The 128,428-nt window shown below is 51.9% G+C and overlaps 1 protein-coding gene across 3 annotated transcripts; it reads right to left on the minus strand.

The window, feature by feature from the left end:
* Positions 1–17,222: 17,222 nt before the first annotated feature.
* RASGEF1C (RasGEF domain family member 1C) lies at positions 17,223–107,974 on the minus strand. Of its 3 annotated transcripts, none has more exons than XM_062189608.1 (14): positions 107,954–107,974; positions 38,506–38,688; positions 38,230–38,352; positions 37,034–37,171; positions 34,187–34,387; positions 33,314–33,388; positions 30,254–30,343; positions 29,129–29,231; positions 28,515–28,594; positions 28,337–28,432; positions 26,493–26,588; positions 24,471–24,594; positions 18,267–18,339; positions 17,223–17,825 (listed from the first exon to the last, which is right to left on the minus strand). In XM_062189608.1, the coding sequence occupies exons 2-14, from the start codon at positions 38,680–38,682 to the stop codon at positions 17,801–17,803; spliced, it is 1,401 nt and encodes a 466-aa protein (XP_062045592.1). In that variant the 5' UTR covers positions 38,683–38,688; positions 107,954–107,974; the 3' UTR covers positions 17,223–17,800. The 3 variants fall into 3 exon arrangements, with proteins under 3 accessions (XP_062045592.1, XP_062045590.1, XP_062045593.1); XM_062189606.1 differs by lacking the exon at positions 107,954–107,974 and adding an exon at positions 41,737–41,807; XM_062189609.1 differs by lacking the exons at positions 30,254–30,343; positions 107,954–107,974 and adding an exon at positions 41,737–41,807.
* Positions 107,975–128,428: the final 20,454 nt, after the last annotated feature.

Below are 128,428 nucleotides of genomic sequence, written 5' to 3' on the forward strand. Positions count from 1 at the left end.
TTTCTCTCTCTCCCTCTGCCTCTCTGTAACTCTGCCTTTTGAATAAACCAAATAAATCTTAAAAAAACCTCTTACTGTTATTTTTTGGTTAATATTTTACCTACTAATTATATTTTAGAAATCTTTAATCAATTTAATAAGTGTCTATAAATATTTAAAGCATTCCATATTGTATTTGAACTAATTAGTGAAGAGTAAGGGAAAAAAAACTAGCTTATTGAGACTGTAGATGCTCCATTTTTTAAGTTCCAAAATTTGTAATAAAGGAACTTCCAGAGATAGGGTGGGACCCCATGGTATCCATTGAACTGGCTCCTGTGATATGGAAAGGAACCCCAGAAGCAGTGGAGGACATGTGAGGGCATTTACTTGCCATGGTTGTGGGTGTGACGTGCTTATACTTAAATACAGATGGTGACATACTGACAGTTTTGTTGCCCAATAATCTAGTACTGTTTTAGTTACTAAAATAACAATAAATTAATGGCCTCTACAAAGAAGAAACTTTATGATTGTACTGTATTGGGAGCCTTTTCACAGCAAGGTAAAGTTTCCATGATACTAAGTTTTGGATTTAATTAATTAATTAATTAATTTTTTTTTGACAGTCAGAGTGGACAGTCAGAGAGAGAGACAGAGAGAAAGGTCTTCCTTTGCCATTGATTCACCCCCCAATGGCCGCTGCGGCCGGCATGCTGCAGCCGGCACACTGAGCTGATCCGAAGCCAGGAGCCAGGTGCTTCTCCTGGTCTCCCATGCGGGTGCAGGGCCCGAGCACTTGGGCCATTCTCCACTGCCCACCCGGGCCACAGCAGAGAGCTGGCCTGGAAGAGGGGCAACCAGGACAGAATCCAGTGCCCTGACCGGGACTAGAACCCGGTCTGCTGGCGCCTCAAGGGAGGATTAGCCTATTGAGCCACGACGCTGGCCCAAAGTTTTGGATTTTAACATTTATTATTATAAGAAAGGAGACATGACATTATTCCATGTGTTTAAATGAGAACTTGTGGGGGCCGCCGCCATGGCGCATTAGGTTAATCCTCTGACTGTGGTGCCGTCACTCCATATGGGTGCTGGTTTGAATCCCAGCTGCCTCTGTTCCAATGAAGCTCTGCTATGGCCTGGAAAAGCAGTGGAAAATGGCCCAAGTGCTTGGGCCCCTGCACCCACGTGGGAGACCTGGAGGAAGCTCCTGGCTCCTGGCTTAGCCTGGCTCAGCTCCAGCTGTTGTGGCCATCTGAGAGTGAACCAGCAGATGGAAGATCTTTCTTTGTCTCAACCTCTCTGTAACTCTACCTTTCAAATAAATAATCTTTTAAAAAATGAGAACCTGTTTATTGAGTTTCAGAAGAAAAATATGAAATGAGTAATTGTCACTGCGTTAGCTATAATGTTAGATTGACAAGTTGTAGCATAAGGCTTAAATCTGTGTTTCTCCAATGTGAACCATAGTAGTCTAATGCTGCTTTGTATATACTGTAACTGCTACAAATGGTCTCAGCACTGAACATATATGGATACCTCTCAAATGAATGCAACCTTTGATGCAGGTGTTTTGATATGCCTCAGAAAGTATCTGAGTGTCTGCGAATTTGTTAATTATTTGGTAATGAAGACACTTCCTTTTTTTGTTGTTGTTCTGTATTTTCATGTTGAAATTTGAATTTTTACATTTTTACTACTGTTAATTTAAGTACAATTTGTTCAATAGTTAAAATAGGGGTTGTGAGTGAAGAAACTTAAAAACAGCCTCATTCATGTAACTGCTTAAGTAAAAACTACATTTTGTGTTCTATGTTCATACACTTTTAATGATCTGTATTTCTGTTTAAATATAAATGATAATGATTAAAGAAAATAAAAGGGAAAAAAGAATGAAGTCTCCTGTTGCTACTAGAAATGTGAGAGCACGTGATTCTCCCGCGTGCTTGGCTGAGACATTTGTCTGGCAACACCAGTGAAAATGTAGAAGACATGGTGATCTCACTTACAGGACTTTAGTATGTGTCCACTGTGTAGGAGGGTGTTTGTTACAGCATTGGTTTCTTTGGGGGAAGAAAAAAACAAACAAAGAGCAAAATGAATACTTATCAACAACAGCATGGCTAGATTAGTTATACTGCATCTCAACCACAGAACACTGTTTAATCACTAAAAACTTTGTGTTTCTAAAACACTACAAAGCTTCTGTGGACTGGGTGGAATTCTAAAAGCATTGATGGGTGAAAAAAAACAGAGCAAGAGAAAGCATTAATAATAGAATCTTCTTTTTAAAAATGACATAAACCTCGTGTGTGTGTGTGTGTGTGTGTGAGAGAGAGAGAGAGAGAGAGAGAGAGAATGTACAAATATAATATACAATTATACAAATATAATGTACAAAGAAATATAGAAGAAATATATAGAGAAATATGGTAACATATTAGGTTACCGTATCAGGGTGGTGTTTGAGTGGAGATACCAAATAAAAAGGAAAAATCACACTGGAAAATCATCAGGATTTTATCAATGCCCAGACATCACATTACTGAATATCTCAATGGCAATTTTAATAATTTGTGGAAGTATATTTATTAGGACATTAAACGTGGTGATCTCTGGATAGTGAGTTTTTGTTGATTTTCAAAAATTTTGACACATAGTAATTGTACCTATTCAAGGGGAAGAGTGTGATCATTTAGTTCTATACAGAGTATAAATCTGTATAGAAATAGATCAAATAGATCAAATCTGAGTAGCTGGCATTGCCATCTCCTTAAACGCTTGTCATTTCTTTGTGTCAGGAAACTCCAAACTCCTCTCTTCCACCCTGAATCATTGTCACCCACAGTCACCCTGCTGTTCTGTACAACACCACAGCTCACTCCTATCATTCACTGGTTTCTGCACCCTGCAATTCAACTTCCTTCTTTTTCCCCTTCCCCTACCCTGTCTCCTCCCTGCCTCCCAGGATGGCCACAGCGGCAAATGTATCACCACCCAGGGGTGGACGGGACGACCCCTGTGGAGGCCACAGTGCTGCTGAAACCCACGGGTTGGCAGGGCTGTTCCCTCTGAGGCCACAGCTGAACTTGTTTCCAGGAGTTTTCTAGTGGCAGTTGATCCCCCACCATCCTGGGCTATGCCATTCCCCCATCTTTACAGACCATACTCTGTCTCGGCTTCTATCCCTCTCCCCTGATAGAACACTTCATATGAGCATAAGCTGACTTGAACGACCCAGAATCATCTTCCTATCTCCAGAATCCTTACTGCGTTCACACCTGCAAGTGCCCTATTGTCAGATAGGAAACAGTCACAGGCTCCCGGAATGCGGATGTGAGTATCTCCGGGGGCCACTGTTCCCCTCCATAGTTACCACAGTATCCTTGTGTTTATGGTGCACCTGCCAGCTTCTGGCCCGACTTATTCCTTACAGAGTCCGTACTTCTCCCAGTCACAAGTAAGCTTCCCAGTGGCCAGGGTGAAAGGTTCAGCTCACCCTGACATGGACATCTGCCCCCTTGACTAGGGTAGAGGTCACTCAACCCTGATGTGTCAGTTGCTAAATTTCCCTTTTCGCCTTGATTTGATTTATTTGTGTCTTCTCCATTTTCTTTTTAGTCTAGCTAAAGTTTGTTGATTTTGTTTATCCTTTCAAAAAACCAAATCTTCATTTCATTCATCTTTTGTATTTTTTCCCAGTCTCCATTTCATTTATTTCTGATTCTGATCTTTATCATTTATTATCTTTTTTGGGGGGATTTTTAAAAAAATTAGGCCACAGCAGGATTTCTTTTTTCCAAAAAAACCTTTTATTTAAGGAATACAAATTTCTTTTTTTTAAGTTCTTTTTTATTTTTTAATTTATTTATTTGATAGGTAGAGTTACAGACAGTGAGAGAGAAGACAGAGAGAAAGGTCTTTCTTCCATTGGTTCACTCCCCAAATGGCTGCTATGGACAGCGCTGCGCAGATCCAAAGCTAGGAGCCAGGTGCTTCCTCCTGGTCTCCCATGCGGGTGCAGGGGCCCAAGCACTTGGGCCATGCTCCACTGCCCTCCTGGGCCACAGCAGAGAGATGGACTGGAAGAGCAGCAACCGGGACTAGAATCTGGCGCCCATATGGGATGCCGGTGCTGCAGGCAGAGGGTTAACCAAGTGAGCCATGGCGCCGGCCCCAGGATTACAAATTTCATAATTACAACTTTAGGAATCTAGTGATTCTTCCCACCATATTCACCCTCCCACCCACACTCCCACCCCTTCTCCTCCCTCTCCCATTCTTCATTAAAATTCATTTTAAAGGCTGGCACTGTGGCTCAACAGGCTAATTCTCCACCTTGCGGCGCCGGCACACCAGGTTCTAGTCCCGGTCGGGGCGCCGGATTCTATCCTGGTTGCCCCTCTTCCAGGCCAGCTCCCTGCTGTGGCCTGGGAAGGCAGTGGAGGATGGCCCAAGTGCTTGGGCCCTGCACCCGCATGGGAGACCAGGAGAAGCACCTGGCTCCTGGCTTCAGATCAGCGCGATGAGCCGGCTGCAGCGGCTATTGGAGGGTGAACCAACGGCAAAAAGGAAGACCTTTCTCTCTGTCTCTCTCTCTCTCACTATCTACTCTGCCTCTCAAAAAAAAAATTTCATTTTAAATTAACTTTATACACTGAAGACCAACTCTATACTAAGTAAAGATTTCAACATTTTGCACACACACACACACACACAGACTGAGAACAAGTTTTACAGTTAACTCTCATAATACAACTCATTGAGGACAGAGGTCCTGCACAGTGACTCCTGTTGTTAACTTAGAAATTGACACTCTTTTTTTTTTTTTTTTTTTTGACAGGCAGAGTGGACAGTGAGAGAGAGAGAGACAGAGAGAAAGGTCTTCCTTTACCGTTGGTTCACCCTCCAAGGGCCGCCGTGGCCGGCGCGCTGCAGCTGGCGCACCGCACTGATCCGATGGCAGGAGCCAGGTGCTTCTCCTGGTCTCCCATGGGGTGCAGGGCCCAAGGACTTGGGCCATCCTCCACTGCCTTCCCGGGCCACAGCAGAGCTGGCCTGGAAGAGGGGCAACCGGGACAGAATCCGGTGCCCCGACTGGGACTAGAACCTGGTGTGCCGGCACCACTAGGCGGAGGGTTAGCCTATTGAGCCGCGGTGCCGGCCCGAAATTGACACTCTTATATATGATGTCAGTGACCATCCGAGGCTATTCACATGAGCTGCCGAGGCTATGGAAGCCTTTTGAATCCACAAACACATCAGAATTTAGAAAAGGCTATAATCAACGTGGAAGTTCTCTCCTCCCTTTAGAGAAAAGTACATCTTTCTTTGATGGCCACTTCTTTCCACTGGGGTCTCAAAGAGATCCTTCATGTAGAACATTTTTTGCCACAGTGTCTTGGCTTTCTATGCCTGAAATGCTTTCATGGGCTTTTTAGCCAGACTAGGATTCCTTAAGGGCTGTTTTTGTTGTATAAGATTGCTTTAGCTATTCGAGGTCTCCTGTGTTTCCACATGCATTTCAGCACTGTTTTTTCTAGCTCTGAGAAGAACATCTTTGGTATTTTGATTGGTATTGCATTGAATCTGCAAATTACTTTCAGAAGACTGACATTTTGATGATACTGAGTCTTACAATCCATGAACATGGAAGATTTTTCCATTTTTTGTATGTCTTCTATTTCTTTCTCTAATGTTTTATAGTTTTCATCATAGAACCCTTAGTTAAATTTATTCCAAAGTATTTGATTTTTTTGAAGCTATTGTGAGTGGGATTGAGCTTATAAGTTCATTCTCAGCCTTGGCATTGTCTATATATACAAAAGCTGTTGATTTTTGTGTATTGATGTTATATCCTGGTACTTTACCAAACTCTTCTATGAGTTTCAATGGTCTCTTAGTGGGGTCTTTTGGATCCCCTATATATAGAATCATGTCATCTGCAAACAGGGATAGTTTGGCTTCCTCCTTCCCAATTTGTATCTCTTTTATTTCTTTTTCTTGCCTAATGACTCTGGCTAAAACTTCCAGGACTATACGAATAGCAGTGGTGAGAGTGGGCATCCTTGTCTGATTCTGGATCTCTGTGGAAATGCTTCCAACTTTTCTCCATTCAATATGATGCTGACTGTGGGTTTGTCATAAACTGCCTTGATTGTGTTGAGGAATGTTCCTCCTATACCCAATTTCCTTAGAGTTTTCATCATGAAATGGTGTTGTATTTTATCAAATGCTTCCTCTGCATCTATTGAGATAATCATATGGCTTTGGTTCTTCAGTTTGTTAATGTGATGTATCACACTGATTGATTTGCAAATGTTGAACTATTCCTGCATACCAGGGATAAGTCCTACTTGGTTCGGGTAAATGATCTTTCTGATGTGTTGTTAATTCGATTGACCACAATTCAGGGAAATTGGTTTATAGTTCTCTTTCTCTGTTGCATCTTTTTCAGGTTTAGGAATCAAGGTGATGCTGGCTTCATAGAAAGAATTTGGGAGGATTCCCTCCCTTTCAATTGTTCTGAATAACTTGAGAAGAATTGGAGTTAGTTCTTTAAATGTCTGGTAGAATTCAGCAGTGAATCCATCCAGTCCTGGACTTTTCTTTGTTGTGTGTGGGGGGGGGTCTTTTTTACTGATTCAGTTTCCATCTTGGTTATAGGTTTATTTAGGTCTTCTTTGTCTCATTGGCTCAATTGGGGTAGGTTATATGTGTCCAGGACTATCCATTTCTTCTAGGTTTCCCAGTTTGTTGACACACAGCTCTTTGTAGTAATTTCTGATGACTCTTTATTTCTGTGGTGTCTGTTGTTACGTTTCCATTTTTATCTCTAATTTTATTGATTTTGGTCTTCTCTCTCCTTTTTTTGGTTATTTGGGCCAATGATGTGTCAATTTTGTTTTTCAAAAAACCAGCTCTTCGTCTTACTGATCTTTTGTAATTTTTTTGGAATCAGTTTTGTTGATTTCTTCTCTAATTTTAATTACTTCTTTTCTCCTACTAGTTTTGGGTTTGGTTTGCTGTTGTTTTTCTAGATCCTTGAGATGCATTGATAGCTCATTTATTTGGTGCCCTTCCAATTTCTTGATGTAGCAACCAATTGCTATAAACTTTCCTCTTAACACTGCTTGTGTTGTATCACATAAGTTTTGATATGATGTGTTGTTATCTTCATTTGCTTCCAGAAAGTCTTTGATTTCTCTTTTGACTTCTTCTGTGACCCACTGTTCATTCAGGAGCATGTTGTTCGGTCTCCATGTGTTGCATATGTTCTAGAGATTCCTGAGCTGCTGATTTCCAGCTTCATTCCATTGTGGTCTGAGAAGATGCATGGTATGATTTCTATTTTTTTGAATTTGCTGAGACTTGCTTTATGGCCTAGTATGTGGTCAATCCTTGAGAAAGTTCTATGCACTGGTGAAAAGTGTATTCTGCAACTGTAAGATGAAAAGTTCTGTAGATATCGATCAGTTCCATTTGGCTTATAGTGTCAATTAACCCTGCTGTTTCCTTGTTGATTTTCTGTCTGGTTGATCTGTCCTTTGCTGAAAGTTGGGTATTGAAGTCCCCCATTACTATTGTATTGGAGTCTATGTCTCCCTTTAGATTCCCTTAACATTTATTTTAAATAGCCAGGTGCCTTGTAATTAGGTGTATATAGATTTATAATAGTTACATCTTCCTGTTGAATTAATCCCTTAATCATTACATAGTGCCCTTCTTTGTCCCTTTTAACAGTTTTTGTGTTAAAGTCTATCTAAAAATTTTGTTTCATAAAGTTGGGTGCTCTGGCATTAGGTGCATGTACATTTATGAGGGTACTCCTGAGAGGTCATGGAAAAATGGAATTAAAAGCTAAGTTTATTTTGGTTCAAAAAATTTTGAAATCCATGCCATTTTTTTTCATCATGCACATTTCCACAAACTTTTGGAAGACCTGTTGTACAATAATCTTGTTAATTGATCCCTTGTTCAATATATAGTGATTATCTTTGTTTTCTTTCTAAGATTTTTCTTCAGTCTGTTTTATCTGATATAATCATAGTTACTCCTTCTCACTTTCACTTTCATTTGTGGTTAATATCCTTTTTCCCCCCAGGGCTGGCGCTGTGGCATGGTAGGTGGGGCACCACCTACAGTGTCGGCATCCCATGTGGGTGCCGGGTTTGGATCCTGGCTGCTCCCCTTCCAATTCAGCTCTCTGGTGTGGCCTGGGGGAGTTGTGGAAGATGGCCCGAGGCCTTGGGTCCCTGCACCCCCATGGTTGACCCTGAGGGGGCTCCTGGCTCTTGCCTTTGGATCGGTGCAGCTCTGGCCATTGTGACCATCTGAGGGGCAGATGGAAGACTTCTCTCTCTCTCTGTCTCTCTCTGTCTCTGTCTCTCTCTCTCTGCCTCTGCCTCTCTGTAACTCTGCCTTTCAAATAAATCTTTAAAAAAATCCTTTTCCCTCCATCCTCTTTTTTTTTTTTTTATTTGACAGGTAGAGTTATAGACAACGAGAGAGAAAGAGAAAGGTCTTCCTTCCATTGGTTCACCCCCCAAATGGCCACTACAGCTGGCGCTGCACCAATCCGAAGCCAGGAGCCAGATGCTTCCTCCTGGTCTCCCATGCAGGTGCAGGGGCCCAAGCGCTTGGGCCATCCTCCACTGCCCTCCTGGGCCACAGCAGAGAGCTGGACTGGAAGAGGAGTAACCGGGACTAGAACCCGGTGCCCATAAAGGAAGCCGGTGCCACAGGCGGAGGATTAACCAAGTGAGCCACGGCGCCAGCCCCACCTCCATCTTCTTTCAGTCTCTGTGTGTGTTCTTACTGGTGAAGTGAGTTTCTTGGAGGTGGCATATCACTGGACTTTGTGTTTTTTTTAATCCATGCAGCCAACCAGTATCTATTACTTGAGGAATTTAGGCCATTAACTCTCCTGGTTGTTATTGATAAGTTAGGACTTAGTCTTGCCATTTAAAACATTTTCTTCTGTTTATCTCTTCCTTTGTGGCTTTCTTCCTCTTGTTGCTTTTGTGGTTTGGTGGTTTTCTGTATTGATGAGGATTAGCTGTTTTCTATCTTTCTCTTGTGCTTCTCAGTGGGTTTTACACTTTCATCTGCTTTCTTGGTCCCAGTTATCTTTCTTTTCTTTCTGGATGTAGAATAATCTTAATTATCTTTTGCAAGGCCTGCCAATAGAATGAATTCCCTCAATTTTTGCTCATTTTGGGAAAAGTATTTGTCCTTCCTTTGTGAAGGATGGCTTTTTAGGTATGGTATTCTTTTTTTAATATTTATTTATTTATTTGAGAAAGGGAGAGACAGAGAGAGAGGTCTTCCTTCTGCTGGTTCACTCCCCAAACAGCTGCAATGGCTGGAGCTGGGCCAATCTGAAGCCAGGAATCTGGAGCTTCTTCCAGGTCTCCCAAATGGGTGCGAGGGTCCAAACACTTGGGCCATCTTCTACTGCTTTCCCAGACCATCAGCAGGGATGCTGGATTGGAAGTGGAGCAGCAAGAACACAAATCAGCACCCATATGGGATTCCAGCACCACAGGCAGAGGCTTAACCTACTATGCCACAGCACCGGCCCTGGTATGGTATTTTTGGTTGGCAGTTTTTCTTCTAGAACTTGGAATACAGCATGGCCTGTAACACTTCTGCTGATTGGTCTAAAAGAGTGTGGCTTGGTGCTTTTCTCAGGAGTGTTTCGAATTCTCTGGGTTGTGTTGGACAGTTAGGCTACATGTGTGAAGTGAGGACCCTTTCTGTTCACGTCCATCTGTGATTCTGTACCTGGATGTCAACAGCATCCCTGGGGTTGGGCACGTTTTCACATATATTTCACTTAATGTTTTCTGCATCTTTGACTTTTTTCTTCCCTTTATGAGATCCCCAGAATTGGAATATTTGTTAGTTTAATGGCTTTTGAAATGTCTCTAAGGCTATCTTCATTTCTTTTCTTGTTTTTATCTGAGTGTGACATTTCAAAAGACCTATCATCTGTTCCAGATATTCCTTCTTCTGCTGGGTCCAGTCTGTCAAGGTTTTCAACTCCATTTCTTTTTTTTTTTAAATATTTTATTTATTTATTTGACAGGTAGAGTTATGGACAGTGAGAAGAGAGAGAGAGAGAGAGAGGTCTTCCTTTTCCATGGGTTCACTCCCCAAATGGCCGCTATGGACAGCGCTGCACCAATTCGAAGCCAGGAGCCAGGTGCCTCCTCCTGGTCTCCCATGTAGGTGCAGGTGCCCAAGCACTTGGGCCTTTCTTCACTGCCCTCCCAGGCCACAGCAGAGAGCTGGACTGGAAGAGGAGCAGCCGGGACTAGAACCTGGGACCAATATGGGATGCTGGTGCCACAGGCGGAAGATTAACCAAGTGAGCCATGGAGCCAGCCCCTTCAACTCCATTTCTTACTTGGCTGGCTGAGGTCTTCAAGTTCAAGATCTCTGTTTGATTCTTTATCAAGATCTCTGTATCTTTGCTAAATTTCTCATTCATGTATGCGTTGTTTTCCTAATTTCATTAAACTGTCTGTTTCCTCTTGTGAGTCATTACCTTTCCATACAAACATTCTTTTGCATTATTTATCTGCCATTTTGTCAATTCCTTTTCTTTGTATTCTTTTTTTAAAGATTTCATTTATTTTTTTTTTGAGAGATAGAGTTACAGACAGAGAGAGGGAGAAACAGAGAGGAAGGTCTTCTATATGCTGGTTCACACCCCAAATGGCCACAATGGCCAGAGCTGAGCTGATCCAAAGCCAGGAGCCAGGAGCTTCTTCCAGGTCTCCCATGTAGGTACAGGGGCCCAAGGACTTGGGCCATCTTCTACTGCTTTCCCAGGCCATAGCAGAGAGCTGGATCGGAAGAGGAGCAGCTGGGACTTGAACTAGCACCCACTACACCACAGTACCAGCCCCCAATTCCTTTTCCTTGGCGTCTGTTGCTAGTTCTTGGGTTCCTTTGGAGGAATTGTATTGCCTGGCTTTTTCGTAATTCCTGTGTCTTGTGTTGATAGCTGCACATCCGGTGGGCCAGTTGTCTCTATCACCTTCAGAACGTGGCTTTTGTGGTAAAAGGTTTTCTCCTGAAGATGTGTCTTTGGATGTCACTTTGGCAGGCTACCTTGGCTTCAGCTCCAGGTGGTGTAGTCTTCACTGTAACTGATGGCAGCAGCGGGCAGGGTGTTCCTTCTCAATTCCTGTGGGATTGTGTACGTCCCATAGGGGTTTGCATGTGGACATGGGCTGGGATCATGGGTGCATGGATCTGCAGTGCTGGTGAGGCCTGTGGTCCAGCAGTGGTCCACAGTAGCAGGGGGCAAGGCCAGGGTCATAGGGGCACCAGCCCACAGTACTGGTGGCTTGTGCAGTTCCCATGGTGGCTCATTGTGATGGGCTCAAAGTTGTAAGAGCACTGGCAGGCAGCCCTCGTGTGTGTGTGTGTGTGTGTGTGTCCCAGTAGGCACAGCAGGGGTAAGGGAGGTAATGGGGGGTGGGTGGGCTCAAGCACTGAGGGGAAGAGTCCCTACATCTGGGGTCCTTGGGACAGGATCCCTTGCTGTTCTGAATGACCTGCTGTGCAGGGGCCTGTATATGCTAGGGTGCTGGGGACAGAGGTGCCCTGCTGGGTCTAACTGGACTGCTGAGGTTCCAGTCCTTTTCGCTAGTGCGGTGGAGCTGTGGGCCCCAGGGCTGTGTACAGATCCCAACAGTGACTCTTTTCTCAAGGGGGTACCCCCCTGCTGCAACCCTTGCCCTGAGGCTGAGGAAGGAGACTCCGGAGCCTGTGAGGACAGCAGACTCCTGCTGTAGCTAGCACAGCCACCCCCGAGCATCTGTGCTCCCCCAACCCAGTGACGGGGGGCAGGGTCATGGCTGCAGGCTCACTTTGCTCCCGTGTGTCTGCTGTGGTCTGGCTCCCTTCGTCCTACAGGGGTCCCTGTCTCCCTTGCTGCCTTCCAGTGTTCACTCACCTCGAGGTGCAGCTACTTAGCTGTTGCTCTGTGTGCAGCTTGTGGAAGAGCAGGCAACGGCCTGGCACCTCTGTTTGGCCACGTGAACCTCTGAATTTCTGGAATTTTGTGGTACAGAATGCTTCAGTAGATTTTGATGATTTGGCTTAGAGAATATTTTTGGAATTACCCTTTATCAAGACATTACTTGAGAGTGATGGATAATGTTAAAGGGCTTGTAACAAAAGCCCGCTGGCCCCCACCTCCCCTCCTTTCTCTTTCCCATTCCCCACGGCACCCGTAGTCCCCCCTGCTGGCCGGCCCCTCAGCCCAGGCTCTGTAGTCTGGCCTGGGCACCCTCACCACCTCTGGTGGCTTTCCCAAAACTGGTTCTCCACCCCTGCACTGGGTCCCAGGATCACTGACCATCATCATCTTTTGATTTACTTCCTCATTTTGGTCCTCATATCTGGCCACAGGAAAGTAACTGGGACGCCAAATATTGGTGTGTCTGTGCAAGTGTGAACTGGTGTGAGCATCCTGGGAACATGGGCCCCTTTTCATACCCGTACTTAAAGCACCCTTGTTCTAGTTGTGCCAGCTTCTACGGTGGGGCGGTGCTGATTTATGTAACTCAGTCCCTATGCACAGACACTGGGTGTTTTCTGCTGTCAAATAGAAACACAGCCACACCCACCCATACGGTGGTCAGGTGCACTCCTCAGGAGTGGGGGCCTGTGACTGGGCTCTCCAGGCTGCTGAGCTGGGCTGGGCTGGGCTGGGGAGCAAAGGCTGTGTCTGTAACAGAAACAGGAAGAATATGACATTTGTCACTTCTCCTTTATGCAAATAATATGCTAGTATTGGATTCCCTTGGATCCCTCCACCCTCTGTAGGGCAGAAAGCAAAAGTAAGAACTATTGGGAGCTGGCTCTGCAGTGTAGCGGGTTAAGCCACTGTCTGCACGGCCGGCATCCCATATGGGAGCCAGTTCGAGTCCTGGCTGCTCTTTCTGCCTCTGATCCAGCTCCCTGATAATGTGCCTGGGAAAGCAGCTGAAGATGGCCCAAATGCTTGGACCCCTGCACCCACATCACCCAGATAAAGCTCCTGGCTCCTGGACTTCAGCCTGCCCCAGCCCTGGCCATTGTGGACATTTGGAGGGGAATGAAGCAGCAGGTGGAAGATGGTCTTCTCCTTCTCTCTCTCTCTCTCTCTAATAAAATAAATCTTTAAAAATAATTGTAGAATTATTGGGTCAAAGGTACCAAAGACATCTTTCTAAAGGCACGTTGTCCCCATCCCCACCAACACAGTGGCTGCCCCCAGAGCCTTCGAGGTCAACCCCATTTCCCTGGACTGGCCCCTGCCATTCCCTCAACCCCTTCCTGCCATTGTTGGCTGCCCCCATCATCTGGGACTTCTGTGTGCTGCCCCCTTGTGGAGCAGTTCTCTGTGTGCACCTCAGATGTGCTCACTCCCAGTTAAACTTCCTGCCTCTCTGGTGCTGCCTACAGGCCAGACTGCGATGCCCAAGGCCAGGCAGCATCAGGCACAGGCAGGGGCCCCCACTGTGGCTGACAGGTATCTTGTGTGCAGCTTTCAAGGTCTCCACACTGGCTGTGGCACAGGGCCCCAGGACCCAAACTGAGCGCTGGGGAGCAGAGCCAGAGCTGTTTCCACTGAAGATGCTGCACAGCCCTGGTGCCTGGTGATGGAGTGAGGTCTGCTCTTCTCTGCTCAGAGGCTCAGGGGCCCGTGAAACAGGAGTGGGCCAGATTGGAGGAAAGACCTGGTTTAGGAAGGGGTATCGGGGCCAGCGCGGTGGCATAGCAGATAAAGCTGCCCCCTGCAGTGCCAGCATCCCATATGGGCGCTGGTTCGAGTCCTCACTGCTCTACTTCCAATCCAGCTCTCTGCTATGGCCTGGGAAAGCAGTAGAAGATGGTCCAAGTCCTTGGGCCACTGCACCTGAGTGGGAGACTTGGAAGAAGCTCCTGACTCCTGGCTTCGGATTGGCACAGCTTCAGCCATTGTGGCCAACTGGGGAGTGAACCAGCAGATGAAAGATCGCTCTCTCTCTCTCTCTCTCTCTGCCTCTCCGTCTCTCTGTGTAACTCTGACTTTCAAATAAATGAATCAATCTTTTTTTTAAAAGGGGGTACCCGCCACTGGGGAGTGACCAGGGACTCAGGGCTGGCTGCAGCTCCCCTTGGCTTCTCACTGCCTTTGGGGGCAAGGCTGTGGTATGACCTGAGACTCTGTGTGCCAACGGAGGTCCTCAAGTGGTGGCGGGGAAGGGAGGCTCTTCAGGGCCTGTGTGTCTACACTCGCTAAGGCGGGTAATGACAGCACTGCCTCGGGGCTGCGTGTTTAGCTCCTGGCCTGGGGGAAGCCTCAGGGTTCAGGGTGAGACAGAGCTTCCAGCTGAGCTCCGACCAGCGGCCCTTCGCTGAGAGCCAGTTCCCCGGCTCCTCATCCCCTTGCCCACTGATGGGGCCTGCAGTGATCAGGAGTTAGAAACCAGAGGCACAGTGCTTGGAGGGTGCAGTGGGTGGGCTGGGAGCTTCCACGTTGTGAGAGGGCTGTCCCAGTGAGGGGGACACGGATGCTGCCCGAAACCAGAAGGAAGAGGGGCAGCGTCAGTATCTGTCCACCGCCCTGAGTGGCTAGGGAGTGGGGACTGTGGTGTCCCCAGTACAGCCTCGCCTGTACCTCTGAGGTCTGCCTTGGGGTGGGCTGGGGTCCTTCCCTGCAGGGCTGCCAGGGGTCGGCCAGGTGCTGTGCACAGTTGGACCTGGCTGGCTTTGCGGGCTCCATTGCTGGTGGTGACACAGGTGGCTCTGCTCAAGAACTGCTGTGGGGGAGGGATGGTGTCCCCAGCGATGCAAGGATGCCTGGGAAACGGCTTCAGGGTGTCCATGGATTTACCACGTGAGAGTGAATCAGTTCTGAACCCCGACCAGCCCGGGAGGACTCCTGGAGCCTCAGAGAAGAAGGGCCAGGTGGGCAAGGAAAGGTGACCAATGCATCGCCGCCCCCAACCAGCCTGCTGGCTGCCCCCAAACCCTGAGGCCCAGACACCTGCAGCATGGCCGAGCCTGACGGCCTCAAGCCCTGCACTGCCTGTTGACAGTCACCTACACAGAGCTGGGCCTCATGGGAGCGGTCCGGGGTAGCACCTGTGCCACGGACGCCTGCCCTGTGGAGGCCCTGGGGGCCGCCCCTTCCGGCCGGCTTTGGAGATTGTAGCCAGGACAGCAGGAGGATGAAGGCGCCTCCACAGGGAAGCGCCGGAAGTCCTGGACAGGCTGAGGACCAGCTGTGAGCAGAGCTGGTTCCCCGCTGTGCACTGAGGCTGCACCTGGAGAAGGGGCACAACTACCCCCACCTGGGGGCCGCTGGGACCTCCGAGGAGCGCACTGCCCTCCACCCTGCCTCCAACCACACCAAGGCCTGGCACTCAGTGCTGGCAGAGAGTGGGAGCAGGCTCCAGGGCCTCCCAGACAAGTCCTAGACATACACACTCAGCCTGAGCCCCTCAGTCCACAGTCACATCAGGGCCAGCTGCGGGCTGCCTCCTTCCATCCCACTCCTACAGGTGGGGCAGAGAGGGAGACCCAGAGAGAGCCCAGTCTCCCCACCCCCACCCCCTCTGGGCCACCTGCTCTGCACTGGGCTGCTACCAGGAATTGCTCCCAGGAGACTAGATTGACAGGGTGGGGAGCAGCATCTAGGCTGTGGGCACCGCATGTGCTAGGCTGCAGAAGCAGGGAACTGCACTGTTCCCTTAGCATGGGGCCTCAGCCCTCCCTCTGTGAGTACCAATAAGGTTGTCCCTGCCTTCCCAGCTCCCCCAGGAGTTTTAATCGCGGGGGCCCAGAACTGCTTTCTCTGACCTCCTTTCTTCGTGCTTCTCACAGTCAGGGAGGAGGTGGCCGAAGGAGCAAACAGAGCTGCAGGGGCTGAGGCTAAGGAGAGAGCTGGGATCCTGGGACTGATGGAGGGGTTGCACAAGCAGGTGCACGGCACTGTGGGCAGTTACCCCAGGCTCCTGTCCTCCCCTGCACCTGCTTTCCTCACAGACCCCTGCACAGAGCTGCTAAGGGGTGAGAAGGAGGAGCCAGGGTACTGGTGTGGCTTTGGTCCTTGGGTTGAGCTGGGAACCCAGTCTCCAGGGCCAGAGACTCCTGGTTGGAGCCAGGCCCTGGGCCAGCTCCATGGTGTCGGCCTAGCACTTGCCAAGCTCAGCCTAACATTCTCTGTGCTGCTTGCCCCAGTCCTGCTGGGCAGTGCCCAGTGTGGCCAGGTGCCAGGGCAGATCCTGCCAATGCCAGCAGCCCTTTCTAATATAGCCCAGGGACACCAAGGGCTGAGGGGGGTGCTGGGTGGGGGCGGGGATGAGGAGATGTTTCCAGTCAATTCCTGGGATCCCCCAAAACTGCTAGGGTTTGACTCCCAAGCTTCTTCCCCCTGCCAATTCTGGTGGAAGCAGAATGTGGTGTGGGGAGGGGTGGGAGCTAGGCTCTGTGGTGGCCTGGGTTCTTTTCTGCCCCAGGTCTCTGTGTTGTTGGGGCTCCCTGGGAGCTCAGATGCATGGGAGCAGGGTGGCACTCTAATGTACAGAATGCCCTCGCCTCTGCTGAGCTGCCGGCTGCCGGGCCCTTCTGAGCTCCTGCATCACCGATGGAGTTGGCTGAGGCACCCAGTGGAACTGGCTTCCCTGCTTTGATTCTGCTTTGATTCTGCCTGTCTCCCAGACCTGGCAGCCGAGGTCAGGACAGCCAAGTCCAAAGCGGAAGCAGTGCCCAGCCCTTGACGGAGCTAGTGGGGGTGGATCAGTGACCTCAGCACCTCCCCTACCACCCCCGTAGCAGGCGCCAACCAGGAGAGCAGCTGCACATCTCACTGGCTGGCTGGCTGGGTGACCCCCATCATGGGCCAGGTGGGGGTCTCAGAGCTCCATGGCCCAACCAACGTGTGAGGGGCTGGCAGCACACAAGGGTGGGGTCCTAAGCGGGCTGCACAGGTGCCTAAATGGCTTCATTGCCCCCAACGCTGCACAAGAGGTATCCGTCCACCAAAGGCTTACTGAGCACGGTCAGGCACCAGCCGTGTGAGCATCGTGTGGGGCATGTGGATCGCACACAGCCATCATGGCCCCTTGAGCCTCTAGCCGTACCACACCCAGGCCAGCATCAGGAAGCCCTTCTTCTCTCAGTCAAGGCTGAGGCCTTCAGAGGTCCAAGACATGGGCGGGACACAGATGTGTGGAATGTACCAACGCGTGTTTATACCGACTGTCACTTTTACAAGGGGGCTGGGTTGCAGGGCGGTGACGCACACACTGTGGACCCCATGACTCCAGGTGGTCACTCTGATGGTTTCTCCGCTGTCACCAGGAAGCCATTCCCGACGCCAGCACAGTCCAGGAAGGGGAGGGTGCACGGGCTGTGGGAACGAGCCCGCTGGGAAGGGCTGGATGGGGTCTGTCACAGACGCTGCGCTGGCATGTCTCACGTCACACCACGATGCCCACTGTGATGGCTCTCAGGCTACCTGGTGACAGGTCATGTGTCGGCCTCCATGGCACATGTCATTTGGTGGGACTGCAGCCACCGGATCCTTTGGGGCAGTGCCATGTCCCCTCCCAGAATGGGCAGACTGACCAGCCACACAGCCCCGGAAGTCCTGAGGGCCGGTGTCCCCAGGGCATGGCCCCCATGAGTGTCTCCTGGGACTGAGGTCTGACAAAAGCCCTCCAGTGTCCATATGGTTCCTGCTGCTGCCGGCTGGGCTGTCTGGGGCGGGGCCCATCGGCGGCCTCTGCCGGTTCCACGTCTTCCTCCTTCTTCAGCTCAGCGCTCCTCATGTCTTCCCCAAAATAGAAGACCTGCAGATTTAAACATGAGAGCCAGCCCCGGGGTCAGACTCGTGTCCCCCAGGAGCCACCTCAGCATGCCAAGAGGAGGGGCCTCCCCTGGCCCATGGCACCATCCTTGGAGACGCTGCTGTGACTCATTTCTGCCCTGCCCTGGCCGGTGTCATAGCACAGCCAAGCAGGAGGCGGTGAGTGTGTCTCACTGCCTGCCAAGAACTAGGGAGTGGGAGCTCCAGCACCAAGGTCCCAGGAGGCAGCCGCCAGCCTGGCGCAGGGGTGGTGGTGGTGGTGGGGGTGGGGGCGTCTCCTCTCCCCCCAGCCTTGTGACCTTGGCCTCATCCTGTCCCTTGCCCCATGGGCTGGCTGGGTTCCCAGAAAGCTGATGACCTGGATATCTCTGCAGCCCTAGCCCTCTCCCTCTTCCCTTCCTCCCAGGCTTGGCATGAGACTCACCTTAGCGATTTCCACCTGTCTTTTTCTGTTTGGTTCTCAGGGCTCTCACTTTCATAAGAAGCCAAATATAGACCTGGACAGAATGCAGTAAATTTACGTAAATTGCAGTTGACCAGGATAACCCATTCCTCGCCCAGTGCCTGACCTGCTGTGTGTTTTTAAACTTTTTGTTTGGAGATAATTGTAGATCCACGTGCGGTTGTAAGAAATAACGCACAGAGATGCTGTGGGCCTTTTACTCAGTTTCCCCCAATGCACTTGCAAAACTGCAAACAAGTAGAGTGTAGTATAGCACAGAATGGAGTAGACCGTGACCAGCGTATCAACACAAACATGGTCGAGACACGGAAGGTCTCCATCACCACAGACTCTTCTCAATGCCCTTGTAGAGCCACACCCACTGCCCGCCCAGCCACACCCTCTTCTTAAGCCACTGATCTGTTCTGCATTTCTGGATGGCATCCTTTCAAGGATGATACATAGAGTTTTCCCTTGATATCTGTGAAGAGTTGGTTCCAGGATCCCTTGCAGACACCAAGATCCAAGGATACACAAGTCCTTTCTGTAAAATGGTGTTGGTATGGGGCCAGTGTTGTGGCAGAGCAGGTTCAGCCACAACTTGCGACTCAGGCATCCCACACTGGAGGGCAGGTTGGAGTCCTAGTTGCTCCACTTCCCATCCAGCTTCTTGCTAATGTGCCTTGGAAAGTCATGGAAGATGACCCAAGTGCTTGGGCCCCTGCCACCCACATGGGAGACCCAGATGGAGTTTTTGGCTCTTGGCTTTGGCCTGGCCCAGCCCTTGCCATTGTGGCCATTTGGGATGTGAACCAGCAGAGGGAAGATCTCTCTGTGTGTCTCTCCTTCTTTCTTTGTAACTCTGCCTTTCAGATAAATACATCTTTATAAAATGGTGTAGTGTTTGTAGGGAATGTATGCACATCCTCTCATATACTTTTTGTTTTTAAAGACATATTTATTTATTTGAAAGGCAGAGTTACAGAGAGGCAGAGAGAGAGAGAGACAGAGAGAGAGAGAGAGAGAGAGAGAGAGAGAGAGAGGTCTTCCATCCACTGGTTCAGTACCCAGATGGCTGCAACGGCCGGAGCTGTGCTGATCCAAAGCCAGGAGCCAGGAGCTTCTTCTGGGGATCCCACATGGTTGCAGGGGCCCAAGCACTTGGGTCATCTTTCACTGCTTTCCCAGGCCATGGTAGAGAATAGATTGGAAGTGAAGCAGCCGGGACTTGAACCAGCGGCCATATGGGATGCTGGCACTGCAGGCAGTGGCTTTACCTGCTATGCCGCAGTGCTGGCTCCCTCTCATATACTTTTTTTTTTTTAAGTTTGTGTTTATTTGAAAGGCAGAGTAGCAGAGAAAGAGAGAGAGAGAGAGAGAGAGATAGAGAGAGAAATAGGGAGAGAGAGAGAAAGAGAGTTCTGCTAAGTCACTCTCCAAGTGCACAACAGCTGGGGCTGGGCCAGGCTGGAGCCAGGACCCCAGAACTCCACTTGGGTCTTCCACGTGGGTGGCATCAGAGTGTGCATCAGCAGGGAGCTGGAACTGGAAGCAGAGCCACGACTCACACCCAGGCACTCCAATATGATATGAGATAAGAGCTTCCCCAAGAACCTTCTTAACCACCACAGCACAACGCTGGCCCTCCCTCATACATTTTAAATCACCAATGTGCTATTTATAATACCTGATACAACGAAACGCTAAGTAATAAATAGCTGCCATAGCATATTGCTCAGGGGCAAATGACAAGGAAAAAAAAAGAGCCTGTGCACATCCCGGAAGCATCTTTTCCCCAACATTTTTATCTGTGTGGCTGGGGGAAGCGCCCTGTGGAAGCCACAGATTCGCGGATACGCGGAGGCCGGCTGTACGCAGAAGCGTCCAGTGCGTCCTCGCAGGATGGGCTGCTTTCACTCAGCTGCCTCGGGGAACCAGCCAGGCTGCAGCCGAGGCAGCTGTGCGCCTTTCCGCAGCTGGGTAGGAGCAGTATGAAGGTGCCCCGGTTGGCGGTTTGGCCTCCCCTCCGCTGCGGAACATCTGGGTTGTCTCTGGCGCTTGGCTGTAACGAAGTGTCTATACACTGCTGTGCAGGTTGTTGTTTTCTTGTGAACATGAGAATTCGTTTTCATTAGAACAAATAAATATCCAAGCGGGCAATGGCTGGGTCATACAGTAATAGTCACGTATTGATAGTTTCTTAGAAGCTCAGTCCGATCTGGATCCTGAAGGTTTTCTCCTGCTCTCCGCCTTCAGAGCAAGCAGGCTGACTCCTCCCACTTTATTCCTGTGATACAAAATTGTTTTAGCTATTCTAGGTCCTTTGCCCATCCACATACATTTTAGGATAAGCACGTCTACATCTTACAAGGAATCTTGCTGGGATGTTGATAGAAACTGGATCTAACCTAAGCATAAATTTAGGGAGGTGTGTCGACACTTTGCTGAGTCTTCTACTGCGTGAGTGTCACGTCTGTTTTCTCTCATCAGCATTGTGCCGTTTTGTGTATGTAAGTCCCATATGTGTGGTTTGTTAGATTTATGCCCAAGCATTTCCATTTTGGAGCAACTGCAAATGTTATCACGTTTCGAATTTTGGTGTCCACATATTCCTTGCGGTACCTAGAAATACCACTGAATCTTGTCTATTTATCTTATATCCTATCGCCTTGCTGAACTCAAACATAAGATCTAGGAAGTTCTGTAGGTTCTTTGGGATTTTTTTTGCCTCATCTGCAAACAGGGCCAGAGTCACCGTTTCCTTCTGATTGGTGAGCTCTTTTCTCCCCTCACCATCTAGGAGTGGGGAAGCGGAGACGTTCTGATCTTGTCACCAACTTTGGCAACAAAGCGTCCAGCCTTTCATTAGCAAATACGACGCCAGGGGAAGGCTTGCTTTCTTCTTCTTTTTTTAAAGTAATTTTTGTTATTTATCCGAGAGGTAGAGCTACAGACAGAGAGAGAAGGAGAGAGAGAGAGAGAGAGAGAGAGAGAGAGAGAGAGAGAGAGAGAATGGCCCTGCACATGCTGGTTCACTCCTCAAATGGCCATAATGACTGGAGCTGAGCCAATCCGAAACCAGGAGCCTGGAGCTTCTTCCCGGTCTCCCATGCAGATGCAGGGGCTCAAGCATTTGGGCCATCTTCTACTGCTCTCCCAGGCCATAGCAGAGAGCTGAACTGGGAGAGAAGCAGCCGGGACTAGAACTGGTTGCCCATATGGGATGCGGGCACTTTAGGCACAGGCTTAACCTACTATGCCACAGTGCTGGCCCCTGGGAAAGCTTTCTTGTGGATGCAATTGGCCAAGTTGATAAATTCCCCTCTATTACTACTTTCTGAGAAGTTTTTAAAAATCTGATCATGAATGGTGCATACATTGTCACAGGTCTTTTCTGCATTGATTAATATAATCATGTAAGCTTTCTCCTTTAGGTATTTAAAATAGTGGATAACATTGACCTTCAAGTATTGAACAGCTTTATGCCCCTGAGATACACTTACTTGGTCATGATGTAGAATTATTTTCATATATGGCTGAATTTCATTTGCTAATGTATTTTTAAGCACTTCTGCATCTACATTCATGATGAATATTGATCTGTATTTTCTTCCTCTGCAGAGAAGTTGTCTGGTTTTAGCATCAGGGTAACACTGGGGCTGTGGTCTGAATGTTGGTGTCCCTTCAAAATTCACATCAAAATCCAGTCCCTGGGGCTGGCTCTGGAGCATAGTGGCTAAGCCGCCACCTGCAGTGCCAGCATCCCAAATGGGTGCCAGTTCAAACCCTGGCTGCTCCACTTCTGATCCAGCTATCTGCTATGGCCTGGAAAAGCAGTAGAAGATGGCCCAAGTGCTTGGGGCCCTGTGCACTTGCGTGAGAGACTTGGAGAAAGCTCCTGGCTCCTGATCAGTGCAGCTCTAGCCATTGCGGCTATCTGGAGAGTGAACCAGCAGATGGAAAACCTCTCTCTCTCTCTCTGTGTGTGTGTGTCTTTACCTCTCTTTGTATGTATGTATGTATGTCTAAATAAATAAATAAATCTTAAAAAAAAGCCCAGCCCCTAGCGCACCAGGATGAAGAGGTGGTTGGACCACGAGGCTGCACCCTCAGAGGAGGGGTGAGTGGCCTGAGGGGTCACGTTCGGTGTTTACTGCCCTTCTGCCATACAAGGACTCGGCACTCATCCCTTCCTCCATGTGAGGATGTGGGACGGTGGCATCTGGGACACAGAGCGCAAGGCCCCGCCACACACTTTGTCCACAGCAGAGAGCGGATGCTGTGATGAGGGGAGCAGAGGGCGGAGTGGGGTGCATGGAGACCCACGCCCAGGACCGCGGTGGCCACTGGAAATTGGCAGAGGAGACAGGAATGGATTCTCCTCTCAGTACCCCCCAGAAGAAACCAGTCCTGCTGACATCTTGATCTGAGCCCAGTGAGATGGATTTCAGACTCCTCGCCTCCAGAACCGCACAGGGACACATCTGTGTTGCTGCGAGCCACCAGGGTTTTGGTGATCTGTAACAGCACCCACGGGAAACTGCAATGATGGTCAGCCCCCTTGCCCGCCCAGCTACGGTCAGATGGAAACCCCGGGAGCACACACTCCAGAGTTGTCACTGCACGCTGTTCTCAGTACTGCGGCAAGATCTCAGCCAGCCTTCCCTGCTCTGTCCAGTGTGTCCACACTGCAGGCGCCACCTGCCCGTTAGCCCTCAGGAGCCAATCCAGCACTAGTGACCCCCAGGGCGGTCCTGGTTTTACTTAAAGACGGCCTCAAGGTGCAGGTGTGGTGGTGCTGGCACTCCAGATACACCAGAGAGAAGCCTTGCTTTTGATTTTTTTGGAGCAGAAAGGTGAAAATCCTTGACTTAATAAAGGAAGGGAAATAAAACTTGCGCGGAAGTTGCTAAGCTCGGCGGTAAGAACCGATCTCCCTGTGAAACTGTGAAGAAGGAAAAAGGAATCTGTGCTGAATTTGTTGTCGCACCTCAGACTGCAAAATCTGAGCAAGAGTATGTGCTAAGTGCTTCGTTCAGATGGAAAAGGCATTAAACGTGGCTGCACCTGCATAGGAGAAAACACAGTAGACAAGGGCTCGGGACTACCACGGCGTGTCTGGGATGTGTCCCCTGCAAACGAGGGGGACTGTACAGCAGCACGGACTGAGCACAGCCCTGTGCCAACTCAGACCATGCCCTCCTGGGTCCCAGGTGGGGCAGGGTGGGAGGCGCGTGCTCTCATTACCCCATTTCACAGATGCAGCAGGCGAGGCTTAGAGGGGAGGCCTGCCCGGGGTCACAGGGCCCCCAGAGTGGGAGTGGCCCAGCCTGCCTTATTCCTTAGCGGCTGAGCCTTCTGGACCAGGAGGAGCCACGGATGTGGGTGAAGCCTCCTCCCAAAAGGTCCCAGCCCCAAAATGTAAAAAGGAAAATGACAAAGTCGAAAGTGTTCAAAAGAAAAATACCCTTAAAAAATCCACCATATCATTATTGTTAATTTTGGTAGACAACGTCGCTGAGCTTGGCTGTGGGCCCCTCTGTAATCCACCTGCTGTGAAGAGAGCCAGGTGTTCCAGGGCGAGGGTGGCTGGCCGGGGGCTTCGCTGCCCTCCAGGGGAAGAGCTACTCCCGCCCTGCTGGCTGGTGTTCCTCCTGCAGTCACTCTCTCGAAAGAGGCGGAGCCTCGGGGCTGTCTACTCCGGAGACATACAAGCAGATGCGCATCTGACAAAGGACCCATTGGCATGGGAGGACGCAGGCATGGCCGGCAGGTGTGTGCTACGCCCACTTCCACCTGTACGCATACGCATGCGTACATGCCCCGCCCCCACGGTCAGCCCAGCACCTGCCCATCCGCCCCCTCAGGAGCCTGGGAAGGCAGCCCTTCGCTGATGGGGAAAAGGGGGCCAGGCAGACGAATGGCTCAGACTGACAACAACCAACAGCATCTAAACTGTGTCCAAGGAAGAAGCTGGCCCTAGGGGTCCTTGAGTTTTCAGCCACAGCTCCTCCTTGGCCTGTCCTGTGCTCCTTGGTGGCAGCAGCTGGCCAGGGGCATGTGGCCTTCCCTGCTCTCTCCTGGAGCCTGCAAAGATGGGCCTCGTGCAACCCTGCCCAGAGCAAGGAGCCCTGGATGGTGACTGAGTGGCCACCTCAGGGTCCCCTGGCCCCCAGGCCACCTTACCGTCCTCGCTGAAGATGGGGGCGGTGTACAGGTAGTGGGTGATGCTGGTGTCTTGCTCAAAGGGACACTCCACTTGTTTCCACGTGATGAACTCTCCAACCTGCTTGGCCAGTTCCAGAAATTTCTGCCAGGGTCACAGAGACACAAAGTGGAGGCGGCCCAGTGCCGGAGGTTCCAGGGTGGGGGTGGGAGGCACAGGGGCTAGCCAGCAGATCCACCCAGCAGGAACCCTGGGTGCTCTGTAAGGATCACAGGGTCTCATCTACACTGCCTCTGAGGACTTCATGGTCCCCAGGCCCAAGCTCCCAGTCTCCCCGGGGCCTGCAGGAGAGGCCCAGGCCGTGCCTAGCAGTGGGGTTTCCGTCACAGTTATTTTTGTGACTGCCTCACTGTGGCAAGGCTATGTGCTTGCTGGCTTGCAGACGGCTGCACCTGCAGTTACAGGAGTGTATTTAGGATTTATGTGTATTCATTCGGTGCAATTCTATTTAAGTAAAATGTAAATACAGGCGTCCTTCAGCATCCAGGACCCCTGTGCACACCAAAGTGCTTGCAGGTGCAAGCCCCTCACTCAGAATGGCCTGCTGTCAGCGCAGGCCCCACCGCCACCTCCCGTGCACCCTCAGCCACCTCCAGATGCCCCCACATAAACCCCTGTTGCACTGCATTACCCAGGGACAACCATCGGGCGCAATTTTCGAAACTTTTCTGTGTGTAAGTGGCTGAGCCTGAGCACGTAGGGTGCGCAGACAGGGGAGGCTGGCTCTACTGGTACCGATTTTCTTTCAAAAAGAGTTTAACAATCTGGAGGATTTAAAAAAAGCAGCAGCACAAGATCATGCCTGAATGTGGGGAGCGTGGCTCGGTGACGTACGTCCCCGGATCAGTCCTGGCAGCCAGGTCTGGTCCCTACCACCTGCTCCCCAAACCTGGGGCCACACAGATGCCTTTTCCTGCCTCAACTATGAACATTCATTCAAGGGCAAATATAGGCCCCTGTGCCCTGCGGTCTCAGTCACATTGCCCCAGCCTGGGCTGACGATGACCAGGGATACATCAGTGGCTGTTGCATCAGTGGCCTGGGACCACGAGCAGTGCCGGATGTCCCACCGGCTCTACTGGCCCTCAGGGGTAGTCAGGCCTACAGGGAGTCTGTGCAGTTCAGACCACACAGCCTACACATGTGTGGGCCCTGGTGGCAGGGGACACTCGCATAGCCTGCTGGGGGGGGTGGGGCATGCTGCACACCTACTCCTTGTGGCCCTCTGTGTGGCTGTGATGGAAAACCCATTTTACAGAGGGAGAAGCTGAAGCTCAGGGCAAGCGATGGCCCAGCCTCGCTGCCCTTGGAGACGGAGGCAGGTGGGACCCTGCCGAGCCCCTGCTGAAGCCAGTGCCAGGGTGGGCCTGCCTTGATGTGCACCGGGAGAGAGCCCTCTCCTCGATGCAGATTGGGGTACTCCTGCTGTATGGTGCACCAGTCACTCTAAGAAATGCATGCTGGGGTTGGGGGGTGACCCACGTTGGGGGTCAGGACACAGAGTGGATCAGCCTGGCCTTGCTTCTGAGGAGCCCAGAGACACGGCCCTGCCTGAGGGATGCCCTGAACAAGGGGGCTCCCTCTGGCTGGTAGATCAAAGGGGGCTCCCTGGAGGAGGAGGCGCTTGCCTTGACAGCAGTGACAGAAGTCTTAACTCTGTTTCTGCTTGCTCCAGTCTCTGCCTGAAAACTTTGTCCTGTGGCTCAGGGCCCTCCCTTGGGGCCAAGCCCCTCCCAGTTATCAACAGGGGTCTCGGGGCCTTTCCTTGCCAGCCCTCAGGCCTGGGAGTGACGAAGCTGCACTGGGCTGGCACAAAGCCCCGTGTGGAGTGAGTGGACACAGACCCGTGCATGAGCTTGGGTCTCCTCCTCTGGTGGGGATGGGGCAGGATGGGGGCCTGCGCTTGGCTGGGATCCCCTGCCTCGGCATCCCCCATTAGTCTGAGCATTCGGTGGCCGTGGCCGTGAGGCCCCAGGCCCTACCTCGAAGTTGACGTGTCCGTTGGGCAGGCGGTCGGCACAGCCCTCGTTCAGGAAGTAGATGTCCTTGATGAGCAGGCTGAAGAAGGGGATGACAATCTGCAAGGGAAGGCGCGGGTCAGCTCTGGGAGGCTCCTGCAGGGTTGGCTCGAGGGCCGGAGGCAGGCACCTGGGACACAGCCCCAGGGGCAGAGGGTGAGGAGAGATTTCTCAGCCAGTCCCCAGAGTCACAGGGTCAATTAGGGCATGCCATGGCGGGGCGGGGAGAGGGATGTAGAAAGGAGGTACAAGTTGGGTTGGCTGCTGTGGCATAGTAGGCTAAGCCTCTGCCTGCAGTGTTGGCATCCCATTTGGGTGCCGGTTCAAGTCCCGGCTGCTCCACTTCCAATCCAGCTTTCTGCTGATGGCCTGGGAAAACAGTAGAAGATGGCCCAAGTCCTTGGGCACCCATGTGGGAGACCAGGAGAAGCTCCTGGCTCCTGGCTTCGGATCGGCCCAGCTCTGACTGTTGCAGCCATTTGGGGAATGAATCAGTAGATGAAGACCTCTCTTTCTCTCTCTCTCTCTCTCTGTAACTCTTTCAAAATGAATAAATAAATCGAAAGAGAGAGAGAGAGAGAGAAAGGAAGGAAGGAAAGAAAGAAGGAAGGAAGGGAGGGAGGGAGGGAGGAAAAAGAAAGAGAAAGAAGGAAAGAAAGGCCAAAGGCCAGTGCTGTGGCTCAACAGGCTAATCCTCCGCCTTGCGGCGCCGGCACACCGGGTTCTAGTCCCAGTCGGGGCACCGGATTCTGTCCCGGTTGCCCCTCTTCCAGGCCAGCTCTCTGCCTGTGGCCCGGGAAGGCAGTGGAGGATGGCCCAAGTGCTTGGGCTCTGCACCCCATGGGAGATCAGGAGAAGCACCTGGCTCCTGCCTTCGAATCAGCGCGGTTCGCCGGCCACAGCGCACCGGCCGCGGTGGCCATTGGAGGGTGAACCAATGGCAAAAAGGAAGACCTTTCTCTCTGTCTCTCTCATTGTCTCACTGTCCAATAAATAATAAATAAATAAATAAATAAATAAAAAGAAGGAGAGAGAAAGGAAGGAAGGAAGAAAGAAAAGAAAATACAGACCCAAAAACCCTGGAACCAAACTCCTTCCCTCCTAAGCCCTAAAGGACACCGGTGCTCACTGAGTTACTGTATGTGGTGCAGTTGCGCTCGGGCAGGGCTGAGTGAAAGCTGCAGCCGGGATGACCTTGAACATTTCTCCCGTCACCTGCTGGGACAGTGTGGGGGGTAGGGGGCGTGGTGCGCACCAGGGGAGGCTATCCTCGTGGAGTACAGGCAAATGAGCAGGGAACAGGTGTGTACCATCTAGTCATTTTGTGGTCTCTTTTTTGTCTTTTACTATTTAACAGTTCGTCATCCTGTTCAGGTCAGGGAGTGCTGGTGTCACCCTCATCCAAGGTGACAAGGGCTTGGCACAGAAGAAAGGGCAGTTCATCTGGGCAGGGTGTATGGGGAGGGGTAGGGCCCAGCCCCGGGTCACCCAGCTAGGGACTGCTCAGGTGCAGCAGGGTGGCAAATGGCCTGGTTTGCCCAGACTGGAGATGCAGGGCTCTCAGCGCTAAACCCTCCTGGGGGTGAGCCCGGGCGGCCAACGTCAGCCCCCAAGGTGGCACCTCCCATGGGCTAGAGCTGCTGGAGGGTGGGCTCACCTGCTCTGGGAAGTGGTGACTTCCCACACTGGAGGCACCTGAGCAGGGCCACAAGGCTAGATGTGGCAGCTGCTGCAGAGGGCTGGGGTGGGGCCGGGGGTTGGATTGCAGCAGGGGTAACCCCGGGGTGCCAGGCAGGCCTCTGACCTACCTTCTCCCGGCTGCTGTGGGCGGTCAGGGAGCGGTGGGCCGCCCCACGCAGTGCCGTCCTGTAGTTGCAGAAGTTCCCTGTCGGGTCCATCTGGTGCTGGAAGGAGAAGCGAGGCACTGGGCAGCTCTGTCCAGGACTTAGCTTGGCCATGGCCGGCAGCCCAGCAACCCTCCTTTACCTCCAGGATGAAAAACTTGGCTGTCTTCACCTTGGCCCAGGTCTTCTTCAGCCTGGAGACCGGGCTCATGTTCATGCCGGCTGGAAGAGGGAGGCTGGGCTGGGGAGGGCTGCTCTGGCCTGCACGGTCCTGCTCCACCATGGGCAGGCCGGCTGCTCTGGGTTAAGCCACCATCTGCCGTGCCCGCATCCTATATGGACAACGGTTCGAGTCCCGGCTGCTCCACTTCCAAAATAGCTCCATGCTAATGTGCTTGGGAAAACAGCAGAGGATGGCCCAAGTGCTTGGGCCCCTGCACCCATTTGGATAGAGTTCCAGGTTCCTGGCTTTGGCCTGGCCTAGCCCTGGCCATTGTGGCCGCCTAGGAAGTGAACCAGTAGGTGGAAGATCTCTTTCCCTCTCTCTCTCTCTCTCTCTGAAACTCTAACTTCCAAATAAATAAATAAACCTTTTTTTTTTTTTTTTTTAGAACGGGGGTCCCTCCTCCAGGGCCTCTGAGCAGGGAAGCAGGACTGCTGGCTACCTTGGGCCTGCAGATGGCCCCGCCCCTGCCCCTGCCCCCCACCGCTCAGAGGCGTGCTCTGGCTTTTGCCAGAGTGGCTATGCCCACTCACAGATGATGGCCATCAGGGAGTTGAAGTTGCCGATGTTGAAGCACTCGCGGGCCACGTCGATGAAAAACTCGATCACCTGGGCTCTCTGCTTCTTCTTGGCTGGCTGGGGACAAGGACACCAGAGCCTCCATGATGACCTGTTCCCACTCGGCCCTGACCCGATACCCGATCACCAGGCCCCGCCCTCCTTAACCTTCTCCAGGCCAGGCCCACAGCCGAGGGCTCAGAGTCTCAGAGCACACTGTTCACAGTCAGGGGCTCGGCTAGGCACCAACATGGGAGGGGCCAAGAGGCAGCATTGTGGGTATGTCGGGATGTGGGCCAGCACCCGCACTGCCTTCTTCCCTCACAGACGGCCTCTGCTTGCCTACTGAGCACACAGCCACCACCTTCCCTGCCACCACATGGTGCTGTGGTCCTCCAGAGAGACCACCCACCCCACCACGGGGCGGCTCGCCTGCACACAGCTACCTGCGCCCTGGCCCAGGGGCAGCCTGCACTGGCGACGGTGGCGGGCCAGGTAGGAGACAGAGGCCAACCGTTCTGGCCCCCAGTGTGGGCGTCCACACCAGCCTGTCCTGCAGCACAGCTGTGTACGTCCCTTCTTCCCTTCATGGGCCTTGGATCCCGATGAACACCTGTCCCAGCTCTGGGGCGGAGCTGGCTTCCAAGGACCCTGCCGGTGCGTATCCACTGACCCTGTCCAATGTGGGGGGGTGCCTCACAGGAGAGATTCCTTGCTGGCAGGGCAGCGCAGGGCTGGGTGGTGGCTCTGCCTTGCCCCAGGAAACACAGACCTGAACTTTCTAGGCTCTCAAAGGTTGGCTCGCTTTTCCTGTATGTCTGGAGTGAGCAAACCCCACCTGGCTCCAGCAGAGGAGGCAGAGCCCTGGGGGCTAGGAGGCAGAGCCCTGGGGGCTAGGAGCAGCTGCCCCTCACTGTTTCAGCATCTGTGAGCCCCCAAGCCTTGCCCCTGACTGCTAAAGGGGTGCCTGCTGGCACCTGGGCTGGCAGAAGGGGGGAGCAGGGCTCGATGTCCTCAGGGGCCCTCCTTGGCAGACTCCTCCCAGCACCAGGCTGCCCTTGGCCTGGGGCAATTCACGCCCATCCTGGCTTTCTGCTCACCATGCAGATCTCGGTGGCCACCAGGTAACAGAGTCTGTTGAACCACTTCACATAGGCCTCTAGGTTGCTGGTGCTGCCACCGAAGCAGGGCTGGAAGAAACACACAGGCCACGCTCTGAGGCTTCTGGTCAGGAACTTCCTGGGACACAGGGTCAGCTCAGGAGCAGCAGAGGCAACCTGGGAGACATTTAAACTCCGAGCCATCCAGAAATGCCAGCAACCTGGTGTGCCTCCTTCTGGTCTTTCCAAGGCTGCAATCCAAACTCAGGTGTACTCTCACAGTGGAGCCCTGGGACTCTGCATGAGGTTATGCATGGGCTTCTCCACTCCTAGAAAGCATCTGTGACCCCAGTGACGGTCACTTTTGTGTCATCTGTGCACAGTGGCACCCAAACACGCACAGGCTTTTCCAGGCGAGGCAGTTAAGTGTCCCTCTACCTTCTTCTTTCAGTTCTCAGACTGAACAGTGCGCTGGTTTCGGTCTATCTAGTGTCATCTCTTTTTGCATTTGGGGGCTTTTTTTATGGTGATTTCACTGCTTAAACAAGCCCCTGCTGCAAGGCTGGAGCACTGTCCGGTGTTCCTGAGCACACAGAGGCTGTGGCGTGCCCAGAAGAGAAAGCAGACATTAGAGACACTGCGTTCAGGTGGGAGCAGCCGTGCACAGCAAACCCAGCGTCAATCAGAGATCCATAGTAAGGAATCTGACTTTAAACAGAAGCACACACAAAACAAGGTTCTGTATTAACCTTGTTAATGAAGCATTAAGGGGCCAGCGCTGAGGCGTAGTGGGTAAAACCACTGCCTGCAGTACCATCACCCCATACGAGCCCCGGTTCGAGTCCTGGCAACTCCACTTCTGATTCAGTTCTCTGCTATGGCCTGGGAAGATGGCCCAAGTCCTTGGGCCCCTGCACCCATGTGGGAGACCCAGAAGAAGCTCCTGGCTTCGGATTGGCCCAGCTCTGGCTGTTGCTGCCATTTGGAGAGTTAATCAGCAGATGGAAGATCTCCCTCTCTCTGTCTCTCTTTTTTTCTCTCTCTCTCTCTCCCCCGACCCCGCTTCCCTGTAACTCTGCCTTTCAATAAATAAATCTTAAAAAAGAAGAAGAAGAAGAAGCTCCTGGCTCCTGACTTCATCCTGACCCAGCCCCAGCTGTTGTGGCCATCTGGGGAGTGAACCAGCAATGGAAGATCTCTCTCTAATTATCTCTCCTTCTTTCTCTGTAACTCTGCCTTTCAGATAAAGAAATAAAAATCTTAAAAAAAAAAAAAAACCCTCTCACTTGCTGAGTGTTAGAGAGGTGTTGAAGGAGAATATTCCCAATTGTCTGGAAAGGCTGGGACTGGCTCCTCTCTTCCAATCACACATCTGTGTGAGGTTGGCTTTTCTCCAAGCAAAACCATGTGTGTGAAGAGGCTGAATGCAGCAGGAGGTAGGAAAATGCAGCTGTGCTAAGTCAGCCATTGACAGAGATTTGTAAAGACACTGTAAAGCAGTGCACTCTTTTCAGTAATTTACTATTTTGGAAAATGGAGGTTTTTTTTTTTTTCCATAAAATATGCTACTGTGACAACATACAATGGGTTATTATTATTTATGAGTAAATACTTTCAAAAGGTTTATTTATTTGAGAGGCAGAATTACAGAGAAAGAGAGAGATGAACTGATCTTGTATCCACTGGTTCCCTCCCCAAATGGGGGCAATGGCTAGGGCTGCACCAAGCTGAAACCAGGAATTTGGAACTGCATCTGGGTCTCCCATGTGGATGCAGAGGCCCAAACACTTGGGCCATCTTCTGCTGCTTTCCCAGGCACATTAGCAGGGAGCTGGATTGGAAGTGGAGCAGCCGGGACTTGAACCAGTGTCACATGGGATCCTGGTGTCACAGGGGGTGCCTGAATTCGCAGTGCCACAATGCCAGCCCCCATGAGTAAACACTTTTTTAAAGTTACAGCTTTAATTGCTAACTGATAAACATTGATAGATCAAATCTACATCATCAGAGGTTCTCTGGGGGTACTCAACAATTTTTAAGAATGTAAAGGGGTACAGAGACCAAAACATCTGAGAAGAGATGCCCTGGAGAAAACGTGCACCTGCCTACACCAGGCACCAGATCTTAGGGTGCTGCCGTCAGTGATTCCCACAACAGCAAAAAGCTGGGAACACCACAAATGCCACCCCTCCCCGCAGCATGGGGGACAGACATCAGGTGCAATCTGATGTATTCAACCATAAAAAAGTAGCACCACAGAACGACCACACTGCACACATCGAACCCAGACACCCTCTGAGAGCAGCCAAGGGTCCCTCTGGTGCTGAGCCGCAACCCCAGGACTGCCTGTGAGCCACCACCTTCCCAGACACAGTGCACGCACACTAGAGGCACAGAGGGGACACGCACCTCCTCTGGCGGTTTCTCCCCCACCCCCCAACACACACACGGCAGCTCGGGCTGCTCACCGGCGCCCACGCTGCCTTTTCACTGGGTGATCGATCGCACAGCCGGATCTCGCGCTGTTTTCTGTTTTCGTAGCTGCGCAGCATTCTGCTTACGGAGCTATCACAGTAATTTGCGCCCAGTCTTTGGCCAGAATAAGCATTGCACATCACAAGTATCTCTGTCCGTGCGTCTTTGCGCACAGGGGTGTGTCTATCAGTGGGATCGATGATTAGGAGTGGGAGGTTGGAGTCAAGGATGCCGATTTAAATCCAAACTGTCTTCCAACGTGGCTGCCAATTCACCTCCACATACCTGCCTGCGCCTATCTCGCCAGTATCTACTTGAGAGGTGGAAAGGGGGTCGCTTACGGTGTTTAGTTGGCACTGCCTTTAGCAGGTGTGAAGGAAAAAGTACCCTGCTGGCTGGGGTCAGAGATGGGAGAGTGAGCTCGAAATCCCGGGGCGTGGGCCGAGTCCCCGGCGCCGGATCCAGGCTTCCCCGGCTCGCCCCGGCCCGCGCTCCCCCGAGTGGCCGCTGGAGGGCAGTGGCGGCCGCCGAAACGCGCCAGGAGCGCCCGCGGGACAGCAGCCCATCCGCCCAGGTGCCTTCTACCTTTGTGCTGGCCAGGGGATCCTTGTTCACGAAAGCCTGGACAAACTCCTCGGGTCCGATGGGTCGCAGCCGTTCCTGCGCGGAAAGCGAGAAGGGTCAGGGAGACAGAAGGTTCTAAGTGGTCCTCAGAGGGTGGCTGTGTGCTGGCCCTCCCTCCGGGGCTTCACAGGCTGTGCTGGGCTGACCCTGACCTAGGCAGCCTGTCCTTTCCCAGCCCCTGGGACACAGGAGCAAAGCCCAGGAAACCAGGCTCAAAATCGGGTGACTGACATGAGCTGCTCGCCCCGAGGCCAACAGCGAGAACAGCGGTGTGGGCTCTGTCCTTGCTGTGTGACTTCTGGAAAAAAATGCAACCTTTCTGGACTTCCTTTCTTTATCAGTGAAAAAGGACTAATCACACCCACCTGGCAGAGGAGCTGACGCAGAAAGAAAGCAGTTGCAGGGAAGCAGCCAGGGTGGTGAGTTCACAAGGGAAGAGACCCCCGCCCCAGCCCCCTTCTGTGGGGCAGGCCCCTGGCTTCTGCATCCACAAGAGCCCCGCTGGTGCTTGGGGCTACACTAGGGCATCTGCCTCCCAAGCAGGGAGGGCCTGAGGGGCTGCCCTGGACACCTGGGGAGGGCACTGTGCACCTGTGTGAGTCCTGGATGGGAAACCGAGCCGGGGGAGGATCCCATGGCAGGCGGTGTCAGGGAGGCCAGGGGCTGCACCTCCAGCCCTCCAGGAGCTCAGGGAGCCTGCTTGGGGGCGTCTTCAGGAGATGCCAGCTCGCCCTGCCACCAGAGGCTCGGGCCTTGGGTTGTGCAGCAACCAGTCTGGAGGAGACTGGCTGCCTGTTCCCAGTTGGTCCCCTCTCTGGGCCTGGGCCCGCTTACCAGCTCCACGTGGGTCAGCTGCTGGGCCAGTGTGTAGGGGTCGCTGCAGACGCCGAGCAGCTCCTTGTGGATGGAGGCCTGCGGTTTGCTCCTGTACGAGATGGGCTTGTCAGCGCCCACCAGGCCTTCTGGCCCCTGGCCCAGGGCCGCCAGCTTCTGGTGCAGGTCCTGCAGCAGCTGGTGCATCCTTTTCCGGTATGCCTGGTGGGTGAGGGGAGAGCAGAAAGTGGGCGCTCAGGCCTTGGGATCGCTGAGAGGGGCCCGTGCAGGCTCCTGGGCTCCAAGGGGAGGCACTGCTCCTACAGGCCTCAAGGGAAGGCCGGGTGCCAGCAGGTGCTGGCAGGAATGCAGGGGCCTGAACCCCCTGCATCTGGAGTGTGGAGGCCCCCAAGTCATGGTCAGATGGGGAAGGTGCCGGGAGGGAGACACGGGACGAACCCTTTTGCTTGGCCCGAATGGGGCCCCTTCTGTCTCCCAGGCCCAGGGAAGAGAGGCCTCCCCTAACCAGCCTCACTGTGCTGCCCTCTGCCCCAGCAGTCCTCACCCAGGCCACCCTGTGTGACCCTTTTACAGGAGGTGATCGGCTTTACTCCCCCAAGGGTCAGGGAGCTCCATGCTGCTGCCTCCTGCACTGGGTACACGCTGAGTGCTCGGTTAACACTGCACTGAACAAGGGCCCTTGTCACCCAGCACAGAGGGACCCTTTCCTGCCTGAGGCCATGTCCTTGGCCATGGCCTCCCCTCCAGGGACACCCATTTTTCTACCCCCACGCAGGAACGAGTAACTCCCCATCAGAGACTGCTGTTTCCAAGGGAGGTGCCACCAGCCTGGTTCTCCCTAAGGGTTGTGGTCAAGAACTGACAGAACAGACCCCTGAGCTCACAGGCCTGTGGCAAATGTGGCCCCAGAGGTGGCTTCACCCCCATGTGCCAAGGAGTTCCCCCTCAGCTTTGCCCCCTGTGCTGTGTTCTCCCCAGGGAATCATCACCCTCTCCTTCACAGAAAAGAGCGTAGGGCTCAGAGAGGTGAAGTGATTTGCTGAAAGACACACAGCTCTGAAAGCACCCACAACCTTGGGTCCCAGCCCCATGTGAGAAATCTTTGCAATAAGTGCAATTTGCTTTGTGGATTTGCTCACAGACAACGTGTGGGTGGCGGGAAGCGTGCAAGGGGACGAGAAGCAAGATGGGCAGAACTGTGTTGGCGGCTGCAGCTAGGTGAGAGGGGCAGAACTGCCTGTTTTCTTCCTTGTAACGCATCAGAGGGGAAGTTCCCTAAAAGTGAGCCATGCTGGAGCTGGGGCACGGTTTGCTTCTCATCGCAGCTCGCACTTGCCATGTGCTTAGGCAAAAACATGCTGGGCATCAGGGGCTCCTCACGGCCAAGCTGCGCTGGGGAACAGTTACTGTCCCCATTTGGTGAGAACACTGAATCTCAGAGAGACCGAGTGCCTTGCTCGAGGCCACTACCTGCAGGTTCTCAGCCTGGCTCCCAGCTCCTGTTGTCTGGCCCAGAGCTCCGGGCCAGGCCTCCGCAGTCTGCTTCGGGGAACACCAGGGCTGCACAGGGACTGGAGCCACCCGCAGAGCACCTGCTGGGCTCTCGTTCCCCGGCATGCCCCAGACTGCTGCGCCACCTTCTGTCCCTGCCCCCTCTCCGCTCCACCCACGTGCCCACGTCCACACCTCCTCTTGCACGACATTCACCCACAGGTCCCTCCATTCACCCAGCAGCCTCCTTCCCTCCTTTCCAACATCCACCCCCTTCCCACCTGTCTCCCTCCCTCTTCCCAGCATTGTTTCCCCACCACTCACCTGTCTCTCCCCTTTCCCCATTCATAAGAGTAGCCAACTGTCGACCAGCACCCCCCCCCCCCCCGCCCGCCCTGGCTGCATCCTAAGCCAGGTGTCCGCATGCCTAAGATGGGTCAGGGACGTGGAGGAGGAGGAGGAGGAGGAGGAGGAGGAGGAGGAGGAGGAGGGAGCAAGGCCCCTATCTCACTGAGCCCTTGGGGCAGCTCCATCACATGCCTGCCAGGGGAGGGGACTGCAGGGCAGTGCCTTCCTGTCAGAGCTTAGTCGCGCTGCGGGTATCGGGGCTTCTGCTGCCCAGCTCCACTGGGCCCTTCATGCACTTGGCTGCACCACCTCCACACCCACTTTGGGGCCCGTCACCAGCCTGCCACGTTGTCTTCAGTTTCCTCCCAGCACGACAGCCACACCTCCCCACCCCCACCAGCATTGTCTCCTTGCAGACAGAGCAAGGTTGGTACTGCCCACAGGGTCCTTCTGGGTATGCTATTGAACCTGCCCGTTCTGCACATACCAGCAGGAGGCCTCTATCCCCCTGCAAGGCCCCTCCTGAATTCTCACCACAGACCCGGGAGGTGGAGCCGCTTGTCCTCCTTCACCCATAAGAGAAGTGGGGCGGGCTGTGCTCCCTGTGGTGGTGGTGGGGGGTGTCTGGCTGCAGGGCCGCCCGGCCCCTCCTCCGCCCAGGCCCTCAGGCTTACAGCGGGACCTGCCTGCACACTGCAGTCTCAGTCCGACTCTGGTTGTTCTCTGGGTTCGCCCGGCACAGCCCCCCCCCCCCCCCCCTCCATTAGCATTCCTTGTCTTGGAGCACTGACTGCTGGGCGGCCCTGGGGACAAGGCTCAGGGCGCAGGCCCTGCCAAAGGCCTGATGATGGTGACTGGGTTGTGCCTCTCCTGCCATCTGGTGCCACTGTGGAGGGCAGGACAGGAAAGCAGCACAGGGCTTGGCCTGATGCCTTGGCCCGCCAGGGAGGGGCTGACTGGAGGAGCCTCAGTGTGCGGTGAGGTGAAGACTCTGCCTGGCTGGCCCACCTCGTCGCAGGGGGCAATGCGGCCCACCACGTCCTTCAGGTGCCCGATGGTCGCCTCCTCCTGGAAGTCCCTTGGGAAGGTCTCCGTCCACTCGGCCAGCAACTGGAGCAGTTTGGGGCCAAACTTCCGGACCCGGGCCTGCAAGGCAAGCCGAGGGTGGGGTGGGGTGAGTGCCAGGTGCTGGAGGGGCAGAGCCACAGCAGCCTGGGTGACAGGTGTGGGACACAGGAAGGCAGTGCTGACCCACAGGGGAGCAGAGGGGGAAAAACACATCATGCCGCCGGGCCATCTCTTGTTTCTGTGAGCCTGGCACCCCTGTTTTGTTTCCATGATGAGCACCTCTCAATTTTGCCTGGGGAATTCCACCTCCCTTGCTCCCAGCAGGTGCAGTCAAGGAGCATCTGAGCCCGCCCCATGGGTGGACCAAGATCTGTGCTGGCCAATCAGAACATGGCATTCCCCTAATCAGGCCCTGTGATTGGTTCACAGATGGACATGTGGCCACAGCTAAGCTAATGAGATTGGGACCTTTACAAGACCAATGGAGAAAGGGGCTCGTCCTTTCCACGTGCTCTGAAAGGGCAGGTGAGCCCGCGGTGGAGACTGCCGGGCCCAGAGGAAGCCACGCAGAGGGTCACAGGGGGAGAGAACATGTGTGGATGACGTTATCTGAGCCCCTGGCACTAGCGGTCCCTGAGACTGGGCAGTTACGTGGGCCAGTAAAGTCCCTTTGTCCTAGGCAAGCTGGAGCTGTGTCTCCATCATCACACAGCGCCCCACTGACATGAATAAATAGTCCCAGCCCACAACAGCTGCTAAGAACAGAGCAAAGGAAGTGAGAAACCGTGGGAAGGCCGGGCTGCCAGCAGACCCCAGGGGAGATCCTGGGTAGAGCCCGGCGTGCAGGGGAAGCAATTCTAGCAGAACTGCAGGGTCCTATGGAACCGGTTCTTGGGGACCCGAGTCTGGGCTTACTGTGAGCTCAAGGGTTCCCATGGAGCGCTGGAGAACTACATAGGGGTTCAAGGTCCCACTTCTGTGCGTTCTGGCTCTGGGCCTCCTACAGGCCAGAACCCCCTAGAGGCTCCTCATTAGGAGTGTGGGGACAAGGACTCCTTTCTGAGAGGTCAGTGCCCGAGGGCACATCGAGGAGAGCTGATGCAGTCAGAGGAGCCCTGGCCAGCCCTGCCCCTCACCTTGTCCAGCACCGGCTGGTCCAGCTGCTGCTGCTCGATGCACAGGTGGCAGACCCGGGCCAGGAGTTCCCGGGGCTCGATGAAGAGGCGAGAGCTGAGCAGGAAGGTGAAGATGTAGGCTTTCTGGGGACATGTGAGAGAGACAGCACAAGTTCACGGTACGTGGGGAGCATGCGTCCCAGCCTGCCCTGGCCCCAGACCCAAAGCCATTCAAAGCCCTGCCTGGCCGGGGAGACCCACTCTGCTGCCTCTCCATCCCACTGACGGCTCACCCACCTCGGGGTAGTAGTCGGCTGTGGGCACGAGGTGCTGGATCAGGGTGTCCAGGGAGGCGGAGGATGGAGCTCCGTCCAGGAGGGGCTGCCCAGCCTGATCGCCATCTGTGGGCTCCGTGGGGGGTTGGCTGAGGCTTCCTGGGGTGACCACGGTGGAGGTGCTCAGTGTCCGGGGCATGCCTGCCTGTAAGCAACAGCACGGAGCAGCTGGGGTCAACCTGAGCTGGGGCTGCCGGTCCCCAGGGCTCCTGGCTGGGTGGGCTCTGCTCCCACAGTCACTTGTGTGCCCACTTGATTCTGGGGATCCCTTCCTGGGAGGGCTGCCACCTACCTCATAGCACAGCACTCATTCTCCATCCTTTTACAGCCCTCCACTCTCCCCAGGGAAGCAGCCACTTCTGTTCCACTCTCAGTTCCCCACTGAGGGACAGATCCTGCCTAGAGGCTGCCCTCCAACCCAGTGAAGGCCTGGATAATCAGCGTGTTCCTCCCCGCTGCTGGCCACAGACTGATTCAGCGAAGGCTGAAGTGTGCAGGCGCGGCCCCTGGAAGTCTGTGCACTTGGAAGCTGTCTCTTCCCTGGGGTTCCTGCACTGGTGGGGTGGAAGCCTGCCCCTGCTGGGGCCATCCAGTACCACGAGGGGCCGGGAACACCAGCACATTCCCGAGGGCAGTGTTGGAGGCTGTTGCTAGTAACACAACACCACAGACTGGGCAAGCTGGAAGTCTCCTTTGGCTCCTGGTTCTGGTCCAAGGATGAGAGCCCATATCTGGCGATGGCAGATGCACAGTATCAGAGTGTGATAGGCAGCCTGCATATTTGTGTGTGTGTGTGTTTTGGTTTCTCTCTTCTTATAAAGCCACAAGGACTCGATCATGGTGCTCCACCTGATGATTTTACCTAACCCTAATCACCTCCCAGAGACCCCACCTCCAGACACTGTAGTCACGTGAGTTCCCTCCCTCTGAATATCTCACAATGGGATTAAATTCCTACGTGAGTTTTGGAGGGGACAAACCATATCCAAACCATAGCAGAGGCCCTGGATCCTGCTGTGCCTGAAGCTGCTCTGTGGATTTCTCCATTCCATGGGTCTAAGTTGGGGTTCTCTCAGGTGTAGTCAAAATCACTGCCCGGCATTGTCTGGCACCCCGGGCGCCTTGTGGTCAGCTGACCCATCAGCCTCACCTCCTGCCTTCCCCATCATACGCTCAGCACAACCCTTGCACTCTCCCCCCTACTCCTTCCAGCTCTGAGCCACAGCATACTCTGTTCCCTCCTGCAGGGAGACTCCCCCACCAGCCTCACTCCATCCCTGCAGAAATGGCCTCCTCCCCAGGGAGCCTTCCGTGCTTCCCTGCAGCACCCCTCCAAGGCCACACCTGGGGCTGCTGGACATCAGCTGAGCTGGGTGGCTGGGGAGCAGCTGTTGGTGCCTGGTGTGGTAAGAGGCCAGCTGCGCTGTGTGGTGTCTCCACACTCACACCTCCTCCAGGCAGAGGCCAGAGCATATGCTCTGAGCCCATGTGCTGCATTGGGGCCTGGCAAGCAGCAGGTGTCCATCCACACATGTGCCAGGAGCCTCTGTGGCTCTGCCACCCAGCCTTGCAGGGCAGCCTGCCCTAGACAGGGACGGGCCCTCACAGCAACACATCCAGGCCATGCCTGTGACTATTTAACCAGCCCCAATGCTACAGAGGCAGGTTGCCTCCAGGTTTTTGACCTGCGGGCTCGCTCCAGGGAACTTGAGGGACTCAGAGTCTGCCTTGGTGACCCAGCCCCCTGCTTCCCCCAGGGCAGATCCTGATGGTGGCCTGTCTGCCAGGGTGACCCAGCCCCCTAAAAACCCTGCCCTGACAGTAAAGACAGAGAGGGCCGTGGGCGGCCAGGCTAATGCTGGGGACCAGAGAGGGGCTCCTTGGAGGTGCCAGGACTCGAATGCAACATGGGGAGCTTCAGACACCATGTTGATGGCAGCGTGGACAGTCCCGGCCCTGGTGACAGACAGTTTTATAAGTATTTTCACCTTCAGGACAGAGCTGTAAGAGTTCAATTTTCAGTCACAGGAACTGAGATTTCACAACCCTTCTCCACCCATCCCTGTGGGGCCACTCTGCGTGTGTGTGCCCGTGGGGGCTGCAGGTGCTCAGAGGGTGTGGCGGCCAGCTCTGGGCCCAACGCCACTGGACAGGATACTGTGAGCCCAGCTGGGTCCTGGCACCTGTTCACCCTGCAGCATCAGGCCTGCCCAGATCCAGTTCTCCCGTATGGGTGGCAGGGACCCAACTACTTGAGCTGGCACCTGCTGCCTCCTAGGCTCTGCACTGGCAGGAAGCTGGAGTCAGGAGCCAGAGCCAGAGACTGAATGCAGGCGAAATGCCCACACTTCCAGGAGCGACTTTTAAAAGCCAGAAACCGAAGCAGCCCAAGCAGCCATCAGCAGATGAACAGATAAAAGGTGCTGCACCTGTGCATGACATAGGCTTCAGCCTTAGAAAGGAAGGGCATTCTGACACACGCTACAACATGCATGCAAACCCAGGGCATTACCTAAGTGAAGTAAGCCAGACACACAAAGCAAACCCTGCAGGATTCCACTTCCATGAGATCCTCAGAGTCGTCGGACTCAGAGACAGGACACAGAAGGGGGGCTGCCAGGGCCTGAGGGCGGGACAGGGGCCTCGCTGATTCATGGGTGGGGTTTGTTTAGCAGGAGGAACAGAATGCTGGGAATGACGGCTGCACAGCCATGTGGAGTTGATCTCTACAGCTACACATAGTTCAGACGGTTGACTTTATGTTAAGCGTTTTTTGCTACAGTTTCAAAAAGGCCAGTGGTGACGGGAAGTTTTCTTGCCGTCACAGTTCCCCTTGAAAGTCCTTTATGGGTGTGGTGCTGAGGCGTAGCTGGTAAAACTGCCTCCTGCAGTGCCCGCATCCCCTATGGATGCCGGTTCGAGTCCTGGCTGTTCCACTTCCGATCCAGCTCTCTGCCATGGCCTGGGAAAGCAGTGGAAGATGGCCCAAGTCCTTGGGCCCCTGCACCCACGTAGGAGACTGGGAAGAAGCTCCTGGCTCCTGGGTTCGAATCAGCACAGCTCTGGCAGTTGTGGCCAACTGGGAAGTGAACCAGCAGATGAAAGACCTCTCTTTCTGCCTCTCCTTCTCTCTCTGTGTAACTCTGACTTTAAAATAAAAGTAAATAAATCTTAAAAAAAAAAAGTCCCTTACATCACCAGGAGGTTTCCCAGTCGGTGACTAGTGGGCGGAGCTGGTGGGGTGCATGTGCTACAGAGGCTGAGTCTTGGTGGCTGGCATGTACAGGGCCTGATGTGGCAGGGCTCGCCCTGGATGCTGGATACCTCTCCACTGCCCTTTTGGGAGGCGTGTCCATTCCTCTGTGTCTCCCTGTCCCGCTGGGGGCCTGTGGCACTGTGTATGGGGACTAGGCACAGGAGAGTACTTTACAGAGTTCCTGAAAAAAAAAAATGGAGCTATTTTGCTGCAAAAAAGAAAATTGTTAAATCCATGCAGTTTTTCATAATATGAATCCTTAATAAACATTTTAGGTCCCTTTAGACGCATCATGGATTTCAAAGTTTTTTGCACCAAAATAAACTTATCTTTTAATAAATTTTCCATGGATTTTAAAAAATATTTATTTATTTATTTGAGAGTCACAGAGAGAAGACACAGACAGACAGAGCTCCGACCTGCTGGCTCAGTCTCCTAACGCTGGCCACAGCTAGGGCTGGAGCCTTGAGCTGGGAACTCACTCTGGGTCTCCCAAGTGGGTGGCAGGGACCCCTGAACTCAAGCCAACACCTGATTGTTCTCTGGGATCCAGAGCTGAGAAGCAAGTTTAGGCATGCTGATATCAGATGTGGTCAACTCCATGGACATGTGAACTGCTAGCCCTAATGTGTGTCCCTCCACGAATTTTTTGAAATACCTCATATGCATGGTTTGACTCCAGCAGGCTTTGCTCTGTACCCATGGGATGAATGAGAGTTAACAACCATCAGCACAGGCAGCCATGCTGGAGGAGCCCTGTGTGCGCGTGTGCGTGTGTGTGTGCGTGTGCGTGTGTGTGTTTATACAATGCCACAATCTTGCTGAATTGCACCAGGATTTGGCTGGATGTGCCAAGAGCCTTATGCTTGATAGCATCGTTTCACCCTAATCAAGTCCTTGGCATTTTTCCCGAGGGACACGATCCACAGTGCCACAGGGAATGAATGAGAGCAGAGCAGATGAGGCAGGGAGCACTCCCTGCAGGAGCCTCTGTGGCTGCTGAAATGATGGCTGTGGAGCCGCAGTCAGCACACAGAATGTGATCAGGGGTAATGGAGTGGACAGGGCAGGAGAGAAACACGCACGCGAGGCCAGTGTTGTTCCTGTGCACAAACTCATCAGCAGGCCAGTGACACCTGCACCCGCGGTCACCATTTCGCTGTCATTCCCTCGAGCTGCAGGTCGAGCTCGGTCATCATTTGAAGCCTCGAGATGAAAGGCCGCTGGGGCTCCTGGGCAGGTTCCAGGCCTGAGGGAGGGGGTGGGGTTGGAGTGCGTGGCCATCCTGGGACAGGGTCACTGAGGCACACGCGCTGGGAGACATGCCCAGAGTGGCTGGGCAAAGTCCACTTTCTAACTTGCCCCCAACGAGGGCACGTCTCACCTCCAGGCCGCCCCTCCTGCCTGCCAGGGCCCCAGTCTCCCTGAGTCCTGTGCTCTCTTCAAGGAGCCTGGCTGCCTCAGCAGGGCTGCGCATGCACCGGGCCCTGGGCGTGGCACTTAGCGGATGCTCAGAAAGCTGTGTGGTGTTGGGGACTCCAGTGATGCTGGTGAGAGCTGTGAAGGCGGGAATGAAACAGTGAGGGCCCTGCCTGACCTCCCGTCTCAGCCTGAAGCTCTCCCATCTTACAGACACAGAAAGCAAGGCTCAGAGAACGAACAGCTAGTGCCTAGCTCATATGCTCACACCTGGCAGAGCCGGGCCTGAGCCTCACTCCCTGCACCTGCCCAGCACGGATGCTGCCATGCCCAAGCCACGGAGTCAGGGGGACACAGGCAGACTTCTGAGGTGGGACCACTGCTGCCCAGGATGTGAGAAGCAATATTGCGGGCCGTGACATCATGACAGCCCCCTTGGGACAGGCCAGAGTGGTGTCTTTGCTCCTATGGGACCTGGGCACAGAAGTCTGCCCGCCTCTCTCCACTCTGGAGCCTTCTGCAGCCTTTCCAAGGAGCCAGGCCTCCTCCCGGCCCAGACCCCAGTTGGACCCAAGCTTCCAACCCCAGGTTTCCACCTGTTGGGTCTGCCTTGCCAGCATGTACTTCCTTTTCCTGACAAGGCTATCAGGGTTTTGCTTTGGGGAATACCCTCGCCCTCTGATGATGCACCACCCCTGCTGGGAACTTCCATGGAGGCCTCGCCAATCAGATACACCTCCCCAAACTGTGCACCTGAAGAGCACCATCACTGGGAGCCACACCTGCCGGCCGGCCAGGACAACTTCCAGCCGGAGTTGCACCTGTCTGCCATGAGCCCTGCATTTGCCCCTGCCCACACCTCCTTGTACCACTGTCCAGTCCCCACCCTGGGGCATATCCTGGTCTCTCTGTGTTTGTGTCTGCAGACCTCACCCACATCTGGAGTCCCTGGGGTCCCAGCACAGGCACAGGGCAGCCAGCATGGTTCATGAGGGAACTGGGTCTGCAGGGACACAGGCCGTCCTGGAGGGAAGTGTCCGCCAATGCCTTCCAGGCTTCTGGTGCTGGCGGTTTCTGGGGGTGCAGTGGCCCCAGCCCAGGTCCTCGGTGGGAGGCAGGAAAATGCCACTGGGGACAAGTGCAAGTCTGGTGGGACTGGCTGTGAGGTAGACACAGCCCTAGGAGGACAGACCTTCTGGCCACTGCTTTTGATGGACACGTGGACCCCACAGGCATGCGCGACTGTGATTATCCCCTCATCCAACTGTACAGAAACTGTTGTCCCCTTTGGTGTGTGACAGGGAGGGCATGGCTAGGTTCTAGGGCTCCTGGGTACTGAGCACATGTTTAGACTGTCCAGGCTTAAGAGCCATGGAGGGGGGCGGGAATTGGATTTCCATGTGCAGAGTCATGAAGCAAGACCCCTACCTTTCACCTTACACAAAAATTCACTCAACATGGATTAAAGACTTAAATCTACGACCTGACATCATCAAATTATTAGAGAGCATTGGAGAAACCCTGCAAGATATAGGTACCGGCAAAGACTTCTTGGAAAAGATCCCAGAAGCACAGGCAGTCAAAACAAAAATTAACATTTGGGATTGCATCAAATTGAGAAGTTTCTGTACTTCAAAAGAAACAGTCAGGAAAGTGAAGAGGCAACTGACAGAATGGGAAAAAATATTTGCAAAGTATGCAACAGATAAAGGGTTGATAACCAGAATCTACAAAGAAATCAAGAAACTCCACAACATCAAACAAACAACCCACTTAAGAGATGGGCCAAGGACCTCAACAGGCATTTTTCAAAAGAGGAAATCCAAATGGCCAACAGGCACATGAAAAAATGTTCAGGATCACTAGCAATCAGGGAAGTGCAAATCAAAACCACAATGAGGTTTCACCTCACCCCAGTTAGAATGGCTCACATTCAGAAATCTACCAACAATAGATGCTGGAGAGGATGGGGGGAAAAGGGACACTAACCCACTGTTGGTGGGAATGCAAACTGGTTAAGCCACTATGGATGTCAGTCTGGAGATTTCTCAGAAACCTGAATATAACCCTACCATACAAACCCAGCCATACCACTCCTTGGAATTTACCCAAAGGAAATTAAATTGGCAAACAAAAAAGCTGTCTGCACATTAATGTTTATTGCAGCTCAATTCACAATAGCTAAGACCTGGAACCAACCCAAATGCCCATCAACAGTAGTCTGGATAAAGAAATTATGGGACATGTACTCTATAGAATACTATACAGCAGTCAAAAACAATGAAATCCGGTCATTTGCAACAAGATGGAGCAATCTGGAAAGCATTATGCTGAGTGAATTAAGCCAGTCCCACAGGGACAAATATCATATGTTCTCCCTGATCGGCGACAACTAACTGAGCACCAAAGGGGAAACCTGTTGAAGTGAAATGGACACTATGAGAAACAGTGACTTGATCAGCTCTTGTCCTGACTGCTGATGTACAATGTAATACTTTATCCATTTTAGTATTTTTTTTTTTTGTTCTAGTACTATTGGTTGAACTCTGTAATTAACACACAACTATTCTTAGGTGTTTAATTTTTTTTTTTACAATCTTTTTTTTTTTTTTTGACAGGCAGAGTGGATAGTGAGAGAGAGAGACAGAGAGAAAGGTCTTCCTTTTTGCCGTTGGTTCACCCTCCAATGGCCGCTGCGGCCGGCGCATTGTGCTGATCCGATGGCAGGAGCCAGGTGCTTCTCCTGGTCTCCCATGCGGGTGCAGGGCCCAAGGACTTGGGCCATCCTCCACTGCACTCCCGGGCCACAGCAGAGAGCTGGCCTGGAAGAGGGGCAACCGGGATAGAATCCGGCACCCCAACCGGGACTAGAACCCGGTGTGCCAGCACCGCAAGGCAGAGGATTAGCCTGTTAAGCCACAGCGCCGGCCAGGTGTTTAAATTTTAACTGAAAAGTGATCCCTGTTAAATATAAGCTTGGGAATAAGAGAGGGAGGAGATGTACAATTTGGGACATGCTCAAGTGGACTTGCCGCAAATGGTGGAGTTAGAAACGTGCCAGGGATTCCAATACAATCCCATCAAGGTGGGATCACTAGTCCAAGTGATCAATTTCAGTTCACAGTTGATCACACTGATAGGTCTAAGAGTCAAAGGGATCACACAAACAAGACTAGTGTCTGCTAATACTAACTGATAGAATCAAAAAGGGAGAGAACAATCCATCATGGGAAGCGGGATACACAGCAGACTCATAGAATGGCAGATGTCCTAAATAGCACTCTGGCCTCAGAATCAGCCCTTAAGGCATTCGGATATGGCTGAAGAGCCTATGAGAGTATTTTAGGCATGGAAAGCCAAGGCACTCTGGGAAAAAAAAAAAAAGGAAGAAGAAGACCAAAATGAAAGATCTCTGTGAGTAAGATTCCAGTGGAAAGAACGGGGCCTTCAAAGAAGGAGGTACCTTTCTCTGAAGGGAGGAGAGAACTTCCACTTTGACTCTGACCCTGTCGGAATAAGATCGAAGTCAGCGAACTCAAAAGGCTTCCATAGCCTTGGCAACTCATGACTAGAGCCTAGGGAGATTACTGACGCCATAAACAAGACTGTCAAATTGTTAAGTCAACAACAGGAGTCACTGTGTACTTACTTCTCATGTGGGATCTGTCCTTAATGTGTTGTCCAATGTGAAGTAATGCTATAACTAGTACTGAAACAGTATTTTACACTTTGTGTTTCTGTGTGGGTGCAAACTGATGAAATCTTTACTTAATATATACTAAATCGATCTTCTGTATATAAAGATAATTGAAAATGAATCTTGATGTGAATGGAATGGGAGAGGGAGTGGGAGATGGGAGGGGTGCGAGTGGGAGGGAAATTATGGGGGGGAAAGCCATTGTAATCCATAAACTGTACTTTGGAAATTTATATTTACTAAATTAAAAAAAAAGAGCCATGGAGGGGGTGTGCAGTGCTATGGCACAGTGGGTTAAAGCTCCGGCCTACAGCACCAGCAACCCATATGGGCACTGGTTCAAGGCTGCTCCCACTTCTGAACCAGCTCCCTGTAAGTGTGCCTGGGAAAACAGTGGAGGAAGGCGCAAGCCCTTGGGCCCCTGCACCTGAGTGGGAGACCTGGAAGAGGCTCCTGGCTCCTGGCTTTGGATTGGCTCAGTTCCGGCTGTTGTGGCCATTTGGGAAGTGAACAAGCAGATGGAAGATCTCTCTCGCTTTCTATGTCTCTATCTCTCTCTGTAACTCTGTCTTTCAAGTAAATAAAACAAATATTTTTTTTTTAAAAAAAGAGCATCGAGACTTTGGATTGAGCATTGTGACTTTAAAAAGGGCAGTCATTGGGGCTGGTGCTGTGGCACGTTGGATTAAAGTCACTGCCTGCAGTGCTGGCATCTCATTTGGGCGCCAGTTCGAGTTCTGGCTGCTCCACTTATGATCCAGCTCTCTGCTATGGCCTGGGAAAGCAGTAGGAGATGGCCCAAGTCCTTGGGACCCTGAACTCACGTGGGAGACCTGGAAGAAGCTCCTGGCTCCAGGCTTCGTATTAATGCAGCTCCAGCTGTTGCAGCCATCTGGGTAGTTAACCAGCAGATGGAATCTCTCTCTCTCTCTCACTCTCTCTCTCTCTCTTTCACTCTCTCCTTCCTCACTTGTCAGTGATCTCTCCTCTCCTGCACTTCACCAGCTGCCAAACCAAGGGGCCGCCCAATTCCTGGACTTGAATCCCCAAAGTTGTGAGTGAAACAAAGCTTTTTGTCTTTATAAGCTAGTTACTTGCAGGCTTGCATTGTGGTAAAAGAAGTGAATACTGGAATTATCCCTGCCACTCCAGCTGCGCAGCCTGGACTAAGCCCACAACTGCAGATCAGAGCCACTTCTGCCCTTGCCTTAATGTGGAACAGAATTTCACACATTTGTCCATTCTTGTCCTCTTGTCCTTATTATATATTTTTAAAAGAAAGATTTATTTATTTATTTGAAAGGTGGAGTTACAGAGAAAGAGCGAGAGTGAGTGAGTGAGGGAGACAGAGAGAGAGAGAGAAAGAGAGAGAGAGAGAATCTTCCATCTGCTGGTTCACTCACAGATGGCAGAAACAGCCAGGTCAGGGCCAGGCTGAAGCCAGGAGCTGGGAGCTTCATCTGGGTCTTTCATGTGGGTGCGGGGGCCTGAACACTTGGGACATCTTCCGTTGCTTTCCCAGGCTCATTAGCAGGGAGCTGGATCAGAAGTGAAGCAACCAGGACTCCAACTGGCACTCATATGGGATGCTGGCATTATAGGCAGTTGCTTAACCTGATGTGCCACACACCAGCCTTTCATTATCCATTACAAAAATTGTGATAAAATACAATTCATGGGGCAGTGCTGTGGTGTAGCTGGTAAAGCTGCTTCCTGCAGTGCCAGCATCCCATATGGGCACTGGTTCTAGTCCCAGCTGCTCCTCTTCCAATCCAGCTCCCTACTATGGCCTGGGAAAGCAGTAGAAGATGGCCCAAGTTCTTGGGCCCCTGCACCCATGTGGGAGACCTGGAGGAAGTTTCTGGCTCTTGGCTTTGATAGGCGCAGCTCTGGCTGTTGAGGCCATCTGGGGAGTGAACCAGCGGATGGAAGACTCTCTATCTCTGCCTCTCTCTACCTCTGCCTTTCAAATAAATAAATACATCTTTTAAAAAATACACTTGACATAAAATTTACCACTTTAGCCAGTTTTGCATGTAGAGTTTGGCGGCATTAGGTTCTTTCTCAATGTGATGCAACCATCTTTCCCATCCATGCACAGAACTTTTCCTCATCAACTGAAACTCAATGGCCAGGAAGCAGCGCCTCCCCACCCCTCCCCTGCCCCCAGCCCGGGAACCCTGCTCTGCTTTGTTTGTGTAGATCTGATGACTCCAGGTACCTCAGACAAGTACAGCGACACAACACTTGCTCTGTAGCGTATTCTGCTTATTCCATTTGACACAATGTCTGCAAGTTTTACGTGTTATGGCAGTAGTAACTCATGGTATACACATCCTATTTTATCCACACCTCCATTGATGGACACTCCAGATGCTTCCGTCTTTGCCACACTGTTTTTCACAGATGTACCACTGCCACACACCTATAAAAGAGTTCTGACTTCTTCACATCCTCACTGATACTTCTGTTTTCCAATTACAGCCATTCTCGGGGTTCCCAGCGGTTTAGGTTTGCATTTCCCGATGTTTGCCAATGTTGAGCATATGTCAGGTGTCATTTGTATATATTCTTTGCCAAATATATATTTGTATATATCCTTTGTCTATTTTTGAAATGAGTTATTTGGGACTTTTTTTGAGTCCTAGGAAGTCTTTATATATTCTGGATATTAATCCCTTCTTAGCTATGTGATTTGCAATGTTCTCTCTTATTCTGTGGGCGATATTCTTGCTCTGTTGAGAATCTCCTTTCATACACAAACATGTTTCATTTTGAGAAAGTCCAATATATCTACTTTTTCTCTTGCTGTCTGTGCCTTTGGTGTTATATGCAAGACCTCACTGCCAAATCCAATGTGTTGATGTTTTGTCCCAATATTTTAAGAATTTTATAGTTTTAGTGGCTGCATTAATATCTTCAGGGTTTTGTGTGTGATACTAGGTAAGGATCCAACTTCATTATTTTGCATTTGGTATTCAGTTTTCCTAGGAGCATTTGTCAAAAAGGCTGTGCCCACTGAGAGGTCTTGGCACCCTTGTCAAAAAACACCGACAGGGTGGACGTATGTTAAGCCATCACTTGGGACACCCACGTCCCACACTGGAGTGGTGGTTGGAGCCCCAGTTCCTCCACTTCCAATCCAGCTTCCTGCTACTGCACCAGAGAAGTAGCAGATGATGGCTCAAGTGCTTGGGTTCCTGCCATCCATAAAAGACTAGGAAGGAGTTCCTGGATCTGGGCTTTGGCTTGGCTCAGTCCTGATTGTTGCATCAATTTAGAGTGAACCAGTGGATGGAAGATTCTCTTTCTCTCTCTCTCTCTCTCTCTCTCCCACTTTCTCTCAAGTAAATAAATCTTTTTATTTTTTTTATTTTTATTTTTTGGACAGGCAGAGTGGACAGTGAGAGAGAGAGACAGAGAGAAAGGTCTTCCTTGTCCGTTGGTTCACCCCACAGTGGCCGCTGCAGCTGGCGTGCTATGGTTGGCGCACCGGGCTGATCCGAAGCCAGGAGCCAGGTGCTTCTCCTGGTCTCCCATGTGGGTGCAGGGCCCAAGCACTTGGGCCATCCTCCACTGCCCTCCCAGGCCATAGCAGAGAGCTGGACTGGAAGAGGAGCAACCAGGACAGAATCCGGCACCCCGACCGGGACTAGAACCCGGAGTGCTGGCGCCACAGGCGGAGGATTAGCCTGTTGAGCTACGGCAGCGCTGGCCTAAAAATTTTTTTTAAAAATTACCTTGATAATATATGCAGTGGGCTCTCCACCAGGGTTGGGGAAAGTCTGACCTGCAGGCCACGTAAGGACCAAAGCAATCACAAGTGGGACTTCAATTTTAATAAATCTATAGAAGGTTAATTTTGTTTCAAGATTTATTTTATTATTTGAAAGGCAGAGTTATGGAGGAGGGAGGGAGCGAGGGAGGGAGAGAGAGAAAGAGAAAGAAAGAAAATGAGATCTTCCATCTGCCAGTTTACTCCCCAAATGGCCAAAACAGCCAGGGCTGGAAGCCAGCATCCAGCAGCATCCAGGAGTTTTACCTGGGTCACACACTGGAGTGCAGGGGCCCAAGGACATAGGCCATTCTCCACTGCTTTCCCAGGTGCATTAGCAGGGAGCTGGATCAGAAGTGGAGCACCAGGACTGGAACTGGTTCCCATACGAAATGCCAACATTGCAGGTGGCAGTTTTACCCGCTATGCAACAATGCCAGCCCCAATTTTTAAGATATTTTGTATGACTCACGAATGATGTTGTAAATATCCAAACAGCCCTCGGCAGATGAAAAGGTTCCCTGCCTTCATGAATCCACAGGTCTCTAAGTCTGTATGCCAGTATCCCCTTGGGTTGGTTATCATCTCCTGGGAGTACATTTTGAAATAAGAGTAATCCAACTTTGTTCTCTGTCAAGATGATTCTGGTTATTTGGAATCCCTTGAAATTTCATGTGAATTCTAGGATAGAATTTTTTCTACTGTGCAGAAAAACATCATTGGGACTTTGGACAGGATTGTGTTCAAGCTGTGGACTGCTTCGAGCAGCACTGCCACCATAACAACATTAGCTCGCAATCCACAAAGGAAGGACACTGCTCTACTCATTTGCTTCCTTTCTAATTTCTTTCAGCACTGTTCTGTGTACAAGTCTTCACCTCCTTGGTTAAGTTATCCCTAAGAATGAGTTTCCAAATTTATTCCTTTTGCTGTTCTTGGAAATGGAATTATTTTCTTAATGTCCTATTTAGCTTATTTATTGTTAGCATGGAAAAACACAACTGATTGTGTGTGTGTTTGTGTGTGTGCGTGCTGGTTTTGTATCCTGCAACTTTGCTGCATTTGTTAATTAGTTCTAACACTTTCTTGGTGGAATTTTTAGAATGTCCTACATGTAAGAGCAATCATCTGCAGAAAGCTAATTTTATACCTTCTAATTTGGATGCTATTTCTTTTTTTGCCTGCTCTCTGGATACAGCTAGCTGTCCTATGTTGCACAGAAATGATTAGAGTGGCCAGCCTTGCTTTGTTCCAACTCTTAAAGGAAAAGATTTCAGTCTTTCACCATTGAGTAAGTTAACTGTCTTTTTTCATGTATGATTTATTATGTTGAGATAGCGTCCTGCTACTCCTAGTTTGTTGAGTGTTTTTAGAAAGATTTATTTAATTTACTTGAAAGGCAGAGTGACAGAGGAGAGAGAGATTGACCTTCTATCCACTGGTGCAATCCCCAATAGCTGCAATAACTGAGACTGAGCCAGGCCTAACTCCATCTATGTCTCCCAGATGGGTGGCAGGGGTCCATTAGTTTGGTGTCTTCTGCTGCTTTCCCAGGCTTATTAGTAAGGAGCTGCACTAGAAGTGGAGCAGCTGGGACAAGAACCAGTGCTAATAAGGGATGCTGGCATTGCAAACAGCAACTTCACTTGCTGTGCTACAATACTGGCTCCCTGCTGAGTGTTTTGATCATAAAACAATGTTGAATTTTTTCAAAAATTTTTTGCATTAATAGAAATGCTTGGTTTTATTTCCCTTCATTCTGCTAATTTCACATGTTGAACCATCCTTGCATTCTTGCTCATGGTGTGCAAGGGTACTTCAAAAAGTTCATACAGAAATGGAATTAAGATAAGCTTATTTTGGAGCAAAAAATACAAAATGCATGAAAATGAAGAGCATTCAAAAATTCATAAAATGTATATTATGAAAAAATTGCATGAATTTCAAATGATTTTTCCCAAAATTAACTTTAAATTTCACTTTCCATGAACTTTTTGAAGTATTCTAACATAATTCCTTCAATATTTGGTTCGCTAGTATCTTGTTCAGGATGCTCACATCAACGTTCATAGGTGAAATTGGTCTGTGTCTTCTTTTTCTTGTGGGGTCTCTGTGTCATATGCCATCAGGGCAGTGCTGGCTTTATGTAATGAGTGAGGAAGCAGTTTCTGCTTTTCAATCTTTGGAGGAAGTTTGAGAAGGATCAGTATTAACTCTTCTTTAAATGTCCTGTGGAATTCAACAGTGGGACCTCCAGCTCCGGCGTTTTTCTCTTATGGGAGGTTTTCGATGATGAGGAGTAAATTTCCTTCTAGTTTGGGATCTACATTTAATTTTCCATTTTTTCATAATGCAGTCTTAGTTGTCTGTTTCTAAGAATTTATGGTCCTTGCCTATCCAGCGAGTGCAAAATTCCAGTTGCATCAGACAGAATCTGCCCATTCAGTTGTGGTCTGGGTAGGAGACAGCCTGTGGCTGCTCCTTCCCCACTCTCTCTGAACACGGCACCCCCTGAGCTGGCTACTCTGCTGGGTTTGGTACGTGGCTTTTTGTATCTCATTAGCTCTGCCTAGCAGTCTTGGGCTCTGCAGAAGCCAACCACGCCTGCAGTGAATGACAGCTCATCACCTCGTCCTTCCAGGCGGTTAACCCTCACTCCCTTTTGTTGGCACCATCATATGGAACTCTCCGACAGAAACAGTGCTGGTGAGAAGAAGCATCTTACACGGGGTGGGGTGAGGGGGGCTTCTAAAAGCTCATGGAAATGCCTATTATGAGAAAACTATGCATGGATTTCAAAAAGCCTTTGCACCCAAATAAACATCTCTAATTTTCCATGAACCTTGGGATGTACCCTTGTATTCTTCCACTTCTCCCTCAGGACCAGCGAGCTCTGGGGACTGAGACTCCCCCTGCTTTAACCTCCAAGCTGCTGCTTCATGGGAGGAGCTGAGCCACACACAGCTGCTGGCTCCACGCGCATCCTGCAAGCCCCAGGACCTCATGGCCTCCGCCTTCCACTGCCATGAGCAAGAGCTGCCCAGCCTGGCAGCTTACAGCCCCACTGCAGCCTCTGACCTCTTTCCCTCCTCTCCATGCAGAGGCCTGAAATCCCCTTGCTCTCAGGGGCCAAGCCAGGCCGGTCCTTGGGTGGGTGGCTGGGCCCTCGGGCAGCCCAGAGCCTGGCGGCGGGGCCACACAGGCATCTCTGCTTGGGGCTGCTTCTGCTGCTTCCTCTGGGGACAGGACCGGTTCCTCTGCCCTTAGGCACTGAGGAGCTGAAATGGGGCTGTCTCCAAGTATCCTGGGTGAAGCACCTGCCCCACCCCACCCAGACAGGTTCTGACCTCTGGGGATTTCAGTTCAAAAGAGAAACAGCTCCTGCATCTCGCTTCCCGTCTCCTTTTCTTTCTTCCTTCCTTCCTTTCTTTGTTAAGATTTATTTATTTACTTGGAAGTCAGAGTTACACAGAGAGAGAAAGAGTGGCAGAGAGAGAGAGAGAGAGACAGAGAGAGGTTGGTCTTCCATCTGCTGGTTCACTCCCCAATTGGACGCAATGGCCGGAGCTGTGCTGATCTGAAGCCAGGAGTCAGGAGCTTCTTCCGGGTCTCCCATGCGGGTGCAGGGGCCCAAGGACTTGGGCCATCTTCTACTGCTTTCCCAGGCACACAGCAAGGAGCTGGATCAGAAATGGGGCAGCTGGGACTCAAACCCACACCCATATGAGATGCCGGCACCGCAGACGGCAGCCTTATCTGCTGAGCCACATCATCGGCCCCATCACTGAATTCTTAAACCACCCTGCGGCTGTGACTGCCCACTTCATGGAGGAGAGGATCTGGGCTCTGACAGCTGGTGGCTAATTAGTGGGCTTCCCTGAATCCTGGGGTGCCTGGTCCCAGCCCCGCAAAGGCGGAGTGGCAAACAGCTAGGGACTGAGGATTCAGCAGAGGGATCTGGGCTCAGCAGCTTGGAGCCCATGGCGGCTACCTTGCTAGCAGCCCCAGTGCAACCACACCTCCAGGAGTGGTCTGCCCCCAGCAGTCCCCAAAGGCCTCAAAGAAGGACAGGTGTCAGCCCCCAGCCCAGGAATTAGGACCGTCCCAGCTGTAGGCCTGGACTGTGCTTGTTCATGCAAACCCTGGGCTCCTGTTCTCTGCTCCAGGCAAAGCCTAGAGCTAAGACAGCCTGGGGCCCCTGAAGGGCTCTTCCCTGCTCCTTGGTGTCTGAGGGATGCGGTGGGGCACGGACAGTGCCGGCGAGGCTGGGAGTGCACCTCGCCTCATCCTCGGGAGGCCGCCTTGCAGTGAGAGGAGGACCAGCCTGGGCTATTTTGGGGCTCCAGATGGCCCTGAATCCTGCTGACAGAAGCTGCTATTGCTGCTGAGAGCTAGGGGCCGCTTGACAGGATCTGCCAGGTGCAGATGGGCAACTGAAAATAGAGCTCTGCTTGTGGCCTAGTGGCTATGATGCTGTCTGGAAGGCCCGCAGCTCACGTCGGAGTGTCTGGGTTCCAGGCCCACTCTGCTTCTGATCCAGCTTCCTGCTCATGTGCACCCTGGGAGGCAGTGGGGGTTGGCTGAAGGCTCAGGTCCCTGCCTCCCACATGGGAGACCCAACTGGAGTCCCCAGCTCCTGGCTGTTATGGGCATTTGGGGGAGGAACCAGCAGATGGAAGAGCTCCTTGTGTCTGGAATAAAGAAAACAGAGATCTCCAACAAGGAAAAAGTTGGGCTCTGTCCTGCTCCGTTGCTCATCCAGTCCCTTACTCTCAGTCCGTGTGTGCTGTTACTTCTGGGGGACACACTTCTACAAGGGGAGTCATGACCCAATCACTCCCCACACCGCAGTCAAGGGGCTTTTTTTTTTTTTGACAGGCAGAGTGGACAGTGAAAGAGAGAGACAGAGAGAAAGGTCTTCCTTTTGCCGTTGGTTCACCCTCCAATGGCCGCCGCGGTTGGCGCGCTGCGGCCGGCGCACCGCGCTGATCCAATGGCAGGATCCAGGTGCTTCTCCTGGTCTCCCATGGGGTGCAGGGCCCAAGCACTTGGGCCATCCTCCACTGCACTCCCAGGCCACAGCAGAGAGCTGGCCTGGAAGAGGGGCAACCGGGACAGAATCCGGCGCCCCGACTGGGACTAGAACCCGGTGTGCCAGCGCCGCAAGGCGGAGGATTAGCCTAGTGAGCTGCGGCGCCGGCATGGTCAAGGGGCTTTTATTCAGCCTCCCACCTCCAACATTGCCTTGCTTCCAGGAACCACTTCTTCCCCATGGACTGCAGCTGGGGTTAGAGTGCAGTGGGGGTAAACTGAGTCCTAGCCAATGAGGGAGGCATCCCTTCTGCTTGCCCTAAAGCAGCTGACTCAGGTTACCCAACTAGAATGAAACCTTGGCTTGATTTGGAAAGTACCATTGGGAGATGTTCTCTTGATAATTTTTCTGCCCATGAATTTTTTTAAAATGAAGCACAAAGAATCTATAAGCACGTCTACATGAACACCTGTGAACTACTACCCAGGCTAATAAAAGGAGCATTTTGGTGAGTATTTCACACAACTGTTAAGGCACCAGTTAAGGGGGCTGGCGCTGTGGCTGGCATAGAGTGGCTAAGTCACTGCCTGCAATGACAGCATTCTTTACAAGCGCTTATTCAAGTCCTGGCTGCTCCACTTCCAATCCAGCTCCCTGCTAATGCACTTGGGAAAAGCAGCAGCAGATGGGCCAAGTACTTGGGTCCCTGCCACCCACATGGGAGACCCAGATGCAATTCCAGGCTCCTGGCTTCAGCCTGACCCAGTCCTGGCTGTTGTAGTCATTTGGGGAGTGAAACAGTGGATGGAAGATCTCTCTCTCTCTCTCAACTCTTCCTTTCAAATAAATAAAATACACCTTAAAGTAAAAGAAAAAAATAGATGCCAGTTAAGACATTCCTGTCTCATATTGGAATACTTGTGCTCAATCCTTGGCTCCGGCTGCTGACTGGCTTGAGTTCCTATCTCAATGTGTGTGTGTGTATGTGTGTGTGTGTGTGTGAGAGAGAGAGAGAGAGAGAGAGGCTCTGCCTCTCAAATAAACAAGGTGATGTTACAAGAGCATCACCATAACCTTAGAACTCCTTACACACCTTCCCTGATCACCCCCACTCATCATCCCTAACCTGTAGGCAACGGCCATCCTGACTTTTGTGCTGATCGGTCCCCTGCCTCCCTTCACAGTTCCACCTGTGTGTCTATCCCTGAGCAGCACTCTGCCTATTTTTGGAAATAGAAGGCAGGTGCATCCCAGCCACATAGGGAGAGGGCGGCGCTGCCCTTGCTGGATGGTGGCCCCAGGAGGAGAGGAGCAGAGGAGTCCCCGAGTCGTGGTCTGCCATCTGCATCTCTGGGAGTTGACCAGGCCCCTTCTGGGGACGTCGTGAGCAAGATTACGAAGTGAATCTTGGGAAGCACAGGGCCCAGGGCAGGTGGGTGCCTGGCAGGGCTGAGGTGAGCACCAGGTGCTGGGTGTGCAGCAGAAACACAGCCAGAGGGAGGGGGAAGCTCTGCACCTTCTGCTTCCTGGCTCAAGTGGCCGAGCTGCAGCTCTGGGGGAGCTGAAGGCCGTGAGTGTCTGCACAGCAGGAGGAAGAGCCCCTCCCTGCACACGGCCAGGACAGGCCAACACTGCTGGGCACCTGGGCCAGCCTCTCCCAGGTCAGGAAGATGGCGCGAGGGCAAACAAAATTGGAGATCAGCACTGCCTGACTTGAAGACTTACTATGAAGGCAGAGAATTAACAGAGAGGTGTTGGTGAAAGAACAGACAAGTAGATCAACTGGGATGGAGCAGACAGCCCAGAAACAGATGCATCTGAATACAGTCAAGTGATCTTGGCAAAGGAGCAAAGGCAACACAATGAACAGAAAGATCATCTTTTCAACAACTGGCGCTGGAACAAGTGGACATCACACGTAAAAATTCAGCTCAGACACAGAGCTTAGCATCATTCACAAATATGTTGTAAACCAAAATGTAAAATGCAAACATAAACCTCCTGGAAGGAAATATAGGGGGAATCTAGATGACCTAGAGTTTGGCAATGGCTTTTTAGATCCAACATCAAAGGCACGACCTATGAAGGAAAGAATTCATAGCCTGGGCTTCATTACAGTGAAAAATGTATGCTTCTGTAAGACATACACTTCTGAGAATAAAAGAAGTCATAGACTGGCAGAAAATATTTGCAAAATTCATAACAGACAAAGGATTGTTATCTAAAATACAAAGGGGACAGTGTTGAGGCACAGTAGGTTAAGCCACTGCTTGTGGCACCCATGTCCCATATTCGAGTGCTGGTTCAAGTCCTGGCTGCTCCACTTCTGATCCAGCTTCCTGCTAACGCTCCTGGAAAGGCAGCGGAAGATGGCCCAAGAACATGGGCCCTTACAGGGAGGGGCCCTGAGACCCTGAGACCCTACAGATGAGGGACCAGACAGACTCCACCTTAAAACTTAACTTTGCCCCTGATCAAAATCCTCCATTTTACAACCTCTTTCTGCATTTCAGACTGTTGAGACAGGATGTGGAGCTCAACAGTGAGGGGCCCAAATGCACCTTAGCCTAAGCACAAAAATTCAGCCAAAAAAGTCCTTTTGTAAATGACTCCCAATCCCAGGTCCCCGGCCCAGCAGCAACAGCTGTCTCAGCGGGGACCAAACAGCTCCAGCCCTGTTCACCTGTAAAAACCAACCCATAGGAGCATCATAGCTACCCTAGGCTAGGAGTCTCTCTCGCCTTGGCTTCCTTCCCTCCAAACCCTTCTGCTGCAGGGAGTCTTCCTCTGTTGGCTCCTAAAAGCTTTGCTTCTCTGCCCAGTGTTGCATCTGGTCTCATAATTTTTCTCTGACTCACAGACACAAGCCGAAGGTTGATCCACAAAATTCCTGCAACGTTACCAACCATGTGGGAGACCATGATGGGGCTCCTGGCTCCCTGGCTTCATCCTGGCCCAGACCTGGCTGTCATGGACATTTGGTAAGTGAAGCAGCTGATGGAAAATCTCTCCCTCCCCATCCCCCTCACTTTCTGTCACTCTGCCTTTTAAATAAATAAAACTTTTTATAAAACACAATATACAGAGAACTCTTAAAAACTCAACAACAAGAAAGTAAACAGGTGCAAATGTTGTGGAACAGCAGATTAAACTGCCACCTGGGACATCTGGACATCGCAGCGGCTGGTTAGAATCCCAGCTGCTCTGCTCTTCTAATCCAGCTTCCTGCTGCTGTGCCTGGGAGGCAGCAGATCATAGCCCAAGGTCTTGGGTTCCTGCTACCTACGTGGGAGACCCAGATGGAGTTCCTGCCTCCTGGCTTCAGTCTGTTCTACCCCTTGCTGTGTGGGCATTTGGGAAGTGAACCAGAGGGTGGAAGCTCGCTCTCTCTCTCTCTCTCTCTCTCTCGTTGCCTTTTTTTAAAAAAAAGATTTATTTATTTGAAAGTGAGAGTTACACAGAGGGAGAAGGAGAGTCAGAGAGAGAGAGAGCAATGGCTGGAGCTGTGCTGATCTGAAGCCAGGAGCTAGGAGTGTCTTCTGGGTCTCCCACATGGGTGCAGGGGCCCAAGGACTTGGGCCATCTTCTACTGTTTTCATAGGCCATAGCAGAGAGCTGGATCAGAAGCAGAGCAGCTGGGATTCGAACCAACACCCATATGGGATGCCGGCACTGTAGGTGGTGGCTTTACCTGCTACGTCACAGCGCCAGCCCCTCTCATTGCCTTTTAAGTAAAATAATAAATATTTTTTAAAAAAGTTAATGGAAAAATATCATTAAAAGATAAATTTATATAAAAAAGCAAACAACCCAACTAAAAATGAGCCCAATAATGTAAATTAGTACAGCCATTATGGAAAATAGTATGGAGGTGCCTCAAAAAATTAGAAATAGAACTACCAGGTGGCTCAGCAATCTCACCACTGGCTATGTATCCAAAGGAATTGAAATCAACACATTGAATAGAAATTTGCACCTGCATATTTATTGCAGCACTATTCATAGCAGCTAAGATATGGACTCAACTGAGTGACCATCCATGGATTAATCGAGAAGGAAAATGTGGTACATGCACACAATGAAATATTATTCAGCCAGAAGAATGAAAGTCTGTCACTTGCAGCAACATGGATAGAATGGGAGGACAGTATGTTACGTGAAATAAACCAGGCACAGAAAGACAAGGACTACATTATATGAGGGGGCTTCAAAAAGCTCACGGAAAAGGTAAGTTTATTTTGGTGCAAAGAATTTTCAAATTCATGCATAGTTCTATCTTAATATACACTTCCACAAACGTTTAAAAGACCTCTTGCATGTGAAAGCTAAATGGTTGATCTCACAGGAGTAAAGAGCAGAACAGTGGTCACCGGAGCCTGGGAATGGGGAGGGGATGGGTGACAGGTGCAGTGGTGTGGCTGGACAGGAGGGATGGCTCCGAATGTTCTGCAGTGTGCGAGGGTAACCATGGTTGACCATAATTAAGTATGCATTTCAAAATAACTGCTATTTCAAATGTCCCCAACATAAAGAAATGATCAATGAGGTGGCAGATATGCCAACTGCCCTGATCTGATCATTACACATGGTAGGAATGGATTAAAATGTCACCCTGTATTCCATCAATATGCACAATTTTTACATGTCAATGAAAAATTTCAAAAAATCATACCTTATGCCTTAAATATATATGATGAAAATAAATTCATAATAGGACAAAGACTTTAATTACACATCTCCAAAGAGGATATACACATGACAGATCAGCCCCTCATCCCACGACTTCAGAGAAATGCAAATTAAAACAATGTATTCTCCATACATATCTATTAGAATGGTCAAAATCCAGAAAACCGACAGCACCAATGCTGGTGAGTGTGTGGAGCAACAGGAACTCCCACCACAGCCCCTCTGGAAGACAGCTGGGTGGTTTCTTACAAAACTAAATATATTCTATGATTAAGGAAGCACGCTTCTCGGTATCTACCCAAAAGAGCTGAGGACTTACGTCTACACAGATGTCTACACATAGATGCTTATAGCAGCTCTAGTCATAGCATAGCTGCCAAAGCTGGAAAGCAGCCAAAATGTCCCTCGGGAGGACAGTGGGTAAATAAACTGGAACATCAGACAGTGGAGCGTTATGGCTATGGTTTGAACATGACTCGACAGCTGAACGCAATGGGATAATCAGTCATTCTAGTTTTCCCAAGACTGTCCCAGTTCTAGGACTAAAGGCTCTGTATGTCAAGAAACCCTTCAGGCAAACCTGGATGGCTGTTCACTGGGTCCCAAGTGTTCTGCAATTCTACAGTGAGTGCACCTCAACATGACTTTTTTTTTTTTTTTTTTAAGAAGCATTGATTTATTTGAAAGGCAGTTACAGAGAAGCGGAGGTAGAGAGAGAGAATCTTCCATCCGGCGGTTCACTTCCCCAAATAGCCACAACAGCCAGGGCTGGACTTGATCCAAAGCCAGGATCTTCTTCCGGGTCTCCCATGTGGGTGCAGGGGCCCAAGGACTTGGGCCATTTTCTGCTGCTTTCCCAGGCACATCAGCAGGGAGCTGGTTCAAAAGTGGAACAGTTGGGACTTGAACCCATATGGGATGCCTGCAGTGTGGGTGGCAGCTTTACCTGCTGTGTCACAGAGCCAGCCCCAACACAACTTTTTTCATACCTATTGTTGGAGTATTTTTTAGGCTTACAAGCTGGAAACCCATGGCCTTCAATGTGGCACAATTTTCTTAAATCATTTCACAGATTTCTTGTCCATTTTCTCTGTGTAGAATTCTTGACACTGAAGGTTGGCCTTCCTAGACTTGCCTTCCAATTGCTAAAAATCTTTTCTGTCCCATTTCTCATTAACAAAATCTCATTTCTCTCAGCTCTGCATTCTTTTCAGTTTTATCTTTCAAATCTTCTATTGTTTATTTCTGCTAGCATATTATAAATTTTGATGAGATCTTGGATTTTTGTCCTACGAATGTTACTTTTTAACACATTATGCTCTTTTTTCCCTGTAGATGCAATATCTTCTCTCACCTCTCTGAGAATGTTAGCAGTAAATTTTTTTAGAAGGTTTTTTTCTTCTTGAAATGTCTTTGTTTCCTCTCATTTGCCTTTTCCCTTGATTGTCTTGGCCTCCATCTACCATGTTGGAAGCACTTGCTTAGACATCTGGGAGTTCTTGGCTGTCATGCAAAAACTAAGAAGCTGATTGGACACTCTGAGGGGGAGGGTGGGGCTTGTGGGCAGGCTCACAGAGGGATGGATGCTCTGGGTGGGCTGTCTGGGGGCAAGAGGAGTTGTACATCTAACTCCTGGCTGTAGCACCCTCCCTTAATTAATCCACAGGCTGGGATTTGGATTTTTTAAAAATTCTCATTTATTTATTTGAGAGACAGAGTGACAGTGTGCTATCATCTGCTGGTTCACTCCCCAAATGCCTGCAAATACCAGGGCTGGGCCAAGCAGAAGCTGGGCACACAATCCAGGTCTCCCATGGGTGGCAGGGACCCAATTACCTGAGCCGTCAGTACTGCCTCCCAGGGTGTGCATTAATGGAAAGCTGGAATTGGAGTGAAGTTCAGACTCAAACCCAGGCACTCTGATGTGAGACGTGGGTGTCTTAACCACTAGGACAAATGCCTGCCCCTGGAGCTATGGGGAGGACCTGGCTTTCTAAGGTCTCCCCTCATTGGCTGCTCATTCTGCTTTCCAGCTCCCTGCATTTTCTTGTTGCTGCTACTCCTGTTCTTCCTGCCCTGTGTCTTTGCTGTCACTTGTTTGTTTTGAGGTCCAGGGGACCAAACGTTCTGCTGGCCTTTCTGATGTTCTCCTTCCAGCAAGATAGAAGTTGAGCAGATGTAGCAAGGAGCAGCCAAGTGGGGGGTGCCAGGGAAGACCCCTTCAGCCCCCTCAAGGAAGTAAGTCCAAGGGGAGCTGCAGGCCACTCCCTGAGCACATTGCTGTGGCCCTGAATCCCGCTGCACATCAAGTTGGCCCTGCTGGTAGATTTCTGATTTATGCGAAATAGTAATTCCCAGTTTGTCTTTATTTTGGCCTGTTTGAGCTGGGCCTATGTCACTAGAAGTAGAAAAAAAATCATGATGCCAGAACTGTGTCCCAGGTGCCACTCTTGCCTGCAGGGCTCCTGAGTGGACCATGATGCACCAGCAGAGCCATCTCTCTGGATGTCACGTCTTTGCTAACTTGTAGGTGTTTTCTGTGGAGCTCCTCTCTTCCTGCTGACTCAGGCCTTCACCCCTCCCGGATCCCCCGCCCCCACCCCGGTAAGAAGCCACATGACCCCACCAGGTTCAGTACCACCTGCCTTCCACCTAGAGAGCAAGGCCAGACTCCACACTGGGAGGGTGGTCTCTGCTGACATACAATGGCCAGGCGTCCCGTGCAGAGGTCATTCCCTTTGGGTCCCTGCAGCAAAGAAACATCCCACAATGCCCATACCCAGATCTCTGCCTGACTACAGCTCCAGCATCATCCCTACTGCTAATATCAGCCTTGCCTCTAGGAAGAAAACCCTGGCTCAGGTAAGCCAGCCATATACAAGGTATCTTCAGGTAGTTCATGGCAAGTACGTATTATGAAAAACCTATGCATGGATTGCAAAATGTTTTTGCACCAAAATAAACTTATCTTTAAGTTATATTTTCCATGAGCCTTTTGTGGTTTTGTTGTTGTTACTTTTTATTTGAGAAATAGAGAGACACACAGAGATATCTCTCACCTGCTGATTCACTCCCCAGGTGCCTGCAACAGTTGCCGATGGGTCATGCCAAAACCAGGAGCCCGGCCCTCCATCTGGGTCTCTTGGTGGTAGGGGCCTAAGAACTTGAGCCATCACTGCTGCTGCCAAGGGTGCACATTAGCAGGAAGCTGGAATCAGGAACGGGGCAAGGGGGTTCAACCCAGGTATTCCCAAGTGTTGTCCTAACCCCTGAGTCAAATGTCCACCCCTGCAGGAACTTTTTGTAGAACTTCTGTCTGTCCCTGATGATACAGCACTGGAAAGCATTATAAGGCACATAAAACTGACCTCTGGCAAGAAGCACCATGGGGGAAGAAAACAATGAGTAAAACTCCCCTGTGCTGAGGGTTTCCGGGCAGTGGGAACCCGTGCACAGTTCCCGAGCTCCCCTGCGCTCCCAGGCGGGGCCCTGGCAATGTCACAGACATTTCCGACAAGCGCGTCATTCAGTTTCTTTGCCTTGCTGATATCTGCTCATGGATTTACAGCAGCTGTATTTACAGTGTAACACAATGTGGTGACACCAGGGAACCGTGACAACAGACAGATGGCAGACAACCTAGGAAGGGTGCTTGCCGGAGCTTGGTGCAGCCCTGGACAGTCTTGGGGAGGGCCCCGACATTTCGAACAGCGGCAACTTCCCCACCAGCATCCCCTTTCCCCACCGCGCTTCCCCAGGGCGCTCAGAGCCTGGGGAGGAAGCCGCATGGAGAGCAGAGGGAACAGGAATGTTCTGGGCCTGCGGGTCGCCCATGCCTCCAGGGACCCCTTGGACAAAGGTCAAACTGCCCAGCATAGCCAGCAGCCTGGTTCGCAAACTGGAAACCGACCAAGACGGCTCCTACCACCAACAAATGGTCATCGCACGAGATGACAGGTAAGCTGACTTGTTTACTTATCACTGTGTGCATGTATATCAGAACATCTTGATTGTGATCATTTTTTAAAAAATATATATTTATGGGGCCAGCGCTGTGGCACAGCGGGTTAAAGCCCTGGCCTGAAGTGCTGGCATCACATATGGGCTCTAGTTTCTAAGTCCCGGCTGCTGCTCTTCTGATCTAGCTCTCTGCTTTGGCCTGGGAAAGCAGTAGAAGATGGCCCAAGTCCTTGGGCCCCTGCACCCATGTGGGAGACCCAGAAGAAGCTCCTGGCTCCAGGCTTCTGATAATCTCAGCTCCAGCCATTGCAGCCAATTGGGGAATGAACCAGTGGATGGAAGACTTCTCTCTGTCTCTACCTCTCTCTCTCTCTCTGTAACTCTGTCTTTCAACTAAAATAAAATAAATCTTAAAAAGTATATATATATATATATATATATATATATATATGGTATAAGAGAGAAGAGAGAGGGAAAGAGAGAGAATGAATGACTCCCTTTTTGTTTACTGTACAAATGTTCACCATGGCCCCTGTCTGGGGCTGAAGCTGGGAGCCAGGAACTCAATCCAGGTCTCCCAGATAGATGCTGGCAGGGACCTAGCTACTTGAGCTGCCTCCCAGGGTGTGTGTTAGCAGGAAGCTGGAATCAGGAGTGGAGCCGGGACTTGAACCCAGGCACTGCAATATGTATTGACAGGAGTCCCCACCAGCAGCAGAACCTCTAGGGCAAACGCCCACCCCAAAACACCATGTTTTAAGGAACACCTTAAATTATATACTTTGAAAACAAAGGCAAGTTTCCTCCACGGCCTGCAGACTGGAGAGGTGTTTCCCAGGCGCCCAGAGAGGAGGGAGCTGTGGGAGGCACTGAGATACCCGGATGGTGGTGGGCGGGAGGAGAGCTGGCTGGGTGGCTCTGAAGGCCAAGGCACCCCAGCTAGTTTCCAAGGGAAGTGCCCCCAGGGAGGTGGCAAGACATGGCCCTGGGAAGCCTCTTCCCCTGAGAGGCCCCACGCAGAAGTACAGGAGCTCCAGCAATGAAGGAGCAGGAACAGCCAGGAGCCAGCTGTTCCAGGGCATCTCAGCCAGAGTGCAGCTCCAGGTGGGTACTGGAGGACCTGTCCTGGCTGTGCAGTCTCTGGTGCAGCCCTGGGGAGGGCAGATGGCCCTGCGGACTGGGATGGGGAACCAAGGTGGGGGGCACCCGGGGCAGTAGATGAGGTGAAGCAGCTGAGGACTCACCTCCCCAGCCTCGGGCCCCACGGGTGTCCCCAGAGAGGACCCACCTCCAGCGCTGTTACAGCACAGCCTTTGCCTCCTACGGGGGCCCTCGTTTCTGTTCTGTTCCCTTTTTCATTTCTTCTTTGTCTCCCTGAAAGACCAAAAGCTCTGGGCCAATATCTCCCAAATTCACGGCAGCAGCTCCGGTGCTGAGGATGTGGCGGGCACGTGGTTAGGTACACAAAAACGTGGATGGGGCGAGGGAGTGAGTGAATGCATGGCTGCTAGACTGTGATCCCTTCTGGTCTTGCCTGTCCTGGCCTCAGAGCCCTTCTGGGAGTCTCAGGATTGGCACAGGATGTTCCCTGGAGCTGGTGAGTGCCGGCTTGCCGAGCAGCATGAGGATCAGCCTTCTGCTTCCTGAAATTCAAGACAATGGGGCTTTGCATTGTGGCACAGCGGGGTTAAGACGTGTGTCATGCCAGTATCCCATACTGGAGAGCCAGTTCCAGTCCTGGGTGCTTCCTGCCAGCTTCCTGCTAATGGCTGGGAAGGCAGCAGAGACTGGCCTAGGTGCTTGGGCCACCCACATGTGAGACCCAGATGGAGTTCAGGGTACCTGGCTCTGGCCCAGAAGTCTCAGCTGTTGCAGGCATTTGGGGTAGTAACCAGCATATGAAAGGTCCCCCTCTCTCTCTCTTTCTTGTTCTGCCTTTCAAATAAATTAATAAATCTTTAAAAAGAAAGGAAAAAAATTAGGACGTTTGCTTGTCTCCAGCCATCTGGCTCCTCACCCTTGAGTTCTCAAAGCACGAAGGGTGAGGACTCAGTTGGACCAGGATCAGAGAAACTGAGAGAGGACATTTGCACCCAGTGCATTTGCACTCCCAGACTGAGCTCTGGATGCCGCCCCTGAGGACTCCAAGTCCTGAGAAGATGGACAGCAGGGTCATACAGCATGGGCCACATGGCCATTCACAGACAGCCAGAGTAGACCCCAGTGGGAGTCTCAGCATCTTCCTGACCTAGACCCCTGCTCATAGCACCCTGAATGACTGCGAGCCAAACGGTTGCTCACTAGTGATTCAGCAAACAGTTCCCCTTGCTATATTAAGGACTGCTTCACAAGTGTGACTGTCATAAATAGATTCATCTTTATACTCACATTCTCATGTTTTCTTAGCTCTTCTAGTCCCCTGGCCTTTCCACAGGTAATTTTAAAATTACCTTGTCCATGTTGACAAGAAATCCTTTTGGGATTTTCACTGGCATTGCATTAAACCTGTAGATTAACTTGGGAAAAATGGATGACTTCACTATGCTGAGTGTTCCAGTCCATGAACATGGTATGCTCTCTAATTATTTAGGTCTCTAATTTTTTTATCAGAGTTTCTTAGTTTGCAGCATGTGAATCCTGCACACATTTTGCTAGATTTATATGAAAGTATTTTAGTGAAGGGGGGAGGAACTATAGCAAATTGCATTATATTTTAGATTTTAGTTACAAATTGCTCAACTGTTAGTTTATAAAAATGCAGCTGATGGGGCCAGTGCTCTGGCAGAGAGGGTTAAAGCTCTGGCCTGTGGTGCCAGCATCCCATATGGGCACCGATTTGAGTCCTGGCTGCTCCACTTCCCATCCAGCTCTCTGCTAATATGCCTGGGAAAGCGAATGGCCCAGGTACTTGGGCCCCTGCACTCATGTGGGAGACTTGGAAGAAGCTCCTGGCTCCTGGCTTGGGCCTGGCCCAGCTCTGGTTGGTTGTTGCGGCCATCTGGGGAATGAACCAGTGGATGGAAGACCTTTCTCTCTGTCTCTACCTCTCTCTCTGTAACTCTGCCTTCCAAATAAATAAAATAAATCTTTTTGAAAATGCAGCTGATTGCTGGCCTTCTCTCAGTCTGGGAGTGCAAATGCACTGGGTGCAAATGTCCTCTCTCAGTTTCTCTGATCCTGGTCCAACTGAGTCCTCACCCTCTATGCTTGGGGAACTCGAGGGTGAGGGGCCAGATGGCTGGAGACAAGCAAACGTCCTGGTTTTCCTTCCTTCCAATAACCGCAGATCTCTCTCATCTCTATATCTGTTTCTTCTCTTTCTCTCTGGCAGAGGTTTGTCAATTTCCTTGATCTGGTTTCATTGATCTCCTCTATTGTTTTCTCATTTCCAGTTGAAGTCTCTAACTATAATTGTGAATTTGTCTATTTTGACTTTCAGTCATTTCTGCTTCCTGTAGTCTGAAGCTTTGTTCTTAGGTGCATGCACATTTAGAATTGCTCTGTTCTCTAAGTGGCCCCTTCATCATACTGTCATGTTCTTCCTTAGTTTTGATAAGTTGCTTTTCTCTGAAGTCTGTTATGTTACTAATACAGCCACTCCAGATTTATTCTATTCTTGCTTTTCTGGTTATATCCTTTTTCCATTCTTTTTCTTTGAACCTATCCACATATACCACTATATTTGAAGTAGGTTTCTTTTAGGCAACACAAAATCATATCATTTTGAAAATTAATTCTTTTTATTTATTTATTTATTATTTTTTTATTTGACAAGGCAGAGTTAGACAGTGAGAGAGACAGACAGAGAGAAAGGTCTTCCTTTCATTGGTTCACCCCTCAAATGGCTGCTATGGCCAACGTGCTGCGCCAATCCGAAGCCAAGAGCCAGGTGCTTCCTCCTGGTCTCCCATGCGGTTGCAGGGCCCAAACACTTGGGCCATCCTCCACTGCCTTCCTGGGCCACAGCAGAGAGCTGGACTGGAAGAGGAGCAACCGGGATAGAATCCAGCGCCCATATGGGATGCTGGCGCTGCAGGCGGAGGATTAACCAAGTGAGCCACAGCGCTGGTCCCAGAAAATTAATTCTAAAAATCTGTCTTTTAATTGGTATGTTTAGAATATTTACAATTATATATTTATTAATATGTTTGGTTATTTTGTTAAACTATATTTTAGAACAGTTTTGAGTTCACAGAACAATTTTATTTTTGTTTGTGTGTCCTTTTAATTCTTCTCTTTCCCCATTTCTCCCTTTTAAAAAAAAACTATTTAAACCTTTTAAGCTTTCTACTTGGTTTTTGACTTTTGGACAGTTTTTATATGGTTGCAGTAGGGATTACAATATACATACTCAACTTTTCTGTCTATTTAAATATTTCAGCACTTCAAGTGGAATTTTGAAAACTCAGGGCTGGCGCTGTGGTGCAATCGGTTAAAGCACTGGCCTGAAGCACCGGCATCCCATATGGGCACTGGTTCTAGTCCTGGCTGCTTCACTTCTGACCCAGCTCTCTGCTGTGGCCTGGGAAAGCAGTGCAAGATAGCCCAAGTCCTTGAAACAAGAGGAAGCTCCTGGCTCCTGGCTTCAGATCAGCACAGCTCTGGCCGTTGCGGCCATCTGGGGAGTGAACCAGCAGATGGAAGATCCCTCTCTTTGTCTCTCTCTCTCTCTCTGTAACTTTGTCTTTCAAATAAATAAAATAAATCTTTAAAAAAAGAAAGAAAGAAAGAAAACTTAGCTCCTGTGGGTAGCTCTACCCTCCTTTATTTGAATGTAGATTTCTTATTTTTATATCCACATCTATCAAAAATAGCATCTGACAACCTTTTTTTTTAAAAAAAATATGTATTTATTTGAAAGGCAGAATTAAAGAAAGAGGGGGAGAGAGAGATTGAGATCTTCCATCCACTGGTTTACTTCCCAAATGACCACGTTGGCCAGAGCTGGGCAGATTTGAAGCCAGGAGCTTCTTCCAGGTCTCCCACACAAGTGCAGGACTCGGTACCACTGCACATCTTTCTCCTGTCCTGGGACACTCGTGACACAAACGTTAGACATTTTGTTACTGTCTGTCCCACAGGTGCCTGGCATTCTGTTAACTTTCCTCTAGATGTCTCTTTGTTGTTCCGGTTGGATATTTTCTGTGTCCACTATTTTCAGCATCACTCAACCTCTTCCCTGCCATCTCCATTCTGTCGCTGAGCCTGTCCAGTGAGTTTTTAAATTCTGATTATAGTACCTTCCAGTGCTAACACGCCCACTCGTTTCTTCTTTATACCTACTATTTTTTAAGATTTATTTATTTATTTGAAAAGCAGAGTTACAGATAGGCAGAGGCAATGGCAGAGAGAAAGATACAGAGAGAGAGAGAGAACGAGAGAGAGAGGTGTTCCATCCACTGATTCACTCCTCAGATGGCCGCAACAGTTGGAGGTAGGCTGATCTGAAGCCAGGAGCCAGGAGCTTCCTCCAGGTCTCCCACGTGGGAGCAGGGGCCCAAGGACTTGGGCCATCTTCCACTGCTTTCTCAGACCATAGAAGAGAGCTGGATCAGAAGTGGAGCAGCCAGGACTCGAACCAGCACCCATATGAAACGCTGGCACTGTAGGCAGTGGCTTTACCCACTATGCCACAGCATCGGCCCCATATACCTCCTGTTTCTTTACTGAGACTTTTTAGGGTTCCATTTGTTTCAAGAGTCTTTCCCCTTACTTGATGAAGCTTTTTTTTTTTTTTTTTTTTTTTTTGACAGGCAGAGTGGACAGTGAGAGAGAGAGAGAGACAGAGAGAAAGGTCTTCCTTTGCCGTTGGTTCACCCTCCAATGGCCGCCGCGGTAGCGCGCTGCGGCCGGCGCACCGCGCTGTTCCGATGGCAGGAGCCAGGGGCTTCTCCTGGTCTCCCATGGGGTGCAGGGCCCAAGCACTTGGGCCATCCTCCACTGCACTCCCTGGCCACAGCAGAGAGCTGGCCTGGAAGAGGGGCAACCGGGACAGGATCGGTGCCCCGACCGGGACTAGAACCCGGTGTGCCGGCGCCGCAAGGCGGAGGATTAGCCTGTTGAGCCACGGCGCCGGCCGATGAAGCATTTTTATAATAATGACTGCTTTAAAGTGTCTGTGACCATGGCCAGTGCTGTGATGCAGCAGGTTAATGCCCTGGCCTGAAGCGCCAGCATCCTATATGGGTGCCGGTTCTAGTACCTGGCTGCTCCTCTTCCGGTCCATCTCTCTACTGTGGCCTGGGAAAGCAGTAGAAGTTGACCCAAGTCCTTGGGCCTCTGCACCTGCATGGGAGACCTGAAAGAAGCTCCTGGCTCCTGGCTTCGGATCAGCACAGCTCTGGCCGTTGCGGCCATCTGAGGAGTGAACCAGCGGATAGAAGACCTCTCTCTCTACCTCTATCTCTCTCTGTAATTCTGTCTTTCAAATAAATAAAATAAATCTTTTAAAAAAATAAAGTGTCCGTGAGGTAACTCCAACATCTGCTTCATCTCAGTGTTGGCATCTGTTCATTATCTCTTCCTGTGCAAGTTGAAGTTTTCCTACTTCTGCACAGTTTACGTAATTCTGAATGGTATTCTGCACATCTTGAGTATCTTCTCATGGAATTCTGGGTCTAGTTTAAATGTCCATGCTGAAGATTTATATTTGTGTTTTAGCAGGCAGTTGATCTAGTGGATTTTGGACCAAAGGTTCTGACCAAGCTTCTGTGCACTGTGGTGTCCATGTTACTTCTGTTTTCAAAGCCCCTGAGTGGTTGTTCAAATCTGGGTGCACCCTGGTGGCCAGCCTGAGACCGACCCGAGCATGGTGCGCGTTGCACTCCAGCGACGACAGCTCTGGTGTGCTGTCTGGAGTCAGAGCCACGCCCGTGCAGTCTGAGGACCAGCAAGGAGTAGGTAAACAACTCGTGGCTCTGCTTTCCCAAGCTGTCCCTTTTCTTCCACTTCCACAGCATTTTCTAGCTTGCTGTCAACCCGTTTTTGGTCTTCGGCCAGAAGGCTGGGGCTTTCCTTATATTAAACATTCTGCTGTGCACCTCTCACGACTATGCCCTCATCCTGGGCCGATGGTGGGAGGAGGAGAGTCGAGAGGAGCTGTGGGGTTCACCTTTCCCTTGAAGGGCAGCAGCTCCTCCACTTGGAGAGAACGGCCTCCTCCTCTCCGTGTCTGGCTCCTCCAGGGCGCGTGCAGTGCTCCTGTGGGGCTGCTTGTGGCCGGGGTATGAGACAGCAGAGGAAAGGTGTCTTTCATGGATGTTTCTCAGTTTCTGCACGAGGAGACCCCTTTCCCGTTCCTTTAGCCAGAACTGGATGGCTTCTCCTGGCATCCTTTGCCGGTGCACGCGTCCCAGCTAAAGAAACTTCTACTCTTTATGAACCGCCTGGGTTCAGGCGTTTCGTCATAGTGACAGAGAACAGACTGAGACCCAGGCTTTTCTGTTTGCTGTGTTTCCCCCTGCCAGCCTTCAAGGCCAGCTTCAGCTCCTCCACTGGAAGAAGCTGTCAAAGAGGCAGAGGACAGGGGAGAGGCTGGTGCGCTCTGGAGGTGGCCGCTGGAGGAAGTGGAGGGGGGAGCATCCTCTGAGCATCAGGGGTTCCGGGGGGGAACTGGGGAGGGCGAGCAGGGGCAGGTGGGTGTGAGCAGTGAGGGGGTGTGTGGGGACTTCTGTGAGCCTCACTTTCCCCTCTTGCAGAGCAGGGGTGACATGTCCGTGTAAGCACAGGGAGGCTGTGAGAAAACACATCACTGGCCCTAGGACCCACGCTGGCCTTCTCCTGGCCCAGGAAGCCCCACCCCTTTGGCTCCAGGTCCACCTCTCTCCAACCTGATCCTTGCATTCTCTCCCTGTGCACTCTGCACTCATTGCCACCAGGGGGCTCCATGCTCGCCGTTCCCACCTCAGCAACACCCTCCCCCCAGGTCTTCCCTGAGGCGTCTGCTGGCCGTTTGTCCTTGCAGCACAAGTTATCCAGGCCCTGGATTCGTGTCATTTGCCCAGAGCCAAAGCCCTGTGTCCTCCCATGGGACGGCAAGCTCCTCTGGGCATGGCCATGCCTCATTCTGGTCACAGCTGCACGCCCGGCACCTGGACACGGCTCAGCAAAGTCTGGTGGGGTGAACGAGTGAGGGGATGACGGCCACCAGGCAGTGACTGGCGGCAGCTGCAGGAGGGGGAGTGTGTGGCCTGATCCGTGAGCGTGAAAACCGTGTCTTGCTGACTGCAGAGAACAAATGTCAGACTCGGAAAGTCACATTTGCTGTGGACACAGGGAAACCAGCAGTGCCAGGGAGGAAGTGGTGACCCTGCTTCAGCCGGTCTCCTCACAGCTGCTCCCTGCAGCCAGGGCCAGGTGCAGCTCCTGCAGCCCTGCCCGTTGGGCCAGGCATGGCTGTTGGCCCCTACTGGGCTCCCGCCCAGGGCTGGGCTCATAGCCACTCAGGCTTGCCAAAAGCAAATTTACTGAAGGCACCAGTGCCTACCCCTGCCTTGCAAGGTGCCTCCCCGACTCTAGCCCTGCACGGCTTCTCCCCTACCCCATCTCTCCACGGTGTCTCCCCCTCTCCTGCCCTGCATGGCCTCAGCCCCCTCTCTGCCTTGCATGGCGTCTCCCTCTCCCCTGCCCTGCACAGCATCTCCCCCTCCCCTGCCCTGCATGGCATCTCCCTATTCCCTGTCCTGCATGGTGTCTTCCCTACCCCATCCCTGCATGGCATCTCCCTCTCCCCTGTCTGCTCAGCATCTCCCCAACTCCAGGCCTACATGGTGTCTCTGCCACCCCAGCCCTGCATAGTGTCTCCCCCTCCCCTGCCCTGCAGGGCCCGGGGGCCTCTCCCCACCCACACCCTGCCTGCCCACCTGCCCCTGCTGCCCCATGGGTGAAGCACAGCAGGTCAGGGCACGCCCCTCAGGGCAGAGATAAGAGTGTAGCAGCTGAGCCCAGACCAGGCTCCCTGCATGTGGCTACCTGGCTTGCATGGGGGTCTCCCCAGCAGGGCTAGGGCCACAGGGTGTGGGAAGCGAGCTGGACCTCTGTGGGGCCTTCTGCCCAGCGAGGGCTAAAGAGGAGGGGGCTCTTCGAGCACCGTGGAGCTTCTCCAAAGTGGGTCCTGGAATCTGAGAGGGTGGAGGGTCAGCCAGGGCAGACGGCCATGGCCCTGAGCTTCCGCATGCAGGGACCACATTGAGACTCTGGCCAGGCTCTCCCCACCCCCGCCCCAGGCACCCTGTGGCCTTGCCCAGCCCAGGAGCGGGGCCCCACCCACTTGAGGTTTCTGAGCAGCAAGAGGCTGGGGCAGTGAGCCTCGAGAGGCCTGCAGCCATCGGGAAGAGCGTGGGAGACTGCCAAGGAGCGGCCCAGCACACAGAGGTGGCAGGCTGACGCCGGCCGCAGCAGGGCCTGCCGTTCCCTGCTGCAGATCCCTGGGAAGGGGACGCCTATGAAGACACAGTCCTTTCTCCCTGCGGGCCTGGGCCCCTAATGTAATTACCAAGGGGCAGGAGACCCTAGCACCCCACCATCCTCAGAGCCTCCTCCTGGCTCCTAAACGCTTGCATTTCTAATGCCTGCAGTGATGCCCCTGGGGTGCCCAGGGCTGGGCCTCGGCTCCCCACTCACTGCAGCCATCGTCATGATCCTGCAGGGACACCACCCCCACCTCATGAGGGTGGGGGGTGAAAATAGCAATTCAGGCTCCCAGAGTCTGCGTGAGGCACCCACACCTCCTGACTAACACCTCCCAGGCGCTTCCGCGAACAGGGAACATGTGTCAAAAATAAACGCTCTGTTTTCCTCCTGTGGTTTCTGGAGGCTTCTAAGAGTGGACTCAGGAGGAAAGCCGGGAGGCTCAGGGACCCGCTTTGCGGGCAGGGCAGGGTGGGGGCCCTCACTTTTCTGGGCCTCGGTTCCCACATCTACAGAGCCGGCTCCTAAGACACCCCGTCAGTTCGGTGCAGGTGCATTTATGCCACTTCACCCAGAGGTGAACCAAGGAGGACCAAAGGCACAGGGGGCAGAGTGGACACTGGGTGTCCTGAGCCTGCCCTGGGCACGCAGGCCCCTCATGACCCCAGCCTGCGCCCCAACCCTTAGATGCCCCCTCCGGGAAGCCTCACCCGCCCAGCTGCCGGTCCCTCTGCTGCCATCACACTGTCTTCGCCTCTCTCCTGAGCCCCTCCATGGCCTGGCAGAGTATGACCAGGCCAAGCAATCGTGAGGTGGCTAAGGAAATGGGGGCACGGCATGGGTGGGGGTCCCAAGCACGGCTGCCAGATCTACTTGTCCACTCCTCCACGCAGACCCTCCCACAATGCCTGGCCACGGTGCCCTCTGCCAGAGCCTTCCAGACCCAGCCCACATGGAGCCCGGTCCTCTCCCTGCCTTCTCCAGACCAGAGCTGGGGCCCACCCAAGCCATGCTCCCACACCTAGAACCCCATACTAGAGCCTCTCCACCTGAGCCCTCCCACCTGCGGCTGCCCTGCCACACAGAGCCCCCTCTGGGCAGGTTCACCCCAGCAGAGCCCACCAGTCCCTGCCTGGCTCTCGCTTACCGGCTCACGGGCTGACCTGGCCTAGTGCACCCTTTGCCCCCCCTGAACCAGTGCTGTGGGCCCCTGCCAGGAGCATGCCACCAGTGGCTCCTGAAGTCCCCCAGGGGTTGACAAGCAGTGGCCGCGGTGTCCTGCCCGGGTCGCACCCTAGCCCTTGGAAACTGAACATACCGGCCTTGTTTACACAGTGGGGGCTTTCACAAGACGGGGCATCCGCCTTCCATTGCAAGCTCAGCAGAGCTGGCTTGGCTGGGACTGTGCTCGGGCCTGGCACTGCCCATCAGCCCGGGGAGGTCCCCACCCCACTGCCACCACCACCTCTTGCTTCTGCCGCCCCTGCCCAGGCCGGGCCTGCCGTCCTGTCTCCTGACTCAATAGCCATGGCTGCCCAGGGTTTGGGACATGAGGCAGGGGCCCCAGTGTCTGGACCTGCCTGGGACCAGGGCCTCACAAGGGCCCCTGCTGCCTAGGTTTAAGCGCCCATGTGGACATTACTCCCCGAGGCCCTGCTCTTATAGCCAGAGGTGACTGCCAAGGGTCTGGAATTTTTCTTAAATGACAGAAATAAAAACATTAAGCTTTTTTCATGTCTCCCCAATAAATACCCCCCGTGTGGCTTCTACGCCACTGAGTACTGGTGGATGACTGGGTGGTTGGAGAGCCAGAACCCATGGACTGGGGGACATCCTCCATGGAGAGGCCACGGCGAGGCCCCAGAGGTGCTCAGGGAAGGCCCAGGCACCCCAGCCTGGGAGAAACGCGGAGCACCCCGCCCCCAGCCAGGGCACACGGGGACGCGGAGCATCTGGGAGCCACTGGAGAAGCGGCAGCTGCTTCAGACACTTCTCCTCCCTCCTGATCTGAGGAGGCGCTCACAGCTGAACTTTGACAAATGTGTCACCCTCGTTTCTTGGAAGAACAAGGGAGCATGAAGTCATCAGGGTTATGACAAAACAAAGAACCACACTGTGTTCGCTGGTGCCCTCAGAACCCTGGGGCAGGCAGAGAAAGGACCCTTGTCAGAGAAGCGGGGAGCCCTGTGTGTGTGCGTGTGTGTGTGTGCGCGCGTGTCCCAGCCCCCAGACCAGCGATATACCCAGACTGTGGCTGGGCTCAGTCCCTTTCTGGGCTGCAGCTCTGTGACAGTGGGGCGTTATCCACCGCCAGCACTCAGGGCTGCAGGTGCACAAGCATGCCAAAGTGAACCTGCTTCCCTCGTGACTTGTTGCAAAGTCGTGTTTAAAACAACTGCAGATGCTGAGATATCTGGAATACACTATTCAACCCATTTGGGAATGCGCAGCCTTGTGTCTTCTAGAATATTCACAGACCACTTCTGAGCTCCCAGCTGTATTCTTCTGGTGTCTATCTTCACGGCAACATCACTGAATCCTGAGTACTGTACTTGTGTAGTTAGGATTTCAGATTGGGACATAGGAGTCCCTGGCTTTTCTCATTCAACACTATTTGGGGGGCCGGCGCTGTGGCATAGCAGGTTAAGCCTCTGCCTGCAGCACCAGCATCCCATACAGGTGCTGGTTCAAGTCTTGGCAGCTCCACTCCCAAATCAGCTCCCTGCTGATGGCCTGGGAAAGCAGTGGAAGATGGTCCAGGTCCTTGGGCCCCTGCACCTGTGTGGGAGACCTGGAGGAAGTTCCTAGCTCCTGGCTTTGGATCAGCACGGCTCCAGCTGTTGCAGCCATTTGGGGATGGAAGTCCTTTCTCTCTATCTCTCCCTCTCCCTGTCTAACTCTGCCTCTCAAATAAATAAATCTTTAAAAAAAATTTTTTTAAAGATTACCTGGGATATTGTGGATCGCTTGTATTTTCATAGGAATTTGAGATAACTTTGTCTAGTTTCACAAGGAAATCAGCTAAGAGTTCTAAAAGGGCTGTGCTAAACCTACAGATAATTTGGGAGAATTTTTTAAAATGATATTGTCTTATAATCTATGAACCTAGGACATTTTACCATTTCTTTAAATCTTTCAACAATGACCTGTCATTTATACAGTGTAAGTTTTACATTGTGTTATGCCTATTTTAGCTATTTCAAAGTACTTTATTATGATTCACTTTGGTTTATACATACTAACTGCACACAGGGGTACAGTATGATGTTCTGATGATTGTGTACCCCGTATCAGACTCACTCAGGCTGGGTGGCACACCCATTGCCTACATTCTGAGAACATTTCCTCATTCTGAGAACATTCAAAGTCTCCCCTTGCAAAGGACTTTTGGTGTAGTCTGCATTTCACAGAAGGGAAAACTGAGGCCCGGAGAGAAGGCCTGGGCTGCACTCCGCCCCCAGCTGGAACACGGGTGGCGAGACTGCCCCCACCCTCCTGTGGACCTGGGCAGACGCTGGCTTCCATCACGCTCTGAAAACGGGTTAGGGTTGCCCCGAGTCAGGGACTCTGCTGCTGGCCTGGGATGCAAACCAGGCGGCCCAGCGGGGGCGAGGGCAGGCTGCTCAGACCCCAGGCACAGGAGTCAACCCCAGGGACCCAGGCAAAAGGATCTCCCTAGACATTATCCTGAAAGGCAATCACAAGTAATCAGAGCAGGAACAGAGTCCAAGAGCTGTGCAGGAGGCGTCCTGGCTGCAGCCGCCTTTGCAGAGGCCAGCAAAGCCCTGTGAGTCCGCAGGACAGGCCTCCCACCACCAGAGAAGGGCCTTGCTGGCCAGACGCAGGTGCTGACAGGCATCCCGGTGGAGCCAGCCAGCCAGCAGGAGCTCCTGGAAAATGCAGATGCCTGGGCCTCACCCCCCTCCTGATTGGTCCTGATGCTTCTAAGACCCACCTAGCCTCACCAGATACTCCACCCAGCAAAGGGTGTCTCAGATTTTGGGACCCCCTGGGCATACCTGCCCTGTGCAGTCCCCTGGTCCCGACCTTCAGCCTACGGACCCTCATTTCTGCACATATTCGACAGGCCATGCCGAGGTCCCATGGGGTAGGTCCCACTTCAGAGCGTCCCTGTGTTGTTCACTTATTTGTTAACTTATTGGTGGTTCTCCTATCCGGTTACACTTTAAAGTGAGTAAGTCCCTTTACTAAAGACATCTGTGAACTCAAGGGTTTAATGCCTTCGCTATATGCTTTGTTAAATGCACTTAAATAAACATATAACCCACAATAATGACTGAAGACGGTGCTGAATACTACATGGCTATATTGAAGCCTCATCCCAGCCCAAAGCCCAAAGGGGTGGCATCATTGGAACATCAGAGAGGTCTGGGGCCAAGGACACATGATGGGTGGATTTCAGGACTTCCTTGCTTGGGGTGTCGCAGGGAAATGCCACTTGGTCGGGCCTCGGTGGCTACCCCCTCCCAAGCAGCGGGTGAGCCCTGGAGGCAGAGGCCTGCCTCCCGCCTGCCTCTCTCCCTGTAGGCTTCTGGCAGACAGAGTGGCCCCAGGAGGGCACTTGATCCAGCCACGCTAAGTGCCCACTTTAATCTTGCAAAGCCTCGGCCTCACCCGGGGCCATCAATCCTGTCATCAGAGTAATGACTTCTGGCCAAGTCTCCTCCTGCTCTGGGCTCGGCAGGGGACCTCGGGCCTGCTCGGTGACATCGATCACACCCTCTGGGCCCTGCCAGGACAGGGAGCCAGGGAGGGAAGAAGCATTGCCTGTGCCGCCTAGCCAGGCTGCCTTCTGGGGTTAATACCTTTGTCCCAAAAAGGGATTCAGCCACGTGAAGACCTGTGTCTCCTCCCAGCTCCTGTGCAGCCCAGGTAGGGTCCCAGGGCCTAGCCTCTGACTCCTGCCACCCCCACCCCACCCCCACCCCCACTCAGCCTGGACTCCCAGAGAACAGGGCTACAGACCAGGAGGGGTTCCGGGCAGCTGCAGCTCTCCCAGCCTGGAGGGGACTTGGGGCGGGAGGGAGGCCCTCCACGTGAAGGGGGGGGGGGGGCTGGCTACAGATGCTTCCAGGAATATCCACTCTGGGACAGGACACATTCAGGACTGTCTTCCTACCAGACCCCAGGCCCAGGAGCCCCGATTGCTTGTCCCTCTCTGCCCGCCTGCTCTTGTCACTTTGGATTCATGCTGAGTTCACCTAGAGCCTCTGCCGTGACCCCTTCAGGAGGCAGGCTGTTCAGCGGCCCCACTTTCAGCCTCCCCTTGACTCTTGCAGCCCCAGCAGAGGCCCCGGGATGGGTGGCTGCACGATCCCTCTGGCTTGGCTGCAGCTGGACATGGCAGAGCGGGGCTGGCCCGGGGCAAGCCCAGTTGTGTCAGATGGAGACCCAGTTACTTACGTCTGGGTCCCACGCCAAGGCTTGGCCCTGCTGCAGCTGCCCGCAGCCATGGCCCCCGTGCCTGCTGCCTGCCCAGCATCTGCTCCTGCTTCTGACAACAGAGCCCATTGTCTTTCCCCTGTTGCCTGTTGTGGGAGGACACAGGGCACCAGGGGCACTTGGGGCAGGAACTGTGATGGTTTGGAGCAGGGTAGGGCCCAGTCTTTGGACAGATTCATGAGTGCGTGTGTCCCGTGGTGGTGGTGGTGGGGTGGGCGGTGGCCACGAGACTCAGCCTAGGGACATCTATGTGAACAGCAGGAGCACAGCTCCTCGCTCTGTCCTCAGGGGAGGATGGGAGGTATGAAGCTGCTGGGGGCCCTCCTGCAAAAGGAGCCCCCATGGAGAAGGCAGAGCCAAGACCTCATCCCAGATCCAGCCACGCCTGAAGTCCACCCAGGGCTCTTTATTTACAGAAGCAAACGTGTTCTCTGCATTTCTGTATTCGCAGTGGAAAGACCACTAATACCACTGTGTAAATCAGTTCATTTTTCATTAGTATAACGAAAGACCTGAGGCTACTTTATAAAGAAAAGAGGTTTGCTCTGGCCCACGGGTCTGGAGGCTGCTCTGGCATTGGCTTTTCTGCAGCAGAGTCCCAGGGAGCACTGTGTAGGTCTCCTCCCGTCTCTCTGTCCTTCCGACCCAGCCGCTGGGATGCAGTCACGGGGGCTCTGCCCTGATGACCTCACCAACCCTAACCGCCTCTAACCACTGCAGCGGGCTGAGTCCCGCCCTCTTAACACGGGCTTCACTGCAGGCTGACCACAGGCCGGAGGAGGCCTTGCTCCTTGTTGGCCCTGGGGCGGTCAGGTGCCGCTCACATCCTCCTCTGTAAAATGGGCCGAATGACTGCCATGCCCCAGGGCTGCAGTGTGGGGGTAGAATCTGGTGAGGAACTCATCACCCAGGGAGGGGAAGCGGGTGTCGGCAGCAGTGCCAAGGCCCAGAGGAGGCAGCGAGCTGTGAAGGCCAAGGTCAGCAGGGCCAGAGCAAGGCAAGGTGGACTGTGCCATGGGGCAGGGATGGGCAGAGGCCAGACAACCGTGTAGCTTGGGTGTTCAGAGTGAAGGGAGGATGGGGTATGGGGAGAATTGCAAGACCAGGGCCTGGAAAGGGGGGGCTGCGGTCTGGGCAGGTTGGGAAGGTGACAGCCACAGCCCTGCTGATGTTTGGATTGGGGGGGCAGATCACAAGGGGACACTGAGCTCCTGGTGGACCTGACCAAGATGAGGGCAGGGCAAAGAGGCTGGAGGAGTGGGGGCAGCAGGAGGAGGCCAGGGAGAGGGGAGGTTTCCGAGCCCAGGGGGGAGGTTTGGAAAGCTCAGAGGCCAGGGCAGGTCAGGGGCCCAGGGCGGAGAGGGAGGAGGAGCATGAGGCACAGTGGGCCCCCAAGTGTGGTGAGCCCACTGGAGGATGGCACGAAGGCAGAAAAGCCAGTTGGGACCAACACCTTTGACCTTTGATCCAGCGGTGACCCTAAGGACCTAATCCAGAATAAAAGTGGTGCAACTGATGCGGCTGCCATGGTCAAGGTGGCTGGGACGAGATGCCTCCGGCCACAGGGTGCCAGGTAAGTGAACCTCGGCCCCTCTGCTCAAGGAATACCATGCAGGAGGCCGTGAGCTGCTCAGCGAGGACAGCCCAGCAGTGCAAGCCACCGGAGCGGCAGCAGCTCTGTGCAAAAGGAAGGGAGGAGAGGTCGGGGTTTCTCCTTTACCCCTCTCGGCACTTCCGAATCCCTTTGCTTTTTCATGTAGGCACAGGAGAAAGGAGAGGAAAGACACAGAGAAAGGAGATGGAGGTGGAGCGACCGCAGGGCCGGCGAGGCAGGGATGGGCCAGGGTCACCACCGCCAGCCTGCTTGCACTGCGCCCCATCTGCAGCTCTGGACAGGGCGTGTGTGTGTGTGTGTGCGCGTGTGAGCCAGACAGCCAATTACGCTAAAAGCCAGCAGAGTCCCTCTCCCTCCAGCTACTTATTAGTCTGCAGAGGTAATAAACACGCGGAAGCATTCAGGGCACATTGGAATCTGACAAAGAGCAGGGTGATTGATTCCCAGTCATTTGTCAAAGCAGAGGCTGGTGTCGGGGGCAGCCCAGCCGCTGCTGCACACGGCCAGCAGCCACAAGGCCGCCTCCTCTCAGGCCAGCACCGCGTGGGGGCTCTGATATGGGCTCCGAGACCAAAGCAGTCAGAAGACAAACTGGCACGCGGGCCACACTTTGCGGTCTTTTCAACCATGTCATCAGCACTCAGAGCCAGCCTGCGCAGCGGGTGAGGCCACCACCTGCAGAGCCTGCTGCATCCCATAGGGGCGCCTGTTCCAGTCCGGGCTGCCCCACTTCCGGTCTGGCTCTCTGCTAATGTGCCCAGGAAAGCAGCAGAAAATGGCCCAAGTATTTGGGTACCTGCCACTCACATGATGAAGTCCCAGGCTCCTGGCTTTGGCTTGGCCCCGCCCTGGCCATTGTAGCCTTTTGGGGAGTGACCCAGCAGATGGAAGATCCTGCCCCATCCCCTGCCATAACTTTGCCTTTCAAATAAATAAGTATTTTTTAAAAAATAGACGTCGGGCCGGTGCCGTGGCTCACTAGGCTAATCCTCCACCTGCAGCGCCGGCACACCGGGTTCTAGTCCTGGTCGGGGCGCCAGATTCTGTCCCGGTTGCCCCTCTTCCAGGCCAGCTCTCTGCTATGGCCCGGGAAGGCAGTGGAGGATGGCCCAGGTCCTTGGGTCCTGCACCCGCATGGGAGGCCAAGAGAAGCACCTGGCTCCTGGCTTGGGATCAGTGCGATGCGCTGGCCGCAGCATGCTGGCCGCGGCGACCATTGGAGGGTGAACCAACGGCAAAAGGAAGACCTTTCTCTCTGTCTGTCTCTCTCTCTCTCACTGTCCACTCTGCCTGTCAAAAAAAAATAGACATCATCACTTTTGAGTCCCTGGTCCCTGAGTCTCAGGGGAGCTCAGCCTCCACCCTTGATTGGCCATCAGTGTGTGAGGGGAGGGCAGCTCTTGACTGCGGGTCCATACAGCTTCGTCTCAGGCTCAGCTACTATAGGATTTGCAGCTGGCAGCCTGGCAAGCTCTCTGCACACGCTCGGGCCACCAGCACCCGACTGACAGACAGCAGCTCCAGCTCTCTGGAAATCTCCCACTCCCTGTGCCACTCTGCACTCACCAATGCCTGCATCCCAGTGGCAAACAAACACGGAGAGGCTCACCATGGCGGTCCCCTCGACGCCTAGACAAACAGGTGACACCTTGGCCCAGGGGGGCTCAGGTACATACAGCAGGAATAATAAGGTGAAGAGGGACCTTGAGTGGTCACTGCTGGCTGGACTCAGTTCTGCTCTCCATCAGCAATAGTCAGGTGCTCCCTGGCCCGCTGGGCCGCCACCCCAGACTGGATCCACACAAAGCAATCACGGGCTCTGGGAAGAGTGACAACCTGGGCAGATAGGAACATGTTTTCCCTTTCCATGGAGACAGCATTAAAATAGAATAGACAGGGGAAAGCCAAAATAACCACTTTGTGTGGGGTTTGGAAACGCATGGAAGTAAAGTGCATGACAACAACAGCCTCGATGCAGCTTGGGCTGTGTCCCCCAAAAAGACATTCTGAAGCCCTACACTCCAGTAGGGCTTCAGACTCCAGACTGCCCCGGGGAAGAGGGCCCTGCAGGTGCAGTCAGGACTTGGCCCTAATACAATGCAACGGTTGCAGCAGCTGTATGGCACTGTGGTGTAGCAGGTAAAGCCACGGCCTGCAGTGCCAGCATCCCATATGGGTGCTGGTTTGAGTCCTGGCTGCTCCACTTCTGATTCAGCTCTCTGCTATGGCCTGGAAAAGTAGTGGAAGATGGTCCAAGTCCTTGGGCCCCTGCACCCGCTTGGGAGACCCAGAAGAAGCTCCTGGCTCCTGGCTTCAGATCAGCACAGCTCCAGCATTTGCAGCCAATTGGGGAGTGACCCAGCAGATGGAAGACCTCTCTCTCTCTCTCTTTCTGCCTCTCCTTCTCTCTCTGTGTAACTCTGACTTTCAAATAAACAAATCTCTAAAAAAAAAAAACAAAAACAAACAAAAAAAAACATGCTTGGGAAGCCCACATTCCATATCAGAGCACCTGGTTTGAGTCCCAGCTACTCTGCTTCCAATCCAGCTTCCTGCTAACAGGAGTCCTGGGAAGCAGTGGTTGACGCGGTTCAAGCACTTGGGTCTCTGTCGCCGACACGGAAGACTTGGATCGAATCCCAGACTCTCGGCTTTGGCCTAACCCAGTCCCAGCTGCTGTGGGCATTTGGGGAGTGATGATCTCTCTCTCTCTCTCTCTCTCTCTCTCTCTCTCCCTATCTCTGTGTGTGTCCCTCTTCTTATCAAATAAAATTAAAATAAATAGAAAATTTAAAACAAAAGAAATAAACTACCAGGACAAAGAAGAGGTACGAAACATTCTACTACTGGTTTTGGTCATCTCGATTCTGGCCTCCAGAGAATGAGAAAATGACGTCTGTTTTTGTAAGCTGCTGGGGTTTGGATGAAGTTTGTCACCCAAAGTTTCATGCACAGGAGTGTGGCCCCCATGTGGTGGTGTTCAGAGGCAGCGGGACCTTTAAAAGGTGGGGTCGCTTGTGTTAGGCCACCCACCGCTTGTGACACCAGCATTCCACATCAGAGTGTGCCGGTTTGAGTCTCAGCTGCTCTGCTTCTAACCCAGCTTCCTGGGAGGCAGTGTGCGGCAACTCCAGTGCTTGGGCCCCTGCCACCCATGTGGGAGACCTGCAGGGGATTCTTGGCTCCTGTCTTTAGCCTGGCCCAACGCAGGCTGTTGTGGGCACTGAGGGAGTGAACCAGCAGATGGAAGAGCTCTGTCTCTGTCTCTCTGCCTTTCAAGTAAGTTAAAATAAGTAAAAATAAATAAAAATTGTTTACAAAGAGGTGGGGCCTAAATGGAGGGTGGTGAAGTTGCTGAGGGCCCTGTTCTTGGATAGGATTAATGCAGTTCTCTCAGGACCTGGTCAGTTCTCATGAGAGTAGGTTGTTATAAAGTGAGGCTGCCAAATGCACCTGTCCTGTTTTGCACAGGACAATGTTTGTAGAACCCTTCACAAGACAGCAGGTACAGTTACAGACAGAGAGGGAGAGATACAGAGAAAAGTCTTCCACCTGCTGGTTCACTCCCCAAATGGCCACAATGGCCAAAGCTCAGCTGATCCAAAGCCAGGAGCCAGGAGCTTCCTCTGGGTCTCCCACACAGGTGCAGGGGCCCAAGCACTAAGTCCATCTTCCACTGCTTTCTCAGGCCATGGTAGAGAGCTGGATCAGAAGTGGAGCAACTGAGGGCCAGCGTTGTGGCACAGTGGGTAAAGCCGCCACCTGCAGTGTCGGCATCCTATATGGGCACCAGTTCAAGTCCTAGCTGCTCCACTCCCAATCCAGCTCTCTACTATGGCCTGGGAAAGTAGTAGCAGACAGCCCAAGTGCTTGGGCCCCTGTACCTTCGTGGGAGACCCGGAGAAAGCTCCTAGCTCCTGGCTTTGGATTGGCCCAGCTCCAGCTGTTGCAGCCCTTAGAGGGTGAACCAGTGGATGGAAGACCTCTCTCTCTGTCTCTCTGTCTCTCCTTCTCTCTGTGTGTAACACTGACTTTCAAATAAATAAATAAATAAATCTTAAAAAAAAAAAAAGTGGAGCAGCTGGGACTAGATCCAGTGCTCATATGGGATGCCAGCACTGCAGGCGGAGGCTTAGCCCACTACACCACAGCACAGGCCCCATAATCCTATCCATTTCCATATACATCTAACAGGGTAGACTCCATTCTGAGCCATAAAGCAGGTCTCTAAAATTTTAGAAGGATTTTAGGCATATAAAGAGTGACCTTTAATCACAAATAAATTAAATTAAATATTTTTTTTTTTGACAGGCAGAGTGGACAGTGAGAGAGAGAGACAGAGAGAAAGGTCTTCCTTTTGCCGTTGGTTCACCCTCCAATGGCCGCCGCGGTAGCGCGCTGCGGCCGGCGCACCGCGCTGTTCCGATGGCAGGAGCCAGGTGCTTATCCTGGTCTCCCATGGGGTGCAGAGCCCAATCACTTGGGCCATCCTCCACTGCACTCCCTGGCCACAGCAGAGAGCTGGCCTGGAAGAGGGGCAACCGGGAAAGGATCGGTGCCCCGACCGGGACTAGAACCCGGTGTGCCGGCGCCGCAAGGCGGAGGATTAGCCTGTTGAGCCACGGCGCCGGCTTAAATTAAATATTATTAATAATGATATAGAAAAATCCTCCCCAAACATTTGGAAACTCATGATATACTTCTAAATAGTTATGAGTGAAAAACTCAAGAAAGCTAAAAAGTATTTTATCTGAACAAAGAGGAAAATGCAACATATCAAAATACGTGGGATGCAGCCAAAACAGTACTTAACAGAACAATTTAGAGCAGTAAATGCCTACTGTAGAACAAAAACATCTCAAATCAATGATCCTGGCTGCCACCCTAAGAAACTGGAAAAAGAAAGGCAAATGAAACCCAAAGTCAAACCCAAAACGCCCATTCTGGATGTGGCCCTCTGATGGTCCTCAGTGTGGTGGTGTGGAGGTGGCTGACCTTTAAGAGACAATTAGGGGTTCAGCTCTGTGGTGTAGCGGGTGGGGCTGTACTGGTTCGAGTCCTAGCTTCTCCACTTCCGATCTGGCTCTCTGCTATGGCCTGGAAAAGCAGCAGAAGATGGCCCAAGTGCTTGGGCCCCTGCACCCGCATGGGAGATCCGGAAGAAGCTCCTGGCTCCTGGCTTCGGATTGGCCCAGCTTCAGCCATTGCAGCCATTTGGGGAGTGAACCAGTGGATGGAAGACCTCTCTCTCTCTGCCTCTCCTTCTCGCTATGTAACTTTTTCAAATAAATAAATAAATCTTGAGAGAGAGAGAGAGACAGAGAGAGAGAGAGAGGCAGGCTGTGGGGCACGACCTTGGAAGGGACAGGCTAGTTCTCAGAGCATGGTGTGACTGCGGTGAGCTTGGTTCTCCTGCTCTGGCTCCCTCACACCCCCCTTCTGCAAGCAGCCAGCTCCCTTCCTGCTTTTCCAGCACACTGTGGTGCAGCCAGAAGGTGGTGCCACGCTGATGGGACTTTCCATCCAGGAGAACCACAGACCAAATCAATCTCTTTGTCATACACTACTCAGTCTCAGGTATTCTGTTATATCTCCAGAGGGTGGGCTAAGACACTACCTCTCTTTATGACCTATTTTAAAGCTACAGTAAGCAAGACAGTGGGTCCTGGCATCAAGACAGACACAGAGATCGGCTGAACAGCTAGGGTAGAAGCTCACTGGGTTCACAGAGCCTAGACACAGAGCCACAAAAATACAGCCAAACACAGTGCTGTGGCAAAACATGATCATTTCAGCAAATGATGCTGGAACAACCGTTATCTGATGCAGAACATTGATATTTATCCATTATTTCCACCAAAGGCAGAAATTAACTAAAAATTGATCACAGACACAAAAGTAAAAGCTGTAACCATAAAGTTTCTAGAATAAAATGTGTGAAAAAATATTTGTAATTCTGGGTTAGGTCATAATTTCTTAGAATAAACATTAAAACACAATCGAAAAGGAAAATGAACAAAGTTTACTTCACCAAAATTAAGAATTTCTGCTCTTCAAAAGAAAAGCTCCCAACACCATTAGCTCCTGGGGAACACTGAAGCCACCATGAGACACAACCTATTGGAAGAGCTAAAATGCAAACGACTGGCAGTACCAAATCTGGCAAGTGTGTAGAGCAACTGGAATCTCCATACATCACTACAAGGAATGCACCATGGTCCAAACTCCTTTGGAAAATAATTTGGCCATTTCCTTAGAAAATTAAATGTGAACTAACTACATGACCTAGCCATTTCACTCATAAACGGGAATGAAAATAAAATCAACATCCACGCACACACTTGCATATAAATATCCACAGCAGTTTATTTATGTCCTAAAGCACCAACAGCAGACACCACGGATACATGAGTTGGTTTCTTACTGCTGTGTAACAAATGACTACAAGTTCCGTGATTTAAAACAAGATAAACTTACAACATCTCAGTTCCCGTGGGCAGGATTCTAGAACTTCCCAATCCAGTCCTCTGCTTGGGGACTCCCAAGGTTGAACTCACGGTGCTGTGGCTTATTCCCCCACAAAACACATACGGAAACTCTGTCCCCAGTGGAATGGTGATCGGAGGTGGTGAGAGGGCAGATGCATGCCTTTTTCAAGCGAAGGAGCCCTGGCTCTGGCGGGACTGGCCTGACCGTGGGAGGGTCATTGGCCCACGGGGATTGGCCCTCATGTTATGTTTCTTCCTCAAGTGCCCACCTGGCCTTCTATCTTCACACTCTGAGTTGACACAGCGTGTGGCCCTCAGTGATGGCAGCCAAACTTGAGGGTTCCCCATCCTCCAGAATGGTAGTCAAAATGAACCTTTTTCTATATAAACTACCAGTGCCAGGTATTCTGCCATAGCAGCAAAAAAAGCCCGAGACAGTGTCTCATCTGAGCTCGGCGGTGGTCTCGCAGAATCCAGCCCAGTCAGTCCAAGGGCCCCAGCTCTGAGAGGCTCCACCTTCTGCTCAGCGATGGCATTTTGGTTCTTCAAGGCCACAAGGAGACTCTCTAGGTTTTAAACCCTGACTTCAGGAAGGATCTTGTTCTTGAAGGGTTCACCAGATTCAGTCAGATCCACCCGGGATAATCTCGCTTTAAAATTTTTTATTAATGGAAAGAGAATAGATTTCATGTACTTCATGGGTATAATTTTTTTAAAAAAATTATTTATTTGGGAGGCAGAGTTATAGGGAGGCAGATGTCGAGGAAGGCAGAGGTAGAGGAAGAGGCAGAGAGAGAGAGAGAGGTCTTCCAGCTGCTGGTTCACTCCTCAATTGGCCGCAATGGCCCGAGTTGGGCTGATCCAAAGCCAGGAGCCAGGAGCTTCTTCCAGGTCTCCAACTTAGGTGCAGGGGCCCAAGCACTTGGGCCATCTTCCAATACTTTCCCAGGCCATAGCAGAGAGCTGGATTGGAAGTGGAGCAGCTGGGTCTCAAACTGGCCATATGGGATGCCGGCATTGCAAGCGGCAGCTTTACTCGCTACGCCACAGCGCCAGCCCTGCACAGGTATAATTCTAAGAGGATAACCATATTTCCCTCCCCCCCCTCACTTCCCCTCCTTCTTCCCTTCTTTTTTTTTTTTAATTTTTGCAAAACACATAATTTCAATCCCCTCTATAATCACAGGCTTAATGCACCAGTAACCATAATGTTCAACCAGTAAAACATAGAAAGACCACAGCTCCACAGGAGTATATGCAAGGGCTAAAAACAGCAATCATGTCACAAGACAATGTTACCTTACAGTCAACTGACCAATGACCATAGCTACACAACAACCTAATAGCTTAATATCCCCGCCACATCAACAGGTGCCAGGGAAGGATGGGTGCCCCTGGGGGCAGGGACCTCCGGACCATCGCAGTGAGCAAACTGTTGTCTGCCCACACAGCAGACAGACCGCTAGCATTGGAAGGAAGATGCTCCCAACATGGACACAGTCAAACATAACTCTGCTGCATAAAAAAGCTGGAGGGCTCGGGTCAGTCTCCTGACCATGGCAATGGCTCCCACTTGCTACCTGTGTCTCGAGTGTTGCTGTCGGTCACGTGCACAGCTGTTCAAAGTTTAGAAAACCTGCTATAGGACTCAGCCATTAGAACACTTTTAAGTGTGTTTTCAGTTGTAATTTTTATGGGATCTAAATGCAGGCCAAGCGTTTCTGATAACAACACTGGAATGGACACGTGCTGCAAGCACAAGATATTCCTGTGATTCTGAAGACAAGAAGGAACGTACAATGCCTCATTAGTGATATCGATGACTCAGTGGAAGGGTAATTTTTAAAAAAGATTTATTTATGTATTTGAAAGAGTTACACAGCGAGAAAGAGAGGCAGAGAGAGAGAGAGGTCTTCCATCTGCTGGTTCACTCCTCAATTGGCCACAACAGCTGGAGCTGCGCAGATCCAAAGCCAGGAGCCAGGAGATTCTTCCGGGTCTCCCATGTGGGTGCAGGGGCCCAAGGACTTGGACCATTTTCTACTGCTTTCCCAGGCCATAGCAGAGAGCTGGATCAGAAGTGGAGCAGCCAGGTCTTGAACCAGCGCCCACATGGGATGCCAGCACTGCAGGCAGTGACTTTACCCACTACGCCACAGCGCCAGCCCCTGGAAAGGTAATGTTTTGGATATTCTGGGTAAAGGAAAATGTGATTACAGTTAATTTTACCGTTTGATACGGCTTCTAGAAAACTTCAAAGGACTCATGGGGCTTGGCCTGGCACCTCCACTGGGCTGTGCTAATGCAGGCCTAACTACCCCTGTGGGTCATGTTGGGGACAAACAGGTCAGAGGACATCAGCAGCATACAACAGCCAAGTCTGCAGGCTAAGTATCTCCAGGTCCCCAACAAATCAATGGAATAAAGACCAAAGCGAACAAAAAACCAAAGTCTATCCTAGAAATACAGACTGAAGAGATACACGAAGCCACACAACACGTGGAACTTGCATGCATGCTGACGGAACCAGCGGTAAAACCCATGAGAAACAACTGGGGCTCCTGATGATGGGCGGGGTCTGGAGTTGCGGCCCAAACCCAAGACATGTTAACGGTATCTGCAGGGGAGCCTTTAGGAGGCAAATTGGATTCTGTAAGGTTGAGGGAGGGGCTCCCCACAGTGGCCTCCATGACCTTCTAAAGTGAGGAAGCAGAGGCCCAAGCCAGCGCCTGGCTCTGACGCCTCGGCCCTGCCAGGTGCCAGCAGCTGCAGATGCCAGGCTGTCGGACTTCAGCTTCCAGAGCCGGGAGCTCAGTAAACCTCTCTTCAGCATGAATTACCAGCGCAGGGATTTTCTCATAGCACCAGCAAACAGACAGCAATATGAAGAATTATTAATTTCATGAGCTGTGTCAGTGGCATGATGGTTATGCAAATAAAACTCAGAGACGCACGCATGTCAAAGTCACGACAGGGCAGTGATATGTGCCTTAGCTTTTAATTAATTTTTATTTATTTATTTATTTTGTTTGAGAGAGAGAGAGAGAGAGAGAGAGAGGAGGAGGAGAGCTCCCACAGGGCTTCCCCTACCCCAAATGCCTGCAACAGCCTGGGAACTCCATCTGGGTCTTCCACATGGGTAGCAAGGCCCCTAGTACTTGGGTCGCCATCTCCTGCTTTACAGGGTGTTCTTTAGCAGGAAGCTGGATCAGACACAGAGGGAGCTAGTACTCAAACTGGGCACTCCGATGAGGGATGCAAGGGTCCCAGGCAGCGTGCTAGCCTCTGTGGCAATCACCCCTGACACTGAGCCTAGACCTCCTGAAGACCCTCATGGTGGGGGACAGATGCTGACAACTGTGGGAGCTGAGAGCAGAGTATGGGGCCGTTCATGCTCCTCCCATGCTTCACGTTTCTTTTTTCTTTTTTTTTTTTTTTTAATGCATGAAAAAAGGTTTAAAAAAAAAGCAAGAGGAAATTTTGTGACTTTTCTCCTGAAAGTCACACCAGGCCTGGGTGCTATGTGACCTTGGGCTGCCCTCCCTGTTCTGGGAGGATCAGATGGCTGAGCCATGCTCCCTGTCCAGGCAGGACGCCGGCTTCCAGTCTCTCTCCCCTCATTACGGTGAGTGGCAACATCACCGATCACATTTATTACACAAAATGCGCATCTGTCAACGACTCCGCACATGAAATTGGTTACAGCACAATAACCTGATTTGTTCCTCCTTTCTATCTTCACTGCAAAAGAGAAGTACATTTTCCCCGGCAAGCATTTCAGAAGCGCGGCGTGCAGGCGGCTACAGTCCTTTCCATCATCCAAAGTGCTAATGCGATTTGGCTGTGCTCACACACAAATATCTGTGTGCAAACTGCAGGCCCCGGGCTGGGACTCCGTTCTGGGAGCAGCTGTCACACGCCTGCCATCTCAGCCTCCTTACATCCCGGCCACGCTTGCAGAAACTACTGAGTGTGCGATTTTGCATTCCTAAGGGACTTGTCGGAAGTGTTGAGCTGGGAGAAGTTCTAGTGCGGTCAGGAGATGGGCACCACCAGCAAACAGCAAAGTACGGGAACGTGACACGGGGTCCACGCAGCCTGCAAACCCCTGCTGGGCAGCAGAGCGGCATGAGCCTTCTCTGAGGCTGCAGAGTCAGCCGCATGCCCAGCAGTCAGCGTCTGGGCGTTGGGTGTGCAGGCTGCCCCGTCCCTGCAAGGACGGCCCCAGCTGCTGTAGCTGAGACTCCTCCATCTACCCCCATGGGCAGGCTGCCGCGAAGGAGTGCAGAGAGGGTGCTGAGCTGCCAGGGCTCTCCCTGGCTCCACACTCTCCTCCTGCCCCAGCCACACATTCTGCCTGACTTCCGGCCCCTACAGCCACGAGCAGCAGGGGGCATTGCACATCCTGCCTCTGAGCTGACCCTGCCTGTGGCGCTCACAGGGGTACCCTCAGGCAGAGGTGCCCTGGCGCTTTCACGTGGGAACACAGCCAGCAGGAGGATGGGTGGAAGGTGTGAAAAGCCTCTCCAGAGAACATTCCAGGGGCCGGTACCGTGGCGCAGCCGCTGAAACCTCCTTCAGTGCACTGATTCAAGCCCCGGGTGCTTGGCTTCAGGTCCCACTCCCAGCTAATGGGCCTGTGAATGCAGCAACTGAATGATGGCCAGAGTGCTTGTTCCAGGCTCCTGACTGGGCTGCTACAGGCACTTGGGGAGTGAACCAGCAGATGGAAGGTTCTCTCTCTCTCTCTTCCTCTCTATGATACTCTGCCTTTCAAATACATAAATCTTGGGGCTAGCACCATGGTGCAGCGGGTAAGGCTGCCGCCTGCAGTGCTGGCACCCCATATGGGTGCCAGTTCGACCCCAGCTGCTCCACTTCTGAGCCAGCTCTCTGCTATGGCCTGGGAAAGCAGTGGAACATGGCCCAAGTGTATGGGCCCCTGCACCCACGGGGGAGACCAGGAGAAAGTTCCTGGCTCCTGGCTTTAGACTGACACAGCTCAGGCCATTGCAGCCAATTGGGGAGTGAACCAGTGGATGGAAGACCTCTCTCTCTCTCTCTCTCTCTCTCTACCTCTCCTCTCTCTGTGTAACTCTGACTTTCAAATAAATAAATAAATCTTTAAAAAAATACATAAATCTCTTTTTTTCTTGTTTAAGGAAGAGTTTATTATAGGTCAAGCAACCCTATTCTGAAAATAACAAAATACAAATGCTCCAAAATCCAACATTTTCGAGTGCCAATAGGACACCGCAAGTGGAAAATCCCACACCTGAGCTCACGCGATGAGTCAGAGTGAAAATGCAGGCACCGCAGCAATACCACCAAAAATGACCTTCACACTGTGTGTATGAGGCACTTATGAAAACAAATGGATTTCCTGTCTAGACGTGGGTCTCAGTCCCAAGATGTCTCACTACGTGTATGCAAATATCCCCAAATCTGAGAAAACAAACCATCTGATACATGTCTGGTCCCAAGCATTTTAAATAAAGGATTCTCAACCTGTATCCATTGACAATGAGTATGCCGCAGAGAAAGATGACCTGTGGCACGTGCGTCAGCCACAGTGCGTGACGACAAATGAGACACCTGCAGGCCTTCCACATGCCCCTGTCAGCCTCATTACCCTCCCTCTCTCACTAGCTAGAACTTAAAAATAACTTACTCATTGTTTGATTTTAAAGTATAGTTTACAAGTAAACATTGTATATGAATATTAATGGTTTACAATATGATGTTTTGATGAACAAGGATACTTCAAAAAGTTCCTGGAAAAATGAAATTAAAAGATCATCTTATGCCAGCATTGTGGCATAGTAGGCTAAGCCTCCATCTGTAGTGCTGGCATCCCATATGGGTGCCAGTTCATGTCCTGGCTGCTCCTCTTCTGATCCAGCTCTCTGCTTATGGCCTGGGAAAGCAGTGGAAGATGGTTCAAGTGCTTGTGTCCCTTGCACCCTTCCATGAACTTTTCAAAGCTCCTTCATATATACATTTAAAAAAGGCTAAACCACAATAATTTAACATCTTTTATGTGACATGATTAACATTTTTATTGTACTGAATTTTTTTTAAAGGTTTATTGATTTTATTTGAAAGGTAGGGTTACATAGAGGCAGAGGCAGAGAGAGAAAGAGATTTTCCATCTACTGATTCACTCCCAGATGGCTGCAACGGCTGGAGCTGTGCTGATCTGAAGCCAAGAGCCAGGAGCGGGCTGGCGCCGTGGCTCACTTGGTTAATCCTCTGCCTGTGGCACCGGCAACCCATATGGGCACCGGGTTCTAGTCCCAGTTGCTCCTCTTCCAGTCCGGCTCTCTGCTGTGGCCCGGGGAGATAGTGGAGGAATGTCTGAGTGCTTGGGCCCCTGCACCCGCATGGGAGACCAGGAAGAAGCACCTGGCTCTTGGCTTCAGATCGGTGTAGCTCCGGCCATGGCGGCCATTTGAGGGGTGAACCAACAGAAGGCAGACCTTTCTCTATCTCTCACTGTTTAACTCTATCTGTCAAAAAAAAAAAAAAAAAAAAAAAAAAGAGCCAGGAGCTTCTTCTGGGTCTCCCACACGGGTGCAGCACTTGGGCCATCTATTGCTTTCGCAGGCCATAGCAGAGAGTTGGATCAGAAATGGAGCTGCTGGGACTCAAACAGGCACTCAAGGGAAGCTGGCACTGCAGGTGGCAGCTTTACCTGCTACGCCACAGTGCCAGCCCCTATTGTACTGAATTTTTAAAAAAATCATTTCACTTCATAAATCTGTACCCCTACACAATATATGGTCGAGTGTGCTTGCTTTTAACGTCTTAGGGAGCTGGCATCACCCTGTATACAGTTCTCTTTACTCCTATGATCCTGCTGACGGTCCACTACGTGAGTGTACCACAATTTCTTTTTCCCTTTTCCTACCCATGGGACAGAGGTGGCTTCCATGTGTAGTCACCAAGAACAGGGCTCTGGGAACGTGCACAGGCACCGGCACAGCGTTCCCTTGGGACAGCTCAGCAGTGGAACTGTTCCTTGCCGGGGTTCCCAGCAGGTATGAGCCTTGCTAGCTAATTCTGAGCCGTTTTGTAAATGACTTGCACCCACTCCCACACAAAGATGACAAGGGCGTCCACAGATCCACCCTCTCTCTTCTACGTGTCACTGTCAGATAGACTGTCACTAATTAAACAAGGGTGCGTCAGTATTTCCTTAAGTACTGTGCAGGATTCATGAGAGAAGCCTGCTGGACCTGAAGCTGTCTGTCTGGGAAGGTGTCTTGTCAGAAGTTCAACGTCTTGAGCAGAAATAGAAGTGTCCCGGTTTTCTCTGGCTTCCTCCGCTGACCGTGATGAGGACGGCTGTAAGCCATCGTCCGCTTCATGGAAAGCGGCGAATGCGCCGGCAGGCGTCACACACAGGCTCTACCATCCTGTTCGCCGTGCAGAACCTGCAGGGACGCCGCCTTCCCATTCCTGGTGTTGGTAAATTATATTTTCTCTCATTTCTTCTTGGTCAGTCTCGCTAGGAGTTGATGAACTTTATTAACCTTTTCAAATGCATTCCCCACCCGACCCCACCCCCACTGTAGAAAGAACTTGGCATGGCCTTCACGGTGGGTGCCAGGCGGTCAATGCGTGCTCTGCATTGTAAAACGGATGCTTCTGCTGAGTCCTGGGAGACTCGATTAACACCAAATATAGAGCAGGTGCACTGGGTTCCGGGAGGTCCCCTCGAGCTTCCATTGCAGGACAAGGTCCCTTTTACTGCTGGGCACCTGTGGCCAGCCCTGCATCCAGCGTCCTGCTGACCCCTACCACTGTCTCTCTGGAACAGGCCCATCTGCCAAGAGTCGCTCCCATACGGAAGAAGCGTAGGGGAGCACACGGGGCACTTAAGAGCCCCGGTGCTTGCACCCACACACCCTTGTGAAGGACAAGACCATTGCGGGGCACGGGGGACTCCGACCCTGGGACCCAGGGCACAGCCAGTGCAGAGGGGTTTCTGACACGAAAGGCTCCCAGGACAGAAAGGCTCCTGGGTGTGCAGAAAGATGCTCCTGGCTGAGCCCAGCCCAGACCTGAAATCAGGAGGCCACTTGGCCCTCGTCTGGGTGGACAGTCGAGAGATGTCTTAGTCTATTTGCTGCTGCTGTGGCAAGACACCTGAACTGGGAAATTTATGAACAAAGAGGCTTATTTCAGCCCATGGTTCTAGAGGCTGGGAAGGTGCCAGCACCTGCAGGGACTCACTCCAGGGAGGAGACTGGTGGCCCTTTAAGGACCTATTACTCTCTTTGTTTTTAAGATTTATTTATTTATTTGAAAGTCAGAGTTACACAGAGAGAGACGGAGAGGCAGAGAGAGACAGGTCTTCCATCTGCTGGTTCACTCCCCAATCAACCACAATGGTTGGAGCTACACTGATATGAAGCCAGGAGCCAGGAGCCTCCTATGGGTCTCCCACGCGGGTGCAGGGACCCAAGGACATAGGCCATCTTCTATTGCTTTCCTAGGCCATAGCAGAGAGCTGGATCAGAAGTGGAGCAGCTGGGACTCGAACCCTCAAACCGGCACCTATATGAGATGCCGGCACTGCAAGCGGTAGCTTTACTGGCTACACCACAGCACCGGTCCCAAAGACCTATTACCTCTTACAGGTCCAGTAAAGCCTCTGCAGGAGGCACCATAGTCAAACCACGGCAGGGGGCAAGCAGAGAGCAGAAAGTGGGGCCCCTCGACAGGAGGTGAGTGCAGGCCACACCGCCGCTGCTGCTGCAAAGTCACCCAGGCTGTAGATGGAGAAACCCGAACAGCAGACACAGATCGCAGCCCCTCCTGGCTGGTTGACCCCCAGAAGTCCCTCATATCTCGAGCCTGCTGTGAGGCGGTGACAGGCACACAGCCAGGGGCACTGCACAGGTGTTTGAACTATCAGAGAACCAGTGGTCATTTATTATTTATCACACAGCCAGACTCTGGCACTTTTGAATGCTGTCTGGATTTAACCAGCAAACGACCACAGGAACCAAGGAAACAGCCTGCTGGGGCGCTGGTGAGCTGCTTCTATGAGGTGGGCCCCTTCCCGCCCTCAGCCACATTCACTGCTTGGGACCCCAAATAGGAGTCTCCTTGGTGCAGGGTGGATGCACCCATGGGCCGCACTCAGGTTAGAAACAGGGCTCTTCCTGGTCACGCTTCCAGTAGTTTGGGACGACCCAGGTGGCAATGCACTGGAGGTGACTCAAGACCCTGCGGGAATCTGCAGGACCCACAGTCAGGCCCCCGAGGGCACCCCCTGCAGGCGGGGCCACAGGAAGCTCTGCTTGGTAGTGTGTGTGTGGGGGGTCCAGCCCCCAACCCTCATCTCTGAAACTGGGCAGAGGAGGAGAAGGCCCAGCAGACACTGCTCTGGGTCTCGCCCCTACGCTGTTGGCCCCTGTGCAACCTGAGGCCTAGAGTGAACCTGAGCACATTGACAGGGTCCCCAGTGAGGAAACTGGTGGATGCTAGTCCTGCTCTAACAAAATGCTGCAGGCTGGGTAATTTCTAAATACTAGAAATGGACTTCTCACAGTTGTGGAGGTGGAGAAGTCCTGGATCAGGTGCCGGCAGGTTTGGGGTCTGCTGAGAGCTGCTCTCTGCCCCACACATGGGGCCTTGTTGCTGCGCCCCCTTGTGACATCTCCCATGCACCTCTCACAAGGGGGCACTTGTCCCACTCAGGGTGGCTCTGCCCTCATGACCCAGCCAGCTCCTGAAAGCTGCACCTCCCACCTCCCGGTACCGTCACACCAGGGGACTACACATGATTATAGGGCAGGTGAGTTCAAACCTGGGCCTTGGCCGGCACCGCGGCTCACTAGGCTAATCCTCCACCTTGCAGCGCCAGCACACCGGGTTCTAGTCCCAGTCAGGGCGCCAGATTCTGTCCCGGTTGCCCCTCTTCCAGGCCAGCTCTCTGCTGTGGCCCGGGAGGGCAGTGGAGGATGACCCAAGTGCTTGGGCCCTGCACCCCATGGGAGACCAGGAGAAGCACCTGGCTCCTGCCATCGGATCAGCGCGGTGCGCCGGCCGCAGCGTGCCAGCCGCGGCGGCCATTGGAGGGTGAACCAACGGCAAAGGAAGACCTTTCTCTCTGTCTCTCTCTCTCTCATTGTCCACTCTGCCTGTCAAAACAAAACAAAACAAAACCTGGACCTTGGAGACCTGGGGATCTGCTGCGATGTCTGGTTGTTTGTGGAGGCCTCCGGCAGGCCTGGCAAGTCATGAGCGTTTTTTGCTCACAGAGGAACCCACAGAGGCTGAGGGAGTAGAGGCAGCCCTCTGTGACTGGAAGGGCACTGGGAATGAGTAAGGAGCCCAATTGCATCACAAGATGTTCTGGAGAAGACTTCAGGCTGTGGCTCCCCAGTGCTACTCCGCCCCTCCACACACCTACTGGCTGACGCCCAGGCCCCGGGGGTGCAGGACCAGGAGGCGAAAGGCAGGGTGGGCTTAGAGAACCATCACATCCTCTGATTCTAAAACAACTTAGAAACCGCTTAGCCTGAATCGGATTTCAAGCAGTCTGGGAAAAAAAAATCCAGATTGTGGGAGAAAATTCACACGGAGCCATCAAAACAATGTCAGGAACGATGAAAAAAAGATCTAAAATAAGACAAACAAATGCAGTGTTGATCACAGATTGGATCCTGGATCTTAAAATAAGGCCAAAAAGAACATTATTGGGGGCGACTGAGGAAAAGCAAATATGCACTGTGTGACAAAGAATCTTTGTGCTGCTGTTGAATTCCTGGGTTGCAATATGCGTGGCCTCTGGGTTTGTAGAATTTCCCTGTTCTATGGTGATTCTGATGCCATCACGATTCTCGCCACCTGCTCTGACATGGTTTAGCAGAAGACACAGCACATGTCCCACATGGTTAAAAGCTGGGCAGATGACGGTGAAGACGAGACACCAGAGCGCATGACACTTGCCCAAGGGCAGAGGCTGAGGACAGCTGAGGATCCCCCCCAAGATGGCAGCTGCCCTGACCCACATCCGCCTGCCGTAACCGCCAGGAGAGGAAACAGAACCAGCTCCAGCCGCCTACAGCATAATGGGAGGGCTGGATGCGGTGCCTCTTAAACTGGTGCGAATTAGGAAAGAAACCCCAACCTTGAGAACGGGCGCCAGAGCCCGTGCGAGTGTGGGCACGCAGGAAGCTCAGGGCGGAAGCTGCGCGGACGGGGGGCCATGAACCCGGAAGAAAAGCCCCGAGGAGGAGGAAGTCCCGCCCACGTAGGGGTCAGGCATGCGGCTCAAGCGGGCCACGGCAGCCATTGCAGCCATAGCGGGAAATGGATGAGCAGCTGCCCACCCCACAGAAGTAAAAGTGAAATGTGAACGGGAGCCAGCGCCCCCACATCAAGGTCCAGCACCAACAGAAGAGGGCAGCCGCGAGCCCCCAGCGTCTGCCAACAGCCTTCCAGTGTAATCCGGAGCTGAGGGAAGACACAGATCATAGCCATGCGTCGCCAACCTAGGGGCCGACACAGATTATCCCTGCCAGCCATTGTGAAAACGATAAAAAGGTTACCACGCTGCGCCCGGCTTGAGTTGCCTGCTGCAGTAGATGGGTGTTTGTGTGGCCCCCAAATTCACGTTGAAATCCGAAGGGCATGGTGTTGGCAGGTGGGGCCCTCGGGAGGCGATCGGGTCCTGGGGTGCCCTTCCCCCTCTGCGGTGTGGGGCTGAGCAGGCGCCATCCCGGAGCCAGACCCAAGTCGGCCGGCCTCCTGAACTGCGAAATAAATTCCGTGGTTCACAAACCACCCAGTGTGTGGCATTTTCTCATAGAAGCCTCAACAGACTGAGAAACACTAAGAAAACATCCAGACACATGAAAAAAAAAAAAAAAGACTCTAAGTTGAAAACCAAAACAGAAATGGACCCAAAAATTAGGTAAACGTGAAGTTAGAGTTGCCCAAGCTTAAGAAAGAAAATGACAAAATCAGCTCAGAAACGAACAGTAAAAGATTTCAGAGGGATAACAGACTTGGCTAAACATTGAATAATATTCATTAAGGAAATGAATGAAAGCAACCCCAAAACAAAGTAATAAAAAGAATCATAAAGTGGTAGAAACAAAAGGAAAAAAAGATCTAAACACACATACGTATTATTGGAATCCCTGAAGGAGAAAATCAGAAGAGTGAGATGTAATTCACATTTAAAACCATAATCTGAGACTACTTCCTGGAGGTAAAAGAACGCCTGAATCTGTACATTCCCAGAGTCCCCCATGTGCCTGAGACAACTGATTCCGGATGGATCCACTCCGAGACTTGTTCTAGTGAAAGAACTCAGACTGAAGGCAAAGGAAAACATCTCTGGAACTCCAGACAATGAGTGAGTCACTTACACGGGCCAGGAAAACACGTTTATAGCAGACTTCCTGACAACATGTGGCATTGCAACACATTTAAGGCCAGAAAGGGTGAGCCCACCTGTCCTTCAAATATGAAGGGCACTGAAAGCAAGCATTGGGGGGTGGGGTCCTCACAGGCCCTCCTGAGGGACCCACCAGAGGCTAAACTGTGTCTGACCAAGTGATGCCTGGGGAAGCGGCAGCAAAAATTCAGTACCAACAAGCAGAGTCCAACACTCTGAGGCAGAGGGTCTGCATGACGGCCACCCCCACAGTCCCCATCTCTTGGCATTCATGCCTCGGAGAGCAGCCAGGGTCCCTGACTTTCCCCTAACCCACAGAATATGGCGCTGGTGATGGGATATGGCCACGGTTAGGTTACGTGGTCAGGGTATGTATGTCATGCTATGTCGCGAATCTGACTTGCTAATTGATTTGTTCTGGAGACTCTCTGCTGGCTTGAGGAAGCAAATGGCTGCATTGGGGAAGCCCGTGAGGCAGGAGCTGCAGGTGTCCCTAGAAAATGTGGGTGGCTTCTAGAAGTGGAGGGTGGCCGGAAAGCCAGCATCCAGCCACAGATTTAAGTTCTCGGTCCCTCAACTCCAAAGAACTGAGGGCTGCCAACAACCACGTGGGTGGAAAGCAAATCCTTCTCTGGTGCAGTCTGTAGATGAGAACCCAGTCCTGGACAACACCAGCAGAGGCCCAGCTGAGCCACGCCGAGACCCCGATCCACAGAACCTAGGACGCCACCAATGTGTGTTGCTGGGAGCCACGAAGTCCATGGAAAGTTGTTACAGAGCAACAAGGAACTAATATAACCATGTCCAGCAAAACACATTGTGCCCAAGTGGATTTATTTCAGGAATGAAAGAAGGGCTTCATGTTAAGATTCACACATTTTGTGTCTGACTGTTTGCCTCACCCTAGTCCCAAGCCTGACGTAGGTCATCTAGTCATGATTCCCATAAATAGTGCTACAGAGGGGTGAACAAGGCAGTGTGGTGGGCTAAGCCGCCTTTTAGGATGCCTGCCTCCCATACTGGAGCACTGGTTTGGGTCTCAGTTACTCTGCTTTTAATCTAGCTTCCTGCCAATGCATCCTGGGAAACAGAAGATGATAGCCCAAGTACTTGGGTCCCTGACACCCCCATGGCAGAACTGGATGGAATTCCAGGCTCATGGCTTTGGCCTTGGCCCAGCCCTGGTTGTTGGATCTGGAGAGTGAGCCAGTGAATGAAAGATTCTCCTCTCTCTCTCTCTCTCTCTCTCTCTCTCTCTCTCTCTCTCTTTGCCTTTGAGTCAAAGATTAAGAAATAAATATTTTAAAAAGATAGTGCTGAAGATGCCATAATTCTCTCCATATATAGCTTCAACAAAAATCAACATTTATTCCTAGTTTTTTAAAAAAAATCCAGTTAATAAAATGGGAATTATTTCATGCTCTATTCTCTTCTTTCTATTATCTATCTTTCTATCTATCTATCTATCTATTATCTCTCCCCATCCTAAAATCAGAATCTTCTTCAATGGGGTAGGTACTAGAGGCCATTTTACAAAGTTCAGGAAAAGATACATCCAATATTTAATATTGACCTGGAAGGATTTAGCCAATTTCACTTAAAAAAGCAGCAGATTCATAAAAATCAGTAAAGGAGCTGACTACAGAACACCTGAACTATCTGAGATAATCAATGATAAAACTACCAACAAGTACATTTGCATTTAGTAAGGTAGAAAAATAAAATGACACAGAATCAAGTCAGATGACATAGTTAACAAAAAACATTTTTAATAACAACAAACGAGGTAAAATACTCATGAATAAACCTAACAAGAAATGTAAAACCCATATGTGAGGAAGACCTCAACAAAACACTCCTGAAAGCAGCCTTGAATGGACAGAAAGAGACCTCTTGTTTTTGTATAAGGTGCATCTTTTCATAAAGATGTGAATAATCCTGAACTTAATATATACACTTCATACGTTCCTTCCCCAAACACAAGTGGTGTGTTGGAAAGCTGGGAATTCATAAATTAAAAACCAGTGAGATGAGACGAGCCCTGTCAGATAGATAGCGGAGGACAGCAAAGACAAGTGGAGTGCGTACACACACACACACACACCAAGATGCTGATGAACAGGAATGGCCAAGCCTGTGAGAGCAGAAGCAGGCCCGTGCCTTCGGACGGCTGACACGCGATTAAGGTACATCTCAGATCTCTGAGAAAAGATGGGCTTTTAATACCTGGTGCTGGGAGAGAGGGACAGGCATCCGGAGAAGCAGAAAATTGGAAGCACGGATGAAACACAACCCCTACGGTATTGAAAACACAATGAATTCTTAAATAATTGGGCCTAAATAATTAGAAATGGGTTCTACCTATGATTCAAAACCAGGCATAATCAAAGTGTGATTAAATCAACTACATCAAAGTGAGAGTCTCTTTATAGGAAAACCCATCATAAGCAAAGAAAAAAAAAACAGTAGAAATATTTGCAATATAGAAAATTATAAATACTAGCTAATATGTACATTTTTTTTCTTTTTTAATTCTTTTTTTCTTTTTTCTTTTATTTAGTAAATATAAACTTCCAAAGTACAGTTTATGGATTACAATGGCTCCCCCCCCATAATTTCCCTCCCACTCGCACCCCCCCAACTCCTGCTCCCTCCCATTCCATTCACATCAAGATTCATTTTCAATTATCTTTATATACAGAAGATCGATTTAGTATATATTAAGTAAAGATTTCATCAGTTTGCACCCACACAGAAACACAAAGTGTAAAATACTGTTTCAGTACTAGTTATAGCATTACTTCACATTGGACAACACATTAAGGACAGATCCCACATGAGAAGTAAGTACACAGTGACTCCTGTTGTTGACTTAACAATTTGACAGTCTTGTTTATGGCGTCAGTAATCTCCCTAGGCTCTAGTCATGAGTTGCCAAGGCTATGGAAGCCTTTTGAGTTCGCTGACTTCGATCTTATTCAGACAGGGTCATAGTCAAAGTGGAAGTTCTCTCCTCCCTTCAGAGAAAGGTACCTCCTTCTTTGATGGCCCTGTTCTTTCCACTGGGATCTCACTCACAGAGATCTTTCATTTAGGTCTTCTTCTTCCTTTTTTTTTTTTTTCCCAGAGTGTCTTGGCTTTCCATGCCTGAAATACTCTCATAGGCTCTTCAGCCATATCCAAATGCCTTAAGGGCTGATTCTGAGGCCAGAGTGCTATTTAGGACATCTGCCATTCTATGAGTCTGCTGTGTATCCCGCTTCCCATGATGGATCGTTCTCTCCCTTTTTGATTCTATCAGTTAGTATTAGCAGACACTAGTCTTGTTTGTGTGATCCCTTTGACTCTTAGACCTATCAGTGTGATCAACTGTGAACTGAAATTGATCACTTGGACTAGTGAGATGGCATTGGTACATGCCACCTTGATGGGATTGTATTGGAATCCCCTGGCACGTTTCTAACTCCGCCATTTGGGGCAAGTCCGCTTGAGCATGTCCCAAATTTTACATCTCCTCCCTCTCTTATTCCCACGCTTATATTTAACAGGGATCACTTTTCAGTTAAAATTTAAACACCTAAGAATAATTGTGTGTTAATTACAGAGTTCAACCAATAGTACTAGAACAAAAAAAAAATACTAAAATAGATAAAGTATTACATTGTACATCAACAGTCAGGACAAGAGCTGATCAAGTCACTATTTCTCATAGTGTCCATTTCACTTCAACAGGTTTCCCCTTTGGTGCTCAGTTAGTTGTCACCAATCAGGGAGAACATATGATATTTGTCCCTTTGGGACTGGCTTAATTCACTCAGCATAATGTTTTCCAGATTGCTCCATCTTGTTGCAAATGACCGGATTTCATTGTTTTTGACTGCTGTATAGTATTCTACAGAGTACATGTCACATAATTTCTTTATCCAGTCTACTGTTGATGGGCATGTGGGTTGGTTAATATGTACGTATTTTTTAAAATATCCTTGGCTGGCGCCACAGCTCAATAGGCTAATCCTCCGCCTTCAGCACCGGCACCCCAGGTTCTAGTCTGGTCAGCGTGCCAGATTCTGTCCCGGTTGCCCCTCTTCCAGTCCATCTCTCTGCTGTGGCCTGGGAGTGCAGTGGAGGATGGCCCAAGTGCTTGGGTCCTGCACCTGCATGGGAGACCAGGAGAAGCACCTGGCTCCTGGCTTCGGATCGGCGTGGTGCACCGGCCGCAGCGGCCATTGGGGGGTGAACCAACGGAAAAGGAAGATCTTTCTCTCTGTCTCTCTCTCACTGTCTACTCTGCCTGTCAAAAAAAAATATATCCTCTTGTGTTATTTATATTATTTTTCTGAAAGGCAGAACCCTCCCCACACACACCCAAATCCCACAACAGCTGGGGCTGGATCAGGCCAAAGGCAGGAACCAGGAGTTCCATCTAGGTCTCCCATGTTGGTGGTGGTGACCCAAACTACTTGAGCCATCACCTGTCCTCTCGGGCTGCACGTTATTAGCAGAAAGCTGGAATTGGGAGCAGAGCCGTGATTTGTACCCTAGGAGCCTGATACGGGATATGGGCTTCCCAAGTGGCATCTCCCCTGCTGTGCCAAACCTCCGCCCCTATAATGTATTTTAAGCTAACTTTTATATTCAAGGAAAAAATGGTCAAAAATACAAGAGAGTAGGCAAAACATTATGGACAAATAACTCATAGAAAAAGATAACCACATGACTCCAACATATTAAAAGATATAAAATTTCATTCCTAAGAATACAAACATAAATTCAAAATGCACCGAAATATTCCTCCAGTCAGTGAGGCTGTGGGGAAGACACTGCCATCCATCGGCAGTAGGAGTGCAAAAAGGTGCAATCCCCTGATGAGGAATTCGGGAATATCCAGTAAAATAAGCACACATCTACTCCTAGCTCTTGTAGGAATTTATTCTAAAGATACACCTCCCGGGGCTGGTGTTGTGGCGCAGAGGGTTAAGCCACCCCTTGGGACATCAACATTCCATTTGTGAGCACCAGTTTTGAGTCCCAGGTGCTCTCAGCCAGCTCCCTGCTAATGCACCTGGGAAAGCAGCAGAAAATGGTTCAAGTCGTTGGGCCTCTGCTGCCCATGTGGGAGGCCTGGATGGAGTTCCTGCTCCTGGCTGTGGCCTGGCCCAGTCTCCACTGTTGCAGGCATTTAGGGAGTGAACCAGTGCATGGAAACTTTCTCTCTCTCCCTTTCTCTCCGTGTGTGTGTGTGTGTGTGTCTCCATCATTCTGCCTGCCAAATAAATAAGTAAATCTAGATAAATGAATAAATAAATAAATCGTTAAAGACATCTCCACAAATGCAAACAACATGTTCAAGGTTACTCACCCTCCATTACTTTCAATTACAAACGCCTGGGGCAAAACCCCAAGCGCATCCCGGGGACACCAGCTGGGAGCTCTGTGAGGGAAGACACATGGAAGGAGGGATTTCCAGATTACTTCCGATCAAAAGAAACAAGGTGCACATAGGACATGCACAGGCTAACCTTTGTCATAACGCATTCAAGGCCCCCTTTGAAAAAAAGAGAAGCAGCAGAAACTAGGATGGTGTGTCTGTGTGTGGGATCATGGAGGAAGACCCAGGGATGGCATGGGGACTTGTGAGTGGAGCTTAGTATGCTTTTGACCTTTGCACACAGAAATGTCATACATATTAAAAAAAAAAATAAGGTTACAGCACCATGTTTACAGGAAAAGCCCCAAAATGAATGTTCGCAAGAACACATGAAGCTGACACAGGATCAAATTGATAGCAAGGTCACTGAGCACTCTGACCGCACACACAGAGAAACCCTGGACTTGACCCTGTAGGTTTTCATCAGCAGTAATTCTGAAAGGATTTGTGGTGTATTCTAGGATTAGGCAAACGACTAAATATATCGGTGCTGTGGGGAGCCAGTCTCTCAGGGTGGGAGAAAGGAGATGCAAATATTAATTTATGTTTTAAGACAAGATACCTATCTAGGACCACGGACCAAGTCCAGAAGCTGTGATGCCAATGTGGCAATGGGTGAACCCTACCCAGATTTCAGCTTTTAAGTAACATGTTCCTTTAATATATATACTTTTTTAAAAATTTTATTTGAAAGGTAGAGACAGATAGTAATCTTCCATCCACTGGTTCACTCCCCAAATGCCCACAACAGCCAGGCCTAGGTGAGGCTGAAGCCAGGAGCCAGGAACTCAGTCCCAACTCCTTGAGGTACACCCTGCCTCCCAGGGTGCCTATCAGCAGGAAGCTGGAGTCAGGAGCAGGACTGGGACTCAAACTCAGGCACTCTCGACGCAGGGTCTTCACTGCTGTGCTCAGCTCCTGGCCTCCAACCAGGAACCTGGCAGCCTGGGCTTGTTGGAGAAATGGCTGGCTCCAAGTCTGGGCCCAAACAGCAGTGGGAGCTGCAGCAATGCTCAGAGACTCACAGATGCAGGGCCCAGCCTCATCCTGAGGGCCAGCATCTCCTCTGACCTCAGCAACCCCTGGCAGGTGCTCCTCCCTGCACAGGGACACTGGGGAGCAGCAGTGAGCTCAGGTAATGGGCAGCACCTGACCCCAAACCAGGCTCTCTCATCTACAACAGTTGGCAAGCCACACAGCCAGCTGGCTGCTCTTCAAGAACCTCCCTCCATGTGCTCACGGCCACTCCGCCTGGCCAGTGCTGGCACCTCCTCCCTGCTCCCTCTCCATCTGCCAACAGGCCATCAGGGCGTCCTTCCAACACCGAACTCTCCGAGGAATGCCCATGGCACCCGGATGAAAACCCAAGCCCCCCACCCCTTCCCCCGCCACCTGTCTGCTCCAGCCGCTGTCCCCACCACCCACACCTGCTGTTCGCTCAGACCTTATCGATGGGATCCAACCCTTTTGTCGCAGGCAGAGGTGACTGCTCAGGGACACTCCCCTGATCAGTCTGAGGCTCTGCCCCCCACCCTGGCCTCTCTCTGCCCCAGTCCCCCTGATGTGTTTTGCCCCCAGCATGGCGCCCCTGCGCACACCTCGGTGTATTCTTTGACTACTGTTCTCATTCAACGCCCCCTCCCACCCGGGGCAGGGAGCCGGCTGCACACAGTAGGCGCTCAGTGGATGCACCAGGAGTGACTGGGTCGCCCAGGCAGGCTGCTTGACACTGTGGCTGCCCTATGGCTTTTGAAGCTCGTGCTGTTGGAGCTGGAGAGTGAGCATGGCCCTGCGCCTCTGAGCAGGTCCTGTCTCTCTAAGCCTCAGCTGCTTCACCTGTGGAATGAACACAGCACCTGTCTGGCAGGCGGATGTTCCCAGCAGCCTTCTCTGGCTCCTGAGGCTCAGCACAGCACGGTGCCTCACAACCCCAGGGGCCGGCGGCTGGGATGCTTACCACCCACCCTGGCCGCCTCCTAGCCCAGCCGCTGAGACCGGAGCAGGCAGGAGGGCGCCTCTCCTTCTTCCCCTGCCCCTCCCCCAGGGCCCCTCCAGGCCTCACTTTCCCATCTAAACAGCAGTCCCTGGACCTTGCCCACTGTCACTGCGTGGGGACACACCCAGAGCCCCAGCAGCCGCCCGCCCTTGCAGGCCCTCTGAGGGCAGCACCTGTCTATTCCGCAAATGCAATCCCGGCTTCGGTGGCAACGCCCTCTGCCCCTTCGGACTCGGCTTCACACGCACCTGCAGGGCAGCCGTGCTATCCCCATTTCACAGACGGGGAAACTGAGGTCTACCACAGGGCGGAGGCGCAGGGTCCAGGCTGGCTTTTCCTGCCACCAGAGTGGCTGAAAGAAACCTGTTCCACGATCCCGGGCAGCGGGGTACGCGCGGCAGAGCCGGGTCTCCCGCCAAGGAGACGGGGGTGTGCCTCCGCGGGTCCCCGCCCCACCACCCCAAGTCCCCGTGTCTCGGCCCTGTGACCCGGGCGCACATCCCCGCGCCTCACGGCCACCCTCGGCCGCCCACCGCCCAGCCGCGCGGACCTCCCCCCGCCGGCCGGCCCCAAGCACGGTCACCCGCGCGCGCACCTGCGCCCCGGGTCCGGCCCGCGCGTCCCCGCCAGCGGCCCGGATGCCCGCCGTCCCCGCCCGCTCGCTGCCCGCACCTCCGCTCCCGACCTCCCCCGGCGGGCTGCGCCCACCGCCGCCCGCAGCCGCCCCGGCGCCAGGCGTCCTTCCAGGCTGCGCCTCACTCACCGGCTCCCGGCGCGCCCGAGCTCCGGGCCCGGCCCATGGGCAGTGCCCGCTGCGCCCGCTGCCAGCCGCGGCGCCGCGGACCCGGGGCGCTGCCCGCGCCCGCCGCCCGCCGCCGGTGCGCTGGCGGCCGGCCCCTGAGGAGCGCGGTGCGGCGCCCCCTCGCGGCCGCACATGGGAGCGCAGGGCGGGAGGGGCGCGGGGTGGAGCCGCGCAGCCCTCTCCCCGCTGCCCTGCCCGCACCTCCCGACGCCTCGCTGCCTTGCCCTTCGGGCCCCTGCACTGCTCCTAGGCCTCACGGTCAAGGCTAAGTGTCCGGCCCTGCTTTCAGGACCCTCCACTGCGGCTGGCCTCCCACCCGGTGACCAGACCCTACGGGCCAGAGCTGCCCACTTGCATCAGCAGAACCTACCCTACCTGTAGCGCCTGGATGCCGGAGGGCTCTGACCCCGGCGGCCGCCGCAGGACTCTGCAATCCCGCGCCCCCCCCCCCCCCCCCCCCGCGCCTCCTGCCGTCGTGCCTCTCTTCCTTCTGTCTGTACCACTTACCTGTGGCTTGTCCATGGCCCCAGGTCCGGAGGCCACCGGGGATAGGAAGACTGCACACGTGTGCGTGTACAGACGCATACATGCACATACACACAGCCAGACACAGACATGCATGTGCACACACACACAGAGACACGCATGGGTGCGCGCGCACACACACACCCCTCAGGTAAGTCAAGGAAGCAAAGCCCAGGGAGGATGGGCACCACCCTGAAGTGGCTGGGCTGCCAGGAACTGCTTCACTTACAGAAAAGGAGGGCCCTGAGCCGGGCCCACCTGCACAGTGCTGGTGTCCTGCTTTGCCCTAGCATAGGAGTCAGCTCACCTGTCCCCCGCATGAGACACAGCAGAAACCCAATCTAACCCACTCAGGCAAAAAAGCCAAGGTGTTATGCTTTTGGGAAGAGCTAGATCCAGGTGCTTAGATGGTATGGTGTGCCAGTCCATCTCCCCCATCTCCCAGCCCTCCGGGACAGGACAGCCCCCAGCAGCCCTGGGCCGACACCCTCAGAAAGGGTGCGTCTGCCTGATGGCTCGCGGGAGAGCCCAGGGCTGCAGGAACGGGCTCAGAGACACCAGCTCAAGCCGCTTCTGCAGGCTCTCAGGTCTGGGTGTGGCCTCCCTGCGGCTGAGGCTGCAGTAGCCCCGGGTTGGCCCTGATGGAGAAGGGGCTGCTCCACGCGTGCCCTGAGGGCTGTTCCAGAAGGGCCAGGGAAAAGCAACAGTCCAGCACAGTTCTCGCGCAGTGGGGAAACTGAGGCCCAGAGAGAGAAACACCCACCTGCAACACCTGGCGTGTTGGGCCTCGTGTGAGATGGGTGGGCTCAGCAGGGAGGCAGTGGGGCCTTGGGAAAGGACCAGCACCAGAGGCTGAGGCCAGTGCTAAGGCTCAGGTAGGGGGAAGGGGAGGGGGGGACAGAGGCTGGCAGGTGGGGGTGGGGAATGGTGGCTGCAGCAGGTGGACGTGAGGTCAGTCCTAGTGTATCCTCCCAGGGCCCTGTCGGGGTTCGCAGGAGACAGAAGGCAGCCGGAGAGAGCTCTGACCACTTGACCGCTCCCTGTGACAGGCTGGGGCGCTAGCAGCACGGGGGGCCCTCCTAACCAGGACAACGCCCATGCACCTGGCCCGTGCCATCCCCTCTCTGCCAGCAGGGGCCTGGGCAAGCCCTGCTGGAGCCCCTTTCTCCCCACCAATGGCCAGGGCCTCTGAGTGAGGCTGGGTTGTGCCCTGTGAACGTGAGTGGGAAGGCTGTGTCTCTGGCTGTTGTCACCGCACCGGGCATCAGGCAGGGTAGAGGAGACATGGCAGGCACGGCAGCCAGTGTGGCCAGGAGCTTTGGGGACATCTGGCTGCAGGTGCTGTGGAGATGTCCTCCAGCCCACCTGAGAGCACACCGGCCTGCAGAGCCCCTCGGCACCCAGCCCACTTCAACCCTTCCTCCCTTCCCACTCCAGACTGCAAGCACAGGTGGGGCCAGAGGACTGACTCTGCAACAAGTGCCGGGGATGGCGTGGCAAGCAGGACAGGGGCTCCTGCCCACCCAGGGCTCGGAGTTGAGAGATGGGAGCTGAAAACTAAGCATGCAGATGGGATAATCAGGATCACCTCAAAGAATGCTCAGTGGCACCAGGGAAGCAACAGGGGCAGGAGGCTGAGTGTGCCCAGGAGGGCTGTCTGGGAAGGCAGAGTTTGTGCTGATCCCTGAACAGTGAGGAGCCAGCCACAGCGGTCTGTGGGAGGAACATTCTGGGCAGAGGGAATGGCAGGGGCAAAGGCCCTGTGGTCAACATGGACTCGGCATCATTTTCAGGGCTAGGAGGGGGCAGGCAGAAGGGGACAGGACCCCCTGGGTGGGGCAAGGAGCCAGGGTCTGTCTCTGGTTTGGCATCAACTCCGCCAGTGGTGCCCTGAGCTGGAGACAGTGGGGCTGTCTCCAGTCATGCAACCCAGGTACCCACAAAGCCTTTCCCAGTGTGCCCCCTTGCCTTGCTGCATGTGGCCCAGATACAACTCTGGAGCTGCCCATGTTTGCCCCGCCAGCTTGACACTGAGATGGACATGAGGGAGAGGCAGCAGGAGCCTGCAAGGAGGAGGCAACAGACCCGAGCAGGGCTGTTTCAGGAGAGGAGCCACGGGGCTGAGTGGCAGGAAGCCAAGCGGAGGTATGAGGAGGGATATAGGCAGCGGGACCTGGCCGGAGTGGGGGGGGGAGGTGGGTGTTGAGGCCGTGGGGCTGGGGGTCATGGGAGGTCTGCAGATGGCTGGGCCTGCAGGTGCAGACTCCAGTGTGGGCCCTAGAGGTGACAGGAGACCCCTGGGGTCCAAGCAGCTGTAGGCAGACAGCACCAGGAGCCCGCGGGACCCTGGCAGCACCTCTGCCTCCAGCTCTTGGCACAGCCACAGCAGGTGACTCAGGAAGGAACATGCCAGCCGTGAGGCCACCTAGCAATGAGGACAGAGTGCTGGGCTGCAGCCAAGGCAATTTATTAGTGCAGTGCCTGTCACTCTGTTATTCCCGGGGCCGGGAAGTGCTCTCCAAAGTGACCACAAGGGCAAAGAGCCAGAGGTCACTGTGTGGCCACAGGGGTGGGGGCGTGGGACTGCCAGTTATAGATCACGTCCTGTCTTGCCACTACTCTACACAGGGATTGGAGAGCAGCCACAGAGACCATTGCCTCTATATGCAGTGAGTGTGTGTGTGCGTCTGCATGGGGCATGTGCGCATGTGCAGCTGTGCTCCATGCATGCGCAAGCAGCATATGTGTGTGTAGTGTATGGTGTTTGTGTGTGTCCTGTGTGCATGTGTGTATTGTAGTATGGTAAGGGTTTATGTGGTATTGTGTGCAGTATGTGGGCATGTTGCGGTATGGGTGGGTGCATGGTGAGTGTATGTGTGGTGTGTGTGGAATGCATATGTGTAGCAAGTATGTATGGGGTAGCGTGTGTGTGTACACACATGTGTGTGGTGTGAATGTGTGTTTGGTGTTGTGGATGTGTGTGCATAGGGTGTGTGTTGTGAAGGTGAATGTTGTCAGTGTGACATGTGTGTGGTAAGCATGTATGCTGAGTATGTGTAGTGTGAATGTGTGTAGTATGTGTGTATATAGTTCGTGTGTATGTGGTGTGATCTGTGTGTGTTGCTATGTGTGTAGTGTGTGTGGTATGTGCAGTGTGGTGTGTGGTGTGTATGTGTGTGGTAAGCATGTGTGTGTGGTGTGAGCTGTGTGTGTTGTATGTGTATGTGGTGTGTGTGTGTGTGGTATGTGCAGTGTGGTGTGTGGTGTGTATGTGTGTGGTAAGCATTTGTGTGTGGTGTGAGCTGTGTGTGTTGTATGTGTATGTGGGGTGTGTGTGTGTGTGGTATGTGCAGTGTGGTGTGTGGTGTGTATGTGTGTGGTAAGCATGTGTGTGTAGTGTGAGTGTATGTGGAGGGATGAGCGGGGGCCTGATGCTGACCTGGCTCCCCAGCACCCATTGCACACAGCTGCAGGCTGGCCTGAGGATGACGGAAGCCTCCCAGCAGGGCCCCCAGGAAGCAGAGGCTCTGTGTCCGTGTTGGGGGGCCCAGGGAGCCAGGGAGGGGGCAGGGAGAGTGAAATGCAGTGGGAGGAACTGCCCAGACAGGTGCATGGACACCCTCATGGCAACTAAGGCCTGGATGGAGAGCCCTGGGGGACCGGGGCAGAGGGTCAGAGCTCCCCTGCTGGGTGGAGGAAGCCCTCCTCTCTCCCAGGCTGCCCAGGGCTGGCAGGAATGCTGAACAGACTCCCCCAGTGTGAGAAGCCCCCAGAGGCAGAGGCGTGAGCTCCACCCAGCATGAGCAGAGTCAGCCCAGCAGGTGAGATTTCTACAGGGTGCAAAACTGGCCTGCCACAGCGCATGCTTGGAACACTCTGATTAGCCCACAGTAAGTCCTCGAGGTCCCCTTCCTCGTCACCCACAAGCAGCACTCCAGCACCCTGAAGGCGAACCTGGGGGACCCGCAGGGTGGCAGCACCTGGGACCCAGCCAAGAGGGGCCACGGCTACCATGTTTGTCCCTGTGGGCACAGCCAGGGCTGGTTCCTGGAGCCCAAGTGTCCGGCAGTGCAGACTTAGGGTCCGAGGAGCCAAAATCTGCAGTTGTAGGAACACTTCTTGAGAGGCCTGGGCCCCAAAGCTCAGGGGAGGCTGCCACACAGTCTGTCCACCCAGCTCCAGTGGGGGGGCTTGAGCATGCACACCCCTGCTGTCTTCCTGGCCTTCCTGGCACGTGCCATACTTGGGGTCTCACTTGTCCAGGCCATCAGTTAGCGTGTGTAGCAATGGCCTGGAACACTTGGGAAAAGCAGCTCCAGGTTTGGGTGTGAGTGGCTCCCACTCCGTATCTGTAGCAGGTGTCAGGTGACACAGATGCAGGCGGAAGATGGGCAAACTTTGAGAAATGCTGGTCTAAAGGGAAGAGGGTTGCTGCCCCAGATGTCAGGTCCTATTTCCAGAACCTGTGAACACATCACTTTCCATGCCAAAGGGACCCTGCAGGATCTTGTGGCAGGGAGAGGAGCAATGGAGGTAGGGACAGAGACTTGGAGGAAGGGGCCATGAGCCAAGGGACATGGGTAAACAGAGACTTGGAGGAAGGGGCCATGAGCCAAGGGACATGGGTGACCTCGAGAGACAGGTGTCCCCCTAGAATCCCCTGAGATACCAAGCCTACTGACACATTGTGGTTTTTTATTTGTTTTAACGATTTTATTTATTTACTTGAGAGGTAGAGTTACAGACAATGAGAGACAGAGAGAGAGGTCTTCCCTCTGCTGGTTCATTCCCCAAATGGCCACAGTGGCTGGAGCTGAGCCAGTCTGAAGCCAGGAGCCAGGAGCTTTTTCTAGGCCTCCCACGTGGATGCAGGGGGCCAAGGACTTGAGCCATCTTCTACTGCTTTCCCAAGCCATAGCAGAGAGCTGGATCGGAAGAAGAGCAGCTGGGACTCAAAAGAGTACCCATATGGGATGCTGGCACTGCTGGCAGAGGATTAACCTACTGTGCCACAGCGCCAGCCCCAACACATTGTTTTTAAGTCCAATGAGACCCATGTTGGCTTCTGCATTATGGAAGACAATGAAATTGTATTGTTATGAGCCACCAAGTTCATGACAACAGTGGTGTGAAATGAATACCCTGGTCTACAGAAGAGGCTCGGAGAGGCCAAGCAACTTCTGCAGGCTGCCAGCAAAGCCAGGGTCCAGAGCCTGGCCAGCTCACACCCAATCCCTCCAGGCTTCCTGCTGGACTCCCTGGGTGCAGCTGGGATTGGGCTGCTGCCTGCTGCAGGACCACAGGCCCAGCTGGGAAGGCTGCGCCTATGAGAGTCGTGCCCTCCCTGGGGGCTTGTTCACACACAGATGCCTGAAGCCCCTGCCAAGAACTTCTGCTCGGAGTGCTTGCTTGGGGCCTGGGAATCTGAACCTTTGGGCAGGTGCCCACCAGGTCTGAACCCAGCCAAGCCTGGAATCCAGTATCTCCACTATTTCCTTCCTGGTCATTTTGCCTGGACTTGTCCCTCCTCCCAGCAAGCCCAGGGACAAGTGTGTGTGAGCTCGGAGGGCGTGGCGTCTCCACAGTCTGTGCCCTATCCAGATCCTGGTGCCTGGTGTGGGAACACGCAGCCTGGACACTCCGGCCGGCACACTGCGCATGACGGGCTGTGTGCTGCTGAACACCTCCGGGCAAGACAGAGAGGCTGCGGTGGGCGGTGGCCAGTGCCCCTGCAGAGTCCCCTGGGGGGAACAGTGAGCTTCTGATGGGCCACACATGGTCATAAGGACAAAAGAGTGGGCAGAGCAGGCTCAGGGAGGAGAAACTGTGAGTGGGCTGTGAATCGCTGGGCAGAGGGAGAGCCAGCTCTGTGGCTGCCATCCGGCTGCACAGGATCCAGGCGCGGTTTGCTGCTCTGCATCGCTATCTTGGAATATTCAAGTTGATCTTGATCATGTCTTCCAAGTGAAGCCCAATGGAGCAAGGGGGTATGCCTAGAGCAGATGCAGCCAACCTCGCCCATCTGCATTTAGGGCTTGTGATGCCCCACGAGCACGAGGCTGATGGAGCGTTGGTGCCCAGCAGCACAAGGGCAGTGCTCCGCCTAGCGCCACGTGAGAGCCCTGAGATGCGTGTTTTCTGGTGCAACCAGCAGCTGCTTCCAAGGCAGACAGGAGACAGCGGCATTCCAGAACATAGGAATGACTTGGTGGGAGGAACCTGATTGAATCCTCTTTTTTTTAAAAAAATATTTATTTATTTATTTGAAAGGCAGAGTTACAGCGTAAGGCCACCACAAAACACAGCAAACATCGGAGTTAAGGGGGGTTTATGGTTGGGTGGGGGAAACCTGACAGGCTGGAGGGAGAGGGCGAGAGGGCAAGAGAGAGAGAGAGCACGTGTACAGGAAGCAGGTCCTGTTAAGTCTTGCAGAGGGTAGGGAAGCTGGAGCAATGAATCCCGTCAGGATGGGGGTGGAGCTGATGCTTGTGGTTGGGCCATTTGGTCACCTGACTTCTAGCCCCCAGGCTGGGCTTAGGACCGAAGCTTAATATGCAAAATGGCGATGGGGCCAGAGCCCAAGATGGCACCTGGGTCTTAGATGGTATCACAGATAAAAAACACCATTTCACTAACATACAGAAAGGCAGAGGAAGAGAGAGAGACAGAGAGAGAGGTGTCTTCCGTCCAGCGGTTCACTCCCCAATAGGCTGCAATGGCCGGAGCTGGGCTGATCCAAAGCCAGGTGCCAGGAGCTTCTTGCAGGTCTCCCACAGGAGCCCAAGCACTTGGGCCATCTTCCACTGCTTTCCCAGGCCATAACTGAGAGCTGGATGAGAAGTGGAGAAGCTAGGACTCGAACCAGAGCCCATATGGAATGCTGGCTCTGCAGGCTTTTTCTGCTATGCCACAGCACCGGCCCCAGTCAAATCCTTTCTCACCTGTCCTTTCAAGAGGCATCATCAAAAAAATTCACGGAAATGCGGGTCATGAAAACACCACAATAGATTTCAATTATTTTGCACCAAAACAAGTTTCTCTTAATAAAAATTCTTTCCTTATTTATTTGAGTACAGAGACAGTTAGAGAGACCCTCCCGCCCACCGATTCACTCTCTGAATGCCCACAACAACTTGGGGCTGGGTCAGGCCAAAGCAAGGGCCAGGAACTCCATCCAGGTCTCCCACATGGGTGGCAGGGGCCCAGTTTACTTGAGTCATTGCTGCTGCCTCCTAGGAGGAAGCTGGAATCAGGAGCTCACACCAGGGATTGAATCAAGGTATTCTGATGTGGGATGTGGGCATTTTAACAGGCGTCTTAAGTCCTAGGCCAAATGCTTGCACTAACCTATCTTTATTTTTAAAGATTTATTTTATTCATTTGAAAGGCAGAGTTACAGAGAAAGAGGGCGAGAGATCTTCATCCACTGGTTCACTCCTCAAATGGCTACAATGGCTGGAGCTGGGCCAGGCTGAGGCCAAGTCCCAGGAACTCCATCTGGGTCTCCCATGGGGGTGGCAGGGCCCAGGTACTCAGACCATCTTCTTCAGCTTTCCCTGGCACATTAGCAGGGAGCTGGATCAGAAGTGGAGCAGCTGGGACTCAAACCAGTGCTCATATGGAATGCCAGCATCTCAGGTAGCAGCTTAACCCACTGTGCCATAATGCAGGGCCCAACACCAACTTAACTTGAAACACCAGCTTCCTTGAACTTTGTGCAATGCCCTCTTACTTGTCAGCCAGTCAGGCTGAAGAGGATGACTTGGAAGGGTAGAAGGAAGGGCCCTCCTGACAGTGCTGAGGGTGCACAGCACTCCTGCGGGCAGTGCTCCTTGGGGAGGACCGGTGTGTGCCCGTGTCCACACCGTGAGGCACAAACCTCAGTGATTTGGCATGGCTGCTGAATGCTCTCACATTAGCATCTGAAACTGGAATTGAACAGCACAGTGACGAACACTGAAGTTCATGCTGACAAGCTCAAGTTTTAATTCTTCTCTGCCTAGAATGATGCTAAGTGGACAAGTTGAGACAGACAGAAGCGAGGAGGGGAAGGAGGGGCTGGGAGAACATGGCGGGAAGGCAAAATGTGTCTGATTGCCCAACACCAGCCCCGCCCCTCCGTTTTGCACTGGGACCTGCTGCCTGTGCAGGAATCCTGGGCTGGAGCAGGAAAAAGCAAGTTCTCCCCAAAGTGTCTTTGCACCAGTTTTAAGAACTTCCTAGGGGGCCCACTGTCAGCTGCCCCTGTGTTGCTTCTGCCACGGAAGGTTCTAGAAGGAGTTGAGGAGACAGGTGCTCCCCTCTGTCCCGCCCACCCCGCAGCAGGGAAGCTAGTGCCACAGTCAACTCATCCTGTGCTCCTAGGACAGCCCCGTGGCCTCTCCCACGGAGGCCCCTGCCGGCCCGGTGCATCCTCCTCATGGCCGGGCCCTGTTCTGTGGGGCCCTCCTGGGAACGTTTGGACCCGAACCAGCCCGGACTCGTTCCTTCCTTCTTCCACCCCTAGGGGGCGACCGCTGCCCCTAGGGTTACTCCGTGTTCTTTTCTGCTGAGCCTCCCCAGATCTGTTGAACTAGGTTCCTGCATATCTAATGAAGATGCACTTCCTTGAAATGCCTGGTTTCTGCTTTCCTGACCCAACCCTGCCTGGTGGCCGAACTTGGTACCAGGAGTGGGGTCCCGAGAGGCACAGCTCCGAGATGGAAGCATTCATGTCCGTCTGAAGGGTGGGACTTTCCCGACTGGCCGTACCTCGGGCTCCCCGCCGAGACAAAAAAAAACAAAGCTGATGAGAAAGGGAGAAGGAAGGGAAGCAAAACGCGGGGAGGGGAAGATGATCGCGTGCACCTTCTGCCTTCGATCCTGCTGAGCGATGGGGAAGGGAAGTTAGGAGGCTGAACTCTGAATGAACCAGAGCGTGAAGCACTGGCTGCTTTAGTTCAATGGACTGCGCTTGGATTTTTTTACTTAGATAATAGAGGTTTCTGTTTCCTATGAGTGATCAGCAAAGTTGTGAGATCTGTCAAAGTTTTCAATCACTTGCTTCTCCACTGACTAACTGTATGGAAGAGGGATAAAAGCACAGTGGCTTACTAATTATATCCCACAAGGCCTCTTATTCAGAATTCGGGTTCTGTTTACCTTGTGTACAGACACATTTAACTAAGATTATAATTCAAATATTTTAGGCAGCACTTGGGTTCAGTACAGCTGTTTTGCTCTGAAAAAGGTTCTGTAAATTAGGACATTTGAGTATGGATTTGGTATTAACTTTAATTTTTAAAGATGCACACTGGAAAATTTAGGGGTAAAATTTCATGATGTCAATAAATTACTTAACACATAGAGGAGATGTATCAGTCAGTTCGGGTGCTATAAGACAATGCCCAGGATTGGGTAACAGAGCTTCTTTCCTCATAGTTCTAGACTGGCAGCCTGGGTTCAGGGGCGGACATGGCTGGGTTCTTGTGAGGGCTCTCCTGCTGTGTACTCAGAGCCTCTTAATGTGCAATTGCATCTCCCACTCTCTTCCTCTAAGCAGCAATCTCAGATTAGGACCCCACCATACAACCTCATTTAACCTTAATTAGCTTCTAAAAGCACAGTCTCCAAACATCACCACATTCGGGGCTAAGATTTTGGAAGGACACAGTTCTGTCCATAGCAGAAGACATAAATATAAAAACCTTTCCAGCTGTTAGATCAAGGAAAACATGAGGAGGATTTGTTATTCTGTTCTTTCATTTGTATATGAGAGGATATTTGCATAATAAGTAGTCAAAAGGCAGTACAGGATTCCTTCTGACAAGCAGAAAAATTTGGATACATGTTTTAAAATTATATTTTCACAGGTTGCAGAGAGTTGTGGAAGCACAAATACTAGATGGACTAAAACTCCAGTTGAAGGACGGCTTTTATTCCCGGGAGCATTTGCTGGCCCTAGGCAAGGGTTGGGGTATGGGCTTTGGAGAAGGCAGAGCTATCCCTGGGTCAAAAATAATCACCAAAGTTTTTAGCAGCAGCACAAGACTGGAGTTCTTATTAAACTAACATGTAAAATGGTGCACATCCTTGAGACACCGTGTGATGTTCGATGTGAACATTGTGCAATGTGCAAATTAGGGTAAGGATCTCTGTATTCTCAAATATTTATCATTTTTTGAGCTGAAAACATACAAAATCCTTTCTATTCATATAATTATCTTTATCTATAAGAGAACTTCAAAAAGGTCATGAAAAAATGGAATTAAGAGATAAAAATTAAAAGTATAGGGCCCAAGGGCCTGGCGCTGTGGAGCAGTAGGTTAATGCCTGCAGCGCTGGCATCCCTTATGGGCACCGGTTCGAGTTCTGATTGCTCCTCTTCCAATCCAGCTCTCTGCTATGGCCTGAGAAAGCAGTAGAAAATGGCCCAATTCCTTGGGACCCCTGACCTGCATGGGAGACCTGGGAGAAGCTCCTGACTCCTGGCTTTGGATTGGCGCAGCTCCAGCCATTGCAGCCAACTGGGGAGTGAACCACTGGATGAAAGACCTCTCTCTGCCTTTCCTTCTCTCTCTGTAACTCCGACTTTCAAATAAATAAATAAATAAATAAATCTTCAAAAAAAAAGTATAGGGCCCAGGCATTTGGCACAGCTGTTAAGATGCTGCTTGGAATGCCCACATGCCGTATTAGAGTGCCTGGATTTTAGTTCTAGCTCCATTCCTGATTTCTGTTTACTGCTAATGCACACCCTGAGAGGGAGGTGGTGATGGCTCAAGTACTTGGGTCCCTGGATGGAAACCCAGATGGAGTTCCCAGCTACTGGCTTCAACCTGGTCAAACTCTGGCTGTTGTGGGCATTTGGGGAGTAAATGAAGAGATAAAACCTCTCTCTCTTGCAAAGAAGTAAAATAAAAAGCACTAACAATTAAAAATATAACATAATTGGCATCTCCCAATTATGTTAAAAAATAAAACTTATATTTTTAATTGTTAGTGCTTTTTATTTTACTTCTTTGCAAGAGAGAGAGGGACACTTTTGTAAGTGATGATACCAGCCATTTGGTCTACCCCTAAAGAACTGAGGATCCAGGGAGTTTAACCATATCAATGAAGTCTTTTTTATATTATTAATTGAAGAAAAATGAGTGCCCTTAAAAGGTTTTCTTTAAGATTAAAGAAGTTAGAAGATTTAAGAAATTAGAAGGACCAGTTTGGGATCGTAAAGTGGCTTCCAGTGATTTCCCATTGAAACTCATGCAAAATTGATCCTGTTTGGTAAGAGGTATGAGCAGAAGCATTGTTTTGGTGGAGAAGGACTCTTTGGGTGAGCTTTCATAGGTGTTTTTTCTGATAAATCTCTGGTTAACTTCTCAAAACTCTCCTGATAAGCAAATGTTATAATTCCTTTTCTCCCCAAAAAGTTCAACAAGTAAATTACCTTGAGCATCCCCAAAATCTGTTGCCATGACCTTTGCTCTTGACCAGTCCACTTCTCCTTTGACTGGACCATTTCTACCTGGTAGTCACTGGTTTGATTGTGTTTTGTCTTCAGGATTGTACTGGTAAAGCTATGTGGTTCATCTCCTGTTAGAATTTTTTGAAGCAATGCTTCAGACTCTCTCTCTCTCTCTCTTTTTTAAAGATTTATTTGAAAGGCAAGGTTAGAGAGTGGGAGAGATCTTCCATCCACTGATTTACTTCCCAAATGGTCACAATGGCCAGAGCTGGGTCAGGCTGAAGTCAGGAGCCTGGAACTCCATTTGAGTCTCCCAGAGGGTGGTGGGAGCTCAAGTACTTGGGTCATCATCTGCTGCTTTCCCAGGTGCAGTAGCAGGGAGCTGGATCTGAAGCAGAGCTGGGCCTTGAACCCGTGCTCACATGAGATGCCGGCATCGTAGGCAGGACTTAACCCATGGTGCCATAGTGCTGGCTCCTATGCTTCAGGATGTTGATTGGAGTTGTTTAAAATTCCCTGGAAAGCCCTGCTTTTGTCTGCTGATCTGGATGTAACATTTTGGCACTTGGTGAATAGAAACTTTAATTTTCCACTCAGAATTCTGTAAACTGAACCAACTCTGATTTCCATGGTTGGCCATTGTTTCTGCTGTTCCTCATTGATCTGCATAGTCCTCTTGAATTAGAATATGAACCAGGTTAAGTCCTTCCTTGCAGATTGATGTAGACAGTCCACAACTACAGGCTTCATCTTCAGTATCATCTTGTCCCTTCTCAAAGCAGAATACCTATTTCTAACCTGCCGATTTCTTTGGGACATTGCCCTCAGAAACTTTCCATAAGGCGTCAGTGATTTCACATTCTTCTGTCCAAGCTTTAGTTTTAGCAGAGTTCATGTTGCTCTGATTGGGGCTCTTCTCACATTGACATCTTATCCTTCTTAATGCCTCAAACTAGATCATATTCAGACATGTTGTAACACGTGACATTTATTTTGCTATAAAATAATTTTGAAATCAATGGGGGCCAGTGCTGTGGTGTAGTGGGTAAAGCTACCGCCTGCAGTTATGGCATCCCACGTGGGCACCGGTTCAAGTCTCAGCTGCTCCACTTCCAATCCAGCTCTCTGCTATGGCCTGGGAAAGCAGTAGAAAATGGCCCAAGTTCTTGGGCCCCTGCACCCACATGGGAGACCTGGAAGAAGCTCCTGGCTCCTGGCTTCGGATCGGCACAGCTTTGGCTATTGCGGCCAACTGGGGAGTGAACCAGTGGATGCAAAACCTCTCTCTCTGCTCTCTCTGTCTGCCTCTCCTTCTCTATGAAACTCTGACTTTCAAATAAATAAATAAATCTTTAAAAAATATAAATCGGTGCATACTTTTCATAATATGCTTTTCCCACGAACCCTCTTCTGAGGTCTTTACCCTTACATCTTCTTTGCCATGTAACATTTTCCTGGGTTATCGGCATGTGCTCCATTGAATCAAATGTGCCCTTAAGAGAACATTTCTCTGGCTGGAGCAGAATAGATCCAGCCTAAGGGAAGTTGGAGAGAGTACAAGCACTGTTGCTGGCTCTGAGGTGTAGGGAGCACATGTAAGAACCAGGAAGAGTTAAGAGTGTTCCTGGTAAGGCTAGCAAGGAGATGAAGACCTCCATCCTACAACAGCCAGGAAGGAACTCAGGGAAAATTCGATTCTTCCCAGGGCCTCCCCTAAAAGCCCAGCCAAATGAGTCCTTTTTGTTAGCTTTGTGAAATCTGGAGCAAAGAGACTTTGAGAGCCAGCGTAGACTCCTGATCTGCGGAGCTGTGAGGAGCTAAGTCTGTGTTGTTTTAATCAACATGTTTGTTGTAATTTATTACAGCAGCAACAGAAAACCAATACCTCACTAAAGTCAAATACATCCCCTGACTCAGCAATTCTGCCCCCATCAGAAAAGCAATATCCGCAATGTGCACTCAATTGTTTGCAGCAGCACTATTTGCAATAGCCCCAGACTGGAAACCATACAAGAACCTATCAATGGTGGAATGGGAAGGTAAAGTATGGAATCCTATATGGCAATAAGCAATGAACTACAACCCTATTCAAAAATATGGAGGGAGTCTTGGACATGAGTATGTGCTATAGACTCCAATAACATGAAGGATAATAACCAGTAAGACTAATCTGCAGGGTTAGAGATTGGAGAGTGGTTACCCCGGGGGTTGGTGACTGCAGAGGGACATAAGTGGTTTCTGGGGTGACAGTGAAGCCTCCCTTCTGGGTCTGAGTGGGTGCTTCTTTGACAGGTGTGTTCAGCTTGTAGAAATCCATCGAGATGTGCTTTGACAACTTGTCCAATCTTCTGTATGTTTCTTGCACTTCAAAGTTTTTTGATGTGTAATTTTTTTTTAATTATCTCAAGTCTTGTGATCACATAATTGAAAAACTCTACTGATGGTGTATCGCCTTTACGTTAGTCCTAAGAAATTGGCAAGACATCATTGCATACAGTAGTTCTCCAATGGCAAGTGTTTCCAAGTAGCTGTTTATAGACAATCCTGATGAATAACTTAGTCTAAGATGGTAAAAAATTCAAAGGTGAAGTTTAACGTGTTACTCTATCTTGCCATGCTGACTTCCAAAGAATCTGACCTTGTAGATCACCTATGCAATGGAAGAAGTGTTCAACACTCCTTAATTGATATATGTAAAGCACAATAAAATGCCTTTCAATGAGTGTAAGACAGCATTTATAACAGGAATGCTCCATCAGAGTGTCCTCTCCCCAGGGGATGCCTTTCTTCTTGCTGGCGTCTGTGTAGGAGAATCCAGTGGCCTGACTTGTCTTCCATCCAAGCAGACCAGGGAGATCCGGTCCGGTCTTGTATTTACCTCCTTTTCGGCAGGCATTTGACCCAGCGTGGTTTTAAATGGGCTGGCACTAAGCAGGCAGCTGTCATTGCAGGTGGATTGAAATGTTTCTTTTTAATTTTAAGATGTATTTATTTATTTGAGAGACAGGGTTACAGACAAAGAGAGGGAGGGAAGGAGGGAAGGAGAAAGAGAGAGAGAGAGAGAGAGAGAGAGAGAGAGAGAGAGAGAGTCTTCCAACTGCTGTTTCACTCCCCAAATGGCCACAGTAAGCCAGGAGTCAGGAGCTTCTTCTGGATCTCCCACATGGGTGCAGGGGCCCGAGCACTTGGGGCTTCTTCCAGTGCTTTGCTAGGAGCATTAGCAGGGAGCTGGATCAGAAGTGGAGCAGCTGGGACTTGAACCAGTGCCCACATGGGATGCCAGTGCCAGAGACAGAGGCTTAGAGAAAAATCTTGGGTCATGATTACTTTCACCATGCCTACCGCGGCGTGATTCCTCTCATGAAAATAACACCAGAAAGAAACCTGGAAAAATGAAAATAAACTTGACAAATAAAAATTGAAATTTGTAAAGAGAAACTCAAGGGAAAGCATAAAAAGATGTGTGTGCACGACAGGAAGCGGAATCCACGGTCCCCGCTAGTCTTGGCCGCTGCCATCATCATCACTCTACCAACCAGAACTCAGTATGTTTCGAACTGGCCTGAGGGAAAAGCACAGAAGACGATCTCAGGACACCCCAGGGTCCCAGATGTGAGGGCTGGCAGCCTGGATAATGAAGCGAAGTTGTGTGTGAGCGGGTGGCAAGCAGGGAGCCCACACCTGAGAACACCCTGGGGCTGACGGGGACCATGGTGGCCCTCTGTGGGGCACGGACACGCCTGAGGGGCTTCCCTGCAGGCACGTTCCACGCAGGGTGAAAAATGGGTGGCAGCAGGACAGACGCGAAAGCCGGGAGGGCTCTTAAGACCGTTGTCCACTGTCCCCAAGCACGGGGACTGCATTGCAGTGGCATTAGAGACAGGCAGAGCGGTTTCTGGGTGACAGAGTCAATAGGCGCAGGACCCTTTACCATGGAGTCCTCCTTGTTTGTGGAGGTCAGCTCAGCCACTGCCCTCTGCCTTCCAGCCCTGGGCTCCCCTGTTCACCTCTGGTTCCCAGGCGAGGCCAGCCCGGATTTAGGTGGTCGTTAGGCTCTGCCCACTCAGGTGACTGCAGCCTGGAGGTTAAGACCCCCTGCAGGCAGGGGCCCAGCACCGTCTTTACAGCCATCTGCAGCCCTGAACCTGGAACAGAGGTGCTGGGGGCGTTGGCTGAGGGTGCGTGACCGGGACGGGGTGGCGGGGAGGGGAGGGCGGAGGTCTGGAGAGCCGGGGAAGCGCCATTGCCCCACGGAAGAGTCGCAGACCTGGCCCTGCAGAAGGCTCCCTTTGGGTGCGTGCCCTGCGGAGCAGCGCCCTCTGCCCCCAGCTGGCCGTGGGGGACTGGCCTTTCTGGGAGTGGCCGGGCCAGAGCTCCGCCCCGCTTGCCAATTGGTACACATGCGCACGCGCACGAAGAGCTTTCCAAAAGTTCACGCGTGCCTTTCGATTGCATTTTCTGTTAACTTTCTGGAGCTCCCCGGTGTATAGACGTACACGTGCGTGCGCGCAGACCCCCAACGGCCTCGTCTGCTCTCTTCTGGGCTTTGCCCTCTGCAGCACAGGGGACAGATCAGGAAGGAGCACACGTGGGCACGCCCTCTCTGCGGCCCCCGTGGGGAGGCGGCTCAAGGTCCTTTGACAGTCGCTGCCTCGTCCCGATCTTCCCGTGACCCGCTCTGCCACTGCCCCAAGAGGGAGCTCTTTCTGTTCAGTCTCTTTTTACAAAACAGAAACAGGCGAGTGCAGTCACCCTTGTGTTATGCAGGAAAACCGGCCCTCCTGGGTTCGGTTAACATCCAGGAAAAGCCCCCCCCCCCCTTCTTGTTTTGGGATCAGGATTGTATTCGCTGCAAACACTGCGTTGGGCATTTGAAAAGCTTCAGGAAGAGAGGGTTTATCTGCTTGGAGAAAGTTTAGTAAAAATTGACCTGCACCCCGACTCTCCCCACAGTACCTGCTGGGGCGGGGGGGTGGGACAGTGGGAAGGGACCTTGATTACGCTCCCACTTTCTTGGGTGGTCCCAGGCCCACTCAAGCCTCCCAGAGACCACCCAGAACACACAGTGGCCCCAGCACTGGTGTCGGCTCAGCTGGCCTCGGACCCCAGCTCTGCTCTCCCTGGCTGTGGAAACACACTCTTTTCCTACTCCTGTTTCCCCCGTTGGAGATGGCGACGGCGACACTGGCCTCTCCGAACTGCCGAGGTGAAATCACTTCCTCCGCGAGAGGTGCTTGGCTACCTTCTTCTGGAGTCTCGGCTGGCATTTGGCGTTTCCACAGAGCTCCCCCTGCGTCATGAGGTTCTCCTGCTTGTTGGAACACTGGTAACCTTCTGTGCATCATCTCCCTCTGCCTCTTGGCATGTGACTTGTAGTCTTTTTAAAAGATTTATTTATTTATTTTTATTTTTAAAAGATGTATTTATTTACTTATTTGAAAGTCAGAGTTATACAGAAAGAGGAGAGCAGAGAGAGAGAGAGAGAGAGAGAGAGAGAAAGAGGTCTTCCATCCACGGGTTCACTCTCCAATTGGCCACATGGCCAGAGCTGTACCTATCTGAAGCCAGGAGCCAGGAGCTTCCTCCTGGTGTTCCACATGGGTGCAGGGGCCAAGGACTTGAGCCATCTTCCATTGCTTTCCCAGGCCATAGCAGAGAGCTGGATCAGCAGTGGAGAAGCCAGGTCTCGAACTGGCGCCCATATGGGATGAGGGCGCTCAGGCCAGGATGTTAACCTGCTGCACCACAGTGCCAGCCCCAAGATTTATTTATTTATTTGAAAGTCAGTTACAGAGAGAGGAGAGGCAGGGCAAGTAGGGGTAGTAGGGTAGATCCTCCATCCCATAGTTCACTTCCCAGATGGCTGCAATGGCCAGGGCTGGGCCAGGCTGAAGCCTGGAGCCTGGAACTCCATATGGATCTCCCATGTGGGTGGCAGAGGCCCAAGCACTTGGGCCATCTTCCGCTGCTTTTCCCAGGTCATTAGCAGGGAGCTGGATCAGAAGTGGAGCAGACGGGACTCGAACTGGTGCAAATATGGGATGCCACATCACAGGTGGCAGCTCTATCCACTACACAATGCCAGCCGCCCCCCTTTTATTTCCTTAATCATAATTGTCAGAGGTTTATCTATCTTACTAGCCTTTTGGTTTTGCTAATTTTCTCTCTCATTTTGGTTTTCTAATTTCTTGATCCCTATTATTTCTATGGTCCTTCTTTTGTTTATTTGGGTTTACTCTGTTGCTCCTTTGTCAATCTCTGGGGTTGGCGCTGTATTAGGAGGCTTCTGTTACTGCAGCTAAGCTACCTGAGCAAAGCTACTTAGGAAGGAGCAGGTTTATGCTGGCTCAAGGTTTTGGAGCTTTACAGTCCACGACCGGGCAGCCTCACTGGTCTGGCATCTGATCAGAGTGGCGGATGCAGAACAAGCACACGGGGTACCACGAGGGGTACCCCATCCATGCGGTCTCTCCCCATAAAACCATTATGGCTCCACCATAGACTTCCACCTAGCGACCCACTCCGATCCAGTCTCTTCTCCAAGGCCCCATCTCCAGACACCAAATGGAATTAGTTTTCACCCTCTCAGCACGATTGCAGGGGACTGAGGCTTAAACATCTGTATGAGGGGCCGGCGCTGTGGTGTAGTGGGTAAAGCCACAGCCTGCAACACCGGCATCCCATATGTGCGCTGGTTCAAGTCCCGGCTGCTCTACTTCCAATCCAGCTCTTTGCTATGGCCTGGGAAAGCAGTGGAAGATGGCCCACGTCTTTAGGTCCCTGCACCTGCATAGGGGAGCCAGAAGAAACTCCTAGCTCCTGGTTTCAGATTGGCCCAGCTCCAGCTGTTGCAGCCATTTGAGGAGTGAATGAGCAGATGGAAGACTTCTCTTTCTGCCTCTGCCTCTCTGTAATTTTGTCTTTCAATAAATAAATAAACCTTTAAAAATAAAAGAATATAAAAAAGAAAGTCTGCATGAATTGGGAGCCACATCACAGACAAATGATGGCAAGGGCTAAACTCATTTTTTTGACATTTTTTCCTAAATTTATTTGAGAAGCAGAGAAAGAGAGAGAGAGAGACAAAGAGAGAGACAGAGAGACAGAGAGAGAGAGAGAGACAGAGAGAGAGACAGAGAGACAGAGAGAGTGCTCATCCTCTGGTTCACTTCAAATCCCTGCAATGGCTGGGGGTGCAAAGCCAGGAGCCAGGAACTCAGTCTGGATCCCTAGTGTGGGTGGCAGGGACCACCTGCCTGAGCCATCACCTGCTGCCTCCCAGGGTCCATATTAGCAAGAAGCTGGAGTCAGGAGCCAGGGCCTGGAATTGAACCCAGGCATCTTACCTAGCATCTTACCTGCTAGACCAAGCACCTCTCTTTTAACTCCTGTTAAAAATGGGTATATATTTGTCCTCTGACATATTGCTAGCTTTTATATTTGCTTAGTATCTTTAAGTCTTTTTCTTGATTAGTATGTTCTGGTCATTCACATTTGTTCTAATTAGCATATAGTACTTACTTATGCATTTTTTTTTTTGTGCAGTTTTTCAATTTACCGTATTTCCTTCCCCCCTCCCCCTTCCTGACTGAACTTCCTGTGTCTGGTTCAAGTAGTTAAGTTTAACTTTTTCTGTCAATCTTATCAGTTTGTTAGAGTTGGGTAAAATAGATAGATAGATATCGTCTGTCTCTCCAGCCCCTCCCCCCCGCCCTACCCCCCTCCCCCCCCCCAGTCCTCAGTCCATGTGCCGTCCCTTGGGCCTGTGCGGCCAGGCCCTTTGCACAGCTGCCTGATCCTGCAGCTCAGCCTCCTGGTCTGCAGCCAGAAGTGTGTGCGCCCAGGCTCACGAGCGCCCCCCGTCAGATTCTTTGTGAACTGCCTCGACTCCTCTCCCTGAAGTCCACGTGGACACATTTAGCTTCAGGACTGAATATCTGCATCCAAAAGACAAACAGGTGCTCGTTTATGTCTGTCTAGAGAAACATCTGTATTTACTTCGTGGATTCATGAGTTCACATTGAAAAATCTGGATGCCCATACAAATAAGTAAATAAATCAATAAGCCGGCAGGGGGAGCTCCTGACTGCACGCCGGTGTCAGTGCGTGCAGGGGCACAGGTGCGTGCCATGCGGGCACAGGACAGGCATGTGGGGTGAACTGGTTAACCCCAGGGGACGTGGGTGAAGGATACACAGGGGAAGGGTTTTCTCTGCGCTATCTTGCATCTCTTCTGTCAGCCCCGGGTTATTTCAGAATCTAGTGAGGTGAGCAGACAGGACAGGAGGTCAGCGCTGAGGAGCTCAGCGGGCCACAGTTAGGGCAGTGTATATGTCAAAGGAGAAGGGAAATAAGGAAAAGCCCCCAAAAGAAACTTTCCCATGATACCACTTGAGGGTGCTATTAGCCCTGCACCTTATTTTCAATGCAGTCCCTAGGGGAAAGGATGGGGCGTGGGGGCTGCTTCT

The sequence above is a fragment of the Lepus europaeus genome, chromosome 4 (assembly GCF_033115175.1).
Source record: "Lepus europaeus isolate LE1 chromosome 4, mLepTim1.pri, whole genome shotgun sequence".
In the NCBI taxonomy this organism is placed as follows: domain Eukaryota; kingdom Metazoa; phylum Chordata; class Mammalia; order Lagomorpha; family Leporidae; genus Lepus; species Lepus europaeus.

Bases quoted from the DNA above. Each gene is read 5' to 3' on its own strand.
- RASGEF1C (XM_062189608.1), bottom strand. From the start codon at position 38,682: ATGCCCCGGACACTGAGCACCTCCACCGTGGTCACCCCAGGAAGCCTC. The intron at 33,389-34,186 runs GTAAGCGGGCCC...CTTTCCGCGCAG, and splicing joins AGCTGACCCACGTGGAGCTG to GAACGGCTGCGACCCATCGG. The intron at 28,433-28,514 runs GTAAAGGAGGGT...TTCTCCTTCCAG, and splicing joins CCAAGTTTTTCATCCTGGAG to CACCAGATGGACCCGACAGG.